Source organism: Polypterus senegalus, chromosome 13, assembly GCF_016835505.1.
Source record: "Polypterus senegalus isolate Bchr_013 chromosome 13, ASM1683550v1, whole genome shotgun sequence".
Classification (NCBI taxonomy): Eukaryota; Metazoa; Chordata; class Cladistia; order Polypteriformes; family Polypteridae; genus Polypterus; species Polypterus senegalus.
The window spans coordinates 155,529,819-155,637,072 of record NC_053166.1 but is presented as its reverse complement, the minus strand read 5'-3'; the positions used below and the strand labels follow the sequence as shown (position 1 = coordinate 155,637,072).

Genomic DNA, 107,254 nt, shown 5'->3' with positions numbered 1-107,254 from the left:
AAAAAAACCAATCTAAATCTGTTAAGTAGTTTTCTCATGAAAAGCAGACAGAGACGCTGAATTTTATATAGATAGTGATGTGATAAAATACATCATTTTTGAACCACATGTAACGAAAGAAAGTAATTTCGCTATGGCAGCACACCTTGTGGCAAGGGTTTAAATACTGAGGTTATGATGGAGCTCTCCTCCTGAAGAGGATTGAACCTGAAGAGACAGTGCAGAATAAAGCTGGCCTACAGATCAAAAATAATTGCAGACCCTTGGCTTAATGCATTAAATGTTTTACTGACTATTAAAAAAAAACTTTCAACCTGTAGAAAAACAACAAATGTCAAATTCCGACTTGTCTTACAGTGATTAATGTTTCTCTAATTTAGAAATTTAATGCTAAAAGCAACAGGGCTGCACCTCGAACCATGGCCATTGGTAGACTATGAGGCTCAACTGTCAAAAGGGGATTGCATTAGTGATGTCGGCTGTAAAACTGACACCTTGAATAATGACTATTGAAACAATTTAAGAAATGTTACAATCAATACTTATATTTCGATACTTTTAACTATTTGTCTATCTTTCTATTATATCATGCCTTTCATGTCTGTGTGTCATATATATATATATATATATATATATATATATATATATATATATAATATTATCATATAATGCCTTTCATATCTATATCATTTTGAGTAGAGAGAAAAGCACTATATAAATGTAATTATTTTATTATTATTTTTATCATCTATGCCTCACAGTAAGGAGACCTGAGTTTGCTTCCCGGTTCCTCCCTGCATGACATTTGCATGTTCTCCCCGTGTCTGCGTGGGTTTCCTCCCACAGTCCAAAGACATGCAGGTTTGGTGGATTGGAGATCCTAAATTGTCCCTAGTGGGTGTGCTTGGTGTGTGTGTGTGTGTGTGCGCCCTGTGGTGGGCTGGCGCCCTGCCCAGGGTTTGTTTCCTGCCTTGTTCCCAGTGCTGGCTGGGATTGACTCCAGCAGACCCCCGTGACCCTGCGTTAGGATACAGCGGGTTGGATGATGAATTGATCGATAGATTATCATCTATCTATTATATGGTACCTTTCATATCTAGTTACGTGTCCATTATATAGTGCCTGTCACATCTCTCTGTCTATCTAATACTTATTAATGTAAGTAATGTCAGTTAATGGCTATCAGAATATTTACATACTCATTCATTCATTCCTTCCTTCCTTCATTCATTTATTTTTTCACCACTTATCTGAGGCCAAATTGAAGAGGCAGCAGTCTTAGCCATGAGGCCCACAAATCCTTTTTTTTTTTTTTCAGCCACACTCGCCAACTCATACTCATGCCATCTGGGAGATATAATCCTCCCAGCAATCTCTGGGTCTTCCCCGGGGTCTCCTCCCAGCTGGTTGTGCCTATAAAACCTCCACTGTGAGGCCTCCATATCCTATGCCTGAACCCCCTCAGTTGGCTCCTCTCGATGTGGAGGTTTCAGCAGCTCGACTCCGAACCTGTCTGTGTTTCTCACCCTGTCACTAATGGAGAGCCCAGCCATCCTGCGAAGAAAGCTCATTTCGGCCACTTGTTCCCATGATCCTCTGCCTTTCAGTCATTACCCAAGGCTCATAACCGCACATGAAGGTAGGGACATTGATCAACTGGTCAATTGAGAGCTTTGCTTTCTGGCTCTGCTCCTTCTTCAGCACATAACTGTGCTCACCGCCCGCTCCATTTCTCAATCTCACTGTACCCAAGACCCTGAGGTACTCAATAATAATAATAATAAAGCACTGCATAGAGTGGGGAGCCACTTCAGCCGCCACTAATGTGTAGTATCCACCTGGATGAAATGACGGCAGCCATTTTTGCGCCAGCACGCTCGCCACACATTCATTTTACTTGAACTCCTCGACTTGATTCAGTAACTCACCTTCCACTTCCACCTTTTTCCTCCTGAGGACCATGGCCTCAGAGTTGGTGATGCTAAACCTCATACTAGGGTGACCACCAAACCTTAACCACCCCCAGCACCGGGCTTTGCCTTGATATCTTATCCATGAAAATGACAGAACAGATCAGAGACTAAGCAGGGCGCTGGTGGAGTCCCACAGCCCACTGGGAATCAAGTCAAGTCAAGTTGGGGAGCATGCACAGGTACACCCACCACACGATGAAACAACTCCGGATCCCACAGGGAATGGTGCCGATATTTTCACGTATTGACGGTGCAATGGATGTCATAGCAGAAAGCACAATTGGCTTTGCACCGTTCGGTCTCATTTACGACGCATTTGGTAGCTGAGTGGTCTACCAAAGAATGAAGTCGCTACCCCATGTGGTTAACACTCACTATCAGCTAAGAATGCAAGAAATTCTGCAAATAAAAGCTCAGTCTGTAAACATTAACACAAACTTGCCAGATAAGTAAAGCCCCTTCAGCACACCACCTCGGCCCTCATTAATTAAGACAGCAACATGTGGCGGCCAGTTTTAATAACGCAGCGCGTTTACAGAGTTAAGCCTGCCAGCGGAGCGTGGTGCCGTTTGTCCTCAATGCAATTCAAAGCTGGCAGCAGCGCTGCCTCACAGACCTGAGAACGTCTCCTAGCCGTTTCCTTTCATTTCCTCTCCTGTTCTCTTGAAGCAAGCGTCACAGCGGCACAAATTAAAGCAGCCGTTTTAAAACAACATGAAATCGGGCCTTACCTGCAATGGGCAGGAGGGCTAAAAGGAGCTGGTGCCCCACGCTGGCCATCATGCTCGTCGCTTACTGTCCTGACTAGTGTGCAGGAACAGGAACTGTCACCCGTCACGAGATTGAGTAACATGGTGGATTTGCCAAACTGCTGACATCAAATTCTGTACAGAAAAAAAAAAAGAAAGAAAAGATGCCTTTAGCTTGGTGAAAAGAAATTTAAAGGAAACAAGTGGGGAGATTTTAAATTAGAAGGAGAAAAGGGAATTTCTGTTAAAAACTCCGGTCAACACCCCATCTGCCCGTTCTGGTGGTGGTGATGACGATGCGGTCCCCTCCAGACTTCACCTATAGGAGCCCCCAGAACCCAACTCCATTGAGAGTTATGACTGGTATGAGCTGACAAATGGGGGCAAATCTCACATGCAGCAAGGGGATGGTGGAGAAGTGCAAAGGTGCTTTTATTAAAAACAGTCAAGAACAAAACCAAAAAAGTGCTTACTGTGCAGTGTTCTAAAAACAGTACAACAACAACATGTATTTCTATAGCACATTTTCATACAAATAATGTAGCTCAAAGTGCTTTACATGATGAAGAAAGACAATAAATAAGAAAAATAAGACAAAACTCATTAACATAGAATACGAGTAAGGTCCGACGGCCAGGGAGGACAGAAAAAAAAAACTCCAGACGGCTGGAGAAAAAATAAAATCTGCAGGGGGTCCAGACCATGAGACCGCCCAGCCCCTCTGGGCATTACATAAATAAATGCATAAAAAACAAGTGAAAAGTGGGGATAAAAATCCATCTTGTATATAAACGTCTACACGTGGAAGTGTTTGTGTGTTTGTGTGTGTGTGTCTGTCTGGCCCGGAAGTGAGAGGTGGAGTCGGAGTGAGGGTCTCCACCTCCGAGGAAACAGAAAACTCACTTAGCCGCTAATAACACAAGCGAGGAGAGCACATCGGCAAAACGAAACCTCCAAAGAAAGACAAAGTCACTGAGCCGCTATCATCAGGAAAACGGTCTCCCTTTCACTTTTCCTCCCCCTGCTAACACACAAGTGATCCAAGCATGTCGGCAAGATGAAACCTCCTAGGAGAGAGACGCCCAGAGTAGTTCCTTTCAGTTACCCGACATCACTACATTTCAATTTTGTTTCTGATGATTTCAGTAGTTTCTAGGACCCCAGGCTTTTTACAGCAAGGGCGTACACAGCTAGTATTATATATAAACGTCTACACTTGGAAGTGTGTGTGTGTGTGTATCTGTCTGGCCCAGAAGTGAGAGGTGGAGACGGGGTAAGGGCTCCACCTCTGGGAAAACAGAAAACTGAACGTCTACACATGGAATTGTGTGTGTGTGTGTCTGTTTGTCTGGCCCAGAAGTGCGAGGCTACTACAGCATGAAGCTCAGAGAGCCAGCAAGGCAAGTTTAACAAGTCGGAAGAAGAAAGCAACTTTTGCCAAATTAAAACCGCCGGGAAAACTCGATTCGCCGCTAATAACACAAGCAAGGAGAGCATGTCAGCAAAACGAAACCTCAGAAGAAAGACAAAGTCGCTTATCATCGGCAAAATGGTATCCCTTTTACTTTTCCTTCCACCGCTAATACACAAGCAATCCGAGCACATCGGCAAAATGAAACCTCCTAGGAGAGAGATGCCCAGAGTAGTTCCGTTCAATTACCTGACATCTCTACATTTCAATTTTGTTTCTGATGATTTCAGTAGTTTCTAGGACCCCAGGCTTTTTACAGCAAGGGCGTACACAGCTAGTATTATATATATACGCCTACACATGGAAGTGTGTGTGTGTGTGTGTGTGTCTGTGTGTCTGTCTGGCCCGGAAGTGCAAGGCTACTACAGCATGAAGCTCACAGAGCCAGCAAGGCGGCCCCAAGCTAACAAGTCGGAAGAAGAAAGCGACTTTGTTGCTTAAAACCGCCGGGAAAAGAAAGAAACTCTTAACGCAAGTGAGGCGAGCACATCGGCAAAACAAAACCTCCGAAGAAAGACAAAAGTCACCTAGCCGCTAATGCACGAGCTATGCAAGCACATCGGTAAAATGGAATCCCTTTTATTTTTTCTTCCGCCGCTAATACACAAGCAAGGCAAGCACATCGGCAAAACGAAACCTCCTAGGAGAGAGACGCCCAGAGTAGTTCCTTTCAATTACCCGACATCTCTACATTTCAATTTTTTTTTTTTCTGGCGATTTAAATAGTTTCTAAGACCCTGGGCTTTTTACAGTACAGGCTTACACAGCTAGTTATAAATAAATCAGAGGTTAAAATGCAGTCATTATCTCCTCCCGATGTCAGCCCACCTCCTTTTTCATCTCCCCGGCTCACCCATCACTTGCACAGCCATGAACTTCACTCCTCGGACCCCCGTCTTGGCTGCCTCAAACCATACAGCCAGACTGTCCGAGGTCAGCTGTCCTCCCATCTTGACTTCATGCACCCGCAGTTGTTCCTCGGATCCATAGGGAGGTCCTCTTCCATGCTTGCCCCACTCCATGCTATTATTCAGTGGGGCAAACCAGCCACTAGAGCACCACAGCCTACGCTCCTTCGTGGGTCCCCAGCTCGTGCTGCCTTCCCCTTCCAGGTGGCCCGATCATCGTCCCCTGACTGCTCTTCATGTCTGTTAACCTTTCTTCTCTCTCGTTCTTTCCCCTGATCTCTCCCGTACTTGTATGGCTCCGTGGTCGCACCACAGGAAGCCGATGAAGAAATTGAGAAGATCGCACCCACACGTCCAGGTGCGACTCATCCCAATTACCGCATTAATTCCCACCCACGGAGACTGGCACTTTTTTTTTTCTTTTTTTTTTGAAGCCATGGACCCACAATGCCACAGTGGTCCACCTGCTTTTAATGTTTTGTGACCTGCATTAGGTTTCCCACCCATCCAGGAAACTTTTGAGGTTTATGTAACCTTTAATTAATGGGTCTTTAATTTTGTGTTTTTCTTCTTCATAGGTGGGAAGTGGGTACAACCTTCTGAGCTCCTGAATGTGCAGGGCCAGATATGGGAAGATCAAGTGAACAGCCTGGCCGGTGGCGCCTTGTGGGAGGCCGGCTTTACTGTCGAGGCGTTCACGAGACTGCCTTACCTCTGCGAGGGCGACTTGTACAACGATTACTACGTGCTGGATGACGCCGTCTTTGTTCTGCGACTCCGCGACTCGATCCCAGAGGAGGGGGTGCCAACGTTGGGTCTGCCATAGATGCTGTAGACCCCGGATGAATGGTAAATTGTGATATGCCGGCACGTCGAGTCTGGTTGTGGTTGAACCTGCTTTTCAATACGGAGATTGATTTGCGTCCTCTCCCGTTTTTTGTTTTTTTATCCCCCATTGTGGTTCAAACGTCACTTTCACGTCTGTGCCCCCATAGCTTTTGACCACGTGTTCCATCTTGTGGTTGGACTGTTTACTGCGTTTTTAATGATTTACAGGGAATTCCATTTTTTTGGTGCCACAAAGCAAGTGGATCACAAACAGACTTTCAAATCCACAAACGAAACTGAGGAACATGCAGAACTCCAGCAGATGCCACTGTGCAGGTTAGAATTATGTGCTTGATGTGATTATTTTATTGTTTTCTCTCCATAATGGAGTTAGCAAAAGACTGCAGTCCTGCCAACCTGAGGACCTTTGTGCCTAAAGGTCTGTAAGCCTGTACGAAAAAATAAAAACAAATACACCGTGTATTAAAAATCCATCATTTTAATACATTTTTAAAAATAAAGCGTGACTATGAATTTAAATGATCTTTTTTATATATGTTGTGATTCTATCCACTTTTTTTCCTCCTTGTCTTTGTGTTGTGCTCTTACAAACCTTTTGTGACCTTTCTGGGGTTTTTGTTATGAATTCCCGTATTTTTCGCTCCATAAAACGCACTTTTTTCCCCCCCAAAAGAAGGGTGGAAATGTCTGTGCGTCTTATGGAGTAAATATTGCGTCACAGACTGTGGTGTGTATTACCTGACAAAAGTCGACATCCAGGGTTAAAGGGCGACAATCGGCTGTTAATGCCGACAAAACTCACCGTTACGTTACAGGCATTCCCTCTCTGCTTGGAGGAATGTTGGACTCATTGACTCGGCATCTGATTCTTGCGTGTGCGTGAGTTACAAAGTGTAAACAAAGGCAAGATGGCATTGACATCTCACGAGGGAGCAAAGCAAGTGCAGAAAACAAAATACTCGGCAGACGATGTTTTGCGCATTATCGCTGAGTCGGACTCTGATTTTGTTGAAAGTGATCTGGAGATCGAGCAAGAGAGTGCGGAACTGGCATCAGCTGATCGGACACCAGCCGATGCCGCCCCAGCTGATCTGCTGATGGCTGAGCTGTATTTGTGCAGCTGATGCACCTACAGCAAGGTTCGTGTGGCAGGAATACCCAGACATTGATCTGTGGGAGCCAAACTGGCTACCGGACTTCACAAGACGGCATGGCTTGCTGTTGGACTCAACAGGGTTACCAGCTGTTGGACTACGACAAACAGGTATGCAGAGCAATTGTTTTGAATCGCGGGCTGCACTTGCACCGCATTCTCATTTTTTCAAAGTGGAAACCCACAACAAAAGACGAGATGAAGGGCTTTGTGGCATTACAAATAGAGATGGGACTGGACTGGCGACATAACTTCAGGGAGCATTGGTCCAAACCTGCTTTGTCCCCTGGTGGCTTTGGACAGGTTATGCCGCGTGATGATAGGCATGTCCTGCTGCTAAGTTTGTGATTGTGAGCAACTGAGCTTCATAAATTCTGACACTAGCGATGAGGAGTTCTTGGGGTTTCCAGAAAACTCGAAGAGTGCTTCAACCGTAAAGTCTCTGCTCATTTGTTAATGACCGTGATGATGATTCTTAATACCGCTGTTGACTTTACAGGGGTGTCGAACTCCAGGCCTGGAGGGCCGCAGTGCCTGCAGGTTTTCATTCTGACTTTTTTTCCTAATCGGTGACCAGTTTTCACTGCTAATTCACTTCTTTTCCCTTCATTTTAATAGCTCTGTTTTTAAGGATTCAGTCCCCTGAATTTACTCCTTTCTTCATTAAATGACAGCCAAACAGAAATGAGATGTGAAACGAGCTGACAGATGAGCAGCTAAATTGGGATTTCAAACTCCAACCAATCTCTTAATGAGAAGCTGGTTCTTGCTGTTAATTGGCTTGTTGTTGCTCTCATTCTGCCACAGCAGACATTTTTAAAACTGTTGATTTTTCTGTTTTTTCTAAGAACACCGTCAAAATATTTGGGAGATCAACCTTACCAAGACCATCACCCTTCTTTATTTTCAGATATTGTGTGATGTGGCGGCTTGTTTTGTGTCTCATTACGGTTTGGCTGCTAATTATGGAAAAAGAGAACTAAGGGGGAGGAGTCAAGTTAATTAAAATGAAGGCAAAAAGAAGTTAATTAGCAGCAAAAACTGGTCACTAATGAAGAAGATGGTTAGAATGAAAACCTGCAGCCACTGCGGCCATCCAGGACTGGAGTTCGACACCTGTGCTTTACATGGTTGAAATATTATTCTGCTATTGATTATTAAATATATTAGTACACCATTTGGTTCAGAATATTTTTTTTTTCCTTTCCTCCTCTAAACCTTGGTGTGTCTTATGGTCAGGTGCGTCTTAAGGTGCGAACAATACTTTAATTCCCATTTTTAGATTTGGTCTCATTTTGACTATGTTGGCTTTGCTGTATATGAGGCCTACAAATGCTCCTCAAAGCAGGTAAGAACCTTTACCAGCCTGCCCCGATAAGGCTTACTCCAAGACAGCCAGTTCCCAATTTCTACCTCCATGCCATGGCATACACTGACCTAAAAATGCCCTGCAAGAGAGAGGTGCCATTAAACCTCTGGCTAAAATACACAAGTCCAAAACGAGAGTCTTTGTAAAGAATTTAAAAAAGCATTTAAAGGAGAACAAAATAAGGGGAAAAGGTTACTCAAGAAAGGATCAAAATCTGGAAACAAAAATCAGAATTGAAGGAACAGAGCAACAAATCCTCCAAACCAGAAAATCGAAAGAAAATGATATTTACAGACGTAACTCCAAACAGCACTCAATGATAACTTCAGGGAAGCCATCTAATGAACCAGAATGTAAAAGATGGAGGGTGGTACCTCAGGTATGACATCATAGTGGCCACAACTATTGGGGGGAGTTACCCCCATGGAACACATGGAATGGCGGAACATTTGCAGATACAGTCCAACAATATTCAATAATCATTATTGAGAGTATCCAGCCAATATTAAAAGAAGCCAAGCATAGCCCATCTTTAGTGTTACTGCGGTACCACTAGCAAAGGCATATATAATTGTCTGCAACTTATGTTTACATATATATAAAATATGTTTATATAATAATTTTTTATTATACAGTATACATACCGGCCACATTATTAGATACACCTGTTTAGCTGCTTGTTAATGCAAATATCTAATCAGCCAATCACATGGCAGCAACTCGATGCATTTCGGCCTGTAGACCTCGTCAAGACCACCTGCTGAAGTTCAAACCGAGCAACAGAATGGGGAAGAAAGGCGACTGAAGGGACTTTGAACGTGACAATGGTGTTGCTGCCAGACGGGCAGCTCTGGGTATTTAAGAAACTGCTGCTGGTGAAAATGCCTTGTTGATGCCAGAGGTCAGAGGAGAATGGCCAGACTGGTTCAAGCTGACAGAAAGACTACTGTAACTCCAACAAGCAATCGTTACAACTGAGGTGTGCAGAAGAGCATCTCTGCATACACAACATGTCAAGCCATAGAGCAGGTGGGCTACAGCATCAGGAGACCAACCGGGTGACACTCCTGTCGGCTAAAAACAGGCAACTGAGGTGGCGATTCACACGGGCTCACAAAAATTGGACAATGGAATACTGGAAAAATGTTGACTGGTCTGCTGAGTCTCGATTTCTGCTGCAGCATTCAGATCGTAGGGTCAGAATTTGTTGTCAACAACATGAAGGCATGGATCCATCCTGTCTTATATCAATGGTTCAGGCTGGTGCTGGTGGTGGAATGGTGTGAGGGATATTTTCTTGGCATACTTTGGGCCCCATAGTACTAATTGAGCCTCATTTAAATGCCACATCCTACCTGAGTATTGTTCCTGACGATGTATGTTCCTTTATGACCACAGTGTACCCGTCTTCTGAGGGCTCATTCCAGCAGGATAACGCGCCATGTCACAAAGCTCAAATAACCTCAAACTGGTTTCTTGAACATGACAAGGAGTTCATTACACTCCAATGGCCTCCACAGTCACCTGATCTCCATGCATTGGACCACCTTTGGGATGTGGTGGAACAGGAGATTCGCATCATGGATGTGCAGCTGACGAATCTGCAGCAACTGGGTGATGCCATCATTTCAATATGGACCACAATCCCTGAGGAATATTTTCAGCACCTTTTTGAATCAATGCCATGAAGAATTATGGTAGTTCTGAAGGCAAAAGGGAAACCTGGTAGTAGCAAGGTGTACCTAATAAAGTGGCGGGGGAGAGTGTGTGTGTGTGTGTATGGATTAGTAAAAGCTGTGATCTCTAATGGACACGTACTAAAGATTGTGCGCCCCCTGCCTAATGCAGTAAACAACACTGGAGCACCACCAGGACCAGGCCTGCCTCCTTTTCTCTTCACTCTGTACACCTCCGACTACAAATATGACACCAGTTCGTATCACTTTCAGAAATCCTCAGATGATTCTACCCTTATAGGGGGTGTGTCAATCAGGGAGATTAGACAGAGGAGAGGAGTCCGGGGTAGAACTTCTGTTTCTTGGTGCAAAGATAAAGGTCTGCAACTTAATATCAGCAGTATCCAGGTACTGTTTATAGACTTCTGCCACACCAAAGAGCCTCCACGTCTGGTTACTACTCAGGAAGTGGGTGTGGAGGTGGCACACTCTAAGTACTTTGGGGGGTCCCCATCAATAACAGGTTGGAGTGGCCTTGTAACACAGAAGAACTAGAGAAGAAGAGCAGAGCAGACACTTTTAATGTGGCTAGTAACACTGTTGTGGGATACAAAATCTGTACATTTTGATATTTTGCTCAAGGAACAACAACAGATGAACTAACTTCAGGACACATAAAAGCATATCCTTTTCCCAGTTGTACCTCACTTTTATAACAGCGGATCCAACAAAGAAAGAAAGACATGCTGGTGCCTAAGGCTGTTTATAACTTGGGCATCCGAGACAACATCCATCCATCCATTTTTCATCCCACTATATCCTAACTACGGGGTATTGGGGGTCTGGTGTAGCCAATCCCAGCCAACATAGGGCACAAGGCAGGAAACAAACTCCGGGCAGGGACAGAGAGACAACAAGTAGCTAAAATTATTTTACAGCCTGGGAAAGGAAGACATGCCGATTCCTCAGGCAACATCAAAAAAAGTTTTATTGTTTGGGAAAACGGACAGTGAATTCTTTCATCATATTGACAGCTAGCCAGTCAGAATATCTAACAATCACATCTTGCAAAACCCCCCAGAACAATTTTATAACAAATATGCCTTGTCTGAAGAGCAACATAGGAGGGAGGAAGAAGAAGGGACGAAGACTTCGGGAGAAGAGAACAGAGCAACGTCAGAAGAGGGCGCCGGCAATGTGTGGCCATTTCCATCTGATCATCAGAAAAGCATCTCATGAACAGCTACGAGTGTTCGATCACAAGCTGCCTGCGACATTTATCCTTGTCATCTTTAACTTTTCCTAAGCTTTTTCTAAAGACTATATACAAGTATATCCACACTTTACTATCAGTCCTATTTTCTATTGTTCTTTGTTCTACTGGTATTATTATTCCTGTAATAAATACCATTCTGCTTTTAACTTTCTATGCTTTGTCTTCATGTCTAGAGTGACTGAAGTAATGAGGCAGATTTCTCTGAGCACCTGGTGCAGCTGGAGATTTGCCATTTGCTCTGTGCTGCGAGGCTTATTAAGGCTGAGGGTGAGAGCTCCACCCAAAAGTAGGTAACAGGACATTAGGTAAGGCATTCTTGGCTGATAAATGGCCTATAATTAAGAGTGCTGAGTCTTTGTATGTTTAAATGTATTCTTGCAGACTAAAAGTAATATTTAGATCTGAGATATTATTAAAACATCATATGTTGTTCGTGCCGATAATAAGTAAGTCTCTTAAAGTGCTAAGAGAGTGACAGGCTGTGTTATCCGTAAGGCACGTGTGTGGTTTAAAGTGCCAGGGGTTAACCAGCTGTGTGTGTGTGTCATTCATAGGGCACTGTTGAGTATATGTGTGTATGTACATATTTATGTATGTGTGTGTGTTAATCTTAAGGTGCAACAGTAGACCAACCCGGTAACGAATCTGGTGAGTACACTCACCCCTAGGTAAAGGGTGTGGACGTTAGAGGTTGCTGTTGCCCCTTAAACCCAACAGACAGACACAGTGGGCACAAGTTAAAAGCACCAAGAAGTATTATTTTTAATTATTTCTTCTTTTACAGTGCTGCCAAAGCACCACAGCCACAATAACACACAACTCAGCAATGAACACAATATTATCTCTTCTCCACAGGCTCGCTCGCTGGGTCTCCACCAGTCCTTTATATAGTACTTGACCTGGAAGTGCTTCTGTCCTTCTGTCTACGTGACTCGTCAGCACTTCCGGGTCAGATGGAGAATTTGTATTTTTCTTCAGCCCAGGGCTATGTACACAGTAGGGACTCCCCAGTCTCCCTGCAGTGTCTCCTGGCAGCACCCACAGTACCCAGCAGGGCTGTGTTGCCAAACCCCAAGGCCTATAGTGCCCTGCGGACATATGGGGCACCACTGCAGTCCAGGGAAGCTGCCATCTATCGTCCTGGGGGAGGCAGTGTCCCCGATAAGCTGCCCTCCCCCATCCTTCCGATACTGGGGCATCCCGGCCGGAATAAACTGCCAGCCGTCCCTTACAAGGATAAGTAGAGGGATATGCCACAATAATACAACTCTGTGATAGCCACATGGTGAGTTTGGATGGCCACATCATGTTCTGACCTGCTCAGTCCAGACCAGGGTTGTGGGGGGTACTGGGGCATATCCCAGCTAGCACAGGGCACAAGGCCATCACTGGGTGAACACACACCAGGGCACAATTTAAAGTTGCCAATCCACCAAACCTGAATGTCTTTGGACAGTGGCAAACCCCTACAGTAGAGGAAACCCACACAAACACCACATGGAGAACATGCAAATTCCACACGGGGAGGATCTGGGAGGAAAAAACTGGCCTCCTTACTGTGGGGCAGCAGTGCTACTACTGCACCAGGATGGCAACATCACAAAAGAGAGAACCACCAAATGAGTAAGACGTTTAAAACGACAGGTTCAGTGTTGGGACACAGTGGTGGAGCGGAGACTGAAGACAAAACTGTCGGCCATTATGAACAACGCTGCACATTCGCCCTCTCTCTGACACGCCAGCATGGAGGGCTTTCAACCAGCAAATTGTTCCAGAGAAGTGTAATGAAAAGCTACGGGGGCTTCTTTATATCAACAGCAGTACGTTTGTTTTTTTTTTTTAATTCCCCACCGCGCCACTAATTTCTCTTTTTTTTTTGATCTTTAGCCAAGTCGGAAGTTTCCTTTCTTTTTTAATCGTTCTGTTGTTTATTGGGGGTGGGGACATATTGTTAATCAGGATATCATAATAGTTATTTATTGAGTTTCTGTAAAAAGCCAAATTTCCCCCAATGTTATCCTGTTTTTCACTTTGTCATTCTGGGGTATTGAGTGTTGTCTGATGAGGGGGGAAAAAATGAATTTAAATAATTTTAGCAAAAGGCTGCAATGTAACAAAATGTGAAAAAATGAAGAGGTGTGAAGACTTTGTGAAGGCTCTGCACCGGCATTGGGGTCGCTTGGTGGTCTCGGCCGCAGACGCCTTGCTGTACATCCTGGACCCTTTGTAGAGTCTGCATGTCCTCCCCGGTGGTCTGCATAGCATTTTCTTGGGGCTCGAGCTTGTGGATGGCCGCACTCTTAATAATTCTGGTTCTTCAATGGCTCCTTACTGGGTGGTGTGGTTCCTCACTGAACTGTCGCTTGAAACAAAGCACCATTTCATTCTTGGAAGGGTTTGCTGCTTATGAAGTTGGTTCTTTAGGCCTTGAAAAACTTCCTAATATGTAGAGCTGAAATGTTGAATGTATGGCGGGCTACCTAACAGAACATAAGAGATTAAGGAAACCTGGAGGTAGCCTGCTGTTGTATGTGAAATGAGTCACAAACCTGCTAGCATCTCTCTGTCTGTGGTTATTTACTGTATGGCGATCTAAAGAAATGAAAGTTCTGGAACCTTCATCAGGGTTGGTCTTTTGGGAATTAAACCCCCACCCATTTGTGTATGCTTGCGTGCCCTGCGGTGGGTTGGCGCCCTGCCCGGGGTTTGTTTCCTGCCTTGCACCCTGTGTTGGCTGGGATGGGCTCCAGCGGACCCCCATGACCCTGTAGTTAGGATATAGCTGGTTGAAGGATGGATGGATGGATATTTGTAAATCTCACTCTGAAGGAGTCAACAGCCATGAACGTCACTGGTTATATGAGGGAAGTTCAAAAGACATTTCCACACTTTTATATTGTCGTTAGAAACTGCGGGAGTTGGTACAACGCTGGAAAAACTGAATCTCAAACGAATGTGACTTTGTAGAAAAGTGATTTCATTTGCTTTTGAAAATCTTAATAAACAGAATTAAAAAAGATTGTGGAGACATTTTGAACGTCCCTCATGATGCCCCATAGAATGATGAAATAAAAGATAGAAAAGGCCGACGTCGATATAATCGTTCATTTTAGGTGCTTATGAGAAATAAATCAAAACTTCCTCAAGTGTTGTCCTTTACAGTAACGACAAGCAACGAAATGTTTTACGTTAAGCACTCTTTGTATCAGTATACTGCTGCTGGATTATGTGAATTTCCCCTTGGGATTAATAAAGTATTTATCTATCTATCTATCTATCTATCTATCTATCTATCTATCTATCTATCTATCTATCTATCTATCTATCTATCATATAGTGCCTTTCTATCTATCTATCTATCTATCTATCTATCTATCTATCTATCTATCTATCTATCTATCTATCATATAGTGCCTTTCTATCTATCTATCTATCTATCTATCTATCTATCTATCTATCTATCTATCTATCTATCTATCATATAGTGCCTTTCATATCTATCTATCTATCTATCTATCTATCTATCTATCTATCTATCTATCTGTCTATCTATCTATCTATCTATCTATCTCAGGCTACATCTGAAGCACTAAGCAAATTCTTAACTTACAGTCATGGCCAAAATTATCGGCACCCCTGGAATTTTCCCAGAAAATTGTTGCAATTCCAAATGTTTTGGTATCCACGTGTTTATTTCCTTTATGTGCATTGCAACAACACAAACAAAACAGAGAAAAAAAATCAAATCTGACATCATGTCACACAGAACTCCAAAAATGAGCCGGACAAAATTATTGGCACCTTTTGAAAATTGTGGATGAATCGTTTTACTTCAAGCATATGACGCTCGTTTGAACTCACCTGTGGCAAGAAACAGGCGCTGGCAACATAGCAATCACACCTGAAGCCAGTTAAAATGGAGACAAGTGGACTCAGCCTTTCTGTTGTGTGTTTGAGTGGGCCACACTAAGCATGGAGAACAGAAAGAAGAGCAGAGGATTGTCTGAGGACTTGAGAACAAACTGTGGGAAAAATAACAATCTCGAGTCTACAAGTCCATCTCCAGAGATCTTCGTGTTCCTTCATCCATTGTGTGCAACATAATCAAGAAGTCCACAACACATGGCACTGAAGCTAATCTCCCTGGACATGGATGGAAGAGAAAAATTGATAAAAGACTGCAACGAAGGACAGTCCGAATGGTGGATAAACGGCCCCAATCGACTTCAAAACATATTCAAGCTGTTCTGCAGACTCGGGGTGCAACAGTGTCAGCTCCAACTATCCGTCGACATCTGAACAAAATGAAACGCTATGGTAGGAGAGCCAGGAGGACCCCACTGCTGACACAGAAACATAAAAAAGCCAGACTGGAGTTTGCCAAAATGTACCTGAGGACGCCAAAATCCTCCTGGACAGATCAGACCAAGGTAGAACTTTTTGGTAAAGCTCATCATGCTACTGTTTACAGAAAATGGATTGAGGCTTATGAAGAAAAGAACAACACGGTACCTACGGTCAAACATGGTGGAGGTTCTAAGATGTTTTGCTGCCTCTGGCACTGGATGCCTTGACTGGCATCATGAAATCTGAAGACTACCAAAAAATATTGGGGCGCAATGTAGGGCCCAGAGTCAGAAAGCTGGGTCTGCGTCAGAGGTCATGGGTGTTCCAGCAGGACAATGACCCCAAACATACCTCAAAAAGCACCCAGAAATGGTTGAAGACAAAGCGCCAGAGAGTTCTGAAGTGGCCAGCAATGCGTCCGGATCTAAATCCGATTGAACACTTATGGAGAGATCTCAAAACTGCTGTTGGGAGAAGGCGCCCTTCAAATCTGAGAGACCTTGAGCAGTTGGCAAAAGAAGAGCGGTCAGAAATTCCAGTTGAGAGGCGTAACAAGCTTGTTGATGGTTATAGGATGCGCTTGATTTCAGTTATTTGTTCCAAAGGGCGTACAACCAAATATTAAGTTGAGGGTGCCAATAATTGTGTCCAGTCCGGTTTTTGGGTTTTGTGTGAAATTATGTCAGATTTGGCTTTTGTCACACAAAATTTCTGTTTTTGTGTTGTTCCAATACACATAAAGGAAATAAACACGTGGATACCAAAACATTTGGAATTGCAAATTTTCTGGGAGAAATGGAGCATTTTCTGGGAAAATTCCAGGGGTGCTGATAATTTCGGCCATGACTCAGGAGGTTCCTCTGTTTTAACGTGCAAGGAAGAGTTGCATACATAGGAAAAAAATAAAGCATATTTACGTAATATGTGGCCTTAAAATAAAAAAAAAATATTTAATGGAGACTTATGTGTGCATCCCTATCCCCCCTTCCCCTCCTTAAACTCAGCCTTAGAAACTCAAGAGTTTCTTTTCTTTTTTTTCTCTCTCTCTCTTTATTTGCCGGCGGTTCAGGTAACCGAAGAGGTCAGCCAATTGAGGCGCCTCAGCGCACCGCCTGATATCCGAGCGCCGCGTGACCGTCTGCGGACAGGTGAAGCGACTCTCCGGAGATCATGCAGTCCAGCAGGATTTGGCACAGAAGCAATCCAAAACCGACCGACAGGTACGCTGGCCGCCCCCGTGTGCCTTCCGGAGACCGCCCGATGGGATGTCTCTTTATTTGTCTGTCTGCTCGGTGCGCTCTTTTCAAATGCGCCTGCGCTCTCGTCTCGGGGTGTTGGTGGTCCTCGGCTCCCCGCCGCTCTGACTCTCTCTCTCTCTCTCTCTCCGCTCCGCAGCTTCACAGGGCGCCACTCACCTGATCGCCTGATGACGTCACTGACCCCATTCACAGCGCTATAAAGTTCATCCTCAGTAGCCGTGTGACGAGTCCCGCTAGGAAGACAGGGGTCCCCTAAAGGTAAGTGAGTTCCCAATATCCATTAACCCACTTGAACGTTTTTCTCGCTGAGTGCAATTTACTTAATATGTAATTATACTCTCCGTGAGCTCCGTGTCCGGCGGGAATGATCAGGTTTCAGCCCGCGTGGGACACACACAGAGACTTTGCTTGAAGAAGCCCACCCCAACTCCTCCCTCCCTCAACACATCGGCCTTTCAGCGTCATAACGGGGTTTTCAACTTCTTCCCATAAAGCCCCTCCGGGACTGAGGACAGCACTTCATGGTGGACACTCGGATGCGCCCTGCTGGATTACTTCACACCGACCAGACGAGAGGAATATGGATCTGTTTAGGATTAAGTGAGTGGAGGGGCGAGCATTGTGAGTCCGAAGGTCTCCAGCGATCATCTCAACTCGGCTGACAAGTGAAGAGTGTCCAGTCCGGACGGGGGCCGCCCACCTTCGCCATCTCGTACAGCGTTTCTCAAAATAAAGTCGGCTGCCAAAAAAAACAGGTAAGCTGCCATCCAATCGACAGAGACCTGGACTTAAGAGGGAAGGGGGGCTTGAACCCCACCTAGACATGGGCCGAGTTTAAAGGGGGGCTCAACTCTTAAAAGTGACTGTACTTTAATGGCACCTCATAGGACCTGCTCAACCTCTTCATTGTCAGATGGGTTCTTTACAAGTGAAGTTGGTTCTTTGGGTTTTGAAAAACTTCCCAATATGTGGAGAAAACAGAAAAATAATGAAGGTACAGTTTATAGTTGGCTACCTAGCAGGATGTGAGCAGATCAAGAAAAGCTGAACTGAGGCCGTGTTGTTGTGTGCAGCGAGAGTCCTCTTAAAACACAACTTCATGGGGGTCTCACTTGTCTGACACCATCTGTTCACACTCTATGGAGCCTGTTAAGATCTAAATGAACGAAGGCTCTTTCTGGATGGGTCTTCTGGGAACTTAAATTGGCCCCCTCCATGGCATCGCTGCTCAGGCACCTTCATTTTGAAGCGTGTGGCCTCCCCAACCGATGCCCTTCTGCTTAAAATGAAGTCCCCCAGTGAAGGTTCTTCTTTTTCTCATTTTTGTAAGGCCACAAGTAATGTAAATATGCGTAAAAATCAAGGAATTGGGCAGACAGTGAGGCAGCAGGGGGGGGCTGCTGTCTCATAGTAAAAAGTCTTGTGGTCCCGTCCTGGGTGGTCCCTCTAATTCTGTGCCAACCTCCTGCCAAAGTCCAAAGACGTACAAGGAGTGTGAACTGGCGATGCTGAATCATCCACTGATATGTGTGTGTTTGTGTGTGTGTTCACCCTGGTGTGCATGTGTGTGTGCAAACTGGTGTGTGTGTGTGTGTTCACACTGGTGTGTGTGTGTGTGTGTGTGTGTGTGTGTGTGTGTGTGTGTGTGTGTTCACCCTGGTGTGCGTGTGTGTGTGTTCACCCACCCGTGAGTTGGCGTCCTGTCCCGGTCTTGTTCCTGCCTGTCCACATTGCATGCTGGGATTGGCTCCATCTGCCCCCCCCCACCTGGTCATTTCCAATTCCAGATTAGTGTAATGTCACATTTTTATCTTAGGAGAGATTCTTTCAGCTTTTATATTTCATATTCAGTATTGTCTTCTGCTAATTGCCATTCCTGTCAGCAAAAACAGACAATCCTGGGAAGTCCGAACCAGCTGTTGAAGCGGTCATGCGAGCGCCCGGTGTGCCCGGTGGTGAAGCTGCCTGTACAAATATGGAGGATTATTCGAGCCAAAGTGAAATGCAATCCAACGGGTTCACTGTGTTGCAATGCAATGCATATGCATGAGGCACATCTCATTGTGGCATGGATTTATCGAGTTGTAATTAAAAACCCATCCACCACGTGATTGATTGCTTTTCACCATGGCACACAATGTCTGTGCCAGTTTAAAATGCAGTACAAAAGGGTATCACATTGTAATTCATGTCCATAGACCGCAAGTCATAACCAAAACCAAAGCACATGTACCGCATGTCCTTTAGCGGCTGCGCCGAGTGGATTGCATTTTGATTCAAGACTGCGCATCAGTCACGCCAAGACTGAAGATAATCAAATGACCAATCAGCGTCAAAAGGTGTGGCAAGGGGCATCATATATACAGTATGAGTGTGTGTGTATAATTAATTGTATATTTAACATGACAATAATTCATATGATGTACACAAAGCATGACAATATATTTAAGATCCATCCATCCATCCATTATCCAACCTGCTATATCCTAACTACAGGGTCACGGGGTCTGCTGGAGCCAATCCCAGCCAACACAGGGCGCAAGGCAGGAAACAAACCCCGGGCAGGGCGCCAGCCCACCGCAGTACATTTAAGATGCATAATTAAAATAAGACATTACGTTACAGAATCATGAGTGAACAAGAATAGTGTGACTCGTTCGCGGGTAATGATTCAGTTCACGACGCCCAGACTTAAACCCCATAGAACACGTGTGGAGAGACCTGAAGATGCCAGTTTACGGACGCAGCCCATCCAGTCTAATGGAGTTTGAGCGGATCTGCCAGGAAGAATGGGATCAACTGGCCACATCCAGGTGTGCAAAGCTCGTAGAGACTCAGCCCAGAAAACTCAAAGCTGGAGCTAATGGCCTTTCTACAAAAGTTGTGAATTAAGAGTCTGAATCCTCCTATAAGGGACGGTTTCCATTTTTTTGATTGTTAATAAATTTGCAAACCTTTCAGAAAATATGTGTTCACTCTGCCATTATGAGTTATTGAGTGTAGACAGATGGGCACCAGTGGCAGATTTCTCCATTTACAATGAAATCTTCAACACAGGAAAGTGGGCACAAAGTGGAGGGTCTCAGTACTTTCCGAGTCCATCTTGTATGCTTTTGCCTTTTGTGGTGGCTGCCACATGTACAGGACGTGGTATGCGATGGCACCTGACGCCATCTGCCGGCAACTCTTTTTAACACTGATGACCAAATTTCTTTTACTCTATAGACCGAAGTGAAAGGCACTATATAATAGACAGATAGAACTTTATTTGCCCCCAGGGGGAAAATGTTGGCTTTTTACAGAAGCTCTTTAAATAGAGTGGCTTGCAAAAGTATGCGACACATTTTGTCACATTACAGCCACAAACATGAATCGATTTCATTGGAATTGCAATACAAAGTGGTGTACACGTGAGAAGTGGAACGAAAATCATACGTGACTCCAAACATTTGTTACAAATAAATAACTGCAAAGTGGGGTGTGTGTAATTCTTCAGCCCCCTGAGTCAATACTTTGTAGAACCACCAATTACAGCTGCCAGTCTTTTAGGGTTTGTCTCTACCAGCTTTGCACATCTAGAGACTGAAATCCTTGCCCATTCTTCTTTGCTAAACAGCTCCAGCTCAGTCAGATTAGATGGACCGCGTTTTGTGAACAGCAGTTTTCAGATCTTGCCACAGATTCTCGATTGCATTTAGATCTGGACTTTGACTGGGCCATTCTAACACACGGCTAGGTTTTGTTTTAAACCATCCCATTGTTGCCCTGGCTTTATATTTAGGGTCGTTGTCCTGCTGGAAGGTGAACCTCCGCCCCAGTCTCAAGTCTTTTGCAGACTCCATGAGGTTTTCTTCCAAGATTGCCCTGTATTTGGCTCCATCCATCTTCCCATCAACTCTGACCAGCTTCCCTGTCCCTGCTGAAGAGAAGCACCCCCAGAGCATGATGGTGCCACCACCATATTTGACAGTGTGTTCAGAGTGACGTGCAGGGTTAGTTTTCCGCCACACATAGCGTTTTGCATTTTGGTCTCATCTGACCAGAGCACCTTCTTCCACATGTTTGCTGTGTCCCCCACATGGCTTGTGGCAAACTGCAAACGGGACTTCTTATGGTTTTCTGTTAACAATGGCTTTCTTCTTGCCACTCTTCCCATAAAGGCCAACTTTGTGCAGTGCACGACTAATAGTTGTCCTATGGACAGATTCCCCCACCTGAGCTCGTCCGGAGTCGCCTTGGGCCTCTTGGCTGCATTTCTGATCAGCGCTCTCCTTGTTCGCCCCGTGAGTTTAGGTGGACGGCCTTGTCGTGGTAGGTTTACAGTTGTGCCGTACTCCTTCCATTTCTGAATGATGAGTTCTCCGTGGGATGTTCAAGGCTTTGGAAATCTTTTTGTAGCCTAAGCCTGCTTTGAATTTCTCAATAACGTTATCCCTGACCTGTCTGGTGTGTTCTTCGGACTTCATGGTGTTGTTGCTCCCAATATTCTCTTAGAAAACCTCTGAGGCCGTCACAGAGCAGCTGTATTTGTAGTGACGTTAGATGACACCCAGGTACACTCTATGTAGTCAGTAGCACTCATCGGGCGATGTCTACGGGCAACTGACTGCACTCGGACCAAAGGGGGCTGAAGAATTACGCACACCCCACTTTGCAGTTATTTATTTGTAACAAATGTTTGGAGTCCTGTATGATTTTCGTTCCACTTCTTACGTGTACACCACTTTGTATTGGTCTTTCACGTGGAATTCCAAAGAAATTGATTCATGTTTGTGGCTGTAATGTGACAAAATGTGGAAAAGTTCAATACTTTTGCAAGCCACTTTAAATACATAGATACGCACGCACGCACACAATCTATAGAGAAAGACCCCAAAACAGGTGAGGGTGACCACCAACTTCTTTAAAGGAACCTGTGAATGAATGCTCCAATAAGAAAAGTTAAATATTCATTTTTTGGTGGAGCTAAAAAGCAAGAAAACTGGCTTGGCAGTCACAGTGAGGCGCTATACGGGCATATTGCTGTTGGTATAAATAAAACTAAACGTTTTAATAAAAACTAGTCCAGTTTTTTAATTACTAGTAAGATGGGGAGTGCATGTTGTGTTTTGACGGTTGCCGTTTTCCACATTTGGTGATCAGTTTATCAGATGGCTCTTTTCTTTGCCCCCCTGGTAGCTTCTTTTCACAATCGGGACGTTTACTTTGCACGTTTCTCTACCAGGCGGAGTCTCCACGTTTTCCGTTTCTTCTCTGGTTCTTCTCGGGTGTAACTGACTTCTCTGAATTGGTCCCGTTTGGGTGACGGGTTTTGTGTGTTGGCATTTGGCTCCTACATTCTGCCCAGTGCTGCCAGGGTGAGCGCCAGCCTCCCAACTGTGCCTTAACAGAGTTTAGGGGCTGAATGGCTTCTCCTCTTCAAATCACTTGTACTTTTACTAATTCAGAAAACCCTTCATCTGTTTTGTCATTAACACAAGGCCAAGCCGAGAATCCCAGAAGAAAGAGGAGATGCCCGATCAACCGCTGCTCTGCATGGTGCTGTTGAGTCTTCTGTTCGTGCAGCCATCTGCGGAGAAAGACCCGGAAACAGGTGAGGGCAGCGGGGGAGACCACCAACTTCTTTGAAGGAATCTGTGAATGAATTGCTTCAAATAGAAAAGTTAAGAAGTCATTCTTGGTGAGGCTGTGAATCTGAAAAGAAAAGCACAGCGATGGGCCCAGGTACAGCATTTGTGAACTGTGACGGTGTCTAAAGCTCACAAAGGTAAAGGCCGGCCTATGGTGACAACCGAGTACTAATGACAGACGTAAGCAGGGTAATAAATACGTACATCAGAGTAATATATCGGAAGAACATACCACAAAAAATGGGGAAGACGGGACAACTGCTATATTTAAACAACGTACACATCAAGAAAACAAAGTGGTGATAATCTAACGAGAGAAAATAGTTCAAGCTATTAGTGCAAATAAAATAAATGAAAACAATGAAACGATAGAACAATGATGCAAAACAAGAACAAAAATCAAATAAATAAACATATGCATGCACCTTAATAGAAGGAGAAGAGTCTGTGTGTCCATCCAGTTGCTTTTGCACATCCCACACCAAGTGGCATATAACAGAGACAGATGCAGTGTATTTGTCACTCCAACAGGTGGTGCATCACAAACATTAGCTCTGCTTCTAAGAATCCTGTAGCAGTGGCATATATTACAGACTAATCGACTGCTTTTGCAAATCCCGTACCAAGTGGCATATAACAGAGGCAGATGCAATGCATTTGTCACTCCAACAGATGGCGCATCCCAAACATTAGCTCTGCTTCTACGAATCCTGTACAAGTGGCATATATTACAGACTGATGTATTGCATGGTGCACGGCCAGTGTTAACGCTGAGGCCTATGTAGATTACTTAGATTTCAAGCCATTATAGACGGGTAGCACAGCAAGTACACAAACAGATCCCCGACAGGGCAACTTCAACCACCTTTTTCTCTGATAGGATGCCTCTACCTAAATTTTTTTCTTTTTAATTTGTTGAATTTATCAGAACATAAGCTTTCATTTAAGACTAAGATCAAGGTTCTGGCCTCAGTAAGTTACCGTAGTTACAGATGTTGCTATGGCCTTCCTTTTTTCTTTCTACTTTCGTTCTTTCATTTTGTATCCCACACTTTATGCTCAGCAATAGTGCTGCTCTTCATCTTCTTCCTATTACAATGTTCCTCATCACAGCTTTGGCCTCTGCGATCTGCTTGATACTGCACAGATGTCGCCGCTCTTCTTTTTCTGCCTGCCATGTCACTTGGTTTCACGTTCAGTTTGCTGTAATAAACACACAACTACAGGTCGGTTTGCCTTTCTTTTTAATTTCTTGAATTTACAAGAACATAAGCTTTTGATTAAGACTAAGATCAAAGTTCTGGTTTCAGAGTAATTACCCTCCTGTCATATGCATATCAATGTCCTTTGTCGTTCTTACATTTTGGATCCCACACTTTATGCCCAGCAATAGTGCTGCTCTTCATCTTCTTCCTATTAAGACGTTCCTCTCTATGCCTTTGGGGTCTGCGATCTGCTTGACACTCAGCAGATGCCATTGTTCTTTTCGGTATGCATATCTCTGTGTTTGTCATTCTTGCATTCTGTATCCTGCACTTTGTGCTCAGCAGATGGCGCTGCCCTTCACTTCTTCTTATTATGGCATTCATTATCAGGTCCTTGGCCTCTGCGATTTGCTTGACACTCAGCAGATGTCACTGTTCTTTTTTTTCTCTCTGCCCTTAGGGTGGTTAGCACTTTGTTTTTTGATTTATTTGCCTTACGCACACATCCACAGGTCACTTTGCCCTCCTTTATGCACATTTAATAAAGTTCAATGTTCAATGATCAATAAATACAAAAATTGGATGTTGTTTTTTTAACCATGTTGTTTTCACGTATTTGATGGTCTTCTTGATTTTCAGCTTTCATATTTCAATGTTTGTCATTCTTGCATTCTGTATCCTGCACTTTACCCTCAGCAGATGGCACTGTCCTTCATGTTCTTCTTATTATGGTGTTTATCATTGGCTTCTGCGATGTGCTTGATGCTCAACAGATGTTGCTGGCCTTCCTTTCTCTTTCTACTATGACACTTCATTTGCTGATTGCTTTTTTGCCAGAAACCCAAGTGCGCGGGTCAGCTTGCCAAAGTTGTTGCCACTTTAAATTTGTTGAATTTCCAGAACAGATCAGGTCAGAAGTATTCGATTAAGAGATAGATAAAGGTCACAAGTAATCGCATGACAGACAGACAGACATTACAATTGCAGTGTATTTTTTTTGTATAGTGCCCTTCACTGAGTGCAGGTACAGAATCCTGTGACCAATTCTCAATTAAAATACAAATTCAGATTCTGCTAATTACTAAATACAGAACTGGCACACACATAAATGCAGATTTGTTAAAAGACACAGAGAACAAGCCAGAAACTGACTAAACAAACGTGGAAACCAAACTTTAGCATTTTATGTACCAGGTATGTAGTGATTAATGACAAAATGTTAATTCATTCATTTATTATTAATATATTTATTTTTCTTCCAGCCTACAGAGCTCCCTCCAGTATAAAGTCATTTATTGTCTTTTTTTTTTCTTTTCACAGATCTGCCCCATCTTGTGAAGAAAGCCCTGGTCAGTCACCCGCTAGTCGCCCGCTTCCGTCCGTCTCCTCACTGCCATCTTTTCCTTGCATTTGTATTTTTTTTTTGATTGATTCATTTTTGAAAGGGCACACGACTTTACTGTTCGCATTTTCAGGTTACCCACCTCTGGTGGTTTAAATGTTTAACCAAAGACCCCTGTGGCTGTCCCACTTGGAGGCAAAGGGGTCAGCTGAACCCGAAAGGGCCAGAGGTGGGGTGGACTGGCACCCTTTGTGGCACAGTCTGGGCTGGCACCGTTTTGTTCGGCGGCCATTTGATTGTAGGTTGGCGAGCTTCAGGAGAGAATGGACATTTCTTCTCCTTGCTCGTAACTTGACAGCGGGGTCTTTTTTTTTGTGCTGCTTACCCTGAGGTCCACAGAAGATCAGGGGGTCTCGGCGGTTTAGATGATCACGTAATAAGCCGACATGTTTCTCTTCCATAAAATGAGACAGCTCTTCTGAGGATGTTGGATTAGAGATAAAGTGGTGTCCAACATGGTGCCCGTCTTGGATCAGTCCTTCACATCAGGTCGAGGGGCCGGGGTCGGGTGGGGCTGGGTGATGGTGGTTTATTGACAGAACATTCCGGATCTTTTAATTCACCTAATTCCCTCTCTCTGTGTTGTTTATTCTCAGGATGAATTCCTGGCAAGGAAATACCTTCAAGGTAATGGATCTGCTGGAGGGAGAGGCAGAGACATTAGAGACCACCTTCGCCACGCTGCGGCCAACCTCAAGCCCACTCTAAAATATTCTTTTCTTTCACTCTTGTTTTCACAGCTATCATTGATGGTTTTGTGTTTGCCAGGTAACCACCTTTATAGAGCGTCGACGTCCTTAAAGTTAAATCTGTGCGCATTTTTAGTATTCATTCATTCTTTGTGTTTATATAGCGCCACTCAAAGTGCTTTACGTAGGGAGCAGGGAGCCAGCTTCACCCACCACCAGCGTGTAGCACCCACCTGGACTATGTGATGGCAGCCATTATTGTGTCAGTATGCCCACCACAGGTGGTGAGGGGGTGGCAGAGGCAGTTAGACAGTAAGGCATGGGAGTCGATTAGGGGGGCCGGAATGGACGAGGCCGTTGGTGTACACACCCCTCCAGTTTGTGGATAACATGGACAGGATGTCAAGGCATAGCCGAGGACGTGAAGGTGGAGGGGGGGGGTGGCATTGTCACTTTATGCAGATGATGCTGCCCTCGTTGCCTCATTGAACGGTGACCTGCAGTGTCAAGCGTCTGGGATGAGGATCAGAACCTCCAAGTCTGAGGTCCTGGTTCTCTCCTGGAAAAGAGTAGATCGCTCTCCTCAGTTGAGGGGACGGACAATTACCCTTAGCGGAGGAGTTCAGGTATCTCGGGATCTTCTCCATGAGTGGCGAAAATGGGAAACATGAGAGCGGTAAGCAGATTGGAGTGGTGGCAGTTGTTCTGGTCCACAGTGGTGGTCTTAACGTTTACCAGTTGATCTTCATCCCTGTCCTCGCCTACGCTCAATGAGCTGCGAGTGATGACCCAAACAATGAGAGGGTGAGCACGAGCCGTAGAAGGGAGGTTTCTTCGCAGGGTGGGCTGGCCTGGGACTCCAGGTAGGAGAGCCTCAGAGTAGAGTCAGTCGAGATCGAATCGAGATGAGCCCGGCGATGTCGTAGGGATGTCCCCCAAGCGGCTCCCCCTAGAGCTTGAGTGGAGACCCTGCAGCACTCCCAGGACATGCATTATATCACTCAGTTGGCTTGGGAACGCCTAGGGAATCAGTGGCGTCACATGGAGGGGCTCGGACCGCCCTGGGTGACACCATCCGAGGGAGTGACACCCAAAGTAGAGAAGGCATGAAGATTTGGACTAATTAGGGAAAAAAAAAACAAAATGACAAAACAGTTTGTTTAGCAGTGACATCTTCTCAGGCGCGAGTCTAGCAACAGACTGCCTGCAGATGGCGGTAGTGCCGGTTAGGAGGTCTGTGGAGAGGAGGAGGCGGGTCCAGGAGAGCAGAAACCGGAAGTGATGTCATGACTCGGCTCACTGTCAATCGTCAGATCTACAGATGGGTGGGGTCAAGGAGGTGCGATATTAGGCCACAGCGCCAACTCTCAGTCAGGAGTGGAATTACAGCCCAATGAGCCCTTAGGTTGTTTCTTAATCGCACGTGTGTGACACTCTGTAACGGTTTTGTGCAGCGTTCAGTGGAACGATCGAGGGTCCACGGGCTGAAATCACCAAAGGGGAATCTCAATGAAATCATCAAGTGACCACATACCATTACCGTATACACTCGCATGTAAGTCGGGTCTTGAAACCTGAAAAATCGATCATAAAATCAGACCCTGACTTGTACGCCCCTTGAAAAATGCGACATTAAAATTTTTTACATCTTCTTGCCTCCTCCAATCTCACATCAGTTTCTCAGACGCATCGACTTTTGTTGCAGCAGCGCAGTTATCAATTTCTTTCACTACTTTAACGACGTTTCATTTAAAACCAGCTTCATATTTTCTTCTGATCGTAGATAAGGGATGCTCTTACGATAAAGGTGTAAGGGTGTGAGATACAAAAAACACAAATCAGTGCAAACATTACCTCAGCATAGTTTGGGTATCACCGTGTGGTCACGTAGGCACAACACATGGTAAAAGAAGGCCGTGGTGACTCTCTCAGGCGGGTGTTAGCATATCGTAATCTCTGGGACCAATAGTGTGAGTTTTCTGCATTCGACCTATACGACCGACATTACCAGAAATTATACGATAAAATCAAACCCAACTTATCAGCGAGTAGATACGGTAATAGTGGGAATTTGCGCACTGCATTACACAGCTGAGTGTTTAGAGTATCATCAGCTATCTGTTAAGGAGTCACATTCATCAAGACAACAGGAGGTCTCGGGTTCTTAATCCGTAACATAACTACCGTTAAACGTCTTCCATTTCCAGCAGATTCAGACTAGTGATGGGCAACTCGCAAACAATTTGTTTTTGAGCGACTCTTTTTAGTGAATCATATGAACCGATTTGTGAGCCCGAATGAATCGATTCAATGGAGCTCAACACGAGAGCTGAGGTGCATACGTGTCCTGCATGACGTCCTTGGTGTCTTTCGCTTCAGCGGTAGGAGTTTATGTGAAAGAACTGCCTGAATCCTGAATTTCGACTCTTTTTTGATTTGTGAACGAGTCACTCCCCAAAAACCAGACTTAACGATTCTCATTCCTTTAAATTGCGAATGATTCACTACCTGAGAAACGATCTCACTATTTTTGTTTATTTCATTCGCAAACGAATCGCTACCCAAGAAACGGACTATCAATTCTCATTTTGATTCATGAATGAGTCCCTACCTGAGAGCCAGTTTAATAATTCTCGTTCATTTGATTCGCGAATGAGTTAATTACCCGAGAACCAGTCTCACTATTCTCGTTTTCATTCTTGAAACAATTCACTACCCGAGAACCAATTTAATAATTCTCGTTAATTTGATTCGCAAATGAGTTACTATCTGAGAGCCAGTCTCACTATTTTCATTTAATTGATTCACATCACAGCGCATCATTATTTGAGAACCAGACTAACAATTCCCGTTTTGTTTCAGGAATGAGTCACAAACGAGTTTAACGATTCTCGTTCATTTATTTGGCAAATAAATTCACTATCCAAAAATCAATCCTAATGAATCTCGTTCATTTGATTCACAAATGAGTCACCACCTGAGAACCAATTTGACAATTCTTCCTCATTTGATTTGCAAATAAGACACTTCCCAAGAACCAATCTCACAATTCTCATTCACCTACAAATCATTACCCAAAAATCAGTCTTAATAAATCTCGTTAATTTTATCTATACTAATAAAAGGCAAAGCCCTCACTCACTCACTGACTCATCACTAATTCTCCAACTTCCCGTGTAGGTAGAAGGATGAAATTTGGCAGGCTCATTCCTTACAGCTTACTTACAAAAGTTGGGCAGGTTTCATTTCGAAATTCTACACGTAACGGTCATAACTGGAACCTACTTTTGACCATATATACGGCTATAGCCGGCAGATCGGTCGTTGTGTGAGGCGGAGTTGCATCCTGCATCATCACGCCTCCCACGTAATTGAGTGCCTGCCCATATAAGGTAAATATTTGCGGGTGAAGGACTGTGCTTATGCAAACGAAGATGAGATGGTCTAGTGTTTGGCACAAACTCAGTGAAAGTGCGAGAGAAACTTTTAAGGGCCGGGTCTTAGCTAACATTAAATAAAGCCGTGGACATCGCAAGATCACACAAGAGAGCGGCTCACGTGAACTGACTGTGAACGCAGTACGTAGAGAACAAGGATGAGCTCCAAAGAGCGCTGAACAAGAAACGCATTACACAATTGAGAAGGCAGCAAAAGAATATGAAGCGAGTGACGCATACAAGCATATTCATAAGTGCACAAAGCACGGTGTAAACCGTAAGTTTAAAGTAAGTTTATAGACCCTCTGGCATTTGTCATGCCTACGATGAATACGATATTCACGAGATACAAGTTTAATGAGAAGACGCAGGGTATAAACGAGACTTTGGATCACTTTATAACGGAGTTAAACTTGCGGGTGACGGACTGTGTTTATGCAAACGAATAGAAAAGCAAGGTGTAAAGCTTAACTTTAAATTAAGTTCATAGACACGCTGCCGCTTGCGTTTGTCACGCCTAAGACGAATGCGATATTCGCGAAATACAAGTTTAATGAGAAGACGCGGGGTATAAACGAGACTTTTGATCACTTTGTAACGGAGTTAAAATTGCTGGTGAAGGACTGTGCTTATGCAAACTAAGATGAGATGGTCAGGAATAGAATAGTGTTTGGCACAAACTCAGCAAAAGTGCGACAGAAACTTTTAAGTGCCGGGTCTGAGCTAACGTTAAATAATTGCTGGTGAAGGACTGTGCTTATGCAAATGAATAGAAAGCAAATGTTACATTATTTTTAAAATGTTTCCTGTTCTTTTTCATAACTTCTTTATCACACTTCTTCTCCGCTGCGAAGCGCGGGTATTTTGCTAGTCTGCAAATAAGTCACTACCTGAGAAAAAGTCTCACAATTCTTGTTTATATGATTTGTGAATTAATCATTACCCAAGGACCAGACTAGCAATTCTTGTTTTGATTCACGAATGAGTCACTACCTGAGTTAACGACTCTCATTCATTTTATTCGTAAATAAGTCACAACCTGAGAACACGTCTCACAATTCTCATTCATCTGATTCATGAACAAATCATTACCCAAGAACCAGACTAACGATTCTCGTTCATTTTGATTTGCAAACGATTCTCTACCTGAGAAACCAGACTAATGATTCTCGTTTTGATTCACGAATGAGTCACTACCTGAGAACGAGTTCAACGATTCTCGTTCATTTGATTTGCAAACGATTCTCTACCTGAGAAACCAGACTAGCGGTTCTCGTTTTGATTCACAAATTCGTCACTAACTGCACTTTGAGCTACATTCTTTTGTATGAAAATGTGCTATATAAATAAATGTTGTTGTTGTTGCACAATTTTCATTTGTTTGTGATTTTGGAACATACCGTCTTATTTTAATTGTGTATCTTTAAAATTTCCACTCTGCTGACGATTCACCAATCAAAACGCAATACTCATTAGAGCCCGCCCTATCAACTTTGATGAGTAAAAGTGACAAGTGTTCATTTCAGGGCATATTTCATGTTGCTTGTGTGCCACTGAAATAAATAAATGAAGAAATAATTTGATAAATATATGAAGAAATAATCCACAGCAAGTTATATTTCATGACACATTTAAGGTCCTTACCCTGCAATTGTTCCGTCTTGGGTGTGACGTTAATCTGCATGTAGGCCCTCCAACCTGCAGGGAACAACCTGGGGGTTAGTGGCAGAAATGGCACTCCAGCCACCATAAAACACCTCCCACTGTTCCATTCCATCTGAGCTAGTGTGGTGCTGAGGTGCCAGCCGTCGCATGGCTGGCACTCGGGTCCCAATTTGGGATCCTGAGTTGGTTTGTCACGTGGTTGGTGCGGCAATGTGCTGGATCAGCGCCTGCTCCTAACCTCTTCTCCTCTCTCTATTTATGTTATGTCACATTTCATAGTAATTTGATTTGTGTATTTATTTCATATTTCTTTTTGTCCAAACTGTAAGAGTGGAGCCCTGCTTTTCTCCAATCAGCACCCTCTCTAAAACTGAACAGTGGATTGCCTGTTCTTCTATTTCTTATATGTAAATATCCGAGTCCTGATTAACTCTGACGCTCGTCTCTTGTTTTGCCCCGTATAGTAAGAAGGAGTCTTGGAATCCGCTGGAAGCTCTCCGGTATCTGATGGTCAGGAACCGCACCCTGAACGTTGAGCGCATCACGGTATGTAGAGTGGCAGAGTTTGCTAATACAAATGCTGGTTGTGGGGGGTGATTGTTATATCTCAGTTAAGGTTCCTCTCCCGGTGGGAGTTCAAAGTCTTACTCTTTGTCGTTTTTGGTGAATTTCGAGTTGTTGAGGTATATCGACGTTATCTTTGTGTGTCATCTGCTTTGTTTTCTATTGCCTTTCTTATGTTTCAATTGTTTCTCTCTTTGGTCCCCCAAGAGGCAGGGCCACATGCCAATCACTGCCAGGGACTGCCCTCTGTCCTATAAATGCAGAGGGTCTCCCACAGTTCCTGGTGGTTCATTTCTGGTGTGCCAGGGGATTTGTCATTTTGATTCATGGGATTTTTGGCCATTTTGCTCTGGTTTTTTTTTTTTACTTATGGATTGTGTTTTGAGACTTGTTCATCTTGGATTGCACCTTGCTGGCTGCTCCTTTTTGGCCTTGTGTGATCTATGGAGTTTTATGTACTTACAGAGCATTTTTGTGATAATAAATCTTATATCGTCTAAAGATTCTATGTGCTCCATTTTGTATCTAACAGGGGTTTTTGACAGGATTTCCCCCTCTAGTGGGCATTTTTGAGACTTGTGTGCTTTGGGATTAAATCTTATAGACCTTCTGACTCTGCCACGACATTGCTGTAAATCTGTTCCTGGGAGCGGGGGGTCCCTTACTTCCAAATTCAGAATCAGTTCCATCGAGATTAAAGTGGAAATGTTGAGAATAAAGTCGGCATGTCGACTGCAATTTCGACATAAACATTGAGATTAAATTGGAAATGTCGAGAATAAAGTCGGCATGTTGGCTTGATTCTCGACATTCACTTTTGTTTTTCTTCAGTGTCCGTATTTAGTTTTTTCTTCTCTGTGGCCCTGATACGTTTCCGTACTCAGGTGGGCATTAGCATATCAAAATCTATTGGACCAGTAGTGTGAGTTTTCCGCATTTGACTTATAAAATACCAGAAATTATATGGTAAAATCATGCCGCGACTTATCTGCGGGAGAACGTAAACACGAGTATATACGGTAAATACTGTATAATGAAATTAAACGTACGGTGGTGTGTGTAGACGCAGACTCGCCTTGTTTGTTCTTTTCTGTACGTGTTGCTATTCGTCATTATGACATTCTGTTGGGCGAAGAACATCTACAGCCAGCACGATCTCCTAAAAATAGGCCTGTGCAGCGAGCGGACTGTTACTGCTGAGTTTCTCCGTTTCCACGCAATCCCAGCGGACATAGCCAGCCGTCCGAGGCTCCCTGCAGATTGCGATCCCCACAGGTAGGATACGGAGGCAGAAGCAGGGCTGGTGAGGCTATGTAGGTGGTCCACACAAGCCGCGTCTTCCTAGTATTTTTTCCTCACCAACGTAAGATCTCTCTCAAATAAGATGGACGAATTGAAGCTACAGGTTGCAGCAAATAAGATCGTTAAGAACAGTTGGATTCTGCTACTTCTATCATTCACTTATTCTGGACACAACTATCCAGTTAGCAGGCCACACGGTACACCAGCAGGACAGGACTGGAGACTTCGGTAAGAATAAAGGTCGGGGACTAAGACTGTACGTTCGCTGTGTAAGCGCCATCCATTGCTGCATTTTTTTTCACTGTGTGCAGAGTTCATCATATTTCTCATATTTCTCTCAAATTTAGCGCTCGAACTCTGGAACGTTCAAAGTTAGAATCGTTCAAAGTACGAGGCACCACTGTATTTATTTGGCATGTGTACTGTGGTAGAAATAAATTGGAAATATATTTAAAGAACGAAATTTATCCTCAATTAGGACCTCTTTTGAGTCAGAAACCAGGCAGGAGGAAGCTTGCTCGATGCGTCTTTGATTTCTCTTCAGGAAGAGGGAGCACCCTGTTACATCGGTCTACTAAGGGACAGTACCCCGTGCAGAGGCCCCGGAACAGAGACAGCGACCGTCATTCTTATCGACAACTGAATTTGCATAGCAGGGCCGAATTAATGCCTACTCTGATTGGTTCATCGGCTTGCATACCCAAATAAAAGTCTCATTTCTACTACATTCTTATCTTCCAAGATCTCCTAAGTTCAGCTCTTATTCTTTTATGGAAAGCTGCATACGTGGCAACTGGCAAGTCAGCCTGGGCACATGAAAGAACGAGACGTCGGCCCGTTTCTTGAACCATCTTCTGGAACATTCTGGTCATTAGTGGACCATTTCTGCAGTCTCTTCACGTTATTCCTAAGACAAATGTTATGTATTTCTTTTCAATGTGCACCGCACACCAAACTGCTTCATACGCAATAACTATGTATGTTACCCTTGATGTTCCCTTTATTCTCTCACAGCACAGTGGCGGTTATTGTGCTGATAAATCCACTTGGCTTGAGCATTCCTAGTTTTCATGCTCTTTCTCTGTACGTTCAGCATTCGTTTGCTCAGAGGTTGATGTGCTTGTTCCTTAGTGAGCGGCTCTTCTCTTCTTTTCTCCACCCTAGCGACCCGCTTCTTCTCTTCTTCCGCTGACATCTTTTCGCGTTAAACCTGATTAAGTCAGTGTTTGTGTTGCAATTACTTAATACGTTTTCCTTAAATTTTTCACTTAAGCTGGTGTGATATGGACGCTATGTAGCGCCCGACCCGACACAGACTCAGCACGTGTAAAACACTAAGAACTTTTATTTTTCTTCACCTGTGGGGCACGCCTTCCCCGTGAACCCCACAGGCAATACACGGTCCTAAAAGCACTTTAAGGCACTTTGCTGGCACCACCACTCCTCCCGTCTAGCTTCATCCTCCACCTCCTGACTCTGGCCCCTGAGTGTTGGTGACCCCTTTCATTGCCCACCCGGAAGTGTTCCAGGTGCTTGACCACCTGGTCCCAATTGTACTTCCGGGTGGGGCTTAAGATTTGTCCAGCCGGGCAATGGAATCCATGCAGCACCCGCTAGCAGCCCCCCCCTAGCTCCCAACCGGGCTGTGGAGGACTCCATCTCCCAAGGAGCCCTGCGGGAGGTTTGAGCAGTGGTTCTCAAACTGTGGGGCGCGAAGTAAGAAAAAAGGAGCCACGAAGATGTGAAATAAAGAAAACCAGAATCAAAAATATGAAGAATACATCTATTGAAACCAAAACAAATGAACTTAAACAATGTTCTGATACTAGAAAAATAAATATAGAGTTAGCTAAATGTCGGTAGGTATAATAAAACACTGTAATGGTGTATTGGCAGCAAAAAATATAGGAATAAATTTTATTAGGGTTTCAACAAAACATTAGGGGGGCGCGATTAAAACTGTTATGAAAACTCGGGTCGCAAATACGTAAAGGCTGAGAAACGCTGGGTCGGGGAATCACCGTTGGCCATGGAGGTTGCCACCAAACGTCCCAGGGGAGGTATTGAGCTGCCCATGGTTGCTCCCCCGGAACATATGCAGCAGGGCTATCCCGTCACACTGGCACACTGGCACTTAAGTCTTCAATCTGCCTCAAGATATGAAGAGGTAGGGGAAGTGATGGCGAAGGTGGTAGGGATGAGAACGGCGCCCATACGCATGCGCCACATGGCCGCCTTGCTGGCCGCTGCTGAGAGTTGGTTCTACTGTACAATAAAATAAAATTTAAATAAAAAGAGGAATAACCTTGGAGGTCAATCATCACCCCGAAAGCGGACAGTAGACGTCACGTAGTGTATGTGTACCACATTTCAGGTCAATCGGTCAAACGGTTTGCGAGCTACAGGTGATTTAAAATCCTGGACGTATTATATAAGGAGATGTGTGCAGTGTGGTGCAGTGGTTAAGGCTTTGGACTTCAAACCCGGAGGTTGCAGGCACAAATCCCACTACTGACACCATGTGACCATGAGCAAGTCACTTGACCTGCCTGTGCTCCAATCGGAAAAGCGAAACAAATAAAAGCAATTGTATCATTTATGAGGTAAGTCGCCTTGGATAAAGAAGTCAACCAAATAAGTCAATGTAAATGCAGCGTATGATGGCCACGGGCAAGTGGCAGAAAATGACAAGTAGCGGTGGCAGCAAGGTCCACTTTATGTGGCACAGTGGGGAGACGAAATAAGCCGCTATCCGTTATTCTGATAAGGTGAATATTCCTTTGGGCTCTTTTGGAAAACGCCCCTAATTCAGCGTTTCTCAACCTTTAAGTATTTGCGACCCGAGTTTTCATAACAGTTTTAATCGCGCCCCCCTAATGTTTTTTTGAAACCCTAATAAAATGTATTCCTATATTTTTTGCTGCCGATACACCGCTACAAGTTTTATTATACCTACTTAACTTTTATCGACATTTATCTAACTCTAGATTTATTTTTCTAGTATCAGAATGTCGTTTAAGTTCATTTGTTTTGGTTTCAGTAGATGTATTTTTCATATTTTCGATTCTTGTTTTCTTTTTTTCACATCTTCACGTCCCCCTTTTTTGTTACTTCAGGTTGAGAAGCGCCGCCCTAAGTGTTTTGTAAACGCCCACCACCCCCGGAGTTCAGTCAGGGTGGGTAAACATTTGGCCCCTTTTGAGCTGCACAGATTTCAGGACCCCCCCTCGTCAGCCCCTGCTTGTTCTGTTTTTTCTCTTTCAGTCGATCCTCAGGAACTACCAGATGGACCTGATTTCCGAACCGAAGCAGCTGCTGTCCGAGCTGATGACACTGGACAACCAACAGTTCTTGACCGCCATGAGGCTGCTGCTTTGTGGGCGGAAGGAGCAGGTTTGTGTCTTTTTACCGATGGGGTTGGGGTTTGCATGCAGGTAGGTGGATGTGCGAGAAGAAGGAAGCCTCACTTTAACCCACTGTTGGACCAGGCTGGGATTTTTGAGGTTCAGATTGGTATACTGTGGGTGTCTGTGGTTCATGCCCTTCTGTATCAGTAGGCCACATTGAGTGATTGGTAGCCTTTGAGGTATGTCGATATTACCTTTATGTATTATCTGCTTTCTTCCATGGGTTATGTGGGTGGTTCCCCAATAGTCGGCCTGCCATGTTGATGTTATCTTTGTGTGTCATCTGCTTTGTTTTCTATTGCCTTTCTTATGTTCTAAGGGTTTTTGTGGGTGGTCACCCCCTCCAAGAGGCAGGGCCACATGCCAATCACTGCTACGGACTGCCCTCCACCCTATGTATCCAGGGGGTCTCCCAAAGTTCCTGGCGGTTCATTTCCGGTGTGCCTGGGGGTTTGTTGGCTCTGGTTTAGAGTTCAAGATCTTGCATTTGTACTCCATTTCATTACTATGGACCTGTTTGAAATACCTTGGGTTGTCCACTTTGGTCGCAACAAAATCGCAATGGGGTCAGTTCAACCTCCATTACCAGAGCAAAAGAAGAGGACCCACTTCTGTGATACTCCTGGGCAGAGGCCACATGCCTGGTTCTTCTTCAGGTTAGATACATGCAAACTCTTCTTCAGACCAGGGTGAGATTCCAAGAAACGTTTGTTGCAGTTCATCTAAGCGGTGGTGACACACTTGACATCTGTCCAGTTGCTTTTGAATCAAAGGTGAGATACTTGAAGGCTTTTTTTGAGGTTCCTCTGAGCCGAGGTGACATAAATGAAGTCTGTGCTCTGGATGAGATGCCAGTTGCCTCTTCCATGGACCAAATTAAGATATTGGGCTCTTGTGTGTTCCTATGGGCTGAGGTGACCCACGTAAGGACTCTCCTTTGGTTATTTTGCCCATGATGACATATCCAGGGTTTTTTCTTCTTCATTGGGTAGCAGATTCCTAGATGTTTTGCGTGGAGACCAGAGGCTCTTCCTGTATCCTTCTTTATTGTGATTTTCAACAAAGCAACAAACCCGGCATGACCATCCCAGGGGGCAGCAGTTGTGTGATTGATAACAGAATAAAATCTAATCTTACAGGCTGAAGGTGTCCTCCTCACCTCCACCTAAGCCCACCTTTTGTGTCTTGCAGACTGCACTTATTGACATCGACTTCGATTTGATTAAAGAGGCCCTGATGCAGAGCCCCAGTGGGAACCGGTCCCTGTTCATCACCGTGAGGGAACGGTGTCTGCCAGCACTCAACACCGCCGACTGCGTGGAGCTGATGGGGGCCGTCATGAGGCTTTCCTCCGGCGAGTTCGTCCAGAAGGACCTGCTTGGAGAATTCCCCCGGGACATGCCTGAGGACACCTTCCGGAATATGTAGGCCCTGTAGACCTCTTTTTGGTTTCTTTAGTCTGAGGCTACGATTTAGGGGGCGTTGTTTGGGAGAAGATCATGAAACTCCACGGCAGCAAATCTGAAACTTGGTTGGTCGTTCGGCCGCTTTGATTGATGGCACATTTTCAAAATGGACGTCAAGGTTTAGAGTCAAGCAGGGGTTAGTAGAGGGTGGATGTGGGTGAGTTGTGATAGCGACTGTGAGGTAAGCAGTTCCCAGTGGGGCCCTCCGGTGGTCATCAGAGAAGGAGACAGAAAGGCATTTTTACTTCACAATATGTGAACCTTCTTGAGTCAATGTTTTGTGAAGGGTCCAGGATAGAAATAATTGAAAATTGAAATCTTAAGGTGACCCTTTCATGCTTCTCTTGTAGAACAGCCATTTTTAAGGACCTCTACGACAAGCTGTCTGTCAGTACCCAGAGAGCCGTCTATGACTGGATCACCGCAGGGCTACAGAAGTCCTCCAAGTTGACCGGTAATGGCCGCTGTGGACGGGGGGAGGCGGGGGAGGTCTTACTCTGCCTTTTTATGTGTCTCTGTCTTTTGGGAGGTAGTGGGACCAGTCGAGCAGGCCCATACCGCTGCCATATTAGAAAATGGCCTGAGCAGGAGTCTCCGGTGTCTGCGGTGTTTGTTCTGGAGGTCTGCAGTGGTTCTCCAACCAAATCTCCACAATACAAGGCCGATCTGGTCACATCCGATTTCCTTCTCAGGATAACGTCTCCAAGATTGTGACATCCTAGTTCACCTAACAAATGTCTCTCGACAGTCATTGACCGGGTCTTCCTCCATTCATACAGTGCACAATGCTTCTTCTGGAGGTCCAGCAGTTTTCACAAGACTGTGTTTGTGGCTATGATGATTGTAAATTTTTACATTTTCACACTACAAGAAAGACACAGCAGCACTTGAAGAGGAGCAACCAGGTGTATCTCAGGACTTAAGAACACGTCTGACTGGGATAGGCTCGAAGAATTAAACTTGTTTAGCTCTGAGTAGAGGAGACGGCGTGGAGCCCTCGTCCAGATCTTTAAAATTCTAAAAGACCTCAATAAAGCAGATCCAGCAGAATTAAATGGTGAACCACAGACTTAAGGACACCAGTGGGCATTCAGGGGAAGTGAATGTAGGACTGAAGGCCAGGAAGCCCAAGAGCCCAAGAATTCCCATGCAAAGAAAGTACCAAGACATGGAGTTTGAACAGAACACCTGAGAACCTTTAAGAAGGATCAGGATGAGATGTTGGGACAACTGAGTTATGAGCTAAGAAAGCAGGCTTAATGGACTGGATGGTCTCCTGTCGTTTGTCAAATTTCTTATAATTGTTATGTGAGCTATCTGTCATAACATTAATTTGGTATGCAGAGGTGGCCTTTGGGGTGTGCGGGGCCAGTTACTTCAAACACTGTTACTGGTATGTGTGGACGGTATAAACTTGCCCCCTGCAGGCCTGTGATCTATCTATCTATTGTGATACAAAGCAGGGCATCAGCGAGCCTCATACCCCCAACACAAATGCACACAGAGTCCCGGGTTCAAATAAAGGTGTGTTTATTGCACCAAAATACACAATACCTCTACATGTTAGCAATAGCACAGGTTTTTCTCTCCACAAACTAATTATTCTCACCAGCGCACTGCCCTCCTCCAGTTGAGTGTTGCTGCATGTCCTCCCAGCTCCGACTCGCCTGGGTAAGGGAGTGCAGTCCCATTTATTAAGGACCCAGGAGTACTTGTGGTGCCAGGGCCACTGCCCGATGGAAACACTTCAGGATCATATCTATCTATCTATATTATATAGTGCCTTACTCTATCTATCTATCTATCTATCTATCTATCTATCTATCTATCTATCTATCTATCTATCATATAGTGCCTTTCATTATCTATCTACCTACCTATCTATCTATATTATATAGTGCCTTACTCCTATCTATCTATCTATCTATCTATATTATATAGTGCCTTACTCTATCTATCTATCTATCTATCTATCTATCTATCTATCTATCTATCTATCTATCTATCTATCTATCTATCTATTATATAGTGCCTTTATCTATCTATCTATCTATCTATCTATCTATCTATCTATCTATCTATCTATCTATCTATCTAATATTTCTAAGGTGCCACACAGACTCTACTTTATGCCTAAGTGGCCGTCTTGTTTTGTTGCCCACACATTTTTAACTCACTCCGCATGGTGAGGTCAGGCTTCTTAATGGAGCACAAAGAGCTGGTGTTTCGATGGAGTGGTGACTTTTATTTTACTGGGGCACTAAGCTGACTTGTCACTCTTTGAACCCTACAGAAGTTTCCAGTTCCTGGGTCACCGCTGAAAACCTGTGGTTCCTGGGGAGGTACGTCGTCCACCTGCCTGTCAAGGAAATCCATAAAATCAGTCTGGGCGAGGTGAGTGTGGTGTAGAGCTCTCCATTCTCTGCTCTTTAATGTCAGGTTGTGTCCCGCTGTCTACAGAGCTGGGTGGCGCTGCACAGTCTGCAGTGATTTTGGAGTGTGTTGATATTTATTTGTGGATTGTTCTCCTTTGCTTCCATTTATCTTGTCTCCTCAATGTTTTTGACTGTTAACAACCCATGAGCTCCTGTATTCTCTGTTACAGATAAGGATGTTCATCAACTATGACAATGCCACCAAGCAGCTGGACTCCATGTATGATATCAAACATGGGACTGCCAGAGCCTTCCTCAAACGGATCAATGGCTCTGGGTTTGACATGAGTAACACTTCTATTGTATACAGGTGAGAGATCATCTGGGAGGCGAGGGGGCTCCACTCTAGTCCTATTTCATCTCACTGCTCTGCAGCTTTATATCCTGGAATCTTACCAAACCACATTTCACCATCTTTCACATTTGCTCATTAGGGCCTGATTCCCTCAGCCTCAAATAGTATGCAGGTACAGGGCCAATCTTCCATCAGGGCATTCTGGGTGTGTGTCCAGGGGCCTGTGACGGCATGGGGGCCATTTGACCAAAAAGCTCAACAAAACAATTGAGTGTCCATTCACCAAAAGCACCAAAAACACCTTCCACTGGACACAGAAATACTGAGTGGGAAACACTGTGCTGCTTCAAATGGCTGGGTGTCCGCGCACTGAATACAACTTGACAAATCCACTCGAATGGGACACGTGGACCTCTAAAGCGGGGCCCCCTTAGGCGCGGGGCCTAGGACAGTCGCCCCACTTGGCACCCCCAAACACCGCTCTTGTTTTTATCCCTCCAGGACAATAACTGAGACACCTGGAAATTGAGTTCAAGACTTTGGATCCTGTCAAATCTCCCAGTTTTGGGACCCGATTCTCTCTGAGATCCCTAATCTTCACTTTTATTTCCAAGAGTGCACAGGAATCTGGTTAGATTTTAGTATCCTGCTTTCCATTGCAGTCAAGTAGCCGACAGTATCCGGAGTACAGCCAGTTAAAGACGTCGTCCGTATCGGGTGTCTCCTTCCCACTACTGTGTGCTTGTAGCCTCTTTGTATCATGCAGATGAGGGAGCTGCTCAATGCTAATGTGACATTTGCTTTGGTGACAGTCAGATGCTATTTCTCTATTCCGTCTTCTTTCCAGGCTTGGACTGCTGGTATGTTTCTATGACAACGTGCAACAGCTGCGACCTGCTGATGCCCGGAACCTTCTGCATCAACTGATAAAGTGCAACCAGCTCCGAGGTAGCCAGTCAGATGTGCAGAAGGTAAGGAGGCACCCGTCTTAAGCAGATGTCTCTACTGACTACTTTTTGGCAATATTCCTATTAGAAAACAAAGGATATTCTTGCAATCCTTTTGTATCTTGCAATTTCTTATACTGTTGCTTTTTCTTCTTCTTCATCAACTTCTTCATCTTTTCCTTCATCTTCTTCATTGTCTTCTTTTTTCTTTATCTTAATTGTCTTCTTCTTTTTCTTTTTCTTCATCTTCTTTTTCTTTTTCTTCATCATCTTATTCTTCATCTTCTTCATCATCTTTTTTCTTTATCTTTTTCTTCATCATCTTTTTCTTTTTCTTCTTTTCAACAAGGAGTCCCAGAGGGCAGCCTTGTTGGGTTCCATCGGTGCTACTGTATATTTATGCTGCAAGGTTACATGATCTTTACTTTTTGGAACTTCCGTTTGACCCCGGAAGTGCTTTCAATGGACTATGCCCTGGCACTGGAAGTACTCCCGGGTCAAATATTAAAGAGGCGCTTGACCTCATCCAGGTGGGGATGAGTCGGGTGGAGGAGGACAAAACTCACCTGGGAGGAATGTAAGAATAGAAGAAGGGTTCAGAAGTATGACTGTGCATATTAAGAAGCCTCTGTAAAAGTAATTTTCATTAATAAACTTTGTATTTGCACCCAGGACTTAGGTCTGTGAAGTTGTGTCTGGTGGGATATGGGGTGCTGCAACTCCCTATTACTGGTTGCAACATCCATATCCCAGATCAAAGAGCCAATTGGCTGTTTTTACCATTTTGGAAGCCGCTAGCGCTGCAGTTACCCAGAATGCATTGTGAAGGGTCTTAATTTCACTGTAATGGCACACACTTGGCTGGACTGAGTCTTCTGTGATCCCACAGCTCAAATCCCAGCTCCTGGAGATTGTAATGAAGAACCAAACGCTGAATGAGTCGTTGGGTTCGGTGTCAGACGCTGTTGTAGGTTTGGCCCCCGGCCAGCTGGAGGCACTGTCCCCGCAGGCTGTTCAAGCGTCTATTGGGGTTCTGCAGCAGGTTTCCGGCTGGACTCGGAGTCAGATTCTCATCCTCGCTCACAAGTTCATTGGTGAGCACAAGGTGAGGGTCCTGGGAGGGGAGGAATGGTTTTCGGTTCTGTTATCTGCAAAGGGTTAGGGTGAGATGTGTGCTGATGTACTTTCCTTGTTTCTCAAGCTGCTGTCGTTCACCAACATCAGCCAGTTAGGACCCTTGATTTCGGGGATTGACGCCAATCTTTTCTACAGCATCAGTGCTGAAGATTTGGGTCGGGCCCTGGAAGGCACCCTGTCCCAGTATGCATCCGAATTGAACCCCGCACAGCAGCTGGCTGTTGTTAGTCAGGTATGCCACGACGTGGTGAATTTGTGGGTCGGGAGGCTGGGTGGGTTTCTCTGGAAGGGGTCTGAGCTGTGACTGATCTGTTGCTGTGTGTTTTCAGGTGCTCACTAGTGCAAACACAACGTCCGCCATGAGACAGATTCCTAGTGTGCTGTTCACCGAGGTCTCGCTGTCTGCCTTGCTGCAGGTACAAGATGTTGAACCATCTGCCTTGGAAGAAAAACAACTCCGACGAAGCCAGGTAACCATCCACAGCAGTGCACTGAAGGTGTTAGTGGCTGTTTGTAAGAGACCCCCACTAAGATACCATATTATCAGCCAGTTCTGGAATCTCTTGACTAGAAAGATAAGGTTAAGGACAAGGGTGCAGGATGGAGAGTCAGAGATGCCGGAGGAACAATGTGGATTCCTAATGAATAGTTGACCAGCTCTTCTCCCAGTGCAGTTTCAGGAGGGAGCGTTGGGGTCCACGATAACCCACTTTACTGCCCGTATTTATCAATTGTCGCAGAATTACTTCTAGGAGTTGCACTAAACCTCTCTGACTAGGGTAAGAATTGGTCCTACCTCAGAGCAGGACATGAGAACTGTCTATGAATAGCTTCTACACCTACTCTCAGCGAGGAGCCCGAGTTCACATTTGAGAATGAATGACGTCACCATTTTACGACATCCTGGCCCTCATGAAAGTGTTTTGTTGTTTTCTTGGCAATCATGATGACGTTTCATAGTTTGCTGATACTACCACTACGGCTTCACCACAAACATAATCATAATATTTAAAGTACTAGTGGGAGAAGAAAAAGAAGAAGGAAAATGTAATAAGGTAGGATTTTGCGTGAAGCTGCGCACGATTGTTGCCTCTTCACAACAACATCTCGTAACGAATACCGAGATGGAAAGGCCAAGGCATGCACACTGAATGACAGATAAGCCCGATATCAAGCACATGTATTCAATAAGGAATGACGTACAGACGTACTTTCAGATCAATCACCTTCCCGGCTGTTACGTCCACGGGAAACGCTTCGTAAAGTTGCCTTCCTGTGCTCTTTCTGAAGTCCTCCAGTATTTCTGATCCTTCGGTGAATTTCAACAGGTTTCACTCCCTCTGCCCAAAGAAGTCCTACTATGGCGCGCTGTTCAATCCTACAGCGGAGGGTCCATGTTTAGTTGTCCTTGGCTTCATCTACACTAATGGGAGAGTGCTGCACTGTGCATGGTCAAACTACGAATAAGCCATTGTGACTGTTGTTTTACGTCAGCTTGTATCCATTACCGCTTAATTCTCATATTCCCTTTACAAATATACGGTGCCTTCAGAAACCCTTCACTGTTACACATTTTGTTATGTTGTGGCCTTGTCCTAAAAATGATTGATTAATTTTTTCCTTCATCAACCAACCATTCAATACCCCCAGAGTGACAAAGTGAAAACAGGACTTTAAGGTTCTTTACATCTCTCTATCAAATTAAAAAAGTTTTTCGTCGTGCCTGCAATATTCAGCTTTGACCACGCCCCTCCTCACCGCTCGCCCAATCATTACTCCTACTGCGCACATCCTCTCTCCATCCCACCCTTCGACACTCTCAGTGGTAACTCGTCCTTCAACGCAATCGGTTATACTGGCGAGGCAGGAAAGCAAATTTATCTACTCAAGAACGTCGAATTTTAGATCGCGATAGAAAAGGTGCGGCAAGAGCTGATGATGAACGGCGAAGAAAGAAAATGAACAAAAACGAGCTGCATGTAATAAAAATCAAGAACAAAGAGAATCGCCCAATAAACAAAACAAAAAGAGAAAAATATCCCAAACAATATGCGAACAGAAATGCAAAAAAGCGACGTTTATAGAATGTGAGTTAGAGGATAAAGTAATTCAAAATATTGTTTTTGTTGGATTAATGTAATTTAATTGTTTTATATACTTTTTGTTTTGAAATGATTACGTTTTACTTTTTTACCTTTTTATTATGTTTTAATATTCATTGATATTTGAAATAGACAGTTGTAGTGAAATACTCAAGTAACTGATTTTCTATCTATAATAACTACGGACCAAACCGTCCTCCTCCTGCGCCCCGCATACTCTCTCATATTCTCTAACAGTGGAGTACCCCAACACCCTTCAAGCGTCTCAGCCATGAGATAGTGGGTGCCTAGTGCTCGCCTCCGGGGGTTGGCAAGCAAAGTGAGCAGGGGGTGGAGCTTATTTGTATTTATTGAAAATAAAAACCTGAAGTATCCAATTGGCACAAGTTTTTAGAGCCTTCACTCTGACCCTTGACATCTGGCTCTGGTGCATCCCATTCTATTGATCAACGTTGAGATGTGCCACCTGTGGTCAATTTAACTGACTGGACATGATAAGCTAAGGCACACGGCTCTCTATAGAAGGTCCCAAAGTTGAGCAGAAACCAAACCATGAGGTCAAAGGAATTGCCTGCAGAACTTAGAGAGAGGATGGCGTCGAAGTGCAGATCTGGGGAAGGCCACCAAAAACAAATTCTGCAGTTTTGAAGGTTCCAAGAACACAATGGCCTCCATAGCTCTGAAGTGGAATAGGTTGGGAACAATAGGCTTCAGGCTTTATAACACACTGGTGAGGCCTCATCTGGAGTCCTGTGGTCAGTTTTGGTCTCCAGGCTACAAAAAGGACATAGTAGCTCTGGATAAAGTCCAGGGAAGAGCAGATAAGCTGATTCCGGGGACTACAGGGATGAGTTATGAGGAAAGATTAAAAAAGCTGAGCCTTTACAGTTTAAGAGGAGACCTGACTGAAGTATGCAAAATTATGAAGGGGATTAGTCCAGTGGGTCAAGACGGTGACTTTAAAACGAGTACATCAAGAGCACGGGGACACAGTTGGAAACTGGTTCAGGGTAAATTTCACACAAACATTAGGAAGTTTTTCTTCACACAGAGAACCACAGACACATGGAATGAGTGACCAAGTAGTGTGGTGGACAGTTGGACTTTAGGGACCCTCAAAACTCGACTTGATGTTTTGTTTAGAAGAATTAAGCGGACAGGACTGGTGAGCTTTGTTGGGCTGAATGGCCTCCTCTTGTTCTAATGTTCTAATCACAACTCTTCTTAGAGGTGAGCAAATGTGGGAGAAGGGCCTTGGTTAAGAGAGGTGACCGAGAACCCGGTGGTCAGTCTGGCTGAACATCAGAAAACCTGTGTAGAAATGGGAGAAACTTCTAGAAGGGCAACTACCACCGCAAAACTCCAGTAATCTGAGCTTTACTTCATGTGGCACAAGGTGGAAACAAGTGAAGGGGTCTGAAGACTTTGTGAAGGCACTGTAAATTGTAAGATAATAAACTGCTCAAAAAAATTAAGGGAACACTTTGAAAAGACATCATATCTCAATGGGAAAAAATGCTGCTGGATATCTCTGCTGATATGGACTGATATGGTAATGTGTTAGGAACAAACGGATGGCACATCGTTTGATGGAAATGAAAAGTCTCAACCTACAGAGGGCTGAATTCAAAGACACCCCGAAAATCAAAATGGAAAACACGATGTGGCAGGCAGGCGAGTCCATTTGGCGAAATGTCATTGCAGCAACTCCGAATCGTAGTCAGTAGTCTGTATAAACGTGCTTGTATGCATGCCTGACAACGTTCTAATGAGACGACAGATGGTGTCCTGGGGGATCTCCTCCCAGATCTGGACCAGAGCATCACTGAGCTCCTGGATAGTCTGAGGTGCAACCTGGCGGCGTTGGATGGACTGAAACATAATGTCCCACCCAGAGGTGTTCTATTGGATTGAGGTCAGAGCATGGGGGCCAGTCAATGGTATCAATTCCTTCATTCTTCAGGAACTGCCTGAATACTCTCGCCACACGAGGCCAGGCATTGTCGTGCACCAGGAGGAACCCAGGAGCCAGTGCACCAGCATAGGCTCTGACAATGGGTCCAAGGATTTCATCTCGATGCCTAATGGCAGTCAAGGTGCCGTTGTCTAGCCCATAGAGGTCTGTGCGTCCTTCCATGGATATGCCTCCCCAGATATACCCACACTGACACCCCACCAAACTGGTCATGCTGAACGGTGTCACAGGCAGCATAACGTTCTCCACGGCTTCTCCAGACCCTTTCACGTCTGTCACATGTGCTTGGGGTGAACCTGCTCTCATCTGTGAAAAGCACAGGGTGCGCGTGGTGGACTTGCCAATTCTGGTATTCTATGGTAAATGCCAATCGAACTCCACAGTGCCCACTAGAGGACGTCGGGCCCTCAGGCCATCCTCATGATGTCTGTTTCTAATTGTTTGGTCAGAGACATTCACACCAGTGGCCTACCTGCTGGAGGTCATTTTGTAGGCTCTGCCAGTGCTCATCCTGTTCCTCCTTGCCTAGAGGAGCAGATACTGGTGGGTCCTGCTAATGGGTTAAGGACATTCTACAAGGGACCCTGTGCAGCTTTCCTAGAGTAACTGCCTGGCTCCTGGAATCTCCTCCATGCCCTTGAGACTGTGCTGGGAGACGCACAGAAAACCTTCTGGCAATGGCACATATTGATGTGCCTGCCATCCTGGAGAAGTTGGACTACCTGTGCCACCCAACTGTGTAGGGTCCAGGTATGGCCTCATGCTACCAGTAGTGACACTGAGTGTAGTAAAACACAAAACGAGTGAAAAATCCGATGAAGAGGGTCTCGCCTGTAGAGGTCTGTGCATCCCTCAATGGATATGCTTCTCTAGGCCATTATGTCTCTCAATAGATATGCTTCTCCAGACCATCACTGACCCACCACATAACTGGTCAGGCTGAACAATGTCACAAACAGCATAACATTCTCCACGGCTTCTCCAGAACCTTTCACGTCTGTCACATGTGCTCGGGGTGAACCTGCTCTCATCTGTGAAAAGCACATGGTGCCAGTGGTGGACCTGCCAATTCTGGTATTCTATGGCAAATGCCAGTTGAGCTCCACAGTGCCCACTAGAGGACATTGTTGGGCCCTCAGGCCACCCTCATGAAGTCTGTTTCTGATGGTTGGTCAGAGACATTCACAGCAGTGGCCTGCCTGCCTGCCTGCTGGAGGTCATTTTGTAGGCTCTGGAAGTGCTCATCCTGTTCCTCTGGTGGGTCCTGTTGATGGGTTTAGGACCTTCTACGAGGGGCCCTGTCCAGCTCTCCTAGAGGAACTGCACGTCTCCTGGAATCTCCTCCATGCCCTTGAGACTGTGCTGGGAGACACAGCAAACCTTCTGGCAATGCCACGTATTGATGTGCCTGCCATCCTGGAGAAGTTGGACTATCTGTGCCAGCTCTGTAGGGTCCAGGTATGGCCTCATGCCTCCAGTAGTGACACTGACCGTAGCCAAATGAAAAACGAGTGACAAAACAGATGAGGATGGAAAAATGTCAGTGGCCTCCCTCCACCTGTTAACCCATTCATTCCTGTTTTGGGGGTCGTCTCATTGTTGCCCCTCTAGTGCACCAAAGCAGCTGAAACTGATGAACAAGCCCCTCTGCTACTTCACTGACCAGATCAACAGCCCACAAGTGTCACTGACTTGATGTTATTCTCAGATTACAAAGGGGTCCTTTCATTTTTTTGAGCAGTATATTTAATGAGCAGGCCATGCACGTGAGTGTAAAGCTTACTGAACACCAAGACCGCGGTGACGTACTGGGCGTTGATTGAACTTCTCTGCTGTCCACATTGTGCTTATCACCTGTGATGAGTTGGTGGTGACTGTCCTTTGCTTCTTTCCCCTCTTTAGGCCGTCTTCCTCTACGACGCTCTCTCCAAGAGTGTCCCTCCGGTGGACCTCCTGAGGTGCGTGTGCCCCTAAATCCATGAAGTGATGAGGCCTGTTGGGACGGACGCGTTGTGAACGTTCATCTCAAGCCAGCACAGGCCCGCGTGATGTCTTGAATATAAACCACGGAGTTTTAAGAGTAGAGTCCGCTCGTACCCTTCACTAGCGGCTCCTCTCACAGCTTTACGTCGGTGACGGTGACCTCTCAAGGTTTGTGAGTTTATGCCTTCTTTGTGTCTCAGTACAGGGCAGCTGGTGAAAGGAATTTCTTGTGAGCAGATCCAGACCATGGACAGCAAAACCTTTCTGTACAACTTTTCGCTGTTCGAGAGGAACTTTCACCTCCTGTCAGCCTTTCAGGTAAAAAGAGCCGGGCAGTCAGTGGAGGGATGATGGGTGCAACCAGACAGGGGGAGTCCATGGATCTTTAAGACCAATAAAGAGATGGATGATATTTCCTGCCTTGCGCCCTGTGTTGGCTGGGATTGGCTCCAGCAGACCCCCGTGACCCTGTAGTTAGGATTTTCAGGTTGAATAATGGATGGATGGATGGATGATACTGTATGCATTTTTTTTGCCTTCATGGGGAAATATAAAACTTTACAGAATCTAAAAAAAGAACTATTTTAACAAACCACAGCCCCCCTAAACATGCGTAAGAACGTCTGGCTTGGTTATAAGAGACCTGCTGCCATTGGCACTGTGATGTCAAATATCCAGATTACAGATTTGAGAGGACAAGTGCATGTGGAGTAGGACTTGTTTTACTTGAATTCAATTTGCACACTGGTCAACTTCATTTTGTACTCGTATCAAGTGGGTCCAGCCTCATACTGATGCCCTCTCTGGGATTGGCACTGGAGTCCCACGAGGATAGGGAACCCGCTCTCTGTGATCGTGAATTGGCAACGCAAGTTAGCAAGTGGATGGAATGATGAAGAAAATGTTGTCTCATGTCTGCTTAATCCAGACCAGGGTCACATGGGGAAGCCTATAACACCTGGCAGAGGGGGCAAGGGAGGAACAAACCCTGGACAGGGTGCCAGTCTATCGCTGGGCGAACACACAGACACACCAAACACACAATTTGCTGTCGCCAGTTCACCTAACCTGCATGCCTTTGAACTGTGGGTGGACACCGGCGGGCCCAACAACACCAATTTATTGTATATATAGCCCAAAATCACACAAGGAGTGCAACAATGGGCTTTCACAGGGTCTGCTTTTGGGCACCGTCCCCCCAAGCCTTGATATCACATACTGTATAAGGATTCAGCTTTGTTCGGAGTCCAGGAGACCTCAGCCAACATGCTGCCTCCCCCCATCTTAGCCATTCCACACAGACAAGGGGAGCACAGCAAACGCCACACAGGGATGCAAACCCTGGTCTTTTTACCACTGCGCCACCATGGCTGCCCACGAAGGAAATGCAGAATAAAGTTAAAGGGTGCCGATCTGTGCTACAAACCCATCATAATGCTGGAGGAGAGGTTGGGGTTTGTGCATAGGGGGAGAGGAACCCATCCTGGACTTTAGAGGTTTGGGGTCACTAGCGGGTACTGGTTCAGGGGTTTATGAGGCTCCTGCGGTGGAATCGGGGTCATTGTCTAAGTAAATGTGGGGCTGTCCACTCTGATGCCTTCTTTTTGTGTTTCAGATGAACTGCCTGGCCTGGAAGTACTGGAGGGAGTTAAACGTGACAAACGCCTTCATCCCACCGCTCCTCCTGCCTCTCTTGCCGTAAGTCGTCTCTCCCTCATCCGGATATTCTGCTCAATTATTCTAAGGGTCACAAGTTCCCCGACTGTTTCCTTTTTTTTTTTTTCCTGGAGTCGGTTTATCTACTGGTGCCTCATCCTAGCCCAACGTCTTTCTATACGGAACTGTTAGACATGTCGAATTGAGAGCAGGGCGGCACGGTGGTAGCACTGCTGCCTCACAGTTAGGAGACCTCCTTGGATTTTGTGTCCCGGGACCCCCCTACATTAACTCTTTGACGGCTGAATATTTTTTCCAAAAAACATAGTTTCTGAAAAGCAATGCTTTCACACAGAAATCAACATAAAAACGTTTGTTGCTGCATGCTGTGGCTGCCAGTTTGCCAAGAATATGTGTCAGGCTTGCTGCCAGGCTGTCTTTGCGTGGCTGGGACAAATTCACAGTGCATTGCAATCTGGTTTCTACCTAATTGTCAGTCCTCCTGGCGAACATTGTCAGTACAACAATTAGCTGGCGACCAATCAGTTGAAGCTGGAACCTCACATTCATTTTTGATCACTTGTATCAAAATATGAGTCCAACAAGTCATAGTCCAGTTCAGGGGTAACAGGCAAGACATCGTCCGCAGAGTATTTTGCTTTTCACATTCGCTTTAATCTCTTGCCAGATATCAGTGCCATTTTTGCCATTGCGTGTGCCTTGCTACTCACGTGAGTGCAGGGAATCTCGGTCAAACCAATGAATCTAACCTTTCTTCTAGCAACGAGAGTCCAGCTAAAACATAACGGTTGGTTTTGTCACAGTTTACAGTCGATTACCATCGTCAGCTCCTCCTTTTGACAAAAGTTGACATCAGCCCGGAAAGAGTTAATTTTTGTATTTTGTCACTGTGTCTGTGTGGGTTTCCTTCCACCGTCCAAAGACATGCCAGTTGGGTGAATTGGTGATGCTGTTTAGTGTGTGTGTGTGTCTTCACCCTGCATCGGACTGGCACCACGTCCAGGGTTTGTTCCTGCCTTGCACCCCATGCTAGGTGGGACTGGCTTCAGACCCCCCGATGTCACCCTGGTCTGGATTAAGCAGGTTAGACCTATTGAGAACATACTGACTTTTTTATTCTTGGCCTGGTTTGGGGGTCTGTCTGTAACTAACAAAAGTAAACATAGGTTGGAGGTCTGCTCTCTGTGGACAATCACATCTAGGGCTTCATCCAGCCATTATCCAACCCACTATAACCTAACTACAGGGTCACGGGGGGTCTGCTGGAGCCAATCCCAGCCAATACAGGAAACAAACCCCGGGCAGGGCGCCAGCCCACCACAGGGCGTGCACACACACATACGCCAAGCGCACAGTAGGGTTAATTAGATTCGCCAATGCACCTAACCTGCATGTCTTTGGACTGTGGGAGGAAACCGGAGCGCCCGAAGGAAAGCCACGCAGACACGGGGAGAACATGCAAACTCCACGCAGGGGGGAACCCGAGTACAGAAGTACAGAACTGCGAGGCAGCAACGCTACCCACTGCGCCACCGTGCTGCCCTATAGGGCTTCAAGAATTGTAAAAACAAAAGAGCAACGAGAAAAGCAGATAAGATTTGAAAGGACGGGCCACACTGATTGAATGGTTGTTTCCAGATTTGACCTTCTTTGTGTGGCGATACTTACTCCCAAAATTTAAAACAAACAGAAGCAGAAATTGTTTTATACCGACTGTAATAAAACGTTTGAATCGGCCAAATTCAGTCTTGTTGAAATAAGGAACTATTCTAGAATTCTTTTTTTATGTCGTAGAAAGACACAACACAAGTCAAAAGGAGTAGCGGATCCACCTGTCCGAATATTGTAAAGCGAAAAACCGAGTAGTCTCTTAGGACTGAGACGTGTACCATGTACTGCATATTAACTGAATTTATAGCGGGACGGCAAGAAGGGCGTGTTTGCAGGACAGGAAGTGGAGTGAGGTCATCCCTTGAGAGAAGTGAGGTCAGGATAAGAGCCGGAAGTGACCTTCAGAGGGTCTGTGGGAAGAGAAGAAGAGGCATTAGAACCCACCGCCTACCCTCGATCCGACTTGCAAATGCCCCAGTTTGAACCCTCTAACTGCCTCCCAAGCGCACGTGTGTGATAATGTATATAAATACATCTTCAGTTTTTGATTTTATTTATATACTAGCTGTCCCCCGTGGCTCTGCCCGTGTATTAGTGAAACAGGACAGTGAGGAGGGCCCCAACCTGCTCTCCATTCCTGACGTCACGCTTTCCCTTCCCCTCGGCCCGCAGCATCTGCCTCGGATTAGCGTTCGCTAGCTAAGCGGAGGTAAGGTACACGCTGAGGTTGGCGAGTGAATGAGGAGGTCTCCGTCCCTCAGCACACTACGTGTCTCTCGGATTCGCACAAATCAATCAGTACCACAAGTGAACTATGATGCATAATGCAATGAGAGAAGTCGCAAAATCAACCGGAATGTTCAAGCAAATTCTCAAAAAAAAACCCAATCTAAATCCGTGAAGTACTTCTCTCGTTCTCGTTCGCAGAGGTAAGGAGTGCCCCCCGAGGCTGGCGCGTGAGTGAGGAGGGCCCTGCCCCACTCCCCTCAGCCTGCTGTGTGTCTCTCGGATTTGAACAAATCAGGATGGCCCGGGTGCGTGTGTGTGGTTTAACTGGGGAAGAGATGGCAGCAGGGTGCACTATGGGAAGAAGGCAAGCCGGCAGAGGCAGAGTGACGCTCTGGACAGTGTTCTGCTGGGAAACCTTTGGGTTCCTGGCATTCATGTGGATGCTACTAGGACACAGATGATTATTGCTGACCACATACGCCCCTTTATTCGCTGATGACCGTGGCCTCTTCCAGCAGGATAAGGCGCCCTGCCACACAAGAGAGAGAGTTCAGGAACACGGCAAAACGTTCGAGGCGTTGGCCTCCAGATTCCCCATCTGTGGGATGTACAGTACAGAAAAGACAAGTCTGATCCATGGAGGCCCCACCTCACAACCTACAGGACTTGAAGGATCTGCTGCTATTGGCTTGGAGCATAGATAACACAGGACACCTCCAGAGGTCTTGTGGAGTCCATGCCTCGAGCTGTGTTGGTGGCACGAGGGGTACCTCCACCATATTAAGCAGGTGCTTTTAATGTTGGGGCTGACCCGGGTGTGTATTGTTGCTGACTGGATCAAAGCAAATGTCCACATGCGGACAATGATGGTAAACTAAATGAAACTAAAATGATTGTTTTCCGGAATTTTTCAGCACCGAGTATGTAGACAATGTGCCCACGTCACTGTGCCAGTCTTTCTTGGTCAGCCTGGGCCGGACAGACCTGGACCTCATTATCATCCAGGAGGCGAAGCGAGAAGCTGTGGTCAAGAAAGTTCTGCAGTGTCTCGTAAGTGACAAAGGGGAAATGCTATTTGAGGACAAGTCATAATCCATGCCATGGCTGGTATTATTTAGAGTGTTGGGACATTCGGAGGACATCTGCTGCCGGGAGGGTCTTATTCAGGCCAGAGCCATTGGCCACCTGCTTCCCCTTTCCTCACTCTCTCTTTTGCAGAACGGCCGGATCCAAGACGAGTATGACGTGGACGCACTTGGTCGCCTCCTTTGCTCGCTGCCACCATCTACACTGCGCCGAGGCATTTCTCAGCAGGCCGTGCCCGCCGCCCTTGCCCAGCTCAAGACTTGCTGCTGTCTCAGTCCGGAACAGAAAGCTGCTGTGAAAAGCATTCTGGAGGAGCTCCACGGGTGAGTCGGCCACATCTGGCCACAGCCACTCTGCTGCCTCTTTCTCAATGGTGCCCACCATGCCAATTCATGTGCTTGTGTTGGTTCCCCTGATAGGAGCCCCTCAGGTTGGACTGCAGAACTCATTCCAGACCTCGGTCCACTCATCACCATCCTGCACAAGGATGAGCTGATTGCCATAGCGAGCAAGGTGGAGACCCAGAACTGCATCACCTCAAGGTGGGTGGGGCCGTCACCAGGGGAGCCCACCTCTCATTGCTGCCTTTTCCTCGTAGTTCCCTGATGACATCCTGCCGCTGGCCCTTAAACTGTCTAGTGGCTCCGTGCCTGAGGAGTTCCTGTCTGCTCTCTTTGAAGTTGTGAGAGGCTCCAGTGTGCCAGACGTGACAGCGCCCGAGGAAAAGACAGGTTAGTGTGTCATGGCTGTCGGGTCAGAACTTGTCATCAACAAGGGAACTCTTGTATGCCATCCTCCTCTCTGAGCATGCTCAAAGGGACACAAAAGCGACCCACCATACAGCGCCTTCAGAAAGTCGTCAGGTCCCTTCATTTTTTTCACGTTCCATTATGCTGCGGCCTTGTGCTAAAATCCTTTTAATTAATTCCCAAACAATACTCACTACCCTAACATGAAAAAGCGAACATTTTCGGAAATGTGTTAAAGATAAAACACTGAAATATCCCGTTGACATGTGCAAAGTACTCAGACCCTTCGGTTTGGCTCAAGTGCTTCTCATTCTGTTGCTCATCACTGAGATGTTTCTGAAGCCACGGTGTCATCCATACGCCATGACAAGTATGAGGACTGCATTATTTTGTGCTATGCGTTCATATTGGATCCTCTGTGGCATTGCTAATGTGTGTAGTGTGCCATCTAATGGAATGTAAAAACACTGCATTTTATCGGTACACTCAGAAAAGGCATTCCAACAGATGGTGCAATGCAGATGGTAACACTGCTGCAGCGATTACTGGACAATATAATCTGCCCATTGTGACCAGTAAGGGGCGTTGTGGCAATCTAAACCTCAAACACCACCACACAAACACAAGTCCCGGGTCTAAATATATTTATTTATATTTTCTAATAGTGACTCAGGCTCCGCTGTGAGTGGCAGCCTTTCCAGCAGCTCCGTGTACGACTTTATCTTTCTACCTTTTTCTCTATTTCACTGATCACTCCTATCACTTTCTTTTATGTGGACTCGTTTCCTGGACACTTTTTACTACTTGGACATTTTTTTCAATTGTGAATTTCCCCTTAGGATTAATAAAGTATCTATCTATCTATCTATCTATCTATCTATCTATCTATCTATCTATCTATCTATCTATCTATCTATCTATCATATAGTGCCTATCTATCTATCTATCTATCTATCTATCTATCTATCTATCTATCTATCTAAATAAGTAATTTATTAACAAGAATACCTTAACAAGGCTTTTTCCAACACACACAACACATTTTTGTTTTTCTCCTTCCTCTCGTCCACACCTCCAGGCGAGCTTTGTCCTCCTTCCACCCGACTCAGACTCGTCTTTTATCTAAAACACAGGAGTGCTTCTGGGGCTAGGATGTGGATGTGTGTAATGCCGAAGTCCTAAAAATCAAGGAGAACAGCTCCTAGTAGCATCCCCCGGCAGCACCCAGGGACCCCTAACAGGGCTGCTCTACGGCACTACAACTGCCAGCATGCCCTGCGGGTGGCCACTAGTGTACCTGACTCCAGGGATGCTGCCACCTAGCAGTTTGGGGAAGCATGTAACTTGGAAAATTCAGCTCCCCCTGTCCTACCTTCAGGTTGGCCTCCAGGATGAGTAATATTCCTATGTCTAATTCTGCCAGGACACCAGTGTACCTGCTCTTCAGATGGCATCCTATGACCAGATCCTTTCACAGGCAGGGAACCGCCTGACACTTTTCGTGCCTATTTGTCACCTGGGCCTCCTGGCTTGGCACAGGAAGGGAGTCCATTCTGGCAAGGATGCCATCCATTACACCATATTTGTTAATACTCCATCCAAAAACTAATCATGTGTTTTATACCACTTTGTTTGTTTGTTTGTTTTGCTTTCTTTATGGCACAGTGGTACCACTGATGCCTTGAATTAAGGAGACCAGGCTTTGCATCCTTTACATGTCTTCCCCATGTTCTCCTCCGGGTTTCTCCGTCTTCCTCTCACAGTCAAAGATATGGAGGTTAGGTGGATTGACACTTCTTGCTGGTGTCCTGTCCAGGGTCTGTTCCTGCCTTGCACCCTATACGTGTTGGGATAGGCAAAGAGCCTGTTAAGAACTAAGCAGTTTAGAAAATGACTGAAATGTTCTCATTCAATGGGAGCCCACAGAGCCCAGTCCTGAAGAATTACTACAAACACCAACATTATTAAAACATCCATGAAAAGCTATTCTGATTGCATAATCCACATGCCAGTTATCCAATCCTATGTTTACAAAGTCCAATATCATTAAAATTTTGTGAAATACTTTTGTAAAATCAGAGTAGTGCACAAATGTGAAACATGTTTGAGTGAATTTGAGGTGTTGAACTGAAGACAAGGAGCTTGACCAACGAAGGAGGGGATGGCACATCTTCAGTTCATGAAGCTCAATCCCATCTGTGCGCACTTTGCTTTCTTTCTCTTAAAATTTACTCACTCTTTATACTAGGGGTGCTGCACCGTGTTTGTGTTAGTGGGAAGTCAAGCAAAATGACAACATTTATTTCTATAGCACATTTTCATACAAACAGTAGCTCAAAGTGCTTTACATAATAAAGAATAGAAAAATAAAAGACACAATAAGAAAACAAAATAAATCAACATTAATTAACATCGAATAAGAGTAAGGTTCAATGGCCAGGGGGGACAGAAAAACAAAAACTCCAGACGGCTGGAGAAAAAATAAAATCTGTAGGGATTCCAGACCATGAGACCACCCAGTCCCCTCTGGGCATTCTACCTAACATAAATGAAACAGTCCTCTTTGGATTTAGGGTTCTCACGGAAGGGTTCGATGATGATGGTCACGTAGACTTCTGCCTTTTAATCCATCCATCATTGTTGGAGCATCATGAAGCTTTGAGTAGGTGGAGGTGGCGCAGGCAGAAAAAGAAACAGAAAAGAGAGTAGGGGTCAGTACGGATTTTAGAGCCACCATGAATAGTTATTATGAGGAAATTGAACATATAGAGTATCAGGATTAAGTTAAAGTGAAGTTCTGAGAAGGCCATGTTACAGTAATGTGTTTTCAGCCGTGTTTTAAACTGCTCCACCGTATCAGCCTGGCGAATTCCTATTGGCAGGCTATTCCAGATTTTAGGTGCATAACAGCAGAAGGCCGCCTGAATCACCACTTCTTTTAAGTTTTGTTCTTGGAATTCTAAGGAGACACTCATTTGAGGATCTGAGGTTACGATTTGAAATATAAGGTGTCAGACATTCTGATATATACGATGGGGCGAGATTATTTAAGGCTTTATAAACCATAAGCAGAATTTTAAAGTCAATCCTGAATGACACAGGTAACCAGTGTAGTGACATTAAAACTGGAGAAATGTGTTCGGATTTTCTTTTCCTAGTTAGGATTCTAGCAGCTCCATTCTGCACTCGTTGCAAACGATTTATATCTTTCTTGGGTAGTCCTGAGAGGAGTGCGTTACAGTAATCTAGACGACTGAAAACAAACGCGTGAACTCATTTCTCAGCATCTTTCAGTGATATAAGAGGTTTAACTTTACTTATGTTTCTTAAGTGAAAAAATGCTGTCCTAATGATTTGATTAATATGCGATTTAAAATTCAGATTACAGTCAACAGTTACCCCTAAGCTTTTTACCTCCATCTTGACTTTTAATCCTAATGTATCCAGTTTATTTCTAATAGCCTCATTGTATCCATTATTGCTAATCACTAAGATTTCAGTTTTCTCTTTATTTAACTTGAGAAAGTTACTTTTCATCCATTCTGAGATACAAGTCAGACATTCTGTTAGTGAATCAATAGAATCAGGGTCATCAGGTGTTATTGATAAGTACAGCTGTGTGTCATCAGCATAGCTGTGGTAGCTCACGTTGTGCCCTGAGATAATCTGACCTAACGGAAGCATGTAGATTGAGAAGAGCAGCGGACCCCGGATAGAGCCTTGTGGAACACCATATCGGATATCATAAAATGACACCTTTTATTGGCGAACTTAAAAGATTACAATATGCAGGCTTTCAAGGCAACACAGGCCCTTTCTCCAGGCGAGATGTAATACAGAGACTGGAGTCCCCTGTGAATATATAGACACTAGGACAGATAACAACATTGGAAAACCTTTAAGATAAGACATCATGATGCCTTTCGGGATAAGATTTTCCTTTTTGCATTTTGTTAAGAAGAAGATGTCGCTGTCCATGTGTGCCAGTTTCTTCCACCGGGTCTTCAATTCCATGTAGTAGCGGTACATTTCAGTGTCTTGTATGTCTGTAGTACTAGGGTGGTGTGCCGTGTTAGCCATTATGGATGTAGTGGGTGGTCAAACAAAATGACCCCTTTTGTTGGCTAACTAAAAAGATTACAATATGCAAGCTTTCGAGGCAACTCAGGCCCCTTCTCCAGGCGAGATGTAATACAGAGACTGGTGTTCCCTGGGTGTATATAGACACTAGGACCAAGGCCTGGTCAGGTCAGGTCAGGCTGGGGAGCATGCACTAGTACAGAGTGTTGCCACACCCATCGCACAAGTTAAGTTAGGATACTGACTGGCAACACCCCAGGCAAAAACCCTAACCATCTAGAAATGACCCTCTATCTGCTGTAGCCCTTGGCCTGGTCCGGCTGCTTGGGTCATCAACAATGAGGATCCTACCAGCTGGATCACCCTTAGTGAATTTTGCCACATGACCATAGTGCCATAACTGAGACTCCCTCACAATGCAAGGTGATGTGCCTCATTCGGGACTCCATGAGCAACACAAAGCCAAACCAATGGTACCCAAGGATTCTACAGTGAGACCCAGGAGTCCAGTCTTCGTCTGAGGTCCTAACCCTAACCCTAACCCTAACCATATAGCAAGACAGGAAGCACCAGGACTCTAAAGACTTGGACCTTCGTCCTTTTGCTGAGATATCAGGAGCGCCACACACCCCTTTCCAGTGACCTCATGACCCCTCATGCTATCCCAATCTGTCTACTGACTTCATAGGAAGAGTCACCAGAGCCACATGAATGTCACTGCTGAGGTAAGTAAACCTCTCGATGAGGTCGACACTCTCTCCGCAGACAGACACACTGCTGATGGCCATGCCCAAGAGGTCATTAAAGGTCTGGCTCTTGGTTTTTATCAGGACACTCGCAAGCCCAGACCCTCAGACTCCTTGCTCAGTCTCTCGAGTGCCCTAATCAAAGCCTCCATTGACTCCTAGCATCATTAGCAAAGTCAAGATCAGTGAATCTCTCTTCACCAACAGGTGCTCCACAGCCAAGGAATGGCTGAAAAGAAAGACATGGAAGGGTCTGGAATGGTCAAGTCAAAGTCTGGTTATGAGATACTGTGGTGGGAATTAGAAACGGGATGTGGATGCGAGACCCCCCTCAGACATCACACAGCTGAACGACATCTGCATGAAGGAGGAGGAGTGCGAAGAACTTCTTCCCAGTCGATGTCAGAGATAGCTAGATAGTATGTTGACCTGAGGGGGCAATGCCAGCTTTGAGAAACCAAGAGGCGGTGGGGGGAGGTTATTTTTTCAACAGATGGAAATAGCATATCTGTTCGTTTTTGGGCGAGTAAATGATTGCAAAGTCAAATTTCTATGCGTTGTATTAATTATATCACCTCCCACCCCTAAATGAAGATCAAAGCTTGATATGTCCTCCCCATCTAGTGTGGCCTACTTACTCTTTCACTTGGCTGTGTGTGCCCCTTGCTGCTCTTGTAATGCCTGAGCTCTCTTGGCCCACCATAGATGACTAAGCCTTGCCCTGGCAGCCTCGCCCCTCGATGCACTGGTGGTGACGATCCCCTCCGTGTGAAGTGTAGACTTGCTCTTTGGCCACTGAGCTCTGCCGCCTTCTCCCTGAAAGGTCCCTTTGTTCAGCTTCTCGCTTCAGCAAGCAGGTTTTAAGATCCGCAGCGGCGATAGTGGCGATCGCTTTTCTCGAAAAGGTTACCCACTTACGCTGAGACACAGGGTGGTTCTCGAATGTTCACCCAGCAGGAGCGCGCCCCCGACTGGCATATGCCACTTCTTTAATGGGAGCCTCCCCAGGAAGACGGGGCGATTCCGACGTTATATCTTATATCAGATATGTGGCTGTGGGGGTGCAGGCAAATACAAGGTGCGTCATACTGTGTGTTATTCACTGGAGCTCGAAACCCGACACCTCATGTGCCGTCTGAATGGGTCAAGGTGGGCTGCTTACCACCTCAAGAACAAAGAGGAGCAAACCAGCAGGACCACATTCTGAATGAGCACCCTGGTGTAAAGGAAGATTTTGTATCAAATGAAGCGATTTCCAACTTCTCATCTGTCCATTAATCATTTACAAATATTGGGATCCATTTCCCAGAAAAGAAACGAATACAGTTGGCGAAAGACGAGCAAAATATACAAACGTTATGGTTTTACGCAGACACAACAGTCTAGAGCAGGGGGGACTCGATTACGGTCCGGGGGTCTGCAGTGGCTGCCAGTTTCTTAATTAGAACCCGCTTATTTACTAATAATATGTTCAGGGGGGGCTTCATTTTAGTTAATTTCCTTTTTATAATCCGGAACCCTTAATTGCCTATTTTATTATTATTTTTTATTATTATTATTATTATTATTATTACCGCAGGCGGCATGGTGGCAAGGTGAGCAGCGCTGCTGCCTCGCAGTTAGGGACCCGGGTTTGCTTCTCATGTCCTCCCTGCGTGGAGGTTGCATGTTCTCCCCGTGTCTGCGTGGGTTTCCGCCGGGTGCTCCGGTTTCCTCCCACAGTATAAAGACGTGCAGGTGAGGTGCATTGGCGATCCGAAATCGTCCCTATTGTGTGCTTGGTGTGTTAGTGTATGTCTGTGTGTGCGCGCCGTGCGGTGGGCTGGCACCTGCCCGGGGTTTGTTTCCTGCCCTGCGCCCTGTGTTGGCTGGGATTGGCTCCAGCAGACCCCTGTGACCCTGTAGTTAGGATAAAGCAGGTTGGATAATGGATGGATGGATTATTACCACGTTTATTTAAACTTCACCTGTTTGTTGTCTGGTACAAATTTTGTAATCAATATTTAACCCACTTCCTATTGTCCAAATGACTTGAAATTGTGCACATTTACTCACTTCTGATGACAATATATGAATCAATAATTAAAGGAACACTTTGAAAACACATCAGATCTCAACGGGAAAAAGAAATCCTCCTGGATATCTATACTGATATAGACTGGGTAATGTGTTAGGAACGAAAGGATGCCACATCGTTTGATGGAAATGAAAATGATCAACCTACAGAGCCCTGAATTCAAAGACGCCCCAAAAATCAGAGTGAAAAAATGATGTGGCAGGCTAGTCCATTTTGCCAAAATTTAATTGCAGCAACTCCAAATTGTACGCAGCACTTTGTATGGCCCCTGTGTTCTTGTATACATGCCTGACAACATCGGTGCATGCTTCTAATGAGATGACAGATGGTGTTGTGGGGGATCTCCTCCCAGATCTGGACCAGGGCATCACTGAGCTCCTGGACAGTCTGAGGTGAATGATGTTACAGGCAGCATAATGTTCTCCATGGCTTCTCCAGACCCTTTCACTTCTGTCACGTGCTCAAGGTGAACCTGCTCTCATCTGTAATAAACACAGGGCACCAGTGGTGCATCTGCCAATTCTGGTATTCTATGGCGAATGCCAATCGAGCTGCATGCTGCTGGGCAGTGAGCTCAGGGCCCATTAGAGGACATGGGGCCCTTGGGTCACCCTCATGAAGTCTTTCTGGTTGTTTGGTCAGAGACATTCACACCAGTGGCCTGCTGGAGGTCATTTTGTAGGGCTCTGTCAGTGCTCATCCTGTTCCTCCTTGCCCAAAGGAGCAGATACTGGTCCTGCTGATGGGTTATGGACCTTCTATGGCCCTCTCCAGCTCTCCTAGAGTAACTGCTTGTCTCCTAGAATCTCCTCCATGCCTTGAGACTGTGCAGGGAGACACAGCAAACCTTCTGGCAATGACACGTATTGATGTGCCATCCTGGAGAAGTTGGACTACCTGTGCAACCTCTGTAGGGTCCAGGTATCGCCTCATGCTACCAGTAGTGACACTGACTGTAGCCAAATGCAAAACTAGTGAAGAAACAGTCAGAAAAGATGAGGAGAGAAAAATGTCAGTGGCCTCCACCTGTTAAACCATTCCTGTTTTGGGGGTCATCTCATTGTTGCCCCTCTAGTGCATCTGTTGTTAATTTCATTAACACCACAGCAGCTGAAACTGATTAACAACCCCCTCTGCTACTTAACTGACCAGATAAGTTTCATTGACTTTATGCTATACTCTGATTAAAAAGTGTTCCTTTAATTCTTTTCAGCAGTATATATATATATATATATATATATATATATATACGGTATATACTGTATTATTAGTTTTAAACTGCTGCATTTTGTTGTTAATTGTTGCCTGTTTTCTTAGTTACTTAAGAATGAGGTGCAAATGACAAAGGAGCCACCAGCTCTCCAGAATATGTGCTTCCATTTAAACCCGTGTACATGCATTGTGAAGCATTTGTGTTAATTAAACGTTTTAAAATAAATGAACGAGAAGGGAAGGATGTCCACAGACTTCGCAGGATCCCCACAAAGTTGTTGGATGTCATGGCTGGCCTGTACACTGGTACTGTGAGTGTTGTGCAGATTGGGGGCAGAACCTCTGCGCTTTTCCCAATTGATTCTGGGGGTCCGACAGCAGTGTGTGTTCGGCTCATACTCTGTTCAGTGCTTGCATGAACTGGGTGTTGTGCAGGTTGTGGGGTCCAGCGGCCTTGGGACGAAGAAAGATTCACTGATTTTGACTTTGCTGACGATGCTGTCATCTTTAGAGTCAATGGAAGTTCTGACTGGGCAAGACGTCTGAGTGTCTGGGCTTGCGAGGGTCCTGATTAACACCAACATCCAGGCCTTGAAAGTGTGTCTGTCTGTGGAGAGAGTGTCGACCCCATCGACAGGTTTACTTACTTTGGCAATGCCATTCATGTCTCTGGTGACTCTTCCTATGAAGTCAGTAGATGGATTGGGAGAGCATGAGGGGTCATAAGGTCACTTTGAAGGGGTGTGTGGCGCTCCCGATATCTCAGCAAAAGGACGAAGGTCCAAGTCTTTAGAGTCCTGGTGCTTCCTGTCTTGCTATATGGTTATGAGACATGGATGCTATCCAGTGACCTGAGATGAAGACTGGACTCCTTTGCTCTCTCTCCAGAAAATCCTTGGGTACCATTGGTTTGACTTTGTGTTGCTCATGGAGTCCTAAATGAGGCATTGATTTGGAAGAAGATGATCCGCTGTGGTGACCCCTAACATGAGCAGTCGAAAGAAGAAGATGAATGAGAACTGATTGAGGCTGACACAATATGGCGCATTCACAGTGGCTTATGGGTAGTTCAGATGTTCCACACAAGCCATCATTTTCCCCTCACTTGTGAACAAGACCCTAAGGTGCTTAATCTCCTCCACTTGAGGCAGTAACTCACCTCCAACTTGGAAAGGAGGGTCCATCTTTTCCCTAATCTGGCTTCAGATATGGAGGTGCTGATCCTCATCCCTGTCGCTTCCCGCTCAGTCGCAAAACGCCCCAATATGTGCTGCAGTTCACAGTCTGATGAAGCTCACAGTTTTGAGGCCCCCAAACTGAACATTTTCCCCTCCCCTCCCAGGTAATAAAATATAACTTTGAAAATTGAATTCAAAACACAGAAACAGATTAGCACATAAAAATCCATAAATCCTAATCCTAAAAGTCTGCACCCTTCGCTAGGTGCTCCTGCCTTTCTATTAACCCTGTGGTTCTCCCTGCAGGGTGCCATGCTGTAACAGCGCCCTCTGTTGATGACATCCGGAAGCTCTCAGATGCAAACCTTTACTGGTCCGAGGCAGAACTGGGCTGCATTTCCAGCGACACTTTTAGTCGAACAGTGGAGGTGCTGGGGTCTGTCAGGAGGTACAATAAGTCGCAGCTGTACAGTCTAAAGGAGAAGGCCAAGCAGGTAACAATTCAGCTCTCTAGACCCCCAGCCAGACTGGCATGACAGGCAGATTGAAGGGCAGTCATGGAGTTAAATGTAATCAGCTCGTTGGTCTTCTGATCTCACCACTACAGGCTTGGGGTCCAGTGTCCGAGTGGAGGAATTATCATGTCCTCTCGCTTGGAGCCATCGCCTTAGCACTGACCGAGAGTGAAATAAAGTCCCTGAACCTGAGCTCCATTGACAGCATGACAGTTCTGAGCCAGCAGGAGGGGTGGACACAGAATCAGGTGAGAGGACTCGGCTTTTTAAGAGGTTAAGCTTGCTGCCAGTTTCTTCCTGCCTTGATCACCTCTCTTTTCTCCCTCTCTCTTGGCAGATGGCTGTCCTGCTACATGAGTTCCTGCATGACTCTGGACTTTCGTTCAGCTCTCTCAAGGGGTCGGACTTAGCAGGACTTGGAGTCATCCTTTGTGGAGTAGACCCCAAGCAAGTGCATTTCATAAACCCAGCTGCATACAGGTATGTGTTGAAGCAGGCTGACACGGGCACCCTCAGCCCCAATGAAAGCATTTGGAAACTCGGGACAGGCAGCAGAATCAGGCTTTATTGTAGGGCGCGCATACTGACTCAACTCAGATGGAACAGCGAGCCCCCAGCGATGAGCGCCTTTTACTTTTATTACAACTAGGGGGCTTCGCCCCCTGCTCGCTTCACTTGATCAACCCGCCAGCACTATGCACCAACCACTTTGCATCTCTGCCTTTCGCGTTGTGAAGAGGTGGGCTGAACGCACCCCAAGGAGATGCGGTTGCTCCTCCCAAACCCCCTCTTAAATGGTGATACAATGGGAAACACACATACTTTTTTACCTCCTCTTTGCTCAATCAGCTGCTGGATTGCTGCTGCTGCATTGCTGCGTGATCTGCATCTCGTGTGGCGTACTTCTGTCATATCACCTTTGTCCATTTATTCGATCTCTTGTTGCATTTACCTTTTCGTCAATATCGCATTGAATTTTGATTCCGTTTAGAATTACATCATGACAACGCAATGTATAACTACCCGTGAGTGAATATCGTTTCTTTCTCTCTACAAGAAATGTGCCTGACATAACCAAGCAGGACTTTTGCATAAGCTCTTGTCTCGCGGGGCTTCCAGAGCCCGGGCTTGGTTACATCACTTGGCACAAAGATTCGTCTCACAGGAAGTGAAAATGTCTCTCTGAGACAATCACGTCTCGTCTCCTTCCAAGATTTTTTTATTCTTATCATTGCAGCCATTATCCTTCCTCCCAGTCTTGGCGAAAGGTTTTGGGAATGAGACAAATATTCTTTTTCTGTAATCTTGCGTGAAATACACAATGAATACATTGTGTTTTGAATACACAATGGGTGGTCGGAAAATTGAGAGTCCACCTTATGAGAAGAATTTAGGAGTCGTAGTGCACTCTACGATATCGACTTCCAGACAGTGTTCAGAAGCCATTAAGAAGGCTAACAGAATGTCAGGTTATATAGCGCCTTGACGAGTGGAGTACAAGTCAAAGGAGGTTCTGCTCAAACATTATAACACACTGGTGAGGCCTCATCTGGAGTGCTGTGTGCAGTTTTGGTCTCCAGGCTACAAAAAGGACATAGCAGCACAAGAGAAGGTCCAGAGAAGAGCGACTGGGCTGATTCAGGGCTACAGGGGATGAGTTAGGAGGAAGGATTAAAAGAGCTGAGCTGTAAGGAGATTAAAAGGAGACCTGACTGAAGTGTTTAAAACTATGAAGAGAATTAGTCCAGTGGATCAAGACGGTGACTTTAAAATCAGTTCATCAAGAACACGGGGACACAGTTGGAAACTTGTGAAGGGGAAATTTTGCACAAACATTAGGAAGTTTTTCATTACACAAAGAACGATAGACACTTGGAATAAAAGACTAAGTAGTGTGGTGGACAGTAAGACTTTAGGGATTTTCAAAACTCAACTTGATGTTTTTTTGGAAGTAATAAGTCAACAGGACTGGCGAGCTTTGTTGGGCTGAATGGCCTCCTCTCGTCTAGAGTGTTCTAATGTTCTAAAATGACCAGACTCGAGAAACACTCAAAAAGTTTTGGGGCAGCCACCCGTGTATTGTCCTTGGCTGTAATGGGTTTTGAAAAAGTAGACAGAAGTGTCTTTGATGGAGTCCAAAAGTGAACTGAGTTGAGGTTGTAAAGATAGCGGCTTTATATGAATCAGAATCAGAATATCTTTATTGTCATTGTAACAAAAGCAACGAAATTAGGTGCAGTCCCTGCGGTGTCAAAATATAACAGCAACAACAACATTTATTTTTATAGTACATTTTCATACAAACAATGTAGCTCAAAGTGCTTTACATGGACAAAATAAATAATTAAAATTAGGGAACACTAATTAACATAGAATAAAAGGAAGGTCCAATGGCCAGGGAGGACAGAAAAAATAAAAAACTCCAGACGGCTGGAGAAAAAAAAAAAATCTGCAGGGGTCCCAGGTCACAAGACCACCCGGCCCCCTCTAGGCATTGTACCTCACATCAATGACCTCAATCAGTCCTCATTGTATTCAGGGTTCTCATGGCAGAGGATACAGTGGTGTGAAAAACTATTTGCCCCCTTCCTGATTTCTTATTCTTTTGCATGTTTGTCACACAAAATGTTTCTGATCATCAAACACATTTAACCATTAGTCAAATATAACACAAGTAAACACAAAATGCAGTTTTTAAATGATGGTTTTTATTATTTAGGGAGAAAAAAAAATCCAAACCTACATGGCCCTGTGTGAAAAAGTAATTGCCCCCTGAACCTAATAACTGGTTGGGCCACCCTTAGCAGCAATAACTGCAATCAAGCGTTTGCGATAACTTGCAATGAGTCTTTTACAGCGCTCTGGAGGAATTTTGGCCCACTCATCTTTGCAGAATTGTTGTAATTCAGCTTTATTTGAGGGTTTTCTAGCATGAACCGCCTTTTTAAGGTCATGCCATAGCATCTCAATTGGATTCAGGTCAGGACTTTGACTAGGCCACTCCAAAGTCTTCATTTTGTTTTTCTTCAGCCATTCAGAGGTGGATTTGCTGGTGTGTTTTGGGTCATTGTCCTGTTGCAGCACCCAAGATCGCTTCAGGTTGAGTTGACAAACAGATGGCCGGACATTCTCCTTCAGGATTTTTGGTAGACAGTAGAATTCATGGTTCCATCTATCACAGCAAGCCTTCCAGGTCCTGAAGCAGCAAAACAACCCCAGACCATCACACTACCACCACCATATTTTACTGTTGGTATGATGTTCTTTTTCTGAAATGCTGTGTTCCTTTTACGCCAGATGTAACGGGACATTTGCCTTCCAAAAAGTTCAACTTTTGTCTCATCAGTCCACAAGGTATTTTCCCAAAAGTCTTGGCAATCATTGAGATGTTTCTTAGCAAAATTGAGACGAGCCCTAATGTTCTTTTTGCTTAACAGTGGTTTGCGTCTTGGAAATCTGCCATGCAGGCCGTTTTGCCCAGTCTCTTTTTATGGTGGAGTCGTGAACACTGACCTTAATTGAGGCAAGTGAGGCCTGCAGTTCTTTAGACGTTGTCCTGGGGTCTTTTGTGACCTCTCGGATGAGTCGTCTCTGCGCTCTTGGGGTAATTTTGGTCGGCCGGCCACTCCTGGGAAGGTTCACCACTGTTCCATGTTTTTGCCATTTGTGGATAATGACTCTCACTGTGGTTCGCTGGAGTCCCAAAGCTTTAGAAATGGCTTTATAACCTTTACCATACTGATGGATCTCAATTACTTCTGTTCTCATTTGTTCCTGAATTTCTTTGGATCTTGGCATGATGTCTAGCTTTTGAGGTGCTTTTGGTCTACTTCTCTGTGTCAGGCAGCTCCTATTGAAGTGATTTCTTGATTGAAACAGGTGTGGCAGTAATCAGGCCTGGGGGTGGCTACGGAAATTGAACTCAGGTGTGATACACCACAGTTAGGTGATTTTTTAACAAGGGGCAATTACTTTTTCACACAGGGCCATGTAGGTTTGGATTTTTTCTCCCTAAATAATAAAAACCATCATTTAAAAACTGCATTTTGTGTTTACTTGTGTTATATTTGACTAATGGTTAAATGTGTTTGATGATCAGAAACATTTTGTGTGACAAACATGCAAAAGAATAAGAAATCAGGAAGGGGGCAAATAATTTTTCACACCACTGTATATAAATAAATATAATTACAAAAGGATAAGAAAGGATAGGAAGAAATAAGGTAGAACACAAACATTCAACATAAGACCTTAATTGCACATGAACACTATTGCACAAGATGGCATCTATTGTACTACTGCATTGGAAGTGATTAGGTGACATTCAGTGCCCTAATAGCAACAGGGTAGAAACTGTTTTTCAGTCTTTTAGTCTTTGTTTTGATGCTCCTATATCTTTTGCGCGGTGTGAGGAGCCAAGATCGGAAGTGACCTTCTTCCGACATCATAACCAGAAGTGCTGCTGTTCTTGGCACCAGAACCAGAAGTGCTGTCGTGTAACGGAGATTGTGGAAGAGAAGTGAAGAAGAGAGCACAGGCAGGGTGGAGTGGGTGAAGAAGAGTGTCAGGAGTGATTTGTGACAGACGGGTATCAGTAAGAGTGAAAGGGAACGTCTACAGGACGGTAGAGAGACCAGCTATGTTATATGGGCTGGAGACGGTGGCACAGGAGACACAGCTGGAGGTGGCAGAGTTAAAGATGCTAAGATTTGCATTGGGTGTGATGAAGATGGACAGGATTAGAAATGAGGACATTAGAGGGCCAGCTCAAGTTGGATGGTTGGGAGACAAAGTCAGAGAGGCGAGATTGTGTTGGTGTGGACATGTGCAGAGGAGAGATGCTGCTGGATATATTGAGTGAAAGGTGCTAAGGATAGAGCTGCCAGGTAAGAGGAGAAGAGGAAGGCCTAAGAGGAGGTTTATGGATGTGGTGAGAGAGGACATGCAGGTGGTGGGTGTAACAGAGCGAGATGAAGAAGACAGGAAGATACGGAAGAAGATGATCCACTGTGGCAACCCCTAATGGGAGCAGCCGAAAGGAGAAGAAGAAATGATGCAAAAATGAATTAAGGTAATCATTTCTATAAGTCCTTAGATCAAGGAAGTAAGTATTAAAAGGAAAGAGATTTGAAGAAGAGTTGAATGAAGTTCAGAAAGCTGCTGGGCAGAGCTTCAGAAGTGTCTGCAGAAACTTTTTTGTGACATTGTAAGGCTGCAACCTATCCTGAATTAGGGAGTGACCAAAGCCAGGGTGAAATATGTCATTGGAGATTAATTTCTTAGACGCTCACCTGGACTTTCTCCCTGAAATCCTTGTGAACAAGCGATGAACATGGCGAGTGATTTCATCTGGACATTTCCAACATGGAAAAGCGCTGCCAAGTTAGGTGGGGTTCCAGTAGACTGGCTGACTACTGCTGGACTCCTATGAGACATTCTTGAGCAGAAGCACAGTAGACAATCAGAAGCAGCAAAGTTTTCGGTTATACATTTGTTATCTTCATAATATGTAATATTTTCAGATGTAAGTTGCACATCACTCAGAAACGTACCTGTTAGAGAACGTATTTGAATTCAGCACACAAAACGTTATACGATTCAAGTATTTTCACCCTTGGGACAATTGTTTTGTGTGTGAGTGTGTGTTATTTTAAGGTGCTATGTAAAAAATAAATTACGTTTGCCAGTCCATTCGTACATCCGTTACCGAACCGGCTTCATCTAGTTAGTAGTGAGGTAGTAGCCCTAACCTGGCAGCATCAAAAGGAAGTTAGCAACCAACTCCTGCCGAGGGGGCGTAAAGCCTAAATTTGCACTTTGAGTGAAACTTTGTCTCCCCCTTCTGTCAGAAATGAGAATTTCAGTTTAAAGAGTCGACTTCGAAGATAATGCTAGGGGGTCTGCTCTCATGTGTGGTAGATCTGGAGGAGAAATTCCAGAACTTACAGATCCTCCTCTTGTGTCACAAGTGCTGTATAGTGAGTAGTGTGGCAGCCATTAAGCTCATCTTGTGGTTGCTGCTGTAGTAAATGGTTAACAGATTTTGATGTGGAGGTCGATTTCCCAGATTCTTGGCCCTTGATGGTGTATAGCAGGGGTCGCCAACTCCAGTCCTGGAGGACCACCGTGGCTGCAGGTTTTCATTCTAACCCATTTTTAATGAGTGCGCTGTTTGGGTAGCTAATTAACTCTTGTGAATTCATTTGAATTTGAAGATTTGTTCCCCTGAATTTCTTCATCGTTCCTCTGATTTGCTTCATTTCTTTCCTTAAATGGCACCCAAACAGAAATGAAATGTGAAGTGAGGGAGCCGACAGAAGACCACCTAAGTCAGGGCCTCAAACTCCAACCAACGTCACTCCAACCAGCTGCTTAATGAGGTGCCGATTCTCATTGTTAATTAAACTCGTTCTTTAATTTCGTGGCTTGTTGCTGCTCTTGTGATGCGTTATGAAATTGTGGATTTTCTCTTTTCTATTAAAATGTTTTGTGGACCTGAGCAGATTGACATTCCTGAGACCTTCACCCTTCTTTATGTTCAGATATTGTATGATGGACACCAGTTGTTTTGGCTCATTTTGTATCTCATTATAGTTTGGCTGCTAATTAAGGGAAAAGAAACAATTAAGGGGTCGGAGTCTTCAAGATCAAGTCAATTAAAATGAGTTCAAAAGAAGTTAATTAGCAGCAAAAACAGGTCGCTCGTTAAGAAAAGGGTTAGAATGAAAACCTGCAGCCACGGTGGTCCTCCAGGACCGGAGTTGGCGACCACTGGTGTAAAGTGTGCTAAGTGAGAGTTGGAAAGGATCTTGTCATAGGACAAGTGTCTGATCTAAGCCACTGATGCCAAACTCTATTAGCGCTAGATCTCTTAGTTTTAATCTGAATATATAGACAGAGCTACACAACAAATTGGTCATGCAAAACTGAACGTTTAAAAATATGAATCTAATATCTAACTTCTAACTAGTCACACTTTTTTTTTTTTTTACAACTCGGTGACTGGTCTGGGCACATGTCATCTAGTGATTCTTTTGAATCTGAAAGGAATCCTTATCCGAGAACGAGTCTCACGATTTGATTTGCAGATTAATCATTACCCGAAAATGAGTCACACAGTTGTCATTCGCTTGATTCACAATTTACTTGAGAACAAATTACATAATTCTTGTTCCTTTGATTCACAAATGAATTGTTGCCCGAGAATATGACTGACACGATTCTTTTTCTTGAACTAATCATTACCTGTAAATGGATCACACGATTCTTGTTCATTTGTTTTGTGAATAAATTATTACCTGAGAACAAATCACGCAATTCTTGTTCTTTTGATTCAGGCACTAATCATTACCTGAGAACGAATCACACTATTCTGGTTCATTTGATTTGTGAACCAATCATTACCCGAGAAGGCGCCGTATGACTCTAGTTCATTTGATTTGCGAACAAGTTATTACCTGAGGACTAATCACATGATTCTCATTCATTTGATTTAAGGACTGAATCATCACCCATGAACAAGTCACACGATTCTCGCCCACTTGTGATTCTGTAATGTAACCTCTTATGTTAATGCATTTTCAATGTGTTGTCGTGCTTTGTGTACTGATACAGGACAATGTCAGGAATCATTAGCATGTAAAATGTATAATTAAGTATCCATCCATCCATTATCCAACCTGCTATATACTAAGTACAGGGTCACGGTGGTCTGCTGGAGCCAATCCCAGCCAACACAGAGCGCAAGGCAGGAAACAAACCGCAGGTAGGACACCAGCCCACCGCAGATAATTTAATTATATACCCATATATATGTGTGAGATAATGCATGAATTATTAAATTATATATTTATGATGCAACCAGGGGACGACACTCCTGGACCCTGGGACTTTACTTATACACCAGCCCTTAATCCTAAAAATGACTCTCCTGATTCCTTTGATTCGATTCATTTGAATGGGAAGTTCAAAAGGAGCAAATCAGTAAAGTGAATTGAAATGCTCAGCACTACTGAATTCATCTCCTCAACCTCAATATAAAGGGAGAGGGCGGTCCCACAGAGTGATGTCATGGTGGCCCCGCCTCTTTGGGGGTTCCACCCAGAAAACACAAGGAATGTATTCAGGCAACTTCAATACGCACAATACATAATAAACAAACCAATTTAATAATAGTTTTGTAGTTATATAGCGGTTTTTTGTAAATCCCAGGACACTTTACAAAATAGTTAAAAACATAGGAGGCCAGAAGCAAATAACAACAGCAAAATAAAGCAAAAGTATAGTCCAAAAACTACATATAAACACAAAAAAATACAAATAACAATAATTCAAAAACATAAATGAGAGAACGAACCATGTCTGCAACCTATCAAGAGGCGCATGTGGTCCGACCTTTCATTCATCCACTGCTGTGTAGCGATTAGAGGGAAGCTGGGGGTCCAAAGCTTATGGCTGTCCTGCCACCTGACCACAGCGTCTCCTGCACGTTGTCCCTACAGCATAGCCGCTGCCCGGATTGGGACCCTTGCCTGCCCCTGGGACGTTCTGCACGAGTTTAAGAAGATATCTGAGAGTGTTTTTGGAAGGGTCGAAACCTGGTCTGGCTCCATCCTTCAAGAAGTGGGCACAGCCGCAGGTACATAAATCTTGACGCTTTTTGTAATGTTTCTTCTCCATGCCACAAATTAGGGAAGTATATAATAATAGAAATATGTTCTGCAGTCCAATACTTGAAGGTCCACCAATTCATTTTGGAATAACTGTGTTTGTCTCCAAAGCTGGTATGACCAAAGAAGAGCTGAGTGCCGTGCTGAAGGAGCTGATGCCATATTTCCAGCCACTGGCGATTGCCATCATACCACCTGAAAACTTCAGAGTGAGTTAGAATAACAAATGGGAGGGCTGGTCGCCTGGTAATAAGGGGCAAATAAGTTGGCACTCTATACCAACTTTGTCAGTACTTCCCAGTTTGGGTCGCGTCAAGTCCTGGGCAAGCTGCAGGACATGATGTCCTTAGGGAAGTTTTAACTACTGCCAACTTCTTTTTTATTTCTTTCTCTGGACTGTAGGAGTTCTCCACCGAGCAGCTCTTGGCTTTGGGTCCTGAGAATGCGGCTGCAGTGACAGCCGAACAGAGAGAGCATCTCAGCCAGCAACAACTGCTGAGCCTGCAGGGGGCGCTGAATGGCTTGCGGGACAATGATGCCAGTCTTTTAGACACCGTCAGCACGGGTAAGTGCCTGTACCAGCTCTGTTTTTTGTTTGTTTTTTTCCAATTATATGTTATATAATGTAGCTCCTTTAACAATCACATCATCAAACTTTAGTTGTTCATTTTCTGGTACAGTACCTGTAAAAGTGTTCTGATATAATTGCTTATTCTAATATTTTATTAATTAGATCTTGACATATTTAAAATAAAGTTTTGAACAGATCCAATTTCAAATAGTACAGAACATACGTTACCCACTGACTTACAATAGGTGGGCTGGGATTCTTCCAGTTGAGCAGGATACGTCTGTATTCCTGCAGCGACCTCTGAGGACGCTTTTGTCTCTACAAATAATCAATTTGTTTGGAGATGAATTCTGTACAGTTGTCATCAGCTAATGAAAGAGGGTTCAGATGCCAGGTTTGAGATGAATGTGCAGGGCATAGCGCCATGATAAGATCGGTGTGATCGGAGATTACAATAGTGTCATACTTGCAAGATTTGATCGTGGGCAAAAAAATATTATTTGTAAAGAAATAATCAATTCTTGAGTAACTATGTACTGATGAGAAGAAGAAATATGCTCTCGAGTTTTGATTTAAAAATCTCCATGGGTCTAATAAGTTATGAGCCATTACAAACTGTGTGATTGTTTTTGCAGTATTAGATCCTATTACCACTATAACTGGAAACATCTCCAGATTTGGATTTAAAACACAATTAAAGTTTCCTACCATTATTATTGATTTTGGATGAAATCTCTGTGATCCACATTAGGTGCGTAGATATTTATCAAAATTACTTTAGATTGAAATAAATTACCCATCACCATGACATACTGCCCTTCAGGATCAGATCCCATGTGTGATACTGCAAATGAGATTGTTTTATGTATTAAGATTCCCACATTTCTAGTTTTGTTTGTATAGCTGGATTGAAAGATGTGGCCAATTCAATCGCTTTACAACCAAAACTGGTCCTTGTTGATTATGTGAGTCTCCTGGGAAAATTACTGTCTTGGCATTTAGGCCTGTCAGGTGAGAAAATACTTTTTTTTCCTCTTCTTCAGATCGTGATTGAGTCCTTTGACCAAACAGTGAACTTTGTGAGCTGGGATGTCGGACAGACACTGCTTCTCAACTTCTGAGTACATTTTGTAATCTTATTTCGTACACTAGTTTCAACCTTGGTATCATACAGTGCATCCAGAAAGTTTTCCCAGCGCATCACTTTTTCCACATTTTGTTATGTTACAGCCTTATTCCAAAATGGATTAAATTCATTTTTTTCCTCAGAATTCTACACACAACACCCGATAATGACAATGTGAAAAAAATTTACTTGAGGTTTTTGCAAATTTATTAAAAATAAAAAAAGTGATAAAGCTCATGTACATAAGTATTCACAGCCTTTGCCATGAAGCTCCAAATTGAGCTCAGGTCCATCCTGTTTCCCCTGATCATCCTTGAGATGTTTCTGCAGCTTAATTGAAGTCCACCTGTGGTCAATTCAGTTGATGTGACCTGATTTAGAAAGGCACACACCTGTCTATAGAAGGTCCCACAGTTGACAGTTCATGTCAGAGCACAAACCAAGCATGAAGTCAAAGGAATTGTCTGTAGACCTCCGAGACAGGATTGTCTTGAGACACAAATCTGGGGAAGGTTACAGAAAACTTTCTGCTGCTTTGAAGGTCCCAATGAGCACAGTGGCCTCCATCATCCGTAAGTGGAAGAAGTTCAAAACCACCAGGACTCTTCCTAGAGCTGGCCGGCCATCTAAACTGAGCGATCGAGGAGAAGGGCCTTAGTCAGGGAGGTGACCAGGAACCCGATGGTCACTCTGTCAGAGCTCCAGAGGTTCTCTGTGGAGAGAGGAGAACCTTCCAAAAGGACAACCATCTCTGCAGCAATCCACCAATCAGGCCTCTATGGTAGAGTGGCCAGACAGAAGCCACTCCTTAGTAAAAGGCACATGGCAGCCCACCTGTAGTTTGCCAAAAGGCACCTGAAGGACTCTCAGACCATGAGGAACAAAATTCTCTGGTCTGATGAGACAAAGATTGAACTCTTTGGTGTGAATGCCAAGCGTCATGTTTGGAGGAAACCAGGCACCGCTCATCACCAGGCCAATACCATCCCTACAGTGAAGCATGGTGGTGGCAGCATCATGCTGTGGGGATGGAACTGGGAGACTAGTCAGGATAAAGGGAAAGATGACTGCAGCAATGTACAGAGACATCCTGGATGAAAACCTGCTCCAGAGCGCTCTTGACCTCAGACTGGGGCGACGGTTCATCTTTCAGCAGGACAACGACCCTAAGCACACAGCCAAGATATCAAAGGAGTGGCTTCAGGACAACTCTGTGAATGTCCTTGAGTGGCCCAGACTTGAATCTGGTTGAACATCTCTGGAGAGATCTTAAAATGGCTGTGCACCGACGCTTCCCATCCAACCTGATGGAGCTTGAGAGGTACTGCAAAGAGGAATGGGCCAAACTGGCCAAGGATAGGTGTGCCAAGCTTGTGGCATCACATTCAAAAAGTCTTGAGGCAGGAATTGCTGCCAAAGGTGCATCGACAAAGTATTGAGCAAAGGCTGTGAATACGTATAGACATGGGATTTCTCAGTTGTTTCATTTTTAATAAATTTGCAAAAACCTCAAGTAAACTTTTTTACGTTGTCATTATGGGGTGTTGTGTGTAGAATTCTGAGGGAAAAAAATTAATTTAATCCATTTTGGAATAAGGCTGTAACATAACGAAATGTGGAAAAAGTGATGCGCTGTGAATACTTTCCGGATGCACTGTATTATTGCCAGGTATTATGGCTATGTAGCCTATTATTATGTTGGTGCTTACAGCTGTTGGGTAAAAAAGATAAGAAGTAACTTGCTGTTGTGATAGGCGGCCAGGAACCCTGCTCTGCCGGGATGTCTGGATGAAGGAAGAACCAGGAGAGTGGCACTTTATTTCCCTGGGTGCCTGGCTGATCCTTGATCCCTGGGGGACAGCACTTCCAGGACACCAGGAAGTGCTGACAGACCAGGGATGGTTTATGCCCGGAGTGCTTCTGGGTGCTAGGGCAGCACTTCCGCCACACTGGGGAGTGCTACAGGAAGTTCTTTGCCAGGCATCTGGAGCACATCCAGGACAGGATAAAAGGGGCCGCCTCACTCCAATTGGAGAGCCAGAGTCGGGTGGAAGAAGGACAGAGCTTGTGAGACAGGAGTGGAGGCGGCCAAGAGAACCAAGGACTGCGAACTGTAAATAGTGTTTGTATATAGTTATATTAATAAACGTATGTGTCGTGTCTGTCTGTGGCCAGGATAGCTTTTACACTGTCTTCCTCAACCCCACCAGCCCTCCCTCAATTCAGATTCTGTTCTGACCATTCCTCATTATCAACTAACATTTTCCTCTTTCCTGTTATTGTTTGCAGGTTTCGTCCTCCATTGTAGCACTGTCACCTGGCTGTGGCTTTATTGGCTCCTGGGGTCCATGCTTGTAGAGTGATATCTACACTGAGAATGAGAGATGGACTCTCGTACACCTACTGAATATGCTACCAAACAAAAAAAAAACAAGTAATGTGGGGGAACAATGCCATCTGACTTGACCCTCCTCACCCACCACTAGTGCTTACCGAGGGCCCTAGGCATTTAGGTCTAGTGTAGACGCACTAATGAGCTCGGAATGCCACCTTGTGGTGGAGCCAGATGGGCAGCAAAGGGACAGCCTGAGAAGAGAAAGGGTGCCAGTTGGGATCGTTGGCAAGGAGTGCAAGAATGTGGAAGTTTGTCTTTTATGTGTCGCCGCCTTCCTTGGCCATGGGATGTCCAAGCCTCTGTGTCTGATGCCTTCTGTCCCCAAAGGGAGCGGTGACCAGGTGCCTCTTAGGATCATGCCAGCTTCAAGTAGATGAATGTGCTACTTTACTGGGATCATCTGAACATTTGTTTCCTAATAAATGAGGTAGACTCTGTATGTATGTGTGGTGTGTGTCTTGTCCAGCCTTCTGATCAGTTTTTGTTGGGGAGACATGCCCTTCATGGTTACCCTCATGATTTGGGGAGTGCAAATTTGTCCAATACTCTCTTTTTCAGTTGTCAAACAACCAATCGGTGCCCTCCCCCAAAACAGATCAATCACCAAAACTAATGTGCCTAAATCAATACTTGAGTCCAAAGACAGAGATTCATAACACTCACTTATTCAAAAATAGAATGCAGCATTGACAAGACACGGGGGTGTAAGAGAAAAAGACCTGGTATGAAAATACAGAAACTTGGACCAAATTAATCTAGAGAAGCTGTAGCAGAGCAGAATAGCCGAGTAGATCAGTCCACTTAGAGAGGTAATGCAAGAAGAGCGGGTCTGCAGACTTCATTACAGCGAAAGAAGCCCCAGTGACAATGCACTCGAATGAAATGTGTCCAAACAAATGAACGATTTGATTAAGCCGCACAAAGAGACTCCGAAGAGAATGACTCCCAGAGTATGCGCTACAAAATTACAAAATGTTCACCAAGAATTTTTGTGAAGGGGACTGAAATGAGAGGTGAGAAGAATCAAAGGGAGGAAGGAAATGTTAAGTCCCAGAGATACCAGAAGCAGCATCTCTTAAAACTGTGCTCCAGTTCCAGCAAAAACTTTGTAGGAGTTCCATGAGCCATTTGTGAGCCTTGTATGAGTTGTAGCTACTGGAAAAATTACTGGTAATTAATGAATACTTAAATAAATAATTCACATTATTAAAAAATAATAATTAATAAATATGTATTGCATCAAATTAATGTAAGTAAATGTAAAGTATTACACATAGGAAGTAGAAATGTTAGCTTTGAATGCACAATGGGAGGTCTGAAAATCAAAAGTCCACCTTATGAGAAGGGTTTAGGAGTCATAGTGGACTCCAAGCTATCAACTGCCAGGCAGTGTTCAGAAATCATTAAGAAGGCTAACAGAATGTCAGGTTATATAGCGCCTTGATGTGTGGAGTGCAAGTCCAAGGAGGTTCTGCTGAAGTCTTTATAACACACTGGTGAGGCCTCATCTGGAGTCCTGAGTGAAGTTTGGGTCTCCAGGTAGCAGCACTAGAGAAGGTCCAGAGAAGAGCAACTAGGCTGATCCAGGGCTACTGGGGATGAGTTAGGAGCAAAGATTAAAAAAGCCGAGCCTTTCCAGCTTAGGCAAAAGAAGATTGAGAGGAGACACAATTGAAGTGTGCAAAGTTATGAAGGGAATTAGTCCATTGGATTGTGACTGTGACTTCTTCAAGAACATGGGAACACAACTGGAAACCTGTTATGGATAGATTTCTCACAAACCTTATACTGTAAGTTTTTCTTTGCACATAAAACCACAAACACATGGAATAAGTGACCAAGTAGGGTGGTACACAATAGGGACTTTCAAAACTCGACTTGATGTAATATTGAAAGAACGAAGTGGATAGGACTGGCACGCTTTGTTGGGCTGAATGGCCTGTTCTCGTCTAGATTGTTCTGATGCACCGATCTGACGCCGGTCATTTCCCACTTCAGTGTGGGGGTCGATGGGCCTGATCAACCACCTCCACATAGTTTGGTCCTGCACCCCCACTCCAATTCTCAGGCAAACCCTTTACCTTCAGATCTTCATTTAATTTATCCATCCACCTCCACTTTGGCCTCCCTTGCTCTCTCTTCTCCTGTACTTCCAGTCCCATCTCCCTTATTGCCCACATATTCGTTTGCCTCTTCTCATCACACATCCCTACCACCTCAACCTACTGTCCTGTACTTTCTTAGACAGTTCTCCAACTTTTGCTGTACCTCTGAAAGCCTCGTTGTTTTACTTTGTCCCTCTTTGTAACTTCATCTCAACATTCTCGGACTGCCAAAGAGGCTTCCCAAAGTGCCATATTAAGGGTCTGCATTATTATATGAACGAGAAATTTCAGTTTTTGATTGTTAATAAATTTGCAAACCTTCCTGAAAACGTTTTCACTTTGTTATTATGGGTTATTCATTGTAGATCGACAAGCAAAAATGCACATATATTCATTTCAAATTAAGTCAACAACACAAACAAGTGTGCAGAAAGTGAAAGGGTCTTAATACTTTCTGAATCCATTTTACTCCTTTTCTCTCCTTATCACATGTCCATACCACCTCAGGCTATTTTTCCGGTACTTTCTGAGATATGTCTCCTACTTTTGTGTCTCATTTCTTATTCTGTCCTCCTTTGTAACTTCACACCTCCATCTCAACATTGACACTTCTGCCACATCCAACTTCTTCTCAGCTCCCCTTTCTCCCCAAGTCTTAGGCTCATACATCACTGCTGGTCTTAAAAACTTTATTTTAAAATCTTCACCTTAATTCTTTGATCACGTAATACTCCTGGGATCTTCTTTCAATTGTTCTTTCCACACCGCACACTGCAACCAATTCTCAATCATCTCCACTGATCCTAAATCGGCAATAATGGATTCAGTGAGGTTATCAGAAATAAACTTGATGCACTAGGATTAGAAGTTAAGACGGAAGTAAAAAATTTAGGGGTAACCGTTGACTGTAATCTGAATTTTAAATCGCATATTCATCAGACCACTAGGACAGCATTTTTTCACTTAAGAAACATAAGTAAAGTTAGACCTCTTATATCATTGAAAGATGCGGAGAAATTAATTCACACTTTTGTTTTCAGTCGACTAGATTACTGTAACACACTCCTCTCAGGACCACCCAAAAAAGACATCAATCGTTTGCAACGAGTGCAGAATGCAGCTGCTAGAATCCTAACTGGGAAAAGAAAATCCGAACACATTTCTCCAGTTTTGATGTCACTACACTGGTTACCTGTGTCATTCAGGATTGACTTTAAAATACTGCTTATGGTTTATAAAGCCTTAAATAATCTCGCCCCATCGTATATATCAGAATGTCTGACACCTTATATTCCAAATCGTAACCTCAGATCTTCAAATGAGTGTCTCCTTATAATTCCAAAAGCTAAACTTAAAAGAAGTGGTGAGGCGGGCGGCCTTCTGCTGTTATGCACCTAAAATCTGAAATAGCCTGCCAATAGGAATTCGCCAGGCTGATACAGTAGAGCACTTTAAAACACTGCTGAAAACACATTACTTTAACATGGCCTTTTTATAACTTCACTTTAACTTAATCCTGATACTCTGTATGTTCAATTCTTCATAATAATTATTCACGGTGGCTCCAAAATCCATACTGACCCCTACTCTCTCTTCTGTTTCTTTTTCCGGTTTCTTTGTGGTGGCGGCCTGTGCCATCACCACCTACTCAAAGCATCATGATGCACCAACATTGATGGACTGAAAGCCAGAAGTCTACGTGACCATCATCATCAGGTCCTTCCATGAAAACCCTAAATACAAAGAGGACTGTTTGACTAATGTTAGGTAGATTGCCCAGAGGGGACTGGGTGGTCTCCTGGCCTGGAACCCCTACAGATTTTATTTTTTTCTCCAGCCTTTGGATTTTTTTTTGTTTTTTCTGTCCACCCTAGCCATCGGACCTTACTCTTATTCTATGTTAATTAATGTTGACTTATGTTTATCTTTTATTGTGTCTTCTATTTTTCTATTCATTTTGTAAAGCACTTTGAGCTACATTTTTTTGTATGAATATGTGCTATATAAATAAATGTTGATTGATTGATTGATTAAATATTGTCGTGCCGTCCACTCGGCGTGGGTAAAAAACTGGTCTAAGACAAAGATATCAGTCAGGAAGCCTTTAATAAGTAACTAAACGTTATTCAGAATTATTCAGCAATACATCGGCATTTAATTTAATGAAAAAGATGCTGCTTAACAGGTCGCTGCTCTAGCTCAGAGTACAGAGCACTTCTAGTGTGCATCCATACACCAAGCCTGTGAGCAAATAACAACAACAAAAAAAAAAAACCCGCGCTCTTACTGTGCATAATGACCAAGATAACTCACCACGTGACCAAGTCACCCTGAACATTAGAGACGTTAAAACAGCCCTGAGCTTTTTCTGGTCACTACAATATTTACACGTGTCTATAGTCTTTTCAATTGTTCTCCCTGCAAGCTAACGTCTAAATCCTGATCATCATTAAACCTCCAATATTTTGTCTTCTTCATCTTTATCTTTAATCCTCTCTCTTCCAAAGCCCTTCTCCGCTCTTGGTCTCATACCCGAATAAACTGAGAGGGTCAGTGACAGGAAGGGCATCCAGCTGCAAAACCTCAGCTGAAACCTTAATCATGGAATCAATCCAGCAGATCCTTTTTATTTCAGTCTGTCATGCCTGAAATATTAATCAGTTTTTATTATTTATTGTTTTTGCATAGATATTTGCATGTATTAATAAATATTTTATTGATTAAAGTAACAACTTGATTAGATTTTGATCGAACAACTTACTTTTTTATTACTTTTCACAGCGGTTCCGTGACTCATTTTTTTTTTTTTTTATTCATTTAATTGTCTTAGGTGTAAAATTCCAAAAAGTTAAAGAAACAATCGGCAGGCCCGCCCTAGCAAAAAAAAAAAAACACTGACATAAACGACGAAGCGTGTCCTGCCATGAACTGGTGTCCCGTGCAAAGGTGTGCTTCTCCCTGGCGAGATGCTCCCCAGCCCCAGGGCAACGTATGTGAATTAAGCACTTTCGAAAATGAATCAGTGAGTAAAGCGACGACAGTCATTAAAGACTCCGCTCCTCCTGTGCAAATGTAAAGGCAACGCCCGACATAAACTGAAGGGCGGCAACAAACGGATGGGCCCGTTATTCATCCGGCGCCGAACTCGGCCGTATTTTGTCACAGCGCATGCTCGCTACCACGTCCGCGCGTTGCTATACGCCGCACCAGGATATACATCCGTCAGACCCTGTCTGGACACGCCCACTCTTTACTCTACCAATAGTGTAACGGAAGCCCTTAAGGGAATGCGCGCCTCCTTTACTTTCGTTTTATTAGCCAACTTGAAGCCCGCTGGCGCGGGTTACTGCAGTTTCAGAAGTTTCGAGCTAATCAGGCTGGCGGTGGAAAGAAGGATTTGCACTGTTATAAGTAATATAAATCAGGGTGTCTATTTTTCTCACTTATAGTTCAGCTTCTAAAGAAGAGGGTTTATTAGAGAGTCTGACTCAGTGCGAAAGCAGCACGCGGATTTCAATGTGTTGTATAAGGAGATTCCACAAAACTGAAATCCCTCATAATCTCCACAGTCACGAATATGAATTGAGTGAGCCTTGAAATGACGGAAGTGTTACCTTTTCCATAGAATTTTAGGTGTAATGCACAATATGCTCCTGATAAAGAACAACTAAATAAATTACCTACGTATTACTTAGAAAGTTCCCACCCTTTTTCCTTTGTTGAGTGCGTTTACATGCACACACTTAACCGAAATAAGACGAGTAACCATGTTAGGGCCAAAAACTACTTTTAAAAATCCGCATTTACATCACGCAAGTAATCTCCTGTAGTTTGGCTTTGGCATAAAGTTCTGGAGTCATTGGCTACGCAAAAAACAGTTAGACGTCATCATCGGCTGCTATGAATCCGAAAACGAGCACGAAGCCCCAGGTCATTTTTTGTGTTTTATAACCACGTTTTTGTCCTTCAAGTGCTCTGAAGTAAATTACACCCATTAACATTCTACATCCTTGCCCTGAACCCCTGATGATTCACGATATGAACGCTAAGCCCTGCGTCCCCCGATCGCACTGTTTCAGCATACTGAAAACTAAACGGACTCTTTATTAATATGTTTCTGTTGCCGGATTGTACGCAGCGCACTCTTTTGTGCTTGACTGTGCGATTGAGCCCTGCAACGGAGTGGAATGCGGGCACATTTGCTTCTTGCCTTACACCCAGTGCTGCTAGGATAATAACAATGCAGGGGGTTTTAATTCAATAAAACAAGTATTGCTTTAGGTTACTCGTTACTTTAAACAGTAATTGAACTATGTAACACACTTTGCTTTACTTTTATTGCATTACTGCTTCCGAGATTGTGCTGCTGAGCTTAGTTAGCACTCTATGTTCAGCTCAACAACATAAATTGAGCAATTTCTGAAATATTATGATATAGATTTTCGGATGTCTGACCACAGAATCCCAGAATGCAAATATTCTTTTGTGACTGTTCTGAAAAGTGAGATGGGAACTTTGTTTTTTGTAATGTCCTAGCTGCTTCTAGAAAAAATAAAATGAGAGAAAAATGGAAGAGTGAGCATCTCTGAGGCTTGAGAGAAATAAAAGTTTGTTTGAATGAAAAGTCTGCTGTCCGTGTTTTTGGCATACAATCGTGAGAAATCCCACTCCCTGGATAAGTGAAACAATTTCTTCAGCCAGGTGAAGGAATAATGTGATCGCCCTCGGGAAGTTTATCAAGTCAACTCAAGTCAAGTAGAGCTTTATTGTCATCCTAACAATATACTTACAGTACACAGTAGGACGAAATGTCATCCTCCAGAGTCAAAAGGTTATCTTGTGGATGCTTCTACCCGTGGCTACAGAAAGTGTGAGCAAAGCTAAGCAGGTGACCAGAGGACAACAGACATGTACAGACTACAAAATTCTCAGCAGTAACCCAGTTAAGGGTTTACATGGCAAAATAATGAGGTAACTCGCGGAGAAATCTATCGCTATTAACCCGGTTTCTCTAACTGGAATAAGAGTTTACATGGCATTTTAGAAGCCAAGCTTCAGTGAATAATTGGGTCATGAAAGTGCATGTCAACACGTGTTTGGAACTCATGCCTTCATGTGTTTGGAGGAAAAATGGCAGTTCAAGAGTAAATCAGACAACGAATAAAAGATCGCTTTTAGCTTCTCCCTAACATAATGTAACATGCATAGGCGGTTTTAGATGGGGGCCAACAGGGGCCAGTGCCCCTGTAGAACTGGCTCTGTCCCCTCTTATGGCCCCTGTGCTGAAGAGATAACATTTTAATTGATTACTTACGGTGATATGCGCTGGCACGGAAACCGGAACTAACATGCCGGAGTTTCTCCACATTAGAATTTATAAAAACCTACCTCTGGTCCACCATTACTGATGAGCGCCTTAGCAATCTAGGGGTGCTAAGCATTGAATCCAGAAGAACTAAGACTTTGAACCTTGATGCATTTGTGGACCGTTTTGCAAGAAATCACAAACGCAGAATACTGTTATTATAATGTTACAGGCTACTGTGTTGCCAGTGCTAGAGGATGAGAGATTACTGAACGGAAAATGTGAGTGTATATTTAAGTTTCATGCTATAAAGAAGTCACTTTATAACAAAACAAATACAAACCTACATAAAGAGAAAAATATCTTGCATACAAAAAAGAGAAATGTTACTGTACAAAAAGTAAAATTTGTTTAAAGGTTTATTGTGCTTATGTACAGTATGTGAAATCTTTTTTTTGAAATTAATTTGTATGTTTTATTGTTAAATGTTCAATTAAATTTGTTTGTGCTCCAAATAAATTCACTTAATATATTAAACAATTAAATATTGCCCTTTTTTTGGTTTGTTCTGCACCCCCATGAAAAAACCCTGGCCCCCCGGGTAAATTTGGTCTGGAGCCTCCATTGGTAACATGATATTTTTAAATCCACTTAATCCAAGTCAGGGTCATCGGATAGATAGATAGATAGATAGATAATGAAAGGCACTATATAATAGATAGATAGATAGATAGATAGATAGATAGATAGATAGATAGATAGATAGATAGATAGATAGATAGATAGATACGAAAGGCACTATATAATAGATAGACAGATAGATAGATAGATAGATAGATAGATAGATAGATACAAAAGGCACTATATAATAGATAGATAGATAGATAGATAGATACGAAAGGCACTATATAATAGATAGATAGATAGATAGATAGATAGATAGATAGATAGATAGATAGATAGATAAGAAAGGCACTATATAATAGATAGATTGATAGATACGAAAGTCACTATATAATAGATAGATAGATATAGATAGATACGAAAGGCACTATATAATAGACAGATAGATAGATAGATAGATAGATAATGAAAGGCACTATATGATAGATAGATAGATAGATATGAAAGGCACTATATAATAGATAGATAGATATGTAGATATGAAAGGCACTATATGATAGATAGATAGATAGATAGATAGATAGATAGATAGATAGATAGATAGTGTGGCTGGGTGCAGGAATGACAGCCCCACAATTTGAGAAACTTTAATTCACCAAATGGTTCACCCTATTTATTGCCCAAGGACACACAAAGAAACTCCAGCAGTGAGAAATGTAAGACTGAAACATCTGGGAAGGTTGTACATCACTAGAATTGTTTAAAAAAAGGATTTAACATGAGCGCGTATCATCTTCAATATGCTGTATCCTAATGTGTTTTTGAATTGAGAATGCTTCGAATTCAGTTTGGAAAAAGTAATAAAAATACTACGTGAGACATTAAAACGTTTATGTCTGTCTACTTAAACACGAAATATAAGTACTTCAAATGAGAAATGGGACAGAATCACAGTACTGTACATTATTTCAAAGACACATACTCTAGTACTGCAGTAGTGGTGCTGCAGCCTTGCAATGTGCGGACGACGGTTCGTGTCCCGGATGTTCCCTGTGCAGAGTCTGCATACTTGCGTGGGTCTCCTCCGGGTGCCCTGCCTTGTCTTCGATGCTTACTTTTAGAGAGAGTTATCAAATATCATTTCAAGCTTTGATATATCATGCACTGTCCCTCTCTCCGTTTCTCTACAAATCTTTGATTTCCTTTCCGGCAGGCTCTCCCAATACTTGAACTTCTTGTGCATTGCCTGTTCAAGGCTCAACTACTCTTCAGGTTCAGTGGAACCGCCCTTAACCCCTAAATCAACCCCTGCTAATGAATTATATTTAATTAAATATGTCTCAATGCAGAAATCAGGACAATGTATTGTGACTTTTAGGAGTGTTTCTGCATCGCTCTTTTGCTGAAAAATGATAGCGGATTGTTAATCAGAACAGTCGTTTTCCTTCATACAGGATGAGTGATTTTTATTACATTATTTTCGTGGCGTTGAATTTCAGTCCGTAAAATTACTATCTATCCTATAACACATCTCTTTAATAGATGATCTGTACTGGCCTAGCGCCCGATGCTGTCACTGAAAAGGCACAATATAAATTTAAAACTGGTTGACAGACTCGGGTTTTCCTGCCGCGCTCGCCGGTCTCTCATATTCAAATCTTGAACTGCTCTATTGGCCTAACGTGCTCATGACACGCACTCAATATTCCGACTGAGCCCCACCCATCTGGCTGAAATGGGCGTGGAATCATTGTGGGCGTGGAAAACTACGGAAGCTGGCCAGCCAAACAGCGGCGCGAAGCTCACTGTCCCCCCTCCTTTAAGGGGTTGTCTTCGCGGCTTTCCCGGCCTGCTTTGAGCGCTGGCGTCGTTGGCCACGTCCCCGGGCCACGTAGCTGCTTCTCGCCATTTTTCCAGCCTGTAAGCCGCTCGCTTGCAAGAAGACACAGCTTGAGTCGCCGCACCAAGTCGCAGTCTGACACCAGTCGCGGTGAAGAAGAAGCCTCGCAAACACCGCGCGGTGTGACACAGAGAGAAAGAGAAAGAAGCCGTGAGGCGCTGATCATTGTTTTCTGCCCTCCATCTCAGCTGGAGCCGCCGACCCAGTGACTTGAGTTGCCCGCTTCAACCACTTGGCAGCATGAACATCTTCAGGCTCACCGGCGATCTCTCGCACCTTGCGGCCATCATCATCCTGCTGCTGAAGATCTGGAAGAGCAGGTCGTGTGCAGGTAGGGCCCGTTGCTCCCGTGGTGAGGGTGTGCGTTGAAACGGGAGGGCCGCCGCCGTCACCTCCTCTTTCTCCACCTTCGGGCCCGGAGACGGCGTTAGCGTGCCTGGCGCCCAGTTCTTCAAGCTACATCTGGCCTTTTGCAGGAATATAGCATATCGACCTGTTTTTTCTTTTCTTTTAGTGCTATTAGTTGGACAGACGCTATAAACGGATGGCAACTTTCGTGAGCGCCAAGGTGCCCTCCGCTGCTCCTAAGGCCCGGGTTCACACTTTCTTAGTGGTGTGAAGAAGTTTTTCTTTTTATTATTTTTACTATCTGTAATCGCAAGGAGCTGTAATTGCCCACTTGACGTGTTGTTTTGTCACCATCGGGGGTCTTTTGACTTGCACAGCCCTGTTTTAGCCCTGGTGTTCGGGACGCTTGTTGGAAGTACAAACCTGTAAGCTGCTCTGCAACTGGAAAAAAAACGGAGTCAATGGGGGCAATTGGAATTTTGTAAGCTGTACCCTCCGTATTGTGTGGGAGGGGGGCACCAGTGTTTATGTCGTGAGCCCCCTTATCAAGCCAGCTCTGCTATAATTTGTGCTGACGCGCTGCTCTTCGCCCCCCGAAAGCAGTAGCTGTACTCCCAGACAGACACACCTAAGTGTCGCCCCCCAATCGTTGATGCTGTATACTACAAGATCCCACTTTAAAGTTATCTTGTCTCACGTGTGGGAACTCGGAATGTTCAAAGGGCAGCAAGCTTGAAGATGGCGTGCTCAGGCTGGGAATGTTAAGTGCCTCTTGTACTTCTCGATTTTAAGGGGCTAATGGTCCAGCAATCGCTTTTCATTCCCGAAACTTCGATTGCACTTTATTGTCCAATTGCTGCCTATCATTTTTGAATGTTCGTATAGGCAAAGTACTTGCGTGGCTAGGTGGACGCGTGCGTGATGGGATGCGATCACGGAGTGATCAGTCAAAAATGCAGTTATTAGGAGTCATGAGGGAAATTTAACGGGTGGGAAGAATCCGTAATTGAGAGACTGTGCATGGTGGTGGTCACTCTGAAAGTGGTCTTGTATCGGAATGCGGCGTCGAGAATTTCGAGTGACCATTGCCGAACGCAGGCGCGGGATTGGAGGAAGTGCGTGTCCGCATCTGCGTCCGGGGTCTCCTTCCACGCTTTGGTCCATCGAAATGCCACACGGCACGCGTTGGGACCACCTGAGCGCTCGACCTGTCCAGTCCGGGGGCTGTAGGGTTCAAAGTGCAAAGGTGAGACTGACTGCCGCGACAGGTCCGGGCTTCGCGCTGCGCCCCAGGGTGCGGACTGTGTGCTGATGATGTGGAAGAGCTGAGTTGTATCTCGCCGGCTGTGACGTGGCAGCTTCATTTACACACACGCATGCAGGCAGGCAGGCAGGCGACGAGGACTGGGGGTCGCGCTTTGCTGCCACATTCTGGATTGCATGGCATGGCATGGCACAGAGTGAATTGTGGCAGGCGTTTGGTGCTCCATTTTCATCTGATGCCTCCGTTTTAATTCCTCACAGCATTGGCTGGTTATCCACCCTTCATAAAAGTCATGGAGACCCCCAAGCTTGCACGGGGGTGTTGGGGAATCCAGACAAGCTAATGAGGAAAAATTAATAGCCTTTCTGTTTTTTTTTTTTATGGATTCTCCTCATTGTAGGGATTCCTTAACATCTTGGTCTCTATACTCAATAGCGGGGGTCGGGGGGGGTCAGTCCTGGAGGGCAGTAGTAGCTGCAGGTTTTTGTTCCAATCCGATTTGGTTAAGGAGAAGTCAGTTATTGCTGTTGAAGCACTTATTGCTCAAGCAGGATTTTCAGGCTTCATTTTCATTGTCTCGCCACCCTTGATTAGCTGCTTTTACGGTTTAATTGCTCCTTATTGTAGCTATAAGATGCCATTGATAAAGGAATTCTCAATCTAACTTGTTTCCATGTGCACGTTTGTGTGTGTTCATTTATTTTAATAAAACGGTGACCACCAGGAGAACCACCAAGTGTGAGTCAAGTGGTCCACAAGCTGGCAGTCATCAGGTTCACGTACTTGTTTAGAAAGTCATCAGACAAGAAGAAGAAGAAAAAAATCTGACAGCCACGTTCCTCTTGTCACATAAAACAGCATTATGGCAACACGACAACCAATGTGATGACTCTTATATTAAAACAGCGAAGATCTGGCCAATTGTTTGACGGTGGCATTAAATTCTTTCTTATGCATTTTATTTATAATGGTCAAGGTGCAATATTGTATCAGCCCCCTCATTCTCTCTCACAAAAAGAAAGTTTCTTCATTCTCGGCTTCTCTCCAGTCCATCAGACCTCGGTCACTGTGCAGATCCCTCTTTTAAACCCCCTATAGACTATTTCACACTGCAGGAAATTTTGTATTTAAGAACCATTGAGTTCCTGTATGATGCAGGCCCCGGGTCACTGGAGGTCCTTGGCCACTTTCGTCAAACCTCTATACCAGGTATGTGACATGAAAAGCAGAGTAGTGCAGCATGAAGTTAGCTGTGTTTGGGACTTCACGTGGACCCCCAACCCACTCAGTGCTTCAGTGGGGTGTATGAGGTGGCTATGAAGAGTGATGTTCCAGGGTTGGTCGCTCAGAGGGGGGCAATCGGAACTTCATGGAAGAGGTTGTTGCTTTGATGTGGCGCAGCAAGTAGGCAGCTTTGGACAGTGATGTGGTGCGAAGTGTGCCAATCTAACTTCAACGATCACTCGGGTCCAAACTGCTGATTTATAAGATGGCACCAGTGATTGTGGTCAACCATATTGACACAATTCATTGCCCAGACCCCACCCACAGTAGTTCCTGTTTTTAAAAAGTACACATGGTGGGTCCTGTGGTTGGAAAGTGCCTATTGCTGCTCAACTTGGAAAGCCAACATGTGGACAAGGCAGTCCTTAAACCCCATGCTGCCGGCGATGCAATCCGTGCTAGCGGGTGGCAGGTCTGAACCTTAAAGCTGGATTTGAGTCTTACAAATAAATACTTTTTGTAAAACACATTTTGGTAAGGAGATGCAGCAATAGTTTAACAGGTGACTGTCAGCTGTTAGTTTTGGCTTTAGCAAAGTAGTTCTCTGTCCAGAACACTTCGAGTTCTGCCACAGTGGCATAATTTGGAGTTCAACTGGAGACCGATAAGTGAAGAATTGCGAGTTAATCACTTCAGCCTGCTGATTGGTTGGATGATCTCCTTGAAGGGGAATCTACAATATAAGAATGAGCTGACATGACAGAATTGACAACATTATAACATTAAATTAATTCTGTAATCAGAAACCAATCCTTACCAATAAAACAGTCAGATTGGAAAAGAAATCTCCAGTCATTATAGCCATTGAGGACCACCGTTTCAGGGTTTGCAGCCCCATCTGTGTTGAAGTTGGAGGACTCTGCCTGGTTTAGTATTGGGTCGGTACCACATATTTGACTTGAATTTTAATAACAGCTTTCACACCTTGGGTTGGGGTGGGAAGTTTTTGGGGGCTGACAACTCCCTCCACCCCCCCATCCACTACTCTAGCCTCCCTGTTGTCATCCTATTCCTCAAGCTCTAGCATGCACAATAGACTATACGTTTTTTTTTTTGGTTAGCTTTGATGCCAAGTGGACTCCTCATCCCACCAGCCCTGTTGCTTTGACGCACTGAATGCCTTCAGAAGGAACCACTCCTGCTGTAGTGTAAGCTGCGTTCTGATTGGTTGGGCACGTCCACGTCAATACAGTTGTAAGTGTAAAGCTCAGGGAGGTGAGATGACGGGGAGCCTAAAGTCGCCTACTATTTTGAGTGATTGAACCAATTGTTTATGGGGGTGTCATCAATCAACATTTATTTATATAGCACATATTCATACAAAAAATGTAGCTCAAAGTGCTTTACAAAATAAATTGAAAAATAGAAGACACAATAAAAGATAAACATAAGTCAACATTAATTAACATAGAATAAGAGTAAGGTCCGATGGCCAGGGTGGACAGAAAAACAAAAAACTCCAAAGGCTGGAGAAAAAATAAAATCTGTAGGGTTCCAGACCAGAGACGCCAGTCCCTCTGGGCAATCTACCTAACATAAGTCAAACAGTCCTCTTTGTATTTAGGGTTTTCATGGAAGGACCTGATGATGATTGTCACGTAGACTTGCCTGCGCCACCTCCACCTACTCAAAGCTTCATGATGCTCCAACAATGATGGACGGATTAAAAGGAAGAAGTCTACGTGACCATCATCATCATCAAGCCCTTCCGTGAGAACCCTAAATCCAAAGAGAACTGTTTCATTTATGTTAGGTAGATTGCCCAGAGGGGACTGGGCGGTATCATGGTCTGGAATCCCTACAGATTTTATTTTTTCTCCAGCCGTCTGAGTTTTTGTTTTTCTGTCCCCCCTGGCCATTGAAGCTTACTCTTATTCGATGTTAATGTTGATTTATTTTTTATAATTATGTCTTTCATTTTTCTATTCTTTAATATGTAAAGCACTTTGAGCTACTGTTTGTATGAAAATGTGCTATATAAATAAATGTTGTTGTTGTAGACTTCTGGCTTTCAGTCCATCAATGTTGGTGCATCATGATGCTTTGAGTAGGTGGGGGTGGCGCAGGCCGCCACCACAAAGAAACTGGAAAAAGAAACAGATGAGAGAGTTGGGGTCAGTATGGATTTTGGAGCAACTGTGAATAGTTATTATGAAGAATTGAACATACAGAGCATCAGTATTAAGTTAAAGTGAAGTTATAAAAAGGCCATGTTAAAGTCATGTGTTTTCAGCAGTGTTTTAAAGTGCTCTACTGTATCAGCCTGGCGAATTCCTATTGGCAGGCTATTCCAGATTTTAGGTACATAACAGCAGAAGGCCGCCCGCCTCACCACTTCTTTTAAGTTTAGCTTTTGGAATTATAAGGAGACATTCATTTGAAGATCTAAGGCTACGATTTGGAATATAATGCGTCAGGCATTCCGATATATAAGATGGAGCGAGATTATTTAAGGCTATGTAAACTATAAGCAGAATTTTAAAGTCAATTCTGAATGACACGGGCAACCATGGTTTTAAGTATATTGCCTGCTGGCATCAGCTGATGAAATCCCTTAAAAGGGGGCACCTGTGTGATTTGAGCTGAGCAGGTGGCTTGTCTGGATGTTACCCTGCTCCCCATCGAGAGTGCACACTACAGTAAAGGCAACAACCACAGGGGAGGTTGGGGGGCTTATGTGAATTCTTTTGGCACCTGTTTGGGTAGGGCGACCTGCCCATATGCCCACCACATAACTTGCTTTTCCCCTAATATTTGTTTTCTTCTAACCCCATAACACTAATGCCTTTCGGTGAAATGTTATCAGTAATACCTTGGTTTTTATACTCCGCCGCATAGGCGGGAATAGGAGGACAACTAAAGTTTACATTTGTTACTAAAAATCAAATTCTGGTAGCTTACTGTTTTAGAAATCGTTTTTCTTGGTACTTTATTCAGTGCTGGTATACCGCACAATCCTTGCCTGCTTACAACTTAAGGCCATGGTAATGCCAGTGCCAGGAAAACCGATCCCAAAGTTCACTTTATCACCTAAAAAGTTAAAAAAAACTGAACAAGTGCAGCCATTAAGTCTGAGTAAAAAGAAAAGTTAAGTTCTCAAGTCAGTTGGCGTGTCTGCAATAAAACCTCTGAATCTGACAGAACTGCACCTCACATACTCGACACAAATGGCAGCGTTGTATGCAGTAGATGGCAGGCTTCGTCACTTTCCTCATAAATTCTGCATGCAAAATTATTTACATTGATTTGCTTAACAGGCGCTTTTATCCAAAGCAACCGACAAAAGAGGCCAACATAATCAAGTAAGTACCAGTTTAGGGGGGGGCCTGTTTGGGAATAAGTCCAGTAGGACCAGCTCACAAAATTGATCATCACATTAGAAGAGCGCAGAGCCAAATACAAGTGAGTAACGGCTTTTAGGTTACAAACGCCTAACGGCTAATAGCAGTTAGACCGAAATTCACCAAATGAGAGAAAGGACCACCAATGCTGGCGATTGTGGAGGGCCAATGGGTGAAATCTTCTTAATGAATTCCACTCCACAGCCCCAGATGGACTGATGGAATACAAGGAGAGGTCGTTCAGTTTTGGAGATAGTTGACCTAAACAATGTGATCATTTTGCTGGGATGGGCGCGAGCTGGCATTGGGCTTGTCACACTCGGCCCCGCCCGTGGAGCGGGTGAAACATGCCAGTTCTGGCTCCCCAAAACTCCTGGTCTATACCTGGAGATGCTGATTTTAAGCACACACCTGAGTGACTGCAGGGTGTATGTCTAGAATTTCGCACTCCTAAAGTTCCACAGGCCAGTCATTAGGGCAGGGGTGTCAAACTCCAAATGATTTTGAGACTCCTGCTCAAAGCTGATGACTGATTCCTACATTTTAGTTGTGGGGTATGTCAGATTTGTGGATCCGTTCTTCATCTTATCGCTGCCCCATGTCGAATTACCCGACTGAAAATCGCAGCCCGTGTCTCATTTATTGACCGAGTGCTGATCTGCCATTGCCGTGTGGCCCGACCGACGGAGCCTGCGCTGTATGAAGTGTTGGCAGTTGCCGTGGGCTCGGCAGCCGTCTCTACCCTTTAATTCTGCAAGGCCCACCTGCCAGGTGGTTTTGCCTGCCTAAGGTAAATACATAGCAGTAAAGTGTTGTGCGGTGTTAGCCATAGATTGATACTGGAGAAAGTAGGGTGAAGTGCCACCTTTTATGAAGGGGCCTTTGCTGCCTCGAAAGCTTGCATTTGTAATCTTTTTAGCTAAGTTAAAGTTCAAAGTTTATTGTCATGTTCACAGTAAGGAAACACGTCTCCCTGTACAATGAAATTCTTTCTTTGCTGTCTACACCAAATGCCAATGGTTAACAAACCAACGTATAAAGATAAACATAAATAAATACGTTGCAGATAGATAATGGGTAACAGAGGCAGCATAAAGTATAAAACCAGAATAGAAGTATAAAGTGTAATTGTGCAGGTAGGTGTGTGATGGACAAGTCCAATACAGTTGTGTGAGGTCGATAGAATGAGGTGGCCCACAGTTTAAAAACTCCAGTCAGTTATTTAGGAGTCTAATGGAGTTCTTTATACCTGGAAGTCCTGCATTTCATACGTCTGTACCTCCTGCCTGACGGTAGAAGTGTGAACAGTTCGTGTTGGGGTGAGTCGAGGCAGTTCTCCTGCAGACTCTGCGGTTGTAGATGCTCAGCAGAGAGGGCAGTGGGGTCCTGGTGGTGATCTCAGCAGTCTTTACCCCTTTCTGTAGGTGTTTGCGGTCTGTAGCAGTGGTGCTGCCATACCACACCGTGATGCAACTGGTCAAGATGCTCTCAACAGTGCAGCTGTAAAAGTTGCCAAGGATCTTAGTCGACATACCAAACTTCCTCAGCCTCCTCAGAAAGTACAGCCGCTGTTGAGCCCTCTTGACCAGCTTCGTGGTGTTAAGTGTCCATGTGAGGTCCTGACTGATGTAGACGCCCAGGTATTTACTGCTGCTCACCCTCTCTACTTCAAGCCCTCGGATGAACAGTGGTCGGTGAGGTTTTCTCTCCTTCCTCATGTCCACTATCATCTCCTTCGTCTTGTTTGTGTTGAGGGTGAGGTGGTTGTCCTCACACCATGACGCCAGACTGTCCACCTCCCTCCTGTAGGACGCCTCATGCCCACCAGTGTTGCGTCCAATCACTGCGGTGTCGTCTGCGAACTTTAGGATGATGTTATCTTTGTGGGAGCCAATAAAAGGTGTCATTTCACCCTACTTTCTCTTGCCTAAAAAAGTCATTCCTAATGGAGGACTGCAGGAATCGTCGGATGGAAGGGTCCTTTCATCGGATTGGCTGGCCCAGCACTGTCAGCAGCTTGATGGTCAAGGTCTCCAGGACTCCAAATCATATTTTGTGATATCGTCTACATGATGTTAAATTCTGCCCTGTCCTTGTAATATTTACTTTTATACTGTATTGATGATTCTTGTATTCTGTTCTTTGTATTGTATTGACCCCCCCGTCTTTTTGACACCTACTGCGCACCCAGCCTACCTGGAATGGGGTCTCTCTTTGAGCTGCCTTTCCTGAGGTTTCTTCCATTTTTTTTTTTTCCCTAGAAGGGTTTTTTGGAGTTTTTCCTCATCTTCTTAGAGATTCAAGGCTGGGGGACTATCAAAAGGAAGGGCCTGTTAAAGCCCATTGCGGCCCTTCTTGTGTGATTTTAGGCTATGCAAAAAATAAATTGTATTGCAGACCCCCGTGACCCTGTGTTAGGATATAGCGGGTTAGAAAATGACCGACTTACTGACTTGACTGTATTGTAAGGCAGCACACCGACAAGCTTCCGTTCTCTTTGTGAGTTTCAAAACCGACGAGTTCATTCTCCCTCATCGCTCCATTCTATGCATTGTCCTGCTGGATGCTCATTGGTTCTCGACTCTCACACACAAATAGCCCGCCCCTTCGACCAAAGCAAAAAGAAAAAAAATCAAACCAGTTGATCTCGGTCGTCGAGTTTGTCAGGTTAGGTTATGTAAATGAAGGCCATGACTAAAAATTGCTGGAAAAGTCGTCTAATGTGACATTGCCTTTAAGAGAACTGGCTCATGGACTTTTGTTTTAATTAAGAGAACGAAACGCCTGCAGTAACGCACAATACAGTTGGATACACCCGCATAGTAAGATGGCTTTTCTGTTCCCCAAAAAAAGCCCTGAGAAGAAAACCATGAAATAAAAAAATCTGATCGCCACCTTCCATAAACCAACGTCCTATGGCGATTAAAGCAAAAGGAAGCCCAGTGTTGTTCCTCGAATGTTTAAACAAGAGCAGAGACCTGCCATTAATATTCTCGCTAAATTCGAACTCTCTTTCTTATAAAGAGTTTGGCCTTTCTTTAATACAAAGGACGTTCACCTGATCTCGGGTCCGCTATTCTCTTGTCTGTTTTCTGGGAGGGGGCGTTTTTTTTATGATGTCCTCCTTAAGCACCCAATGTTGAGAGGGTAGGGGAAGCAGGGGTCCACTCCATTATACTTTCTGCCTGTCAGGCTGTCTTTGACTCAGTTTGTTAGGTGGAGGTGGGTTAATGGAGATGGTGGGTGGTCTGAGCTGTTGGGCACATTTTAGGACCTACTGTAGCCAATCAACTTGGGGTGGGCATTGACTTGGCTGCTTGAACATCTGCCAAATCACCCTGTTTGGTATCTCATTGTGTTGGGGTTGCGTCTCAATCTGCCCCCCTTCAGGCGTCCCACTACATTTTGTATCTGGGGAGGTTTTATTTTTTTTTCTCCGGCCGTTTTGTTTTTTCTGTCCCCCATGGCCATTGGACCTTACTCTTATTCTATGTTAATGAATGTTGACTTATTTTCTTTTCTTACTGTGTCTCTTATTTTTCTATTCTTCATTATGTAAAGCACTTTGAGCTACATCCTTTTGTATGAAAATGTGCTATAGAAATAAATGTTGTTGTTGTCCTGTGACAGCACGGCCTAAGTGTGTTAAGAGTTAATGGTTTTTGTTTTTTTTAATAATTGCCACAACCATTTTAACTCTGCACCAGCACCGTGTGCTTTCATTGACTGCAGGGGGTCCCAAAGAGACTCGGGGACATGCAAGTTGGGACAAGAAAGTCTGCCTGACAGCCTGCTGTAGTGTAAACTGCGTTCTGATTGGTTAGATGCATCCACGTCAAAGTTGCGAGGGCAGAGCTGAGGGAGGCCTAAAGTCGCCTGCTATTTTGGGTGATTGAACCAATTGTTTAAAGGGGTGGGGGGTGTCATGGTTTTAAGTATATTACCTGCTGGCACCAGCTTATGAAATTCCATAAAAGGAGGGCACCTGTGTGATGAATTGAGCTGAGCAGGTGGCTTGTCCAGATGTTACCCTGCTCCCCACCGAGAGTGCACACTGAAGGCAACAACCACAGGGGAGGTCGGGGGGCTATTGTGAATTCTTTTGGCACCTGGTTGGGTAGGTAGGTCCACCACAACTTGCTTTTCCCCTAATATTTGTTTCCTTCTAACCCCATAATACTAATGCCTTTTAGTGAAATGTTATGGTGATGAAAAAGCCTCGTTTAGCTCTTCACCCCACTTGCTGGACTGATAGAAAATGTTGGCCCCCACATGCTTACCTAATGACCACCCCTGCCTTTTTTTTTGCTTTGCCGGCACACATTACTGTAAATTCATGCAGATTTTTGGGCCAGTTTGAACTTTTCTGATAATCTCACAAAGTCTCCCCAATTTAGATAGATACTTTATTAATCCCAAGGGGAAATTCACATAATCCAGCAGCAGTATACTGATACAAAGAAACAATATTAAATTAAATAGTAAAAAAAAAATGATGTTCGCATTTACTCCCCCGGTTGGAATTGAAGAGTCGCATAGTGTGCGGGAGGAACGATCTCCTCAGTCCGTCAGTGGAGCAGGACGGTGACAAAAGTCTGTCACTGAAGCTACTCCTCTGCCTGGAGACGACACTTTTTCAAATTCAGTTTCAGACAGGCCTTAAACTCCTCTGTAATGTGAGGCGGAAAGTGCAAGAAAGAATTTTGCTGTCCTCTGAGCACGTGACAGTGATAAAAGCTACAACTGCGAATCTCCAGAAAATGCGTCTAATGTGACCTAGCCTTTACTCAAAAACCATTCAGATCCCATCATGGTTTCACACTGCAGCTATTAAACCTGCCAAATATTTACAAATCCAAATGCTGCTGTGCAATGGAGTCTTAATACTTCTAAATGTTTGTCATGCATGAAAGACCAGTCGCCAATGAGATGTGAACAGGAGAACTTCAAACATGGCGGTGAAGAAGCCCTGTTTTTTGTGTCCCTGAAATACTGCAGGGAGTCGGAGCTGTTTGAATCGTGCGTGTAAAGGCCATGTCAAATTTGACGACTTTTCTGGAATTTTCGGTCATACCCTTCGTTATCTTAGTGAGTTGGAGGCAGTTGGCGTGTGTTCCATGAAGCCGCCCGTGTCATGTGACCTATCCAGCGACTCACTCTGATAAAATCGCGCAGGTTTGATTTTTTATTTTTTTTTTCTCTTCCCCGTTCAGTCGTAGAGGTGGGCTTTGCGTTCATGAAAGCTGACAGCCAATGAATGCTCATTCAGAAGTACAAAGTATATAATGCAGAAATGAGGAACAGAAGAGATGCAAGTCTGTCAGATGTCTCATGTTTTGCACACTGTGACCACCTGGCATGTAGATTACAGCTGATCTCGCCATGCCTGATAACCCCTTCGCATAGCATGGAATTGGCTGTCACTAAAATAAGGTTTGCAGACTGAGCTGGATGGTCAGCACTCGGGTTGCTGTATGTGACATTTGCTGCTTTTTGTTTAAACTGGGAAGTCGAATTTTTGAGTTTTAACTGGAATTCCCCAACAAGTTTGATATCCTACTCTGGCTGGGGAGCCTCTCCCCACTCTGACCTTAAAATCCAAGATGGCTACAGCACACCAACAGTAAGTGAAAGCTACAGTGTGTGTTAGCATTTGTGTCTCATTTTAATTGGTCGTACACGCAAGTCTGTCCAACTTCTATCTGACGACCTGTACCTGCGGTGTTGGGATGCACAAAATAACTCGTAATACGTTACCAACGTTTTCAGCATTTGTCTCTATTCCAAAAGAGCAAGCGCACCAAACGTTTTCTTGGAGGTTTCCATATTGTTTAGCCCCCCCCCCCAAACGTTTTACTGGAACGTGATCAGCTCGGGTGTGTCATCATTCCAAACTCCAACTTCTGAGGTAAATAGAACGCAGATAAAGCTAATGATTTTGGGTTGCTGATCAGCAGCTTCAGTCGGCAAGACTGAGCTAACACGACTTGTTGTCGTGGAGGACGCGACCTCTGCTTGATTCTGGGAATATGTTATGTGCTCTGTGGATGTGATGTTTGTACTCTGATATGTACTCTGACACCATCAGACTGAGGCCACATCTTTATCAAAAGCACACGTTTATTCACAATACGCAGTGCTCCTGGACCAAACACTCCACTAACACGGGCCTCTTCCCCAATGTACTTGGACCGCCACGGGAGCTTCGTCCTGCTCCCACTCCCAACTCGAGCTCCCAGACTGTAGGAAGGCAGACCCTTTTATCTTCACCCGGACGTGCTCCAGGTGCTGCTCGATGACGCTCTTCCGGCAGCACTTCCTGGCGTGGCGGAAGTTCTGCTCTTGCACCCGCAAGCACTCCAGGCATCCCTGGAAGGCTTTGCCTCCATCTTACCGGGTGTGGTGGAAGTGAATGTTTCCCAGACTCTCTGAGGCTCGCGGTGGCCACAGGTCCCAGTGGGCTTGAGCCTCCTTGCTCCTCTCCTGTGGTCCTCTCCACATCCAGGGTGGACCCCCCCTTGTGGACTGGAGGACGTATATGCCACCACCCGGTCGTTCCTGGCGTCCCGGCTGGGTCTGTCCCCCAGCCTCCTGTGACAGTATGTATGTATGTATGTATGTATAATCATATACAGTCAACCCTCGTTTATCGCGGTTAATCCGTTCCAGACTCTGCCGCGATAAATGAATTTCCGCGAAGTAGGATTCTTTATTTATAAATCGAATATTTTCGCAGTTAGAGCATAGAAAACCTGTTTACGACCTTCTAAATACTGTACACATACACCTGGTGTTGGATCTTTCTTCTCTCAAGCACAATAAATATGTTGGCTTGGAAAGCAATGCAAGTCCCTAACTGGCCAAAAACCACACACAGTTGTTATCGGTGTCGAAATCCATAGCTGTATGAAGTACCCAGACTGCTAAGCTGGGGTGTGTGTGTGTGTGTGTGTGTGTGTGTGCGCAACATTTTGGGGTGGGTGGAACTGGAGTGAGCCATTTATTTATTTATTTATTTATTTCCATCCATCCATTATCCAACCTGCTATATCCTAACTTCAGGGTCACGGGGGAGTCTGCTGGAGCCAATCCCAGCCAACACGGGGCGCAAGGCAGGAAACAAACTCTGGGCAGGGGGCCAGGCCACTGCAGGGCATCCACACACACACACCAAGCACACACTAGGGACAATTTCGGATCGCCAATCCACCTCACCTGCATGTCTTTGGACCGTGGGAGAAAACCCATGCAGACACGGGGAGAACGTGCAAATTCCACACAGGGAGGACCCAGGATCAAACCCAGGTCTCCTAACCGCGAGGCAGCAGCGCTACCACCGTGCCTTTTTATTTATTTATGTTTTAATTCTATTTATTTATTTATGTTTTAATTCTATTTATTTTCTCTCTCTCTTGTCTTTTTGCAGGCATTTCTGGGAAGAGCCAGGTCCTTTTTGCACTGGTGTTCACTACCCGCTATTTGGATCTCTTCACCTCTTTCATTTCCTTCTACAACACTATTATGAAGGTAACTTCCTCCGCGTCACCACGGTTTTCTTGGGCTACATACACACTGCCACGTTTTCTTTTAAAAAAAAATGGAAACTCTCTGTCAGTAATAGCGCTCTCCCAATGCTAGAACAACTGAAAACGCATATGGTCTAGCCATCCACCTACACTGGGCACGTGTGAATTGATGGGAATGGAAAGATGAAGTCTCCTTGAAGAGATGGTTATGCTGCCCACCCTGAGATTTTTCACAAAGCTGTAGTGACTGGTAAATTTCCCTTTTCCCCCATGTGACCACAAGGGGGTGCCACTGAGCCCCTAACCACAGACACAGTAATGCTCAACGCAATTCCGGGTTCTAATAAACAATTTTATTTGTCAAAAGTAGCATCTCCTCCATACGAACACCAGCAAAATACACCATACACAATTCTTCTCCAAGATAGTATTGCCCACTGCCTCACGAGACTGACTTGAAGGGTGGTGGCAAGCTTTCTTCTTCTTCTTTTTTTTTTTTTTTAAAGTTGACTCAAACTTGCTTCTGCTCTCCTTGGGCAGTCCTAGACTCGCCCCTTCCTAATGGGGAGAGGGCACCCTCTTGTGGTCCCCAAAGACTCCCAAATCCATGCCTCTGTGTGGGTACCTTGATTGGGTTCAGATCTGAGGAACACTGCCACCTGTCATGTGGGGGAATGAACTTCTTCCGGAAAGCCTATTCACCCAGTCCATTCATTATGGCCTCCTGGCCAGGCAAAGACTCCTTCCTTAACCCTGGCCATGATGCCAGTCTTTCTTTCCTTCCTTCCTGGTACCTACAGCACATATGCAGCATTCAGACTATACAAAATGTAATTTGTGTGTGTTATCTTCTTCTTAAACTCTAAACAAGCCACATGAAAGCAAATCCTCTTGTGTCCGCTATCACCTTCTGCTAATGGTGTCAGTCAGTCAGAGAGTAAGATGTTGTAGTGAGCAGTTTCCAATCGGGGAGGTGGCGTGTAATCGGTACGAACCAAACTGAACACAATTAGAGTCACATTCTCAAAGCTCAGTTTTCATCCATCCGTACTGCAATGCCGAGTGTGTGTTTTCTGTAACTTACTCTTCTTAGATAGATAGATAGATACTTTATTAATCTCAAGGGGAAATTCACAAAATCCAGCAGCAGTATACTGATACAAAGAAACAATATTAAATTAAATAGTAATAAAAATTAAAAAAATTAAAATAAAATTAATGTTAGCATTTACTCCCCCGGGGGGAATTGAAGAGTCACATAGACTGAGGAGATCGTTCCTCCCCCACACTGTCAGTGGAGCAGGACGGTGACAAAAGTCTGTCACTGAAGCTACTCCTCTGCCTGGAGATGATCCTGTTAAGTGGATGCAGTGGATTCTTCATGATTGACAGGAGTTTGCTTAGTGCCCGTCGCTCTGCCACAGATGTTAAACTGTCCAACTTTAATCCTACAATAGAGCCTGCCTTCTTAACAAGTTTGTCCAGGCGTGAGGCGTCTTTCATCTTTATGCTGCCACCCCAGCACACCACCGCGTAGAAGAGGGCACTCGCCACAACCGTCTGGTAGAACATCTGCAGCATCTTACTGCAGATGTTGAAGGATGCCAACCTTCTCAAAGTATAGTCTGCTCTGACCTTTCTTATAAAATCTTGAAAACGTTTTGGGGAAATCTTGGCTTTTGTCAGGGTTTAAAAACACCAGGCTAGTGTGGATGAAAAATCAGACTGGATTATTAAATCAAAACCTAGTAATGAAGACGAATCCTGCTGTTACTACCCAGAATCCTCTGGGGTACCAAATACCTCCTTGGATTTGGTGTTAAATGTCCCCACTAGATGGCATGTGCCATGGGGGTGCCCCACTTCCCCCAACAAATAGGAACAGCCAAAAATAGCTAAAATTAGAGTCCTCCACCATAGAGGCAGGAAGACTTGCCATAGAGTTGAGAGGATATTTGGGGAGTCCATTACTTCCAATATTAATCTACAAAGTGGTTGGGCCTGCTCTGGGCAGACAGGGTGTGGGTGTTGACCACAAGTGGTGTGCCAGCCCTGTTGGGATTTGCATGTAAGCAGATCCAGTTGGAAGGAGCCTGAAAGCCTTGGGCTGTTGGTGAGCAGGCCAGACTGGGCAGGAGTACCACTCGGCTCTTCTGATCCAAAATATTGGTCTGGAAGGCAGATTTGGGATCATTTGGAATAACTTGGATATGAAAGTGACACTCGTGGAATAACCAGGTGGTTTGCTGAAGTCTGTGAATGGGGGCCTGACGACCAAAGGGGACATGAAGTTCACTCTTTTTGTAGCCATTTCAGTTACTCCTCCACATCCCCCTTGAAATGTTCACCAGATGGTGTATTCATTGCAGCGACTCTTTTCTTTTCTCTAGGTGATTTACATTGGCTGCGCGTATGCCACAGTCTACCTGATCTACATGAAGTTCAAGGCAACCTATGATGGCAACCACGACACCTTTAGGATTGAGTTCCTGGTGGTCCCTGTGGCTGGTTTATCTTTCCTCGTCAACCATGACTTTTCTCCACTTGAGGTGAGTTTAGCTTTGAAGACCAGATTTGGGCATTTTGGGGCTTCTTGTATCCTCTCTAACGCTGCATTCACGAGACGTGGTCATTTTCAGGGTCACAAATTGTGACATCTCGCCTCCCCACTTTGTGTCATTCATGTGAATTTCTAGTTGTGGTTGTAGGAGAAATAATGAGGTCACCATGTGAATTCTGTTTTTGTTTTTTGGTCTGGATGTCAAGTAAAGTAGTCAAATACTAACTAATTTGTTAATTAAAAATAAGTCCAGATCATTAAGTACATATTGCATTATTTCCAAATACGATTTATTTGCAAAATACAATTTTCTGGTCAAGCTAATTTTTATTTTATATCATTGAATGAGTTGATCTCAACATTGTGTCCCACTTTTGGCTAATTCGGGTAGCATTGCTTCCAAGAGCATGTATATATAAATTTCCGCTGTTTAAACTGCCGCTTCTCTGTTTGGCAGTCAGGTGGGCGAGTCTGGGTTTGGCAGATGCCGGGAGAACATTACCTGCCAGACTGCATTGTGCCAACTGTGAAGTTTGGTGGAGGAGGGGTAAGGGTGTGGGGCTGTTTTTCAGGGTCTGGGCCAGGCCCCCTACATCAGCTGAAGGGCAATCTTAATGCTTCAGGATACCAAGACATTTTGGACATTTCTGTGCTTCTAACTTTTTGGAGACAGTTTGGGGAAGGCCCCTTTCTATTCCTGCAAGTCTGTCCTCCGGTGCACAAAGCGAGGTTCATAAAGACATGGTCTGAGTTTGGTGTGGAAGAACTTGACTGGCCTGCACACAGCCCTGACCGGAACACCTTTGGGATGAACTGGAACAGGGATTGCAAGCCTGGCCTTCTCCTCCAACATCAGTGCCTGACCTCATAAATGCTCTACAGAATGAATGGGCAGGAACACCCACAGAAACACTCCCAAAATCTTGTGGAAAGCCTTCCAAGAAGAGTAGGAGCCGTTATAGCTGCAAAGCGGGGCCCAACTCCATATTAAAGTCTATGGATTTGAACGCTACGCTGATTTTTATAGGTACTTTTCTGCATGCCTACCACATGATTTAAACCAGAATCCTTTCTTGATGGTACAACCTGTTTTGCTCCATGTTTTCCTTTGCAACAATTGAGGTAGCCATTAAGGGGGTGTTAAATAACAGAGGCACCTCTCTGACTGTAACCCCCACTCTGCAGTACCACCTAGGGAATTCATGGATATCCCAACTCGGCTCTTCACAGCAAGCCTTCCACCCACTTGACTTGCCTGTTTCTGTGGTGAGAGCATTACTACAGAAGCACGACCACATTGCAAGCCACAAATGTACCCTCAAGGAGGCATTCACTTGACACTTCTTGTTTTGCAGATCCTGTGGACCTTCTCCATTTATCTGGAGTCGGTGGCCATCTTGCCGCAGCTGTTCATGATCAGCAAGACTGGAGAGGCCGAGACCATCACCACCCACTACCTGTTCTTCCTGGGTCTCTACCGAGCACTGTATCTGTTTAACTGGATCTGGCGTTTCTGTTTCGAGGGCTTCTTTGACCTCATTGCCATTGTGGCAGGTGTGGTGCAGACTGTCCTCTATTGTGACTTCTTCTACCTGTATGTCACAAAAGGTGAGTTCTCAGCCCTGAGGGCGTGTGTTTGTTTTTTTTGAGTGTCAATGATGGACTGGCACCTTCCCATCTTGTACCCAGTATGGATGGAATTGTCTGATGTAGATAAAGCGGGTTAGAAGATGATTGGATGGAATCATGGACTTAATTTAAAAACAATTCATGCCAAGTTGCTGCTAGTAAGAGACTGATCTTCCTGTGCCTGAATTGGCTAACCTGGGTCATGTTTTTACATAAAAGATGGCACCCTGGTTTTAATAAATAGAATAGACATATGCAGACATTGGCTTCTCTTCTAGGATTGGTTTGCTCTTCACCCCTTGCCCCCTAGAGCTGAGTCTGGCCTTTGATATACCACACTCTTGTCACAATGATGTATAGCAGCTGAGGTGGGTCTAACTTGGTTTGCATTTCATAGTGCCATGTCGCCCACCGAGCTGATCCTACTGACCTCGGTGCATCTCAAAACCCGGATGGCTTCTGTCGTTGCACGCTGCTCTTTCAACAACTAGCTCAGTGTTTCCCAACCTCGGTCCTGCGGCCCCCTTGTGACTGCAGGTTTTTGTTCCCACCAGATTCCTAATCCGTGACAACACCTGACAGCACTGATCTCATTTCATTAACTGCTATTTTTCTTTTATTCTACACTCAGAAAAGCACAGCAACATTTTTACACTTATAAGACATTTAGAAATATTTCTGCTGTTGCTAGAGATTTAAATGCTGAACTGTCTTTTGGTGATTTCATTATATTTTGCCCTTTCTCAGTGTAGTTTTTCCCCTTCATTGTATTGTATTGACAATTCAACAAGCGGAGCAGACACGCTGGCATACAACACGGAATAATCAAAGGCTGCAACTACTTTAGCATCAGACGCACTAATTAGTAAATAATGGATTAATGAAACGACTAGAACACCTGGAAAAGTAGAATGAAAATCAAGATGAAAATATTGTGTTATATTATTCACATATAACTGCTTGGTACTTTTTTATATGTATATGTGTCACAAACTTGACCACAAGTCATAGCAAGGTTTGGGGCAGCCACCCATATAATTGGTATCCTGGCTGCAAAATTGTAAAAATGTTACACAGCACTGATGTGCAGAAAACCGAGTCCTAAACAGAACCGAGGGAATAGGGAAGGGGAAGACAGGAAGTGAGGTCAAAGGAGTCCGGCTCATAAGGCTCTTCAGCCATAGGCTCGAGCCCTGACGTGACATCACAGGGGCCGGAGCCGGCAAGGTCGTCTTCCATAAGCTCGGACCTGGAGGTGACGTCAAGAAGGCCAGGTGGAATCTCCTGTGAATGGTCTACAGGGGAGCGAGAAAAAGTCGGTGCACTCTGCAAAAACCCGGTCTGATTCGGAATTGCCCTCACTCAAGCCCTTTAGCTGCCTCCCATGCGCATGTATGTAAGACTATATTTATTTTTGCCAAACTTATTTTTCTAATTTCTATATTGTTCCCAAAACGCTGAACTTGGGGAAATAACACATCACTTAATTAGCCCAGGAGTCCAATTAAAAAGCAAAAGCTGGTAGGAACAAAAACCTGTAGCCACAGGGGGTCCCCAGGACCAAGGTTGGGAAACACTGGTGTGGGGTAACCTTTATGAAAGAAGGAAGGCTGAAACGAGAATGTTGACTTCTGAGAAGTACAAAGGTTATAGAATGGCGACACAGGAGAGCCTGTCGCACGTTATTTCTCAACTGGGCTGGAGTACAGTGGGCTTATTTGCACGTGTGGACACTTTTAACTAGTTTAGCAGCATTTCAAAGCACTGGGTCATCAGTATAAGCATTTTGTGAAGCAAATGCTTGTGAAAATGTGGACTAAAGTAGCATGTGTTGGATTATATATGCCAAGTTTGAGCGATTTTAGCATTTAAAAAAAAAAAAAAAAGCGTATGGTAGTAATAGGGTCACGGGTGTTCTGCTGGAGACAATCCCAGCCAACACCGGGCGCAGGGCAGGGTGCCAGCCTACCGCAGGCCGCACACACACACACGCCAAGCGCACGCTAAGGACAATTTAGAATCGCCAATGCACCTAAACTGCATGTCTTTGGACTGTGGGAGCAAACCCACGCAGACACGGGGAGAACATGCAAACTCCACGCAAGGAGGACTTGGGAAGCGAACTCAGGTCTCCCAACTGTGAAGCAGCAGCGCTACCCACTGTGCCACCCTCAATGGAAAGTCAAATTTGAATAATTCTCTCCCTGACCCCATCTCATTAAATCGCTTTTCTCTAAAGATGCCATTTCAATGAAGAGTGAATCTTGATGTGTGCA

At 44.5% G+C, this 107,254-nt stretch overlaps 3 protein-coding genes across 5 annotated transcripts in view; all 3 read left to right on the top strand.

Annotated features, from left to right (window-relative positions):
* Window positions 1-6,458, top strand: part of mettl9 (methyltransferase like 9) — a 36,868-nt gene extending 30,410 nt beyond the window's left edge. The window contains exon 4 of the mRNA XM_039776393.1: window positions 5,645-6,458. Within this exon, the coding sequence (XP_039632327.1) occupies window positions 5,645-5,927 (283 nt within the window). The 3' untranslated portion in view covers window positions 5,928-6,458. The remainder of the gene's footprint in view (window positions 1-5,644) is intronic.
* A 10,687-nt stretch (window positions 6,459-17,145) lies between these two features.
* Window positions 17,146-77,529, top strand: LOC120542934 (otoancorin-like). Of its 3 annotated transcripts, XM_039775677.1 has the most exons (31): window positions 17,267-17,288; window positions 17,525-17,785; window positions 22,511-22,623; window positions 25,186-25,214; window positions 25,864-25,894; window positions 26,008-26,035; window positions 31,523-31,604; window positions 36,041-36,100; window positions 36,189-36,317; window positions 37,523-37,755; window positions 38,148-38,251; window positions 40,091-40,191; window positions 40,403-40,542; window positions 41,375-41,498; window positions 42,364-42,579; window positions 42,676-42,843; window positions 42,941-43,081; window positions 48,591-48,646; window positions 48,872-48,989; window positions 50,287-50,369; window positions 53,603-53,738; window positions 53,907-54,097; window positions 54,194-54,287; window positions 54,373-54,505; window positions 64,123-64,310; window positions 64,424-64,579; window positions 64,669-64,811; window positions 72,833-72,969; window positions 73,112-73,209; window positions 73,403-73,565; window positions 76,987-77,529. In XM_039775677.1, exons 3-31 carry the CDS (start codon window positions 22,542-22,544, stop codon window positions 77,058-77,060), a joined length of 3,438 nt encoding a protein of 1,145 aa, XP_039631611.1. In that variant the 5' UTR covers window positions 17,267-17,288; window positions 17,525-17,785; window positions 22,511-22,541; the 3' UTR covers window positions 77,061-77,529. The 3 variants fall into 3 exon arrangements, with proteins under 3 accessions (XP_039631612.1, XP_039631611.1, XP_039631613.1); XM_039775678.1 differs by lacking the exon at window positions 17,525-17,785 and having other exon boundaries at window positions 17,146-17,288; XM_039775679.1 differs by lacking the exon at window positions 36,041-36,100.
* A 9,432-nt stretch (window positions 77,530-86,961) lies between these two features.
* Window positions 86,962-107,254, top strand: part of kdelr2b (KDEL endoplasmic reticulum protein retention receptor 2b) — a 21,115-nt gene continuing 822 nt past the window's right edge. Inside the window, exons 1-4 of the mRNA XM_039774519.1 lie at window positions 86,962-87,357; window positions 100,690-100,790; window positions 103,180-103,338; window positions 104,705-104,957. Of these exons, the coding sequence (XP_039630453.1) occupies window positions 87,267-87,357; window positions 100,690-100,790; window positions 103,180-103,338; window positions 104,705-104,957 (604 nt within the window). The 5' untranslated portion in view covers window positions 86,962-87,266. The remainder of the gene's footprint in view (window positions 87,358-100,689; window positions 100,791-103,179; window positions 103,339-104,704; window positions 104,958-107,254) is intronic.

Excerpts from the sequence above, each read along its gene's own strand:
- LOC120542934 (XM_039775678.1), top strand. The coding sequence starts at position 22,542 with ATGCCCGATCAACCGCTGCTCTGCATGGTGCTGTTGAGTCTTCTGTTC. Across the intron at positions 53,739-53,906 it reads AGAAAGTTCTGCAGTGTCTC|AACGGCCGGATCCAAGACGA; the intron begins GTAAGTGACAAA and ends TCTCTTTTGCAG. Across the intron at positions 54,288-54,372 it reads TGATTGCCATAGCGAGCAAG|TTCCCTGATGACATCCTGCC; the intron begins GTGGAGACCCAG and ends TTTTCCTCGTAG.